At 39.0% G+C, this 137990-nt stretch overlaps 1 protein-coding gene across 2 annotated transcripts; it reads left to right on the top strand.

Annotated features, from left to right (window-relative positions):
- The first annotated feature begins 28971 nt into the window (after nt 1–28971).
- LOC134540243 (CREB-regulated transcription coactivator 1-like) lies at nt 28972–129068 on the top strand. 2 transcript variants are annotated; one of them, XM_063382864.1, is made up of 13 exons: nt 28972–29126; nt 39201–39311; nt 49143–49383; nt 50592–50709; nt 51544–51688; nt 54832–55017; nt 65099–65152; nt 68462–68710; nt 82056–82145; nt 89958–90140; nt 111716–111784; nt 115134–115296; nt 115710–129068. In XM_063382864.1, exons 1-13 carry the CDS (start codon nt 29013–29015, stop codon nt 115934–115936), a joined length of 1950 nt encoding a protein of 649 aa, XP_063238934.1. In that variant the 5' UTR covers nt 28972–29012; the 3' UTR covers nt 115937–129068. The 2 variants fall into 2 exon arrangements, with proteins under 2 accessions (XP_063238934.1, XP_063238935.1); XM_063382865.1 differs by lacking the exon at nt 39201–39311.
- Nucleotides 129069–137990: the final 8922 nt, after the last annotated feature.

Below are 137990 nucleotides of genomic sequence, written 5' to 3'. Positions count from 1 at the left end.
GGCAACCGGGGCGGCGCGCACGCTGACCCAGTCGGCTACGATCACCAGGTCCAGTACGCGGAGCCAACCAGCTGCTGAGCCGCGAACCACGCCGGGATGGAGCGGCCGGAGCTAGGGGTGGCCCCATGTTAGCGGGACCATAAGCGGCGCAAGGTCGGGCTTCACAGGGGGGGGGGGGCGTTTGACGTCGTCTGGCCGACGACCACCCCAGAGCCCGACCTGCACCCGCCAGTATACGCTCCCGCTAACGGAACACACCCCTGGCCATGGCCCACCCGAGTCAGGCGAGCCGAACAGCAATTAAAGGCAAAACCGCGGAAACCTGAGTAGACAAGAGAAGAACCGTACCCATTCCTCCTGAAACATTAAATGAGGATTTTAGCGACAATAAAATCTCTTCCAGACACACCCGTTTGGAGTCTAGCGTAATGAGGTCACGCCTGGCACGAGAGAGGCCGAGCCTCCCTCGGACGCCATGCCAGTTCGGCAGTTCAGCGCAGCTCATGGACCGGGGCGGACCTACGTCCCACGGAGAGGCAACATCCTTTGTCTACATTGAAAGTAACGTCCGGTAAATATAGTCACTAATTAACAAAACCCCCTTTATTACTTAACCTCTCCGTGAGTACCCGGTCCCTTTTTTCGGTCCAGGACCTAATCCGGCCGCATCAACTTAAGGACACCCCGCACCACACTTGGTCAACGGGGCTGCTCTTCAGCATACGGCACGGGCCGTCTCCCGCAACGTACAGAACTTTATTTAAGGTCACGCGCACGGCGCTGACCACAAACCCGCAAGGGGAACTTGGACAAACTTAATTGCGGTGCGTGTTTCACCACAGTGGGCACAACACCCGCGCCGAGACATTTGCATACGGGATTGGCCGTCTCCAATCGCCCGCCCCCTTAATTCAGTGTATTTGTGTATCCCGTATTTTGTACTGCTAACTTACGTTACCCGAGTAACGAGTGCCACGTAACTTGTGCGCGCCCCCTTAATCCAGTGTATTTTTGTATCCCGTGTTTTGTATTGCTAACTTACGTTACCCGAGTAACGAGTGCCACGCAACTTGTGCGCACCCCCTTAATTCAGTGTATTTTTGTATCCCGTATTGTGTATTGCTAACTTACGTTACCCGAGTAACGAGTGCCACGTAACCTGCACGCACCCCTTAATTCAGTGTATTTTGTGACCCGCCTTTGTGTTACGAAATTACGTTACCTGCGTACCCAGTGAGACGTCTGAGACATAACAGCATCCGAGGCCACGTAACGCGGAACACAAACAATACGGCGCCACGGAATAACAAGTAAAACCCCCCCGGGGACCTCTGTAGAGTGTTGTATTGTGTACGACTCGCTCCTCTGAATAAAAGGTACGACACCGCCACCTCAACTCCACGTCTCTTATTTAAAATCATCTCACGCAACACCGCCGCCGGCCCTAGTGGGCCACGCAGGGGCACATACATCCACGACCCCAAATTCACGACTAGAAACGAGCTAGTCTGGCGCCCACCCAAACAACACAGATCAAGAACCGCCTTTTCCCACTAGGAGCCACACCGGGACTCGAGCCCGAGACCCCGGACGACGGCAAAGTGTAGCCTGAGACATGTCACATTTACAGGCAGCCCTTTCGTATATCTGAGTTCAGAAAAACCCCGAAGAAGAATAAATGTAATCAAATAGCTTGATTTTCAAACCAGCCAAGTGATCAGCCATGGTGTGCCGAAACATAGGCCCAGTTTGTTTATATTTACGTTTGCAAACATTTAATTTAATATTGTGAATCATTACAAAACAGTATCGAGTATCAATGTTATTTGATTATAAACAGAAAACATCTATGTGAATGCGCTCTATGACTCTGTGGACCGAGTCGTTTGCAACAATACATTTAAAAACTTATTTTTTTTTTTATTGAAACATTTAATAACAAGTATTTTTCCTTGGTTAAGCTTTATTTTGAAAAACATTTAATATTTCGGTTATTGTTGTAATTGTGTGTAATTGTTTTGGACTTAAAGTTTAAGTCTTACGATTCATACGGGCCAATAGAAATGCGTCATATGGACGTTTTTGGTCGGCCTGGCGCTGGCAACGATCGAAAGAAGGTTCGGGACTTTTTGAAGACCGAAGGTCGCTCGAAGTTAAAGCCAATAAAGTTTGTTAAATAAATATAAAAATTGAAAGTAAATAGGATTGTGTGTTTGTATGACACAAGTAGATGTGCAAAGCTACGTGTGTAGAAAATGTTTTAGGGAAACATGTAAGAAAATTTTTTATTGTGGGCAGAAATTGCGATTATCGCCGATACCGTTAGTCACGCCATTGTAGCACTTGTTAATTTTCCTAATTGTCACCACTACCCCAAACACACATCTGATTTTTATGACCCTATAGACAAATGAACTTTCATTGCCTAACTAACTTAATAGAAATTCGTGACATAATTTTTATAAACATTTATATTTTTTTTAATCTATTACAAACTTCATTATCTCGTCTAACCCCAGGTGTCTTGTTTTTAAAGTTATCTGCTCACCCTGAACTAGCTAGTTGGCGCATTATAAATAGACTAACCAGTTAAAATAAAACTTTCAAGTGGTGAAAATATTTGGTAACATAAAATCTATCAGGACAAACGAACTTTTGGTTTATTTGTGTGCCCTACATACCTCCGGAAAATTACGAATTTAAGGATGATCTATTAAGCTGATCTACCTCTGCCACAGTTTTTTTATTCTGAAACCCAAACTGCCTGATTGTTGTACTAAAGTTGAATTTATTTATGTGGGATATTTGTCTAACAGTGAATGATAAAGTTATTAAAATATTTGCAGTTTTTCCAAACAACACAACTACATAGTGTGTTTTTATTTGTCTACTGCCATTATTGTCCCATGTTTTTATGTGGTTTAAAATTGATTGCCACCAATACCTCATTTGAAAGCAATAATAAAATGATATAGTCCACCACTAACAATAATAGAAAACTATAAAATGGGATGAAAGCGAGGTTTAACATAATTAATAATTACAGTGATTGTCGATTTGTTACAAAACATAATCAACCTTGCCGTCGTCCGGGGTCTCGGGCTCGAGTCCCGGTGTGGCTCCTAGTGGGAAAAGGCGGTTCTTGATCTGTGTTGTCCGGGTGGGCGCCAGACTAGCTCGTTTCTAGTCGTGAATTTGGGGTCGTGGATGTATGTGCCCCTGCGTGGCCCACTAGGGCCGGTGGCGGTGTTGCGTGAGATGATTTTAAATAAGAGACGTGGAGTTGAGGTGGCGGTGTCGTACCTTTTATTCAGAGGAGCGAGTCGTACACAATACAACACTCTACAGAGGTCCCCGGGGGGTTTTACTTGTTATTCCGTGGCGCCGTATTGTTTGTGTTCCGCGTTACGTGGCCTCGGATGCTGTTATGTCTCAGACGTCTCACTGGGTACGCAGGTAACGTAATTTCGTAACACAAAGGCGGGACACAAAATACACTGAATAAAGGGGGCGCGTACAGGTTACGTGGCACTGGTTACTCGGGTAACGTAAGTTAGCAATACAAAGTACGGGATACAAAAATACTCTGAATTAAGGGGGTGCGCACAAGTTACGTGGCACTCGTTACTCGGGTAACGTAAGTTAGCAGTACAAAATACGGGATACAAAAATACACTGAATTAAGGGGCGGGCGATTGGAGACGGCCAATCCCGTATGCAAATGTCTCGGCGCGGGTGTTGTGCCCACTGTGGTGAAACACGCACCGCAATTAAGTTTGTCCAAGTTCCCTTGCGGGTTTGTGGTCAGCGCCGTGCGCGTGACCTTAAACAAAGTTCTGTACATTGCGGGAGACAGCCCGTGCCGTATGCTGAAGAGCAGCCCCGCTGACCAAGTGTGATGCGGGGTGTCCTTAAGTTGATGCGGCCGGATTAGGTCCGGGACCGAAAAAAGGGACCGGGTACTCACGGAGAGGTTAAGTAATAAAAGGGGTTTGGTTAATTAGTGACTATATTTACCGGACGTTACTTTCAATGTAGACAAAGGATGTTGCCTCTCCGTGGGACGTAGGTCCGCCCCGGTCCATGAGCTGCGCTGAACTGCCGAACTGGCATGGCGTCCGAGGGAGGCTCGGCCTCTCTCGCGCCAGGCGTGACCTCATTATGCTAGACTCCAAACGGGTGTGTCTGGAAGAGATTTTATTGTCGCTAAAATCCTCATTTAATGTTTCAGGAGGAATGGGTACGGTTCTTCTCTTGTCTACTCAGGTTTCCGCGGCTTTGTCTTTAATTGCTGTTCGGGTCGCCTGACTCGGGTGGGCCATGGCCAGGGGTGTGTTCCGTTAGCGGGAGCGTATACTGGCGGGTGCAGGTCGGGCTCTGGGGTGGTCGTCGGCCAGACGACGTCAACCTCACTTGCGACTTGCGAAGCTGGCGGTGGCGAATCTGAACGAGCCACTAGCAGGAAGTGTCTGTTAAGGTCTTTTTTCACATCAAACACATATCGAAATGAAGATGTTTCTAGGTCATACTGCGAAAGTGAAATTATGCACCTGGATACATTTTTTGTATTAAATCATAAACATGTCACACATTTGCCGCCGTCCGGGCTCGCGAGTTCGAGACTGGGCGTGTATCCTAGCAGGAAACTGGTTCTTATTAAAATTGTGTTCTGAAAGGGCACCAGGTTAGCTCAGCGTCTAACCAAATTTGGGTTTCGTGGGTGCGTTGCCCCTGCGTGGCCCGCTAGGACCGTCGGTGAAGCTCGTGGTTGGAGGGATCCCTAGCTGGTATCATATCACAGGCCCTGTGCAGCATAATACGCTGGTTCCTAGCTGGGATAGGTAGACTCAATACAATAACAAACACGAACTCGAGATTTATACTGTCGATGATACGTCGCGCACGGAGTGTGTGGAGTGGTCGTTTAATCAGGTTGACAATTACAGTCGCAATTAAACTTACATTACACTTGCACGGTGCACAAGGAATTACCCTACAAAAACACTTAGTTAAAAAATAGTGCTCTGACGCACTGTCCCTAGTTTAAATGCGCAGTTAAATTAGATGAAAAGTTTTTACACGTAGCTGTCGTCGGCGCCTGTGCACTCGACATTGAATAAAAGTTCGTTGGTATGGTAGCGTGAGTCGGCCCGTGCCTTAATTTGAACTACCCCGCGTGATGGCTCGTGCGGGGAGTTTAAAGTTAAGCGGTCTGGTTAGGCCCTGCACCGTAAAAGAACCGGGGATGCACTGGGAGTTTACGTAAAGAGAAATAAAACAGGTTTAGGTCGATGACTATAATTACCAGAAATACTGCTCAGTGGAGAACAAAGGATGATGGCTCCCCGTGGAACACACGTCCACCCTGGTCCGCGAGTCGTTCGGTACGGGCGTCTGGCCTTGGCGCGAGGGAAGGTCTCGGCGTTCTCTCGAGCCAAAGTTGCGAAAGTTCCATTATTCGGAATTTATTTTAATAATAATAAGCTGAAAGCAGCTCTAAAATCATACATTAATTATTCTTAATTAATCTGATTTGCAGATGGTCTTTAATAATTACGGTTAGTTAATTTGTGTAAATTAAGTTTCAATGTTCAGAGTCACACCAGAGACTGTTCGTCGCTTGCTGACCGCTACAGTGGCTAGTTACACATATAAAACAGGGAAATAATATTTACGTTAACACAACACTATAATTAATTAAGGCTGAAGGCAGCAAAGGAGACACTCACAAACTTGTTATGGCAAGTTCACACGTGACTCGGGCACTCCTGCGTCGCAATTTCCCTGGGCTGGGGTTTTAATTAATATTGAAGTTACCCTTAAATTATGTTAGATTGTTAATAAACGGGGGTCGAGGTGTTTAATAAATTAGACACAGCCCTTGGTTCTACCTTGGCATCGAATGCTCGGCTGACTCGGGTGGGCCATGGCTAGGGGTGCGTTCCGTTAGCGGGGTCGGATACTGGCGGGTGCAGGTCGGGGTTTGGGGTGGCCTTCGGCTGGACGATGGTACATGTAAAGACTTAAATAATGTCTAAAAAAATTATGAAAACATTGAAAATACTTGGTCGTCTTATAATGCAGGCGATAGATGATGCTGGAACATAATGGTTTGAGCAAATCGAGGCTGTACCAACGTCTTTCATCAGCCTTTCTCTCTTTACCACATGTAGGTTGCTTTGGGATTGACCTCTCCAAGATGCACAACAATGTTTTACATCTCAGCACAGAATACAGGCAATGCCATTGTGTTCTTAATTTAGGAGAGCTGTTATACAATAAACGAATTTTTCCAGTGTTCCCGACTATTGTTCGTGTTTTATTAGCACCTATGGAGGGGCAGGGAAGCTTACACTCCAATGTCCCTTGTTTGCAATGTCTTCTGCCATACTTGCATTTTGGCGACTTCTAACCCTTGAAACAGCCCGAGTCTCTACACTCCATGAGTTGGAGCATGGGAAAATGTCTATTTCACTCTTAACAGTAACCACCAGAAAATAAGTAGGTGATTATATATATATATATATATATATATATATATATAGTAGTATAGGATAGCCGGTCCGAAAACATGGCGCTGGCGCGTGGATTGTGATTGTCGGTCCGCCATATTGGATTGTGACGTCACGGCGGCCATCTTGGATGGTTGTGACCTTGACCTTTGACCTTGACCTTGACCCCGGCGGCCATTTTGGATCCGCCATCTTGGATCCGCCATTTTGGATGACGTAATTGTTTTCTCGAAAATTCCGCCATTTTGTTTTCCGCCATATTGGATGATGACGTCACCGTTGCAATTTCCGTTACGTCCGCCATCTTTAACTTTTTTATTTATTATCCGATTTTAACGGATTTTTTTTTTAAAAATTATAAAAAAAATTCAATTAACAAAATTTTAATAAAAAATATTTAAAAATTGAACTTTTTAGACACGGAGTTCGGAGTCCTCGGTTCGAACCCGACGAGGTCAAAAAAAAAATTAAAAATGGCGACAGGCTCCTTCCTCAATGGTGGGTGCTGGCAGACTGACCCCCACCACTGGTACCAATGCATATACGAACTTACACCCCCCCCCCCCTCCACCCCCCACCCCTCCCTTCCTAAAAAAATTATTTTTCTCGCACATGACGACCAACCCCTCCCCTTTTTTAATTTATTATTATTTTTTCATCGTAATAGTCACCCTCCTCCACCACTCCCTCCCTCACCCTACCGTCATTCCCACCCCTACCCTCCTCCTCACCCCTATTCTACCTTTTAAAGTATAAATACCGGCCGCAGGACCCGGGAGCCGTCAGTTTTGCAGTCGCTCCCATCCTGAAGGAAAGACGATGTTTGCATGTTGTGCGAGCGGAGCAAAGATCTTGTCGGCCATCTTAGCATATGGTAAAGTGCGCACGCTTGCGGCACTGGATAAGGAGACGGAGTTACCTTACCTACCAAAGGAGTTTCTCCTGGTATACGCCCCGTACGAGATAAGATACGTGTACAAGTTCCTGCCGGTGTACCTGCAGCTAGACCCAGACATCCAAGACTGTCTACCATGCACCGAGTGCGACAGAGGAAGCTCCAGCGTCCCCGACACACCGCACATGAAGTCATGGTGCAAGAAGCGACGAGATGCGTGGCGGCAGCAGCCTAGATCCTGAGCGCCGTGTCACAGTCGGCATCTAGGTACCACCCCAGCATTTCTGCAGAGCCAGCATCTTAGCCACGTCACTCCAGCCTCGTCGTATGCGTAACTGTGAGTAACGACAATATGACACTCTTTCTTGTCAACGTCCAGTGTCTTACGTCCCAAAAGGGCCCCGTAGTGAAGCAACTGTCAGTTATGTCCGTCATTGGCGGTGACGAAGTCAAGACTAGCGAATACATCTTTAAACCGCCGTGTGACTGGACTAAGCTAGACAGATTCTCTCAACGTGAGAACCGACGTCTGACCTATGAAGTGAACGGACTCTCGTGGAATGACGGTGATGTGGACTATGAACAACTTACATCTGTGCTACGTGACCTCGTCGAGCCGGAAGACGACGTTGTTTACGTCCGCGGTAATGAACAGAAACGTATTGTTAGTGATTTGTGCAGTGGCAATGTAATTGACCTACGTAAACAAGGCAACTGTCCTGGCTTCAACAAACTGTTAAAGATGTACGGAAACCAAATTGAAAAGTGTGATAAATTTTATAATGGTTTCCACTGTGCACATTGTAATAGCCAGTTACTGAAACTGTGGCTCTATGAGCATCCTTATTACTACAGTGATGTTTAATTATTCTATTCCTTATTGCAATTGTAAATATTGTTTCCAATGTCATCGACTGATGTGAGGGGTGATGGAATTATGTAAATAAAAAATATATATAAACCAATGTAATTGTCTATTTTCATTTCACCTTTATTTCATTGTATTTTTTTCTGTAAAGTCTAACAATTATACTCTTTCGAAAAAAAAATGAAAATATAATAATCATTTTACATTATTTTTAGCATAAATTATATAAAAAAATTAGCAATTTAAAAAACAAGGGTATTAGTAGTATAGAAATAAAACTCAAAGTTCAAAAATTTTACAGATATATTTTCGTTAACATATACAATTAAATATATATCCATATTTTATTTAACATGTATGCATGTGTGTAGATTCGCAGGTCTTTCTGTCAGCAGCCCACGCTCGTCCCGCCGTCTCTCTCTCCATCTCACCGACTCTCTCTCTCTTCCTCGCGCTGAATCTCTCTCTCTCCATCTCAGCAACTGCTCACCTGCTAAAAACTTAAACAGAATATTAGTAACCAAACAAAAAGCTTGCATCGCAGCTCTCTGCGTTCGGAACGGGCTTGAGACCGACACCGCTAAACAGGCTGGTCGCACACAAGCCCCTTGCCTCCATATATGCAATATACATCACATATGTAGTCAAGTACTTATGAACAACGTCTCTATTTAGCCGTGGCCCATTACAACGATGCAAGCCTACCAGAAAGATCTACCATATTGACACAAAGCACGTGCTTAAATTAACAAATGAACACATAGCAACGCTGAAATTGTCCAGTCACAACGATGTATCAACGCCGAAATCTTGCAAGTCAACGACTGTGGAACCCAGCGGCGTAACAGTCCATCGTTGACACACAACGCCGAAATCTTGCATGCCAACGAATGTGGAACCCAGCGGCGTAACAGTCCAGCGTTGACACCATCGACATGACACCATCGATGTAAGGAGCCCAACGTCATGACCCCATCGATGATAGGAGCCCACCGTAGTGACCCCATAATTAGGACACCATCGATGTTAGGAGCCCATCGTCTTGACACCATCGGCGTAAGGAGCCCATCGATGCATAAAAAAAAACGCATTGGTGTAAAAAAACGCATCAGTGTAAAACGCATTGGTGTAAAAACGCATCAGTGTAAAAAACGCATTGGTGCAAAAAAACGCATCGGTAAAAAAAAATATGTATTGCACCACAAAACAACGAGGGTGCATAAAAACCACCACTGCCATCCCAACCAACCAACCAAGAAAAAAACGTAGCACCACAAAAACATCGTAGGTGCAAAACACCACCACTTCCATCCCAACCAACCAACCAAGAAAATGCTTGCACCACAAAACAACGAGGGTGCATAAAAACCACCACTGCCATCCCAACCAACCAACCAAAAAAAACGTAGCATCGCAAACAACGAGGATGCAAAACACCACCACTGCCATCCCAACCAACCAACCAAAAAAAAAAATGCAATCTTCGTCGCCAACCACAAATGCTATATCGCAGCGAAGCTGACACATTCTAGTGACGTCAGTCGCCTAGTGAGCAGACGAGGATGCAAAACACCACCACTTCCATCCCAACCATCCAACCAAATAAGCACCACGAATATTGTGGGTGCATGAACAAAACAAAACGCACCACGAAACAGCGTGGGTGCAAAAAATTAAGGTAAAAAAGCACCAGAAAACCATAAAAATGTAGGAGCAAAAAAAAATCAATGAAAAAGATAGCACCACGAAACAGTGTGTGTGGGTGCATGAACAAAACAAGGAAAAATAGCACCAGAAAACCAAAAAATCTAGGTGCAAAAAATTTAAAAAAAAAGAGCACCACGAAACAGTGTGGGTGCAACACAATTACAACGAGCGGACTCAGGAAACCAACGAAAAAAAATCCAACGGTGAAGGCTATGTACAACATCATCAACAGGTACATGAGTGGCTAGCAAGTGGCAAACACCGGCTCTGTGCTCGCACATTCCGGTTCAGATTCCCGTCAAGGTCATTTTCTCGGCTACCACAGCAGAAGCCTGGGACCCCGACAGAGAATCCTGTGCGAAACGTACGAACACAGACGCAAGTTTCAACATTTCATGTTATAAGGTTTTTTATGTGGAGAAAAAAAATTCATTAAAAACCATTCAGTCTTTATAGCATTCTCTTTCTTTCGCGTATGTATATAATTATATTCAGGCCATATATCCGTACGGTAATGTATGAATTCCATCGTCGCATATTATGCGTTTGTCGTCGTGCCATGATAGTGCTAATTTATTTGAGCATTCTGTATATAAGACCATATTATGTGAACGTATGGACCGGACGTTTGCGCGCTTCTCCGTGTGCTTCTCCAGGACCTCGAGAAAATCTTCAAACGATATTTTATTTCTCACCACGCACTTCTGTATACCTTTGGCCCTTTTTGTGATATTACTATTGTATTTGTAGGTGTACAGTTTTGCCCTTAGGCCGACGAACTCCTCCATTGCCACTCCACTGCACTCGTCTTTGAACTTGCCTACTACCTTCTTGTTCGTAGGTGAGTAGCAGGGGTGGTCAATGGGATAGCTGCTGGTGTCGAACTCGTCCAGGAGCGCAGCGTCGTCGGCAAGGTCCTGGTAGAAGTCGCGCGTCTTGATCTCGTATATGAAGCTGTCCGTGTCCATATACGCCAGCGTGATGTCATCCTTATATTTTTCTTTCATTGTGTCATAATGGAACCCATACATTAACGTCTTGGACAAGTCCAGGACCGCGAACCCCGCATATATTGGGCGGTCAAGAAAGATGGTTTCTTGCTGTAGTCTCACCAGCGTCAGAGACTCATCAAGGATGGTTCGGTCCTGGAACGCTGGCTTGACAATAACCTTTCGGAGCCTCGCCTCGCTGCATACGAGCTCCATACGCTGCCGCTTGAATTTATTTTCCATGAGCTTGCCAAAGCAGGAGTTATTTGCCAGCTTGAAGAATTCCTTTTCAAAGTCGTTTGTAGCTGCCTGTCGTTTCAACGTATTTTTCGTAATGAATGGCTCCATCCAGGCACGCTGCTTGAATTCGAGGACTCTGTGCACCTTCCTGAGTCTCAGTCCGTGCTGGATGGCCTGTTTCAGGTTTCTAAAATGAATTATATAATTTTCTTTGGATTCCAGTGTTGTGATTAATTTAGTTTGACGCGATCCGGGTGGGCACTGGCTGACGGGCAGGAACGGTAGATCTTTGTGGTCCTCGTGGAGGGCAGACGGATACTCCACATCGACTTCAAGGATGTAGCCCGTCTGCCCCTCGTCAGGTATCGACATCACGTCGATATCAGCGCCCACCCACTTGAAGCCGCTGACTGGAAGAGGCAACGACATGGCCCACCCATACAGATTGTTGGCGTCCAGGTACGCAACATGAGTTGATGGTTGGCTGGGATCGTAGGTTTGGGGCAGGCAGATGTTGTTCGCCTTGCAGTGTCTCTTTATCACTTGCGCGACCCCACCCCTGATCCCAGCTTCGACGAACATGTACATATCGTAATCTATCATCAACTCAAGTCGTACCCCCGTCTGCCTCAACATTGCGTCGAACGCGAACCCTGGTGCGCTGACGTAATGGCTGCAGTCAAGGCCGTACGTCTGCAGGCACAGCCGACGAAAGTTCTCAAACACGTCAGTCAGCAGCAGCACGTCCGTCTTGAGGTAGACGTCGCTGTAGTCGCCCAGGGTCACGCAGCCGAATGTTTCCCACACTGCCTTTGCATGTTCGTAGTCATCATTAGTTATGTTGCTGTCATTTAATATATTATAAAAGTTATCTTGTGGTGGCAGTTGCGGCTCGTCCAGTTTCTCCCAGCTGGAAACATAGTCATACGGGAACACACCCTTCCTCGTGACGAGGGCCATTTCGTCACGAGTATAAAATTTCATGGTGTCCGTGAATTGGTCGGCTGGCAGGTACGAGGCAAGGGACGCCAAACTGTGAGCCATGAACCTGAAACTATCGACAAACTGTACGGAGAATTTGTTGCCCAGACTTTTCGAGAAGGTAATCATTTTTTCCTGCGTGTGGGGGATGATGAATATTTCCTTGTTGTCGAAGCCCAGCTGTTTTATTATGAACTTCTCATCATAGGCCAGATTGTGGAAGTAAACCACGAGTTTCTTGGGCCGCCTGCGCAGAAGATTGCAGCTGTTGCAGGCGGCGCCAAGGTACTTCCCACTGAAGTGGTCGTGGTCTCGCACCTTGTAATTACCCATGGTAAATACCGCATTGCAGTAGCAGCACTGATGGGCTGCGGCGAAGCTGGCATACTCCTGTGCCGTCAGCGTCGTCATGGGCATGCTGGTCTCATAAATGTTCTTTACTTGGTTTCCAATGTCAACAATCGTATCCACGAATTTTGCCTCAGCGTCGGGACCCCTGTACAGAATCGGCTCTTGCGGCAGCGAGGAAGTGAGCGTGGCTGGGATCACGCTATTGTCGACTTTTACATAGATACAATAGCTGTATGCTTCGTGCTTCTGGTACGCATGAGTGCCTGATTTCTGGGGGTCCTGCTGGCATGTCTGTACGGGCACTAGCATGGCCTCAAAATCCGCATAAACAACGATTGGCATCTTGGACATGTGGTGATAGTTTTTAAACTCCAGGACTGGGGGCTGGCCGTTCTTGTCTGGCTTCGGCATCTCGACGCGCACGGGAGCATGGGTTTTGCAGAATTTCTTGTGCGCGTCGAGACACTGCTGCCCTGACAGTCCTGAAACTCAGTGCTGGTCATCATAATAGGTGAAGCACCTCTTACACACATGAATTTTATGATCGTGGGCGGTGATCTGAGGCCGGACGAGTCTTGAGAAATTTTTTATAAAGCAGAAATGAGAGTTGTTTTCGCTCGTCAGCATGAGGAGGTCGAAATGGTGTTGCTTTTCCTCCTTCCCCACACGCACCGGCGCGATCTTGTTGTCCTCGTCAATGCTGTAGACGTTGACGGAAACATCGGGATTGTTCCGTTCGAAGATCTTGATTTGGTGGAGGGGGGTAGGGAACTCAAGACCTGAAAAATTAAATTTTCCCTCCAGGTCGTGGTACCTCTTGTCAACTCGCCGCGGATTCCCCCCCTCCACATATCGCGCCAGTATGGCCCACTTGAAACACATGTTGTCACTGAGGTTCTTGGGGTTTATTATAGCCTCGCGGTTCTTGATGACAGCAGGCAGCTCGATGTAGGAGGAGACTCGAAGAGGGACAAGCTTGTTGAAGCGGAGCTGGATTCGCTTCACAACAGACAAGGTCCACCCGGATCCCTTGCTGACGTAGTCCTCCTCCTCCTTGCATATTTTCAATATACTTTCATCAATTGCTTCCTCGATTTCGCTTACCTCATATATGGGAATATTTTTTGTCTTGAACGCTCTTTTGTCAACACCTTCATCGAAGGGAGCAGGCTTTGCATAGTCGCACTCAAGCCAGATATTGAATTTTACTGGACCATTTTCATTGACTTCATTGGTTATCTGATTTATTAGGTTATTCTTCATTTGAGCCATGTAAGTACAAATGTCTTTTGTCGCACCATTATTTTCTGCGACATACGTTTTCAAGTTGCGGCGGAACGCAGTCTCCGCCTCAACGAACCCGGTACCGCCTGCCTCCAAGTCTACCTGAGCCTGGTCAGGCGCTTGCGCCTCCAAGTCTACTCGAGCCTGGTCGGGCACACTCGCCACGTATTGCGGACGAGTGCTGGGGTCGGGCTGTTGACGGCCAGAGGGCTCGTCCGTGCGCCGTCTCTTGGGAGCCAGGCCCTTGCACGTCTTGATGTGCACAAACAGCGTGTCTTTACGCGTAAATTCACCCTGGCATGTAGTGCATCTAAATGAAATGCGGTCGGGATTGAACTGGCACTGGCTCTTTTCGTGGCGTCTGGCATCACGGGTATATTTGAAATGCTGTCCGCAAAACTGGCATCTCGAGCCTGTGCTGTGCTCGACGGTGCCCTCACATGTTCGCATGTGGCGGGTCAAGCTGTCTTTGCGGCTTATTGTCATGCCGCAAGTATGGCACTGGTTGTTAACAGTGCGGCCAGGATTAGCTGCACACACTTTCTCGTGCCGTCTAGCATTTTGGGTATTGGTAAAACCTTTGCCACAGAAAGCACACCCAAGCCCTGGTGGTGTTGGTGCACATACCTGTGCTGGCCCCGATGTTGAGGGCTGGAGGGCTCCCGAGGTCGAGGGCTGGCCGGCTGCCACGGGAACTCCAGATGCGGTCCTCTTCATGATGAAGTCTGTAACACCAACGGAAACAATATAGTAATACAATAACAACATAATTATCACACATACACACAAACACACACACACAGAAACGTGCATAAAGTCAACCACGAGCGCACGCACACACACACACACAAAATACCCTTGCATAAAGACAGCTACACGCTCGTACAAACACACACACAGAAAAAAATACACTTGCATAAAGACAGTTATACGCGCGCAGAAACAACTACACATGCATGAAAAAAAATTAAATTCAACTCACCAGAAGAACACAGGAACGACTCAGTGTGTACTGCACGCACGCACAACGAGGAGGGCTGGAACGCCGTACAGCACACAGGAACCTGTAACACAGAAAAGAGACCACCTGGCTTAGCACTCAAAATTTTTTTTTTTTCAAGATGGCGCAAAGACACTGACGTCAAAATATTATGTTTTATGTACTGACCGGAATCGAAGAGGAACGGTGCAGGACTCCAGAGGGCAGACAGGCGTTCTCCAAGCGGATCACACTGGGGAGTAGCTCGACGCAAGGAGAAGCACTGAATACCTGCAACACACATACAATATTTTTTTTTTTTTTACGAAATGTACTACAATAGTAATTTACTCGTTTTTTTTTTTTTTGGGTATATTTTTGTATTTAGTTGTGATTAGATATTCTGTATTTTATTAAATATAAAAAAAATTCTATTTTTTTTTATGAAACAAAATATTTTTTTTCTATTTGATTATGATAGCAAGTGCGCATGCATCTGTTATTTTTTTTTTTTTGGGCCAGGCGAGGGGGCAGGCAGGCCGACTTGAGCGCTCCATGCGGCGGTGCGCGGTAACTATCCAGACGTAAGCCGCACGGCACGGTGGAAACATCGCTCCGCGCACCACGGGTGGTGGGGAGAAGCAGGGAGGGGGGAGGGCACGCTCTGCGCGCACTGCCCCCGTCGGTAGGACACGGGTATACACGACATCCATCTTGTCGCAAGCTAAGACGTTCATGCATGAATAATAACTAACATTTCGTGCCCGGGGAAAAAAAATATTATTATTTCAAGATGTAATATACTGCAACTGATGGCTCTAATAATTTCGACTAGACAAAAAAATTGTAATAATCACGACTGTAAAATATTAATACTGAACCTAACGCAGACGTAACATCTAAAACAATTCCACTCGCACACGTAATCTAGGCAGTACCAATCATGGGCGTGAAAAAAGAATAAATACACTCGAAAAATTAAGAGACGGAAATTGTAATAATTTCTGAAACTTATTTTTTGGAAAAACAGACGGTTACTACTCCTCGTGCGTACGTCTTGCTTCTTTATTATTATTATTTCTACTCTCTCTCTGCCGGCCGGCTGGCCGGGGAGCCGGCAGGTGTCGCGTCAGCCGTGCGCGCGCTCGCTCGGGTGTTATCACCACGTCACGTACTAGCTGGCTCAGCAGCGGCCTTCACCCAGTGGCCAGCTGTTAGGCTTGCTGACTGAGTGAAGGACGTAGCGAAGGCGTACACACACGCGAAACCGTAATGTTAAAATAAAATAAAAAATTCAAAGTTGAAAACGTTCGGGAAAATTTCAAAGTTGAAAACGTTCGGAAAAATTTTCAAAGTTGAAAACGTTCGGAAAAATTTTCAAAGTTGAAAACGTTCGGAAAAATTTCAAAGTTGAAAACGTTCGGAAAAATTTTCAAAGTTGAAAACGTTCGGAAAAATTTCAAAGTTAAAATTTACGAAAAAATTTCAAAGTTAAAAACGTACCGAAAAATTTCAAAGTTAAAATTTACGAAAAAATTTCAAAGTTAAAATTTACGTCAAAATTTTTCAAAGTTAAAATTTACGGAGAAGTTGTACTTACCAAGCTGCTGGAGTTGAAGAGGCGGAAGGAGTCGCAACGAAGCTCAAACGGGAACATGCGGCGACGGCGGCAAGACCAAAAGTGAAGCCCCTGACGTCTCACACGCCAATTTATAGGTAAATTCCCCCCTTGGTTACAGGTCCAAGCCAATCAGGTCCTGCGAAATCTGCAGCATGGTCGGGACGATTTTTTGCAATCAGGGGAAGGGATGGGGAAAAGTGGGCGGAGCGAATGTTGCGGGAATCGGGAGGGCGGCTGACAATCCCCGCCTAGGGCCGACGGCATGGTGGGGATATCCACTGGCCAATCAGATTCACTCAGCTCCTGGCAGCTGGAAGATTCACCACGATACTCACTTTGCTCCAAAGGAAAAAAAAAATATTAAGTTATTGAAAATTTATATATTATGAAACTTTATAGATTAGGTTATTTTCATCACTTTCATATTTACATAACTGACTGTAATATATATATATTTAATTTTACGATTACCTTTTCAATCCCACATTATTATTTTTTTAAACGGAAGGATAAATAAATAAGTAAAACACATTACAATAGTTTTACATTATTTTTTATTACTTCAAAACATCTAGCAAGGCAGAGAGTACAGAACACAGGGCGGTACGAATGGTTTTTACAGAATCAAATTCGTAACAGTCCGTAGCATTATCACTGTAGATCTGCGACGTATCGACGCTCAATCCACGTTTCTTGGTGCTGCGGCGCCGAGTTGCCGGTTCGAGTCTGGGAGAGGGCCGACGACGAGTCCTAGTCTTGAGTTCAGGTCTGGACAGGTCGCTGCGCTTCGAAGCGACGAGTTTGGACAGGTCGCTGCGCTTCGTAGCCACGGGTTTGGTCTGCTCACTGCAGCCCGGGGTGCCGGGGTCGATACCGCTACAGTCTTCTGGCGTGCAGTCGGATGCGTGTAGAGTTGTACCGAGAATTTCTTCCTTGGTGCATGGAAGAACGGATGTTGGTCTGAGGTTAAACACGACGCACTTTTCCGCCCCGCAACAGTTTATTTGTTGTTGGGATGGCTCATGACTGCGTGGTGAATGAGCCATTAGGAAATGTAGTACTCCACCGTAACATATTTCCGTATACGTGCGTAGATTTTCTTCTTCGTCCAGGAAACTGTATTCAATACAGCTGTAGTCTGGTTTCGCACTCAGGTACTCGGTTTCCGGGTTAAACGTCGTCATCGTGTCCGAACGTCAACTGATTGATAGAGCACGGTTTTCGAGCTATTTATAGTAAAAAAAAATAAAATTCAGGTGTGCCAATATTTGACAAAAAAAATCGGGTTTGCCAATATTTAAAAAAAAAAAGTTATTCGCACTGCTGCGCGTGCCATTTCTGCATTAGCTGCGAGTTTGAACAGGCACAGACACGTTCAAACTTGTCGTTTGGATGCTTGGCTTCGTACATTGCACAGAGTTTGCGCAGGGAAGGACAGCCGTAGTCGGTCTGTATATCCACATTTTCAGCTGCTCCGACGTCACACAGTTCTCGTAGCCATTTCTTCTGTTCGGGTCCGGCAACGTAGATTATTTCGTTTTGCAGTAGTAAGTCTTGAAGTGTGTTTTTGACTTGGTGGTACGGAATTTTTCCTTCGTCCCACTCTAGTCCGTGATAATATTTACATAGCCATTCGTTCGACCGTTTACTTTTTTCGTCTAGTAGTTTCCACGGATACGGAGGTCGGAAGCTGCGGGTTCGAGTCCGGCCGTCGTGAGTGACGGCAATTTCCTTGAGCACGAACCCATTTTGGCTCTGGAAACCTTGCAGGTTGCAGTACATCCTGAAACCGACTGATGATGGGATGATACATGCAGTTGTATTTATATCTAGTTCAATATTTTCACGAGACCTGAAAACGCGTCGTAATTAATTACTCTGTCGTGTAGGATTAGACAGTACGCCGTTGTGAGTGGCGGTACGTCATCTTTCGTGGAAATTTCCAATCGACAATCAATCATAGAACTGCGAATCGATTCGTCTTGTTTGCTCACGTCAAATACGATTAGCGGAGCTAATGTTTTATAGGTGTCTGGACTCAGAATCGGGTGCGATTCTCGTCCGTGGTACGAAGATTGGAACTGCGTGTACATGTTATACGGCAAGGAAATACCACCATTTTCAAAATCAATGTTCATGTCCACGTACGGGTAACTTTCGCTGTTTAAAAATAATTTTACATTTTCCATAAAACAGTGGTCAAACACCGACCTGTCGGTCTTGAGGTTCATTTGTCTGTCTGTCTGCAAAGCTAATATTATATATCTAGGTTTTTCCGTACTGCTCGACGTCTTGACGACCCAGTGATTGCGTCTATTCTGGGTCAGTAAGGGGCACGTTACGAGATTCCAGCTCCTGAACGCAATTTCGACCGTCTTGTCTTTTTTGACGTAACTTAAAAGTCTGACTCTTTCTTTCGTGCTGACGGTTATGTGCGGAACAAACCACTCGGTGCTCGTGACGGTGACTGCGACCGGCTGGGGGTCGTTTCCGGGTGCTCCCACGACGGCATTCAGGTGCGTTGTCGCTAGAATTAACACGAGTTCTTGGCGGGCTTGAATCAATATTTTCTTGTAATCCTCCGCGAAGCCGAGAAGCATCGAAAGCGGTATGCTGACTTCAAATTTTCCAGATTCGTAGATGGGAATTTTGAAATCGGGTTCCATTCCAAACCCTGCGATTTTGGTCGCGCTCAGGTCGTTCGGTGTCAGAGACAGGTAATTTTTCATCGTGGCGGTAATGCCCAAGTCCCACGATTCATCGATCGCAATATTATTCAATTCGAAAATAACTCGTTCGAATAAATGTAATATTCCGTTTCGACCGAAATATGCAGTTGTGGGATGTGTTCCGTCCGCCTTTGTCAGCGTGCCTCTTATACGAATAAACGATTGGCAGGGTAGAGTATAAACGTCTTGTTTCTGTACCGGGATGCGTATTTCCCTACCGGGCATGTACGGCCCTTGGAGGTAGGGTGCGTAGCAGTGATATTCAAATTTATTTACATCGTCGCTAAACTGAGCTTTTTCTGACACGTTTAAATAATCTTCCATGCTTGTGAACTTTGTAGCCTAAACTGCGGAGATACTTAACGTTAAGAGGTGTTAACGCGCCGCGGCCTCGCAACAGACTGGTCCTGGGTTCGTGTCGCTTATTTGATTTATAGGTCTTGAATATCAGTCCCATCGCTTCAAGTGTAAACGTAGTGTAATTTCTTCGTTTCTAAAATTTACTAGTTTATCGTTTTGATCGACAATGTCCACTACCACTTCGTGTACTGTTTTGGCGAGCACAGGGGCGTAAATGATACTTTGCGGTACTTCGACCAGTTTATATCCGGGCGAAACCGTCGGCGAAAACTCGTGTACCATGTTGTTTAGTTTTCCGTCGAGGTACGTTCCACTTGCCAAATTACAGTTTATGCGTATTACATTTGTCGACATGATATTTACAGGTCGCGTGGAGACGTGCAAGGTCTTGGCTGCGTATATTTTCGGTTCGAATCCGAGCATGGTACCTATGGTGCCAGGTTTCGTAAAGTCGACATTTTCACTGCAGTAAAGTTCGCACTGTAGCGTGTTTGGATTATCTCGCAATTCGAAAATTGTGTTTGGAGACAGGGCTTGCTTGATGTAATTTGTAATATCGCTCAACTCGTATGCGCCGGTAGGTATGACAACTTCCTGAGCTGTTGTTCCATCACTTTTCAAGAAGCACATTTTGCAGTTTTCCTCGTCGATATTAGGTATGGCATTATAAGTTTGAAAATCTACGAGTCCGATACACCATTCCCCGACTAAATCCAGAGGCGGGTAGAATGTGGCTCGTAGCTGCGAGCTACGACCTGTCAATATGAGTGTTACGGACATGACTGATTGTTTTTCGCTACTGTACGTTTATTTTATATAAGAAAAAATATACTTGTTTTTTCATACTTCCTATTTGGCCAGAAATCTCAAGCACAAGTGACCACAGTTTGTTTGATTAGGCCTCTGTTCCGTTTCGTAATTGTAAAACATCGTAGTGGTCCGACCCAGGTACCGCCTAAGTTCGGGCGGAGGGCGTAGATTACCGAAACTGTCGTAGTAAGTTGCTTTTTTTCCCGTCTTTACATAGGCCACCCAGTGCGTGCCGCGACCCGCCGACGTGTCTAAATTAATTATGGCGCACTCACGTGTCTTTGGCTTGCTGGGCAAAGTGTCTCGCATAAACACGCCACGGAAATTTGGTATTTTAAGTTTTCGAGCGTACTTTATTAAATCTACGTTGGTGAGCGGTCGTTTCGGCAGGGAACTTAGGATTTTCTCTTTACACGTTTCTTTTTCATGCCTCGGCCTGCCTTGTGAGGTCGTAGGTACAGTCCTGCGCCGTTTTTTTTTTACCGATGGCAATGGCTTCCATGCTTGAATTATGTCTACGTGCTTCCTCCAACTGCTTTCGCTGGTTCTTGCTAGTGTTGGCCGCTCTAGCGATATTTGCCGCGGCTGCTGCGATCCCGCCTAGTGCACCTATCGCAGGCACCAGCAGCGGTAAAAACCCGCCCTTTTTCTTATTGGATCTTTGTATCTTGCGCTTCTTGGTCTTGCGAGACCTGGTCCGGTGACGAGCACCCATTCCTAATTTCGTCTTTGCCTTCATGATTTTAGATACGCCCCACGCTGCGATTTTCTCTCCTAGTCCCGCGGCAGGCGATTTGCTTATATCTTCGGCTTCCTGTGCCAATATCTGATCTGCTCTGTGCCTAGATTCCAGATCCTTGCTTAATGAATATGCGATATCGTGCTGCTTGCACTTTTCGTCCAGAGAATTAATGCCCACGTCACCGCGAGCTAACCTTTTCGCTAGTTTCGTGCCGGGGCCGCAAAATCTGTAGCCGGGAATGTGTAGCTCGAATGGTAGGTTGTTTATCAGCGAGTTTACGAGTCCCGCGCCAATGTGTTGTTTGTTCCTGCCTCTTCGAGACATTACATGCAACTGACCTAAAATCAATATATACGATTGCTCTTATAGGATTTACGTCAGTACGATGCAGGTCGTCAAGCAAGATGTTTGTTTGCCAGTGTGCATTACGCAAGACGATGAAACTGTCGGTCGTGAATCGCGACATGGTATATTATTACCGTCCACCGTACGTTGCATCATAGCAGGACCGTCAAACTGTGGCAAGACGTGTGTTTTACTGAGTTTACTGGAGGAGCCAAACAGTCTTCGGTTCGAGAACGTTTACTTGTATTCCAAGTCGTTGCAACAGCCAAAGTACCAGCGCTTGGCCACTGTTCTACGCTCGGTGGATGGTCTGGAGTATTTTCCTTTTAGCGATAATACCGATGTGGTGTCTACCGACGAGGCAAAGCCTAATTCCGTGTTTGTGTTCGATGATGTGGCTTGTGAGAAACAAGGCATAATACAAGAGTACTTTTCCATGGGCAGACACGCCAAGGTAGACTGCGTATACCTGTGTCAGACGTACGGTAGAATACCCAAACATTTGCTGCGTGATAATGCGAATGTCATAGTTTTGTTTCGCATGGACGAACTTAATTTACGCCACGCTTACGACGATCACGTAAACACCGACATGTCGTTTCAGGAATTTAAGGACATGTGTTCCTTGTGTTGGAAAGAAGAACACGGATTTCTAGTCATTGTAAAGGACTGGCCTCTATATAAGGGCAGGTACAGACAGGGTTTCGATCAGTTTATCGTCAAACATGAATCATAGCATTTCGAAATTTGGACGTAGCAGTCGAGCTCTGCGTACCGAACTATGCACCGTGAAACACGATGATGAAATACGTAAATACATTTCGCTACTTGGCCAAGAAATAAAACGCGCAAAAGATGAAATAATAGTGTACCTCGTAGCCATAGACCAGCGCGTGGAAGCTTCGGATTCTCGAATTCGCGACATGATCGAAGTTTCGAATGCACAAAGACGCGACGACCTAAAGTCGCTTCTGTCAAAACTTAATTCACGTCTGGTGTCTAAAGGTGCTTCGAGATAAACAGTATGGATGTTAACACCGATTTGGCTAAGCAACTGCACGAAGTCATCGAGGCCATACGAACAAAGTACTTGCTCGCCAAGCAACACAGATTAAGCGACGAGGTTCGAAGAGAGGAAAAATTGAAGCCCTTGAGTGCCCGTCTGGATAGCTTCATAGCCAAGCGAGGGAGCGTCGAAAACGAGAAACCGACTAAAATCGAGGTAAAAGAGGAGCCGTCAACTACGTCCGCGGGCAAACGAAAGCGAAGTCCACAATTAACAGACGATTCCAACGTATCTACTAGCGAAGACGAAGTTCGTGTCGGGCGAACTCTTAGGAAGAAACCGCGAAATAAAAAAGGATTCGAAGTCGGTCCTCTCGCTAGCGAGTACCTGGCCTCCTCTGTGCCTCGAAACAGCGATGCGACGTATGGCGTGCATAAACGAGGTAGTAAATGGGTCCTTGGTTCGAAGGAAGTACATTTCGTGTCCGGCGATAATATTGAATGTGGCAAAGAGGTGATAAAACTTACTCGCGGATTATGCGAACTTTTGTTTCGTAAAAAACCGCGGCGATATTCAGAGGTGGATTTGCGAAAATATAGAAGATTGCTAGATGCTTCCAACGCCGTTTACGCGAAAAATGACCCGAAAACAGGTCGATTCAAAGATTATGAACATGAGAAATATCCTTTGATAGCTAGTCTTTTCTTAGACATCGAAGGGGCCGGAATTTATAAACTCGACACTGGTAGAAAATTGGACTATGTATATTATGACGACCCCAATGAAATAGTTGATCGTCTTAGACTGCTACAGGCATCTCAGAGCGTGGGAAATAATTCGCACAGCAACGAAATCACTTCCATACTTGAAGAATTACGGGAAGCAGGTTATATTGAATAGTGATCATGTCAAAGTTTGCCATTGCGGGCGAGTTGCATAAACCCGCAAGACGTAATTATCCGCGACGAAAAATAAAAATCAAAGGATTAGACGACAATTGGCAGTCTGACCTGATCGAGATGATTGAGTATTCGCGTGTGAACAAGGGCTACAGGTACATTCTCATAGTCATAGACACTTATTCAAAGTTCCTGTGGGCTAGACCCTTAAAACGGAAAACCGCTGTGGAAGTTACGAGTGCCATGGCGGATATTTTGAAACATAAACGAAGACCTTCGTTACTGCAGACTGACGACGGGAAAGAATTCTACAATGCATCATTCAAGGCATTGATGAAAAAGTTTGACATTACGCATTATTCTACGTTTAGCGGTGTCAAAGCGTCAATGGCAGAACGTGTGATTCGTACGATGAAGAATAAACTGTATAGGAATTTTACAGCGAACGGTAATTACAAGTGGCTGAGTTTACTTCCTAAACTCGTGCGAGAATACAATTCTACTGTGCATTCTACAACGAAACTCAAGCCGAAGGACGTAAAGGATAATCGACTGCTTCGAACTGTGTACTCCAAGACGAATATACTTGATTCACGAAAGAAAAAAGCGAATATCGGCGACATTGTGCGGATTTCGAAAAATCGCGGAATTTTTCACAGACCTTACAAGGGGAATTGGACTGGTGAACTATTTCGTGTATGTAGAATAAAAAATACGTATCCGCGTACTTATTTTCTCGAGGATCTGAAAGGAAAACGTATAACAGGGGCGTTTTATGGAGAAGAGATTATGAAAACTAAATTTCCAGATACTTTTCTCGTTGAAAAAGTGTTACGGCGTAAGAAGGGTAAGGCCTTAATACGATGGTTGCATCATGGACCAGAGTTTGACTCGTGGATTGATGAAAAGGATATTTTAAAACAATGAGTTTGTGTAAATACTTGTGTGTGTAAAACATATTTTGTGTGTAAATAAATCTTTGTATGTAATAAATTGTATTTTTTTTTATTTCTGTACGTGTATATATGCGTCATGCGGGGAGCGTGCGAGAAGCGCGGCTGCTCTGTTACGCGGTCGCCGGTGCAGTGAGGCGACTTTTACCCCCTCCACAGCGCCCGCGGCGGTGGTGGGGGCCTAGCGTCCCCTGGCCGCGGCGGTGGAGGCGGGGTGGAGGTGGTGAAGATCTTAGTTTGCAAAAATTTCCCTCCTCTCTCCCCTGGACCATGCTGGTGCATCTTCCCCCTCCATGTGGCTCGCCGGAGCGTGGGACCCGACGCTGGGTGCAGAGACCTAACGTCCTCTTCAAGGACTCGTGTGCTGGTCGCCACGTGCTAACAATGTATTACAAAAATTATTTTATAAAGAATAACTTTTATTATTTATTCCAAGTATAAAGAATTTTATTTTTCTTTTACACGTATAGAGTCATAAAGAATTATTTTTTTTACAAGTATAAAGATGTATAATTTTTTTTTACAAGTATAAATATGTATAATTTTTTTTACAAGTATAAAGATGAATATTTTTTTTTCCAAGTATAAAGCTGAAAAGAATTAATTTTTTTTTCCAAGTATAAATATGTATAATTTTTTTTCAAGTATAAACATGAAGAGATAATTTTTTGTTTTTAAAAACAATGTGTGTATAGTGACTTGGGAGGATTTATTAATACGATAAAACACAAACATTAAAATTTTTTTTTCCATTTTATTTTCTCTGCGTTTCGTACATACATATATATACATCGCTCACACATTAGTTTTTGTCCCAGTTCCCCCTCCCCCCTACCAAGTACCTTCTTCGTGCCGTTTAGACGTAGATTTTTTTTTATATTCATTTGTTTAACAAGTTTTTTTAATACATACTTTAACAACAAAAACATTATAAGAATTTTAATTTAGTTTTGTAGATATACATTTTTAAAAAAATATTTCTTGATTACAAAGTTTTTTTACAAAGGTGCAAAAAAACAAATAATTGTAAGAACATGACAATTTTTTTTTCTTCGTTCACGTTTTGATTAAAAAGATTCACTGCATAAAATATACAACTTCAAAATAATAATATTTATAAAGTATATGACGGTTGAATTTTGCATTGTCTATGAATATGCATTGCCGCGTTAAAGTTAGCGTCACACAATAGTTTTGATCTGGCCACGGGACACAGTTCACGACAGCAAGGTGTCTCAAACTTTGAACAATATCCTAAATCATCGTGGTACATGTACCTACAATGTTTTAGTCCACCGCACTGTTCACTGTATCGATATTTACGATTACCGATTTTCGATGTCTTTAGTTCATCAATCGAACACGGAAAATACGCTTGCGGATGGCATAGTTTGATTACACAATTTGGGTTCGTACAGTCATATGCAATTATAGGTTTCACAGTACCGAAGGGATCCTTGGAATCCCATTTAAGCCTAAAGTGCATGTCGTCGCGACACGATTCAAAGTACGTAATGTTCGTGGCGAACACGTCGGTAGTGGAACCGTAATAAAACACTTGATATTGAACACACTGCTGTCCTGATCGTACGAAAGAATAGTTTTCTTGTCTGCTGTCGAACAAGGCACACTTTTCAGTCTCGTGAGGGCGTGGGTCCGGACAGAGGTCCCAGAACCACGTGGTGACATCTTCGTCATCGTCGTCGTCGTCGTCGTCGACGTGGTCGACGTGGTCGACAAAGTCTGGGTACCTGATAGAAGATGTCCTCTGGGCGAACCACGTTGACGATCTCCGGGGCAGCTGTCGCGTCACGACGGCTGAGACGTCCTCGTTTGGGACGTGCGGCTGCCACGGCCCCTCTGCGAAAGATGTCCAAAACGTGTCGGACGATGGCGACATCGATGGGCTCTGACGATGGCCCTCGACGACGCTGTCACCCGACGTCGACATGTTGTTACGAGGATGCCGCGACGATGGCACCTCACTCTTCGATGCCGGAGTCTTGTGCGTCTTGCTGCTGCTGCTGCTGCTGCTGTAGCTCTATGGCCGCCTCCACCGTACACAGGATGCGGTGGTGTAGGTACAGGATGAATTCCTCGCATCCGGGAAATGCTTCGAGGGTACTTATGATGGTAGCAGTTAGTGACTGTCGAATTTGATCGAACGACATCCCTTCATATCCTGTGATTAGTTCACCGATGAAATCACGCATTTCAGCAAGCGAAACCATGATTATTTTATTACGTGAAAAAAAATTAAACATCAGTCTCCGCGACACGAAGTAAGTACTCGGCGTCGACGGACGTCTCCGCGGAACGAAGTAGGTACTCGGTAGCGGAGGAGGAACTGAGGCAAAAAACTGAAGGCTCCCGGGTCCTGCGGCCGGTATTTATACTTTGAAAGGTAGAATAGGGGTGAGGAGGAGGGTAGGGGTGCGAATGACGGTAAAGTGAGGGAGGGAGTGGTGGAGGAGGGTGGTTATTACGGTGAAAAATAATAATAAATTAAAAAAGGGGAGGGGTTGGTCGTCGTATGTGAAAAAAATAATTTTTTTAGGAAGGGAGGGGTGGGGGGTGGAGGGGGGGGGTGTAAGTTCGTATATGCATTGGTACCAGTGGTGGGGGTCAGTCTGCCAGCACCCACCATTGAGGAAGGAGCCTGTCGCCATTTTTAATTTTTTTTTTGACCTCGTCGGGTTCGAACCGAGGACTCCGAACTCCGTGTCTAAAAAGTTCAATTTTTAAATATTTTTTATTAAAATTTTGTTAATTGAATTTTTTTTATAATTTTTAAAAAAAAATTCCGTTAAAATCGGATAATAAATAAAAAAGTTAAAGATGGCGGACGTAACGGAAATTGCAACGGTGACGTCATCATCCAATATGGCGGAAAACAAAATGGCGGAATTTTCGAGAAAACAATTACGTCATCCAAAATGGCGGATCCAAGATGGCGGATCCAAAATGGCCGCCGGGGTCAAGGTCAAGGTCAAAGGTCAAGGTCACAACCATCCAAGATGGCCGCCGTGACGTCACAATCCAATATGGCGGACCGACAATCACAATCCACGCGCCAGCGCCATGTTTTCGGACCGGCTATCCTATACTACTATATATATATATATATATATATATATATATATATATATATATATATATATATATATATAGAAAAATATTTTTATTTCCGTTGGTGGCCTTCAGCTCGCAGCCCATAGCCATAGTGCAATGATGTCTCTAATCTGTAAGTAGGGAACTATGGAAAAGGGAGATTGCAATGTTCTACATGGTAGAGGCCCATCTACCAAGGACGGGTGAGGCCATGGAGCATGGGAAGTCAGGAAGATGCAGGAGCCAGTCACCTAGGTAAACTACTAAGTAAGTAGGTCAAATCATAATCCCATTGGAGACAAAGAAGTCGGTTATTACATCAAAAATACTCGACGGGGAGTTATAAACCAAGTTGGGATACTGTAAAGGAAACGGTAGGTGGAGATCCTTAAACTTACGATACAACGCATCGCGGCCGCCCAGTCGTGGGCATTCAAGCAAAAGGTGGCGAACATTAGCTATTGTGGCACCACAGATACACTGAGGGGTAGTCCCCATGCCCAAATGAAATAGATGCTCCAGTGTGAGGAGATGTTCGGAGCGTAGGCGGAAGGAGAAGACCTCTTGATGCTGAGTACGGGAAACAGCATGCATTTTGTGAATATTATATTTATTCTGGCATAAAGTAGTATAGATTGTATTGTGAGTATCAGCATAGGTATTCCAATGGAGCATAATCATGTCGTGGAAATGCCGTTTCACCAGCAGCAATAAAATCTGATACGAATTGGGTGGTATAGGGATGCCTTAGGTAATAGCTAAATTGGCTATCTTGTCCACTAATTCATTACCAGCTAATCCAATATGACCAGGGATCCAGATAAAGTGCACCTCACCTACTTGTTGAGCTGTCTGGAAACTTAGCTCTTTAATTTGCAGAATCAGCAACTCCGAAGGTGGGTGTGGAGAACAGAGAGCAGAGAGAACGCTAGCGGAGTCCGAAAGTTTCAGTGGCGTCTGAGTATTATGTGTTATAATATAGACAAATAATGTCCTACTTTGTGTGCAGTATTTTAACATTTCTAAGTAGGTATTTGTAATTAAGAATTGTAGCACATCTAATTTTATACACAATTAGTTTTTATTGTAATATTAAAGGTTGTAAAAGGGTAGTTTGGTACCTACCTACTACTAAATTTCGATATATATTTGGGTGGTTGATCCTTTTTGCGTATGCAGTCGCATTTTAAATTTTTTAAATAAAGAAAGGACTATGATGTGTTTGTGATATAAAGGTGTGCACTGAATCAAACATATTTAATTTAGAAAAAAAATAAGACTTTGAGGTATTTTTTTTAACAAATGTTATGTTTAACATGTCAAACTGAATTTTAATACGAAAATTAAAATAAAGTAATAAGTTGAATGTGTTCGTAATATAAAACTTTATAAATACAAAAAATACGTTTTTTTTGATAATATGCATTTTAAAGCTTCGACGTAAACTCGATACGCGATGTGATTTATTACAATAGTGTAGTTAATTTTGAATAAAAAAGTCCTATGTAAAAAATGTTTACTGTTTGTAAAGTTGTCGGTGAAGGTTGCCCGCACAGCTATGGGTACAGCAGCCTATGCGGAGTTGTATTTGTATTGCCTTGGGTAGTCGAAAACAAGACAAGCAGCCATCATGGCGAATCCACGAAAGTTTAGCGAGAAAATTGCATTACACAATCAAAAACAAGCCGAAGAAACCGCTGCCTTCAACCAGATTATGCGAGAAGTCTCAGATGCAACCAGTAAAGTAAGTGGGAAAATGCACGGTTTTGCTTCGTCGCAAAGCCGTCTGCGTCTCTCTTTTCAAACGTAAACAAGTGTCTGGCGAACGAATGGCACCGAAGATGTTTTGATTACTGCACTCACTGTTTGTTTTTAAAAACCTTTAAGGTTATGCTTGCAAGTCATGCTTATAAAGCTCTGTCTTCATGTAAGCTGAATACATGCACATGTCGCCGAACCATGTTAGTTGATGTGCGCAAGTAGTTTTTATGCATTTTGTCAAATTTATTCTCTTTATAGATTCGGAACTTGTGACGTAAAAAAAATAAACAAAAACCGTGCGTATCTACGTAGCTGCGTATTTTCCTTGAACTAATTTTTAATATTTTCAAAACGTTGTTTAGGACTGGGTTATAAATAATATAATATATCTTTTAAAAATTAGTGTTTAGTGAAATAAAGTTATGTAATTGCTCAGGACTGCATAATATTATTATATATTAGGAGCAAGAGCTGTTCATTTAAAATTCTTTTATTTAAGTATTTAATTATATATATTTTTTTTTGAAAAGTGTTAAGTACTATTTATATATATTTTATATATGTATCTGTATCTGCACCTCAAATGTCAATAATTGTTCAACACTATTCACTTGTTTTGTGTTTGTTAATTCTGTTAATTTTATATTATTCAAATTTTCATTTTTATATATAATGATTATTAACTTTCATTTGACTCCAATTTACACGTAAAAGTCCTTATTTAAATTTGATACTTGTGTCATTAAAATGAACAGATAGGGACCATAGATATTTTGTTACTTATTATGATCATTACCTATGTGTGTGAACTTTTTAAAATTAAAAGCTATGTTTTTATTGTAGTTATTTATTTCACAAACTAAGTTATCAGTCATGTCACACATATTCAACACAAAATAAGATGTAAGAAATAGTTCTACAGATAGGCCTTTTAAGAGCAGAAGGTGTGTTTATTTTTTTTCTTAAGTTTGATTCAACAAATTGTTTCTAGTAGATTTTTTAGGCCCTTGAAAAGTTTCAACCTTTTTTTTTCTTTTTTTTTTCTTTTTCATTTTTTTCCATGATTTAAACATTAATTACATAATTAAAATGCAAAGTTTGTTTGCACTTTCAGCAGTCTAAACTCTCATGTAGTTATGAATTCTTGAGCGATAACATTCTAATAATATTTCCAAAACAATTTAATTCTCACCCAAATCACATAATACATGTCTGTACGATACGGACAGAAACAATAAACTCTGGGTGTATTTAAAATGCAGACAGCACAGTAATTCGACCTGCAGGTCTCACTCAACAGCTGGAATTCACTTGAATAAATCCAAACATGATTGTCTCAATTGGTTCAGGATTACATTTAATGTGCCGACCTATACAAGGCCTTATGAAAGACCTTTCACTGTATTAAAATTTGTGAAGGTTTCCTGCCAAATATTATGCCAACAGCTCTCTTTTACTATGAAACCATTTTTTGGCTAGTTTCCCAAAATCATTATGCTATAGTTGTGATAGATGGAAATATAATACACAATATTATTAGTAGCTACTATTGTATCTTTAGGAACTCTTACGACTTTAATTATGTAAAACATAGGAAGCAAAACTGTGTTGTAGAAAATGACTAGTTTGTTTTTGCTAGTATAAGAAATTATTTACAGTAAACTCCCTATTATCCGCGGGCGGATGATCCGCGGTGTGGATTATCTGCGCATGCTACGAAAAAATACAGCTCATATGTAAACCTGTATTTTATTACAAGTGAGGAAATTTGAACTCTACTGACGAGTGTATTGTGTGCAGTATACAGTAAAATGCAACAGGCCTTCTCGGAACTCACGCAGTAGGCTGGCATGCGTTGCTATTTTTGTCTCTGTCACACTTTGTTTCTAGTCGTATTGTTGAGCACTTTTATGTTTACATTACTGAAATGTATTTTATGTTAATTATTCAGTAAAATATTACAATTTAAGCATCATTTAAAATTTTTTACTGTTAATTGTAACTTTTACTGTCTATAAATGTTTAGATTTTTAATTTGAAATTAATGTTTATTTTTTGTTTCCCATTTTCGGCTCTTTTGTGTATATCAGCGATTTTCACTATCCGCGGTGGCCCTGCCAATTAATTTCGCGGATAATCGGGAGTGTACTGTACTTTTAACCACAGGAAATTGGTGCATTTGGATCTTAGTGGTAATTTCCTAGATTGCTAGCTTTTTAATAGAAAAACTAAATCCTGAAAATGGTATATTTTTAGTATGAGAGATCTTTCTTTATTTTCCCGTAGACGGCAATTTAAAATTGCTAGGTAGGTACCGTATTTTGAGAAACGTGCTAGTGGGCAGCACCATTAAGTTAATGGAAATTGTGTTTTAAAAGCCATTAAAATGAAAAAAAGTATAAAAGTATTGATATGGAAATCATTAAAATTGCTGTAACAAAAATATCATAGCAAAGGTTAATAATTATACATCAGTATTTACTTATTTTCAACTTGTTAAAACAAAACACATAATTTTTCACTTTAAAGTTTTCCACTTTCATGTTTCCTATAGTATAATGCCATCAAGATTAGTTGCTCAAAATTTTTGATTCAGTAAATTAAAACAGCAAGCATCATGTACCACGGGATCATGCAGTTAGGTTGAAATGTTCAGGATCTGTGTATTGCATATAAGAAAACGCCAACAAGTGTCAAACACTCGCCTTTGTCGGAGGTGCAGACATCTTCTTCGCTGAGAGCAGAAAAAGATAAAATTCGCAATCGTCTGGAACCTTCAACAAAATATGAATTCTGCGCGGTACCCAATGTAATGAGGAAATCGCCAACCATTCAAACACTCCCTGATACACCGGCCATGCTTACACCAGAAAATACACTGCTGCTAAACAAACAAAACCTCTAAAAACTACCATAAAATTCTGCCCCCAGATGATTAATGCTTTCACTTAGCCGTCAACAATTCAGATTCTACGTGAACAACAAATTCAGTTTGACAGTTGTTCTTGCCTCCGTCCCAAACAGTTCTGCACTCGCCTGAGGTCAAAATACTTCTTAAAATACAAACATGCAAATCTGCAGGAACACAAAACATTTTGCTGTTTTAAATTAATTTTAACACACAAATTAAACATTTCTTTATAGATGCATTCATGTACACATCTGTGAAACAACGTATAAAAATGTGTCCATAGTATAAAATTACCAACCTTAACACTACTACTACCAAAACAAAAACATAAACAGAGCTAATATGGCGCTAATGTAGTACTTACTTACGTTGTAGTATTTCAGGCTTCTGCCCACCCCAACTTGCAGAGATTCTTGTTATATAATTTTTTTTATTTTAATTTTATAATAATAATAATAATAATAATTATTATTATTATTTAGTTTCAAGATCATGGTGGCCTAGTTTTATATTTGTATTTCATTGACATGAATATTCTGGTAATTAATCATGATTTATATTTATTTTACTTAGAAAAGCCATTTAAGTATGGTTTTACTGGTATTCACATTTTTTGCTAGGGTACCTACTATTTGTTTAAATGTTTTTTCAGCATTTAACCACTTTAAATATTGTTTTTGTGCCTATATTTTACATTTATTTGGAACCTATAGTTATGTTTATAGAACGTTGTGTTGCTACCCCTCCTAGAGAGGCACGGCAAACTCACCCCTAAGCCAGGAGCAATCCAGGTCTCACAAAAACTCATCGCAATGTTTTCTTTCCGGAACTGCTAGCTTCTCTGCTCCCTAGCCGTTGGAGCGAGTTTGTGTTTTGCTTTAACATGTTGACAGATTTTAACCGAAACAAATACAGGAGTGAAGGGATGAAATTTATAAATGGGCTGTGAGAATAAATCTTATTAAAATTATTTCATTAAAAAATCCAAACAAACACAAAATTGCTTCTAACAATGAGCCATTCCTTGCTAAAACAAAATAAGAGTGAACTAACTCATTAGTTATGTAGGTACCATAGAGAACTCACCTGTGACTTTACATCCCTGATATCTTAAAACATTTCACAGTTTCTGGAGATATCACGGGCATGTAGGGCCTACAGTCACTTGAACTATACAGTAAAAAGATACATTTAACCCATCATAAATATACATATATAAATATAAAAGCAGCTGCTTAGTAAATACATACACGTTAAATAATTTACATTATTTGTATTTTTGCCAAATAGAGACAATTAATTTCAAAGTTTCTCTTGATAAAGCCTTGGCAATGCTTTAAATAATATACAAAATATTGTTTGACGAAAGTACTCTTCACAGCGAAATCAAAACTTGCAGACAAAATTGCAAATCAAGTGATTCACTTGCACGGGACTGCATTGAAGAAACCGTACACCCTCTTCAGTGGTGATGCAGATAACGTTGTACACTGCGATAATCGCTGAACGAATTTCTGGAACGGCTTCCCGCATGCAAATGGCGGCTGAGGTGGTGCGACCAGAATAGCAGTCTTATGACAGGTCGCCACTTCGCCGAGCTCTCGTGTTTTCTGACAGTTGGCAGTTATGCAGAACTTGACGGCACCCATCCATGTTTATTTTATTACTGAGGGCCGTCGTTATTTTCGAGGCCTCGCCACCGTTTGTCTTTCACAATGACGTAATATATCACAGTCGAAAACATTCCCAAAATGTATAAACAAATATCTTTGAAAATGTTTATTGCGCTTAATACCTACTATTGCACTCAGTTGCTGCACCGTAGACATAACTCACTAAAATCTGCACAATAATTGTAAGTTGCCAAAGAATTGAAAAATCGAACGTACAACCATTTAACAGCATGACCAAATACAGCAACTGTTTCTGACTTGTTCGTGGGGAAACAAGAAACTAACTTCTTCCATGTGTGACGCTGCAATTCCGCCGCAGTTCAAATCCGTTGCTTTTTCAGTAAACTATGGAAGTCCTGAGCTAAAAACATGTCGAGCATTTTAGTAGATTTATAATTTTACTATTTGTTCATTTTTTTGAGATAATTGTTGATGGTATTATTATAGTTGTATACATTCTGAAGGATAAATTGTGTTAGTTCTAACCAACAGTTATTATTTCAAAGGCGAAACTATTTGCAGCAGACAGTTGTAACCATAAATAACAAGGAATCCAATTAATTATGCCCTATGGTCAATCAGAGCCAAAATTTTAAGTGATTATAAAAAATTGTGAAAAATGTTTTGTAGAAACCAGGATAATTTCTTTTAGCTACATTTCCTTAGAAGTAAGATTTGAATATTATCAGATGATACCCTTAACAAAATACAACAAGAAAATGCATCTCCAAAAGTATCATTCCAAAATTTCCTTTTGAAAATAAAATTTCTTAAGTACACTTAAAATGTTTTTTATTACAATTAAAAGTTTTGTAAATAATATTTTGCTCTTGGTATATATCTGGAAACAGAGCATATGGAAATAAGGACAGTGCTAATAGCACTGCAAATAGAGTAAATGCCTATTTGAAATGCACTCTGCAATCTAATGCAACGAGACATGCTACAGTCGTGATCATCGGCGCCAGACTTGACAAAACCACGGCTAGCATTTTCTCCAATGCTTGACAGCATCTGATGGCAACAGCCGGCTAATGGTTGATTGGCTAAGGCTCGTGAAATTTCTTGCCAGCCTATTGTGAAATCAGCTAAGGAGCATAAAAAAAGTCTCACACAAAGATTAGTCCTTAACTATCCAGACTGAAATAATCTTACGGTGTTGTATAACGAGAAGAAAAGATACACTTCTGTTGCAAGTACATACAAAGGTGTTGTATATATTGCTTATGAAAGTGACAGTCCAGTAATTTTTTATCTTTAGTCTTGGGTAAAGAATAGGCATTCTCTCTGCTCTAATATTGTACTTTTTCTGAAGTCAGTTAAGCTCCAATATCAGTTACGTAACGAGAACTGTTTAAACAGTTTTGAGTGGTCTGTACCACTTTGGAGAACACACAGATGTAAGGAAGCATGTTTGAACACATTTCAGTAAAATAATAGGAATTCACATAGCAGCCCTTAGTTGAGAGTATTTCTAATCTAAATATTTCTGCCACCTCACAGCTAATTTTTTATTTGCTCCAGCCATTGCGTCTAAACTATCAACTTTTCGATAAATTGGTATAGAACAAAGTTCGTTGCGAATTGTACATACAGTCTCATGATTAGTCTACTCTTTAAGCGATAGTTTTTTTGCTTTATTAGGATAGTTCTTCTGCATGTTGTTTGGTTGCAAAGTTTATCAACAGATATTTGAGAGCTGTACTATACTACAAAAGTGAGCACAATTAATTATGAACAGTTACTTGGCTTTTTACCAATGTTAGATAACAGTTAAATATCCGGTGAATAAAAAAATTTAAAACAAAACATAAAATGACAAGACAATAAGTAATGTCAAGAAAATGAAATAACATTGCGAGTAAGGCAGAGCGTTAACTTAAATATTTGACCCTGAACCTGTCAGCTGCCACCACTATTCTCCATCTTCTCCTGGAACTATTTAGCGGACAACTCAAACTGATCGTCTGGTCTGCTTCAGACTGAAAACCAACTTAGAAATCAGCAGCCCGGCTGTCATGGAGTCAACACTGACATCTGCGTGTACCAGCATGTTAGTTCTGGGTATCGTCCCTGTGGCTTCGAGCGACGTGGTTCGTCCTGAGCTCGCTGTGTTGGGCGAGCGTGACAAGTAGAGCTGCTCGCAGTTCATGCTGGTAGTCCCGGCGGTGCTTGTCGCTTGTCTAGCGGGCCCTGCGTCGCGCGTGGAGGCCTCGTGGTCAGACCATGACGGGAAGTGTTCCTGAGCTCATCGAACAATGTGCTGAGCGCATTCCTGTGGTCAGTATTTAACGAGGTTCTGTCGGAGGCCTAGGGCTGGCTCTCGGGAAAATGCTGCTGTTGATGTCGCATCATGCCGTTGTGATGTGGGGCTGGAGCTTCTGAAGGGGCGGAGGACCCTTTAAAAAGGCATTGTGCCACGTAGCTGAATATTGTCTTTTATTTTATTTGAAATGTTAAGTAGTTTGTGATGACCATGGAATTTTTGTCTCTGCGGTCATTTGAGCTTAATCATTTCTGTAAGTTCGTAAGCTAAAGTTTCTGGTAGTAAAGTCTGTTTTCATTATCAAGTTGAAAGTAGCTAAATGAAATGGTTTGTTTTTAATTTTTATTGCCCAATAAATTCATTTAGGTCATTTATCGATGGGTTAGGACAGGTACCATCCTTGTTAGTTATTATTTTATTATTATTATTTTATTATTAGTCTGAAGAAAAATCTAAACTTTTAAAGACTGAAATACTATGTTATATATTTTTTTCATTGAGTTATTTTCTTTAAATTTTACCATTGTGTTAGTTGATCCAAAAGTGTAAGTGAAAGGGGTTTGTTCTGCAAAAAAATACATGCAAATTTGAATTGCGTGCCATTTGTGTCCTTTAATGGTATAAAAATCCTCACATGATCATCTGTCGCGTGTCCTTCCTTTTTCCCATGAACACCGCATTGCCACATCACTGTGTCAGCTCGTGGCAGTTTGAGAATGTGCCGTCAAAGGTACACTTGTCTGATGAAGTAAGAGCCGGTCTGGATGGGTGCCTTGTATGGAAGAATCTCGGTACTGCGAAGGTCTTGATGTTCCAGCACCTCTCGTCGTCAGTGTCCGGGAAGTGCAGACCAGAGGTTCCTCGTTACTGGCAGTTAGTCGCTTCTCGTCGAGTGAACATTCGTCCGGCCTTGCAGCGTAATCTCCAATTCCACAAATAATTAAATGAAAAAACTAGTTCAAAATTTCCTTTTACATAAAATTTTTCAATGTGTCTCATGTACCTGTGGTGCTGCTCAAAAATTTTTCGTTTTGTTGTCTCTTAATTTTACTTTGCCTGAAACAAATAATTTTCATGAATAATTTTTATAAATTTTAATGTTTTCTGTGATGGTGGTTGTAAATACTGAAATGCCTATAAGCATAAGGGCGGGGTAGGAGGCCATAGCATGGCAAGGATTGAGGAAAGGTATTTGTTACACAACAACAGTAGTCACATTAATAACGGATTTTAATCAGGCCAAAAAAATAAACAAATTGATTAATTAATTAACAACAACCAATATGGTCCATTAAAGAGATTATACACACAGCAAAAGTGAACGAGCCATTATCAAGGCCACAAAAAATAGAGAACAGTATAGTTTTACAAGTTACGCCGGCGAAACAGTGCGCAAAACATTGCGCGGTCCCATTACGGGCCATCAAAAGGGGGCATCACAAGGTAGACGCATTGAAAGCAGTAAAATTACAACCATGTCAATATGTAGGGAAAACCTACTACAAAATGCGCGTTACATTGCGTTACAGACGTAAGTTACATTTTTAAAATAGATTAATTAAGTTACGTTTTACGTACGTTGATGCCTCAGGGGAGAACAGTTACCAACAAAGTGAAGTTAAATTAAGATAAGTTAAATTAAATCCAAACGTAATTTTCTAGGTGGCGATCGAAAGGGAATTTAAACAAAATAGACATAAATTTACAAACGCTTACAGTATGGCAACATATATTTTCTTTCCCCCGAGGTGCGCACGTCGGACAATTTTAAGCCTAACTGACTGACTACATGCTGGATTACAAAACTACTCGAGCTCTCGAAAGAGATTAAGACGAGACCAGACAAGCTAGACGAGACAAGACAAACAAGACCAAATAAAGGCTTTACAGCCGTATATAAGGCATAGGTTCGGTGCAGCACGCATGCGCCGACCGGAGGAGGGGAGGCGAGGAGCAAGCAAGCACACACCAGGAGGGGGACGGAGGGAGGGGACGACGTGCCGACGCCCGCGCAGACGCGCGGTTTTCAAATGAAGCGGCGATCCTGACGCTTCAATACCTTCATTATAGACACTTTTTTTAACGAAACATAATGTAGGTATTTAATAATACTCGTATTTTGAGATGTAAAGAGTTTTTTTCAATCACATACTATGTGCAGTGTTCCTGAACTGCCATCAAACAAGGTGATGGTATTAAACATTTTAAAGTACAACTACATAACCATGGTTAACCTAGAATTTATTAGTATTGCACCATGTAAGTAACTCTATAAAAAGCAATTTCTGTTCGACTATTTTGGTTTTTTCGAAGTACTGGTTTTTCCTGAGTGCGTAAAGATTTTCGGTTGGTTGTTCCACAGTTTGTTGCCAGAAGCAATGGCATGTTTTCCATACCCAGCTGTTTAGAACATTGCAAAAATTCTGTATTATCCCGTCTTCTAATTTAAGTTGTATTCTTATCACAGACTTTCGTTCTGAAGTGATTTTATATTCTTATAAACAGCCCTTCACAATAGGAAAAGGAATGAGTTTGTTTTGTTGGTAAAATTTAAATTTTTTGTTGGTGTTATAGCAGATAATATGCTGTTTGTTTGGGCTCGGAAATATTCAGGACCAGTCTAGTTTTTTTTGACTAGATCAATATTTGCATGTGCATTTAGTGTATGGACTTAACCTTTCTTAATTATAGTCGTTGGTGATTTTTGAAAATTTTAAAGATATGTTTAAATATTTTTTATATTTTTGACGTGATAACGTCTTATAAATTTATGAACGCCGGCTGCAAGCACAAAAAATTGTCACGTTCCGCCTGAGCCGTGCGTGCAAGAACCGGCCAACCACCATGCGAGAAAATCTTCTATAACATCAAACAGGTTAAGGCGGGCTTTTTAACTTATTGCTCGTGATTATATCTAAACAAATTATTTAAATTAAATTTGCTGAAACTGTAAATAATGTTTGAAAATATAGTAGTATGCAATTTTTCGTCAATGTTTTCTTATGACGTTATCACGTAAAATTATCGTCCGTAAACCGACTTTACAGACAACCCCCCTTTTTCTGAAGTACGCTCGTACATTTTGAACTTTGACCACTTTCGCTTCGTTCACGTAAGCTCCATTTTGGTATGTGGCTAGTGCGGAGTCACGTCACCACGCCGAGGTCGCAGAAGCGGCTCCCCCCCTCAGTGCTTCTTGTGTTCCAGGTGAACGCCTTGCCCAAGCAGCACCTGCTCATTAACCAGTCGCTCGGTTCGTACCGAGGCGGCTCCTTGCCCAATGTCAACAACATTGGCAGCAGCGCGGTAGATCTGAAGGTAGGGGTTGGGTGGTCGTCCCCACAGCGTCGCTTGCTTGTCCGTTCTTTTAGTTGCTGCCAGTTCCGTTGTTCCGTTGTCTTGTCTTGCATGCTGTTTCTCGTCCGTGCCTTTTGTTTTTTTTGTTTCCTGCTTCCGTGTTTTTTTCACTGTCGTGTGTGTGTGACGAGAGAGGTGTTTGCTCGGTCACAAGACTTGAGTAGGACGAATTTACTATGGAGTGATTTTTCTTGGGTCATTTCTTTCTGTTTTCTAGTTTGTTCAAGACATAAACAAAATCCTACTGTTTCCTATCTACATAGAAACCCTGGTTAACAGAACCTTGGTTAACATGAACCCGGGCTATCCTAAATGCCTCTGAAATTGAAAACACACAAAAAAAAAACATGTGCTTCACTGCATGGGAATAATCATGAAGGCGAGAACGTGGGACATTGCTGCTCGAAAACATTGGGAGGGATCAAGAAACAAACAGAAAAATACTGAATTTTTTGAATGAGTAATTCATACTAATTACATATTCAGGAACTATAATCCTAACAAAAAGTAATTTTATTTTAATTCAGAACACAAGTGTAGCCTGCAAAAATAGTTTTGAATTGGACCAACCATAAAAAAATTTCAGAATGACATACTGATACTGGTAAGATATAAATAGTAATAAATGTTCATGGCTTAATTAAAATAGATATTCATTACTAGCTGCCCCCACCGTCTCCTTTCAGTTTGATTAATTGAAGTAACTGTAATATACTCCAGAATGTGGTGCCATTATCATTGACATACATCAATAACCGTCATTATAATGTTAAATCTGTGATGACCTTGCTCAGTAGATATATTGTATGTATTGTAGGCTAGTTTTCATCCAGTGTACCTAAGCTAGTCATCCACTTGAATGTGGACCAATTTATTTGGCATTTTCCAAGCTGTTAGGTTCTTCGTAAACCTAGTTTAGTTGCCAGAATATATTTATATATATAAAGTAACACATTTGGATGACCAAGCTTTAATCATAACAGTTGATAGAAAAACTTCTATTCATTTCTAAACATTTGTAACCAAAAGCTTAGCTTAGTATGATTTTATTTTTAATTGAATTTTTGAAGTGAAATTTTGACCCCCGAGCATTAGCAATATCTTCTAAATAGTTTAGATCAGTGCCCTTTTTCGGCTTAGGTGTTTTTTGATACTTATAAGTATAAATATCCTTGATATATTTTTTACAATTATGATCCATAATATTTGATACGTAATCTCAAATTACTGTATTCCATAGATGATTGATTTTAGAACAAAATATTTAAATTTCCCACTAAAATATCACACACTACTGAAATGTTTATTTTATTACTTTGTTGACTCCAAAATAAATTTATTTGAGGTCTTTTTTTCGAGATTTCGTAAACTTTTTTTATTTTAGAGAATAACCCTCTCTCCCATTCTTTATTGTTGAGTACTTTTTTTTGGAATTAAAGTGTAGGTTCTGATGAAAAATTTCATACTACATTTATAAATTTGTATATAGCCATGGCCACACAGAAAGCTTTGCTATGTTTGTGATGTTTGCTATGTTCACTGCGCTAGGTAGTTCGCAATGTCTGTAAGACTCGTGCAGTGAGACTTGTGTGATGATTCTGACAATGAAAATATTCTGCTGGCTCTCAAAGTATGTAAAAATTAAAAAGAAATGGGTTCATGAATTTAATATAAAAACAAAAGAATTTGAAGAATTTCATCACTTGATGAAACAATTTCTTGTAGGGACGAAACCAAAAGTATGGATTATTTCAGGATAAATTCAACTCAGTTTGAGAGCATTCCTTTGGAATCAAATCCCAGGCATTTTCCTGCCTATCCTGCCTTCTATATTCTTCCTTCAATTCATTCCATGAACATGGATATTTTTGTTCACTTTTAATTAACTTTTCCGTCAAATTTACAATTTAAAGCACGATACTGATAAAGATTAAACTTCATAAAAAGTAAACGTACAAGAAGTACAGCAGAGTTCCATGTGAAAATAGATTGTTGTGTTTATCTGTACATGGGCAAAGTCAGCGACATTTTAGAGATATCTGAAAACCAAAGACAGTTGGCGACGTCGCCAACATAGTGAACCTGAGTGGTCGAGTTTGGGTAGGGTGTAGGTGTGGAGCGACCGGCCTGGCTCTCATATCTCTGTACCTTACATGTCACATGTGCAGGAGCGCACACAAGCAAAGTGGTAGTTTTTTTCCTTTGGGTTCTTCGAGCGAGGCATGTTCTATTTGATTGTTCCCTGCGAGTATAGTTCAGAGTCTCTAAGCAAAATTGTCATTATTCGATGTTTTGTTTATAGAGTGGCTGCTGTGTTTGTGTATACTAGCACAACTGTTGGGTATATTTGCAAATGTGTTGTGAATACATTGAAATTGAATAATTTTTGTTTGTTGTGTAGTTGTTGCCAAAGCTGTTAGGCATGTCATATGTTTTTTGTGATGTTCTCATGTAATTGGTATAGCTTTGTGACAATTATGTCATACATGGTCACTGTTGTTTTGCTTCTTGTGTTGGTACTCCTAGCATTTTTCAGATGAATTGTGTAGGTGATGTCGGTTATAAATGCAGAAGCTTAATAACTGCCGTTTGTATCGTGTTTTGTTGGCAATACTTATCTTAAGTACCAGCTCATTTTTAATGGCAGTGTCGAGTGTCTGAAATGTCCATGAATATATTGTATTTTTGTTCTGCTTTATCTTTGTTTCTTTCTCTCTTTTTCTCAAGTTCAGATCAGGTACTATCTTGATTACGTTTTCAGAGAGCTGCCATTGGTAATTTTTTGGCATCATTGTTCAGTAAAATGTAATGCAGTGTAACAGCTTTTTACAATTCACTATTTTAAATTAAAATTTATAAATCTTCTGTGCTTGAGCTAGTAGATTGGGCTTGACATGATGATTAGAAGTAATTTTATGGACTAGAGTTCACCAAAGTATTCAAAATACAGAAGATAGTAGTAACCAAAAACGTATTTGTTGTGAGAATGGAGCACACAAAAATATTTAAATATTCAACAGATATTTTGTTGGAATGGATTAGTTCTTTGTATTCTGTCATGAAATAAGTCAATATATTTTAGACTTTTATGTAAAAAAAGTAAAAGGTCTTCAAATACTGGTTAAAATTAATTCTGGTTTTCTGAAAACTTTTTTCCCGAGAGCTAATAGAGATCAGGTATTATGACCTTGACATCTCATTAAATGTTCGTAATTACCGTCTCGCCTCTGTGTAGTTTAGCTTGTTGCCTCCTGGTTTTTTTTTACCATTCAGTGAATTTTCAGACATCAGTTAATATGTGTTCAGTTTGAATATCAGTGTTTATCTCTCCTTCAGCCGACACTACCTCCTTTTACTGTATAGTTTTAGCCCGATTTCTATAACTGCTCTCCACATTATTAATGAGGATTTAGAGTTGCTAATTACCATTATCTTTGTCATTGCTGGGTGGAAGATGCCGTGAGCTTATTTCGTCTTCATTTTCCGTACTGGGCATCCCAAAGATTTCTTACAGTTTGTTGTTAAATATCTGTATTTTCACTATCCATTTTTTTAATGTTGTTTATTTGTTCTTCAGACCGTAAACAGGAATCTTCAATGAGGCAAATTTCTTTTATTGTTTGTGTTAAAATAGTTTTTGTTCTGCATGTGTAGTGCACAAGTTGGTCAAACGCAAGACTGCATGCCTGCAATTAAACTGTCACGTATCAGGAACAAGCTGTCGAGAATAAGGTTTTAAACAATTGGTATGTTGATGTTGAGCATAATGTGTTTCCATAACAACCTTTGAAATACTATGCGAAGTTGTGAACACGATATACCGGCATGATAACATGCTGGTAAAGAAACATTTCCAAGAGTATGAAAGTTGTTTGGTCAGCTCATGTGACAAGCACACTTACCTCCGGCAAAATGTTTTTGTTTCGGGGCTCACAACTTCCTTTTTTGCCTTTTTTTTTTTACATACGACAACCAAGTATGAAGAAAGTAACACACAGTCTGTGCTATACAGCGTCTCATATTTGACAATTCTCAAAAGTACTGTGGGACCCATTTTCCAACTGTCATTTGCAAAGCAGCACGTTTGTTCAAAAATTAGCGTGTTGTGATTGTGGGTGGATTGACCCCTGCCGTAGCACAGCCATAGCAGAGGGTGATCGTCAACCATCTTAAAGCAATGGGAAACAACCACCGCCAGCCATCTGCGATGTCTGCTCTTTCTGCAATACCCAGGTCATAACATGAACTGACAGGGTGTCCACATTATTCAAAATTTTCCCACGTTAGGGAAAGTTAGAAGTTGTTCAGGGAAAGTCAGGGAATTTACTTGAAATCCTGGAAAAGTCATGGAAATTACCCAGTAGTAGTAATTTTAGGGTAAAATGTCATGCTCTAGTCTGCTCTCATTGAGACTGTAAAAGAAATTTTTTTTTCTTTTCAGATTTTGTTTTGTTTCACTGTCATACAAACTATAAAATGACATATGATTTATTCTGTTGAATAAAGAAGCATATAGAGAGAAACATGCTAGCTATGCGAATGGTAGACTGTAGGCTAATTTTTCTTTATTTTGTTCAGAAAATTTGAAAAATGTGTAAATTATTAAAAAAAAAAAAAATAAGGAAATTTGAAAATTTGGTCATGAAAAAGTCGAGGAAATTTTATCAATGTTTTGTGTTGGATACCCTGACCGAACAGGGAGATGTCAGAATGCTAGTTGCACGTACACCAAGGCAATGATACTGTTACGTCAGCAATGCTTGTAATATTGTCCTGGGATGATTTACTTGCTTAGCGTGTTCTCCAAATCTATTTCGTGATAAAAAAAATTCTTCCGTGTTGTTTCTTTCAGCTGAATGTAAAGAAGTTTGGGTGTAGTCTGATTCATTGAAGATGTTTTGAAGTGAAGATGGCCTGTATACAAAACCTTGATAAAAAAAAGTTCCTGGCCCATTGCGGTTTCTTCAAACACGTCACGCCGTCTGCCGCGTCATCCCTTTCCACCCTCCCTCCGTCAACCCTTCAGCTCGCACTTCTGTTGCAAAGACAGTTGCAGAACAATTTGTAGTTCTTCTTCTAGTTTCACATGGCTGATTTAAATGCTTTTCAAACGTGAGAACTAGAGCAGTTGTGATGATGCTGACCAAACTCTAAGCCATCATTTCTGCTACCATCAAATAAGCATTTGGCTTCCTGAAAAATCTCTCATTATGTTCAGACATTGCACAATGTCGTCTTTCTTGTGGGACGTCTTATCAAAGTCTGGTTTTTAGCACCAATTTTTTTCATGTTCGAGGCTAATATTTCACTTAAAAAAGTGTAGCTCATATTATAAATGTTTAGATATTCATGACTCTGTGTATCGTAATAGTTTTTCTGTAGTTATTTTTTTTAAAGTTTAGTATTATGCTAAGCTGGAATTTTTCGCATTAAAGTTTAATTTTTGGGGCATGATTTTGAGATTAACAATTTTATTTTCTTTCCCGAGTGTTTGATTAAATGTTTCTCAGTAGTCCTTATTATTTATGCAGTGAGGCTTTTTATTTTTAGAAAATTTAAGGGTGCATGGACAAGTGTTTTAAGTGGGAGAAACAGTAGTTAACCATTTGATTCATCAGCATATAATTTATTTTTATTTTGTGGTAGTTTGACTAAAGTGGTGTGCCGTCGGTTTCAGATATAGTGTTTGTGACATGCTTGGGCATAGCAGTCCTGCTCCACGGAGCACTGACAGATTGCAAGTCTGCGGAATGTAGAAACTTAAGTTACCCTCAAAAAACACTAGTACTGAATACGTCAGTTGTGTTCCTCACTTGCATTAATTACTTAAGGCGGGGTCTCATGCATCATGTGTATTTATATACACATTTATTATATATCATTTTCTCAACATTGATACTATTTAGGACTATTTCTGTAAATTTAACACTATGTCTGTCTTGCATTTATTGTTCTGTTACAAATATTTTCAGGTATTTACTGTTAATTAATGGGTGTAAAAGATCATGCAAGTGTTAGTAATACATCACACTTAGTAAATACCTGCTGAAAATTTTTGTGTTAGAACAAAAAAATGCAAGTAAGTTATAATGATAAATTTGCGGAAGTAGCCCTTGACTAGTAATGATGATGAAATGGGAATTCTACATGGTGTGTGAGACAGAGTCCTAAAGATCCGAGTGAATTTAACCTGGGCCTCTATGGTGGGAGGGAAGCGCAACTATGTCGTAGGATATTGCAGTCAGGAATGTTAAAACACCATGCCTTTCAAGAGTTGCCACTAGCTATGGGTACTAAATTAGCACATCTCGATTAATTGTGTTTCACAATTATGCATGACTGTGTGGTGCGATGCACTTTATTCTAATAGTCTAGTGCATTTATTTTTTTTGTTTCACAATCGTGAGATGGAGGGTATCTGACTGTGTGCTAGAAGTACTGTGTTACCATCTGTATTCTTGTGGAAAATTCAATCAGCGAGACAAAAATACTACTCTGTACGTCTCTTTGAAATTACTTGGCAACATTTGATTGATTTAGGCTACTATCAGTTTTCCTACAAACTGCAGTTTTTAACTAACATCAATTTTCACACGATGTGTGGTGAGAAATAACAAGCTATTATTCTTCTTGCTATCAGTACAGTGTTTGTGCAGCACTCTTGATGCATGTTGCACGTATTGAAACTGTTATTTCCCGAAGCTCATTGCATAGCATGTCTGTGCCACGCCACGCATGGCTGTGAAACGCATTTCGCGTGGTGAGAGAACATGGGATGGTTTGTCCGCAACCCTGTGACAGACTTACATTTAATGGCCGTTGCGCTGGTTTGGAGCCCGTGGTAGCCTCAGGTGCCTGTGTCTGACTGCGTGTGACCTCCAATGTTAACATGCTCTCTCAGAGCCATCGTTGCTGCGGGGGGCAGCTAACATGACAGATGTCAGTCATGACAATATCATTCATGGTTTCAAGAATGTCAACCTCATCATACGGGCATCGATTCATAATTTTGCCCTCAAAGTGTTGACAAAACTGTCATGGAAATTTCGACATCAATAATTTTTTTATTTAAGATTCATTAACATAAATTTTAATTCTTTTCTTTTAGCAATGCATACCAAGAATGTCTTGAATCCTTAAATCTATGGTTCAGTTAATCCTGCAAATACAGCAACAGTCAAGGTGTGTGTATTTAGTATTCTTTTAGCGGATACCGGCTGTTGACCCTGGCCGCGTTTTTAGTTCGCTCAGAGTTTATCGTTTTACGTTTCCATTTTTTATTTCAGCATGGTGTTTTCTGTTTTTTGGCCCACACATTTCACGGATACGTTCCCAATATGATTTATTGAATTGGATAACGCTCGTCTCCGTATTTTTATGTTTCTATAGAGCAGCTTATAAAAACTCATGTTGAAAACCATTGTACTGTATATTATTTTTTGACGTGATAACGTCTTATAAATCGATGAACGCCGGCTGCGCGCACAAAAAAGTGTCACGTTCCGCCTGAGCCAAGTGTGCAAGAACCGGCCAAAATACAGTGCGAGAAAAATCTTCCATAATATCAAACAGGCTAAGGCGGGTTTTTTAACTAATTGTTTGTGATTATATTCAAACAAAATTATTTAAAATTAAATTTACAAAAAACTGTTATAATGGCAATATTTACACTTTATAGAAAGTAAATATTTAATTTCCTTTAATATTTATTGAGTTTAATTATATTTTATTCCTTATGTTTATTTGTACTCTATGATTAACCCAGACTCTAAATTTATTTCGTTATCGTTTGTCTATGTATTACTCTATGTTATTTTAATTTTAAATATTGTCAAAGTTAGCATAGCAGAATTTTTTTTGAATTAACTATTAATTTAAAGATGAACACATCAGAAATGGTTAGTAATTTTACTATCATTTGTTTTAACAACAAACTAAAGAAAATCGTTTACTACTGATGGAAAAATATTCTTTTAGAATGAATTGATACTTGAGGAAGACAACAGCTGAAACGCAACGATTCTGAAATTGATTTATAATTGAATATTTTATAGAAGATTGGAAATGGTCATTAATCCAAATATTAGCTGAGTTTAGAAGAAAATAATAATTTTAATCTACGAAGATTCTACTCAGACATCAAGATTTTAAATAATTCTTTAAGAAGAGAAGTCGTCATAAATCCGTATTCAAGAGATCGCCAAATGACTTTAATATGCTTTGAAAACTACGAAGATTGAATACCGTTTGTAAATACGAAGAAAGAAGAATCCTGTTGAAAATGAAAAGTCACAGTTCGAGCCCGGGAAAGATGAACGTCTCTCAGCCCATAGTCGGAAGGATGGAGTCGTTTCGGCGTGTATTCCTGCCGCACGCTAGAGGATGGAGGAGCAACCCAACTATCGCAGTCCTTGACGAGTCTAAACAAGGAGTCTCCGAGAACCTACATGTCTCGTGGGTAACCTGCAGCAAGGTTTGGTCCCTTACCCCGTCAACCGAACACGCTGAATATAAATCCCCGAACGAATTACAATTTAAGAAAAACGAACATATGTTCACCGATCTAGACTCTATAATATTATATTGAATATTCCCTGTAAAGAAAACCTATTAACTTGTTCATCTTTAGATGTTAAAATCAAATTCCGGAATCGCGATCCCGATCAAGATAGTATAATTTAGTTTGGATGGAATTTGGTATTGGAGTAACGTATTACTATTTTTGTTGACTAGTACTGCAAGAAACATACCCAGTAGTCAACGCTCTACTGTACTGAAGTTAGTTAGAAATAAATAACTTCCAATAATTAACATTTGATATTTAAATAATTCACTCAAGTGAAAAGAATTGTTAGATGTTTGAAGTTGACAGTCATATCAAATTCCATCTGGAGTTTAGAATAAGTTAGCTTTAAGTTAAATTTTCTATTAATGTATTTTGGTGCATGTCAAAGTGTATTGTCACCGTCGTCACAAGCACTGCACATAAATATAAACAGTACATTTGGATTTGATTACACTTTATTCCAAGGTCTAGTCTCAATATTAGTATTTAACATACTTTTGAAACACCTTACCTTAACTTTCACACACACGCTTCTTAATACAATTCTTAATACTGAGTGAGTTAGGCTAGAGTAGTAGAAATTATTAAATAAATTAAATAATTTCATTTTTGACACTAGCTGACTCCATACTGTAAATAATATTTTAAATAATTAAAAAAGTATGCAATTTTTTCATCAATGTTTTCTTATGACGTTATCACGTAAAATTATCGTCTGTGAACCGACTTTACAGGCAACCTACCTTTTTTTGAAAGTATTTCTATTAAAACTTTATCGATCATCAATAATATGGCAAAATCAATGTTTATTTTAATTTTTATTATATGCATTTAGTGAAGAGTTTAAATGTAATTCAAGACGATGAATAGCAACCACTGTATTTGAGTTGGGCATGGACGTGTTGATGTAGTTGTGGCCCGTGGCAGCGCAGGGCAGTGCAGGGCAGTGCAGGGCAGTGCAGGGGAGTGCAGGGCAGTGCAGGGCAGTGTATGGGAGTGCAGGGGAGTACAGGGGAGTGCAGGGGAGTGCAGGGGAGTGCAGGGGAGTGCAGGGGAGTGCAGGGCAGTGCAGGGCATTGCAGGGGAGTGCAGGGCAGCGTATGGGAGTGCAGGGCAGTGCAGGGGAGCGCAGGGCAGTGCAGGGGAGTACAGGGGAGCGCAGGGGAGTGCAGGGGAGCGCAGGGCAGTGCAGGGTAGTGCAGGGCAGTGTCGCTCACGGCTTGCAGAGCGCCCTGGACCTCCCGGAGGAGGCGAGCTGTGGGCGCCCGGACGCGCCCGCGGGGTACCGGGAGCGGGGCCGCAGCGTGGGCGTGGGCCCGGTGCGGTCGCGGGCCGCAGACAAGCGCGTGGACACCTCCCCCTACAGCAGCGGGGCCTACCTGTCGCCGCCGCCCGACACCAGCTGGCGCCGCACCAACTCCGACTCGGCGCTGCACCAGAGCGCCCTCGACCCGTCGCAGCGCCGCGGTGAGCGCCCGCCTGCCCCGGCTCGGTCGTTTGTGGAACACTAGCCACTTAACGGACTGAGCATTTTTCGGCGTTACAGAGAGTGGTTGTTAAATGGAGAGAAACAAAAGATATCATTTTACTATTCTATAATAAAATGTATTTACTAATATAGTACACATTTTACACTCGAACATTAATATTCATACAAACAACAACACTTTTTGCGCATAGTCTGTTATATTTGACTGATGTTTTTTGCTGCTCCAATATTTTAATTGTATTTTTGTATGTTTCGTCTTATTTAAAATGTATTTTCTTTGTTTTTCTATATTGTAGAAACGGTAGAGCGGCTAAATTCAAAGCCTCTTCTAACATCACTGATCTTTTCTCCCGCCTCTATTGAGCGTATTAATAAAACTTTTTCGTCAATACACAAAGAATTTCGTTTACTCGCCATGTTTACAGTTCAATAGTTTGTAAGCAACTGCGATAATGATAACGTGTAACAACTTGACAAAAGTCTAGTGACCAAGGTAAATATGTGCAAGTTCATCATACAAAAAAAAAAAAAAAAAAAAAAAACTTTTGTCTTTGAATCTCCAGTATGTACGTCAGTCGAAGTAAACACGTGCTAGATAATACAACAACAAAACAGCAAACAAAAGAACGTACACAGCTGCAGTTCTTATCAACTTCTGCAACTTAAAAAGGACTGCTTAATGATTTATAATGTCGTTAAATAGAGTGAGTGTGACGCTATATAGAGTGTATTATTGTATAGAAAACAAGGTACCTACACCAACCAAAGTCAATAAATTTTGATGTTTTAAGGAGTTTTGTCGTTAAATCATGTGACGTTAAAAAGAGTTTACACTATTAATTTAATCAGTTTTAGTGCTAGCCAACAGACACTGCCCATAATAGGCTTACAGTATTTTCACCAAAGTGACAATGGGTAAACGCTACTATAATAAATCATAGTAAGTTTGCCTGACTAATTGTGTCATCGTCACTCACTAGAGGTTATATTTCTGTGATTACACAGCTGCATAACACGTGAAATGGATTTTATTATCTTATTTGAAATTATTTCTCTATAAAAAAAACTATCGGAACAAAAACTTACACGAAAAGTGAAGTCGAGTACTTGGTGGACAGCAGTTGGTGGACCCCTGGGTAGCTGGTCCTCAGGACTCAGCGCGGCTGAGAGCGTGCCTGTGTTGCAGTGACGGACGGACAGCTGCTGGGGATGGCCGCGGAGCCCCCGGACGCCCGCAAGCCCCTGGCGAGCGCCCCCGACGGCCGGCCGCGGTCCTGCTGCGATGCCCGCGTGCCCGGCATCAAGTGAGGCTGCCCGCCTGTGTTTCCCTTAGGCATGGTCTGCTTGGTTGGAACGGGGCTGACACTCGCAGGAGCCGGCTTGTCTACCCGAGGGACAGACCTGTCGTTCTGGCCAGCCTGGAGAGTGTGTGAGGTCAGATGAGATGGGTGTGGTGCAGCGATTGAATGAATTGGTGGGGGCAACGGGAAACCCTGAGAAAACCCACAGGCCACAGCAACGTCTGGAGCGTTGCTCACTTGCGAAAATTTGGGTTTGACTCCACCGGGTGTGAATGTTACAAGCCTGCCTAAAAAAAAAGCGTTTTCAATACATTTTGGTCTAGGGCCTCAGTTACTGGCAGGGAAGTATGCTAGGAGGGGGGGAGGGATTAAATCCTACCAACAACTGGAAATAATTTGAAAGCAAGCAGCAGAGACAAAGTGTGTTCTATCACCCCTGAAATGAAATTCTACGTACGCTTCTGGTTGCAGGGCTCTTTGAACTATTATTCACTTCATTGGAATGTGTTTTAACATGGCAACTGGTTATATTCTAAAATGTCCAAAGGGGGGTTATTTCTCTTTCAAACTTAAAAGGTTTTTATAGTACTTCAGAACGACATATTTTATATGCTTGTGATTGGCTTGGTTTATTGTCTTCAAATTTTAGCTAAAAATATGGCTGAAGTGAGTTGGGTAGCTGCAGAGAAATCAACAGGTAATTTAAATATATTTAATGATTAGTTTTTTGTAAGCAGCCAGTAGCATTGCTGCGGAACACAGCTGAATGACGCGGAAGTGTGCGGCGATGCGCGAGGGGGAGGGACTGACGGCGCGCCGGTGTCGCTCGTGTCGCAGCATCTTCCCGTCGCAGCAGGAGCCGGGCACCGTGCAGATCCCCATCGGCAACAACACGGGCTCGCTGCCCGACCTCACCAGCTTCCAGTTCTCGTCGCCTCTCAACACCCCCCTGGACCAGGACAGCAGCTCGCCCTACAGCTCGGTGAGCCGTCCCCCGCCGTCCCGCTTTTTTCAATGCCGGCTGCACGCATGACTCGTTGTCACGTTCCGCCTGAGCCGAGCGTGCAACAACCGGCCAACCACCGTGCGAGATAATCTTCTATGATATCAAACAGGTTAAGGCGGGCTTTTTTACTAATTGTTTGTGATTATATTTAAACAAATTATTTAAATTAAATTTGCAAAAAACTGTAAATAATATTTGAAAATTAAAAAGTATGCAATTTTTCATCAATGTTTTCTTATGACGTTATCACGTAAAATTATCGTCCGTAAACCGACTTTACGGATGACCAAAATGGTTTTTTTTGTTAACCTCCAAACAGTTCCCATTTGGCTGTTGAACTTTTCATGGTACCGAGATTACATTCACGAGAACCGTGGAACAGAGAACCCGAGACCCATGCATCAGTGCTATAAAATAAAAATTAATTTTTTCTGTTTATTCACTTTTAAATATTTAAACACTGTAAAAACACTCATATACCCGTACATGGCCATACAGGGCCACTGTGGTTGGGTAGTTGGATCGTGCTTATTCCTGGTGGGGTAAGGCATTGTTAAACCTGGCTGTTGGGATAAATGATTTTGCTGGGAGTCATTAGGTTTCCTCCCGTGGATGACGAGCTTCATGTAAGTCCTGGACACCACTATCGCTCTTGAAAAAAATTAAAAATACCGTGTTTTATCGCATAATCGTCACACATTTTATACTAAAATGCAATGTTTATGCAAAAAAAAAAAATTTGTTGGTTAATGTTATTTATAAAACAAAACCCATAAATAGAACGTACGTTTATTTAAAAAGTGAAGTATAAAAGAGCACGCCATACAATTTAAATTAATAAGTCATGCAACAAAAACCTTTCTTCAACTTTGAATAGAAAAACAAAATCAGTAACCAGAATGCAAGCATGAACGAACGCGTAACTATCGTCGTAGTACTCACTTACCACGAAAGAGTGCGGGCCATCAAATGTAGTTAACTCAGCACTCGACAGAGAGTGCGTTTTGCATGCAATCGGTTAGATATCGATATTCGACTACTTGTGCGCGCTCTATCCGGGAAGTAACATAACAAAACATGAATGATGCCAACTAGCACTGGCTACATTTTTATAAGCGGTACACAGTGGCGACGCAGACAAACAGATAAAGGTTATATATAACATTTAAAAACGTCTTTAAAAGAAAATTTACACATCAGACGACTTCGTATTTCCGTTTATTAAATAAGTAAATGGTAATGTCCGAATAAATATTAGATTTATACTTTAAAATACTTTGTTTTATACAGAAAAAGTACCCACACAAAGCGCTGGAAATCTAATAGCGGGACCAAAAACATCTTGTGACGTTCACGCGAGATGTTTTTTATCCAATTTTGACGCCGTAAAATATAGGTGCTACGATTATGCGCGTACAACGATTATGCAATAAATGAGGGTAGGTGTATCTGCCCCCCCTTTTTTAATATCTTAAAATAGTTTGGACATTTAATTTCGTGAAATGAGTGAAAAAAAAGGAAATCTTTCACAATTGAACAGAAATTTGAAATAATTAAGGAAGTTGAAGAAGATAAGGTGCCAAAAGCTGAAATAGCGAGATGTCATAAAACCTTGGCGTCAACTGTCTACAGTCTGTCAGGAGCAGCAAGTACTCGTTCATCGGTGCAGTGCATGTGGAGGGTCGTAATGTAAAGGCAAAAAATGTTCAGGTTTTTCTGATTTGGAAAATGCAGTGTTCAATTGGTTCGTCGAGCACAGAGCGCCAGGTGTACCAGTTAGTGGGCCTGTGATATTACGGAAGGTGACATTTTTGCCTTGAGAATGGGTTTAAACCTCAAGGCCTCCATAGGGTGGCTGGATGGATTCAAGAGTCATCATATCTCCATAGATCCTTCCTGAGGGCTCAGAGGGAAACACTGCACAGCATCCTGACGTGCTACCAACCACAATGTGTTACTTGAAATGGTTTATTTAGGTTTAGCGTGTATGCTTACACTAATATTAGTTTGGTAACTTTTTCAAACTAAAATGTACAGTATGTTTTGATCATGAATGTGTTAGTCACTACAGCACAGTGTTTATCTTATCTATAAACGCCTGTGATCACTTCTGTGAAACAGTATAGACTCGGTACAGTTTGTAGGCCTATAAAAATACTAGCAGTTATCAGTACAAGTATTAACATAACATTTCACACACTATTCACAACTGGAAGAAGTCACTAGTCACGTGATCGTAGGAATAATGGTGTGTGTGAAAGATGAGCACAATTCAACTTAATAGTATTAATAGTTAAAGGTATTTTATTTATTATCACCAAATGTTAATACTAGATATATTTGGTTCAAGAAGTAAAACAATATTTTTCTTCTGAAAAAAAGGGTGGGTGTGGGGTCAAAATGGGCAAACCCTGATATTATGAAGGCAGCGATTTTACGATTGCAATCCATGGAATTGTACGCATACATAAAATCGGGGTTTTAGTGTTTATATAATGATTATATGGTGTAAAACAGTTGCAAGAAATTTTTTTTTTTAAATTTGTCCTGAAATAGTCATAAATTAGTTTATCTAGGTATTTGTAGACTTTCTGATGTGATAATATATTTTACATGTGTAACATCTAAGCTATTGATTGGTATACAACATTTGATAGGAGTAATTTCGTTAATGGTACGGAAGTCTCGTGGAACACCATCAGTGCTGCCATCAGTGGTGGATGGTGCAAACCAAAGTTCTCAAAGCCAAAGGGAACCTCCTTTTAGTGAATTTTATCAACATGGCCAGTATTTCAATAAAATACCTTGTCGAAATTCAGGTCCAAAACAGGGTTTAGTATTTTTTTTTTTTGCTTGCATCATAGTCATTTCATAATAGAGTTTAAAATTTGGGTCCGCTAATCGAATGATTTGATAGTCGTCGTAGCTGCTCCGGTAGCAAATTCTTATGTGATTTGCGTCCAGAAATGTAGTTGAAAACTATTTACACACTGAATTATTTTAAAGAATTCCACGTTAAATTGGATGTCCAGGTGAAGTGTTGTTTGCAGCATGAGGACGCACTGATGTGCTTGTTACCGAGGTGAGGTGTAGAGGGCTCGGGCGGCCGCTGTTCGCAGAGTCCGCAAGGGGCCAGCCCCGCCACGCTGTCCCCCACCAGCCTGTCGTCGCGGCCCCTCGGCAGGTTCTCGTTCAGCAGCTCGTCGCCCCCGCAGGAGGGGGGCCCCTCCCCGGGGCACTCGCCCGGCGCGCGGCGGCGCCACTACGCCCACTGGCACGTGCCGCAGTCCCCCACGCAGCTGCCGGTGAGTCTGTCACCTGCAGTGCTTCGTGAAGACATGAACAATTTTTATATTATTTTTTTTGACATTCTAAACTTGAAGAGTGTTTCGTTAAGCATTCCTAAGCCGAATTTATTTCTTATTTTGTGAACTGCTTCATCTTAATTGCCACCAAACTAGTCAGTGGTCCTGTGTTGTTGGACGCCCTGAGCTGCGCTGCTTGACTCGACGCTGTTTCAGGTAAGGTGTGTGTGCCCGCTAGAGGCTGCAAAGAAACTGGGAATACTGGATTGTCCCCTATGTTTATGCTGAGAAACGCCTATAATGCCTACCTCTCAGTGAATAGATGATTTAATTAATCAAAACATTCAGTGGAATTTTGCTCAAAATTATTTCTGAGAGAAGTTTTTTCTTAAAATGTGAATAACATTAATTTTATTAAAATTATCTTTTTTATATTCAAGAATGTACTGATATTAAAATTTTCCTTGATGTCTGGGTAGGGTTGTACAGTTCATATATACTCACACATGCTCTGGTTAAGCTGTTTTCAACCAAAAAAAAGAAAGTTAAGATAATGCATTAAATATGTCTTGGTAATTTTATTTTTTTGGGAGTAGTATATATCTGGATTCCATAATATTGATGAATTCACCACCTTGGTGGTGCTAATGTCACTGCGGGACAGCTGTAGAAATGTGTGATGAAGTGTGGGGAGCATTTACATACTGTTTTGCACACAATACATTTCTTTATTAAACTAACTTTTGGGCATCTTATTCTATTCTACAGCTTTACCTATTGTAGAACATGGTACCGAAGATATTTTCCACGGTCGTATTGTATACTATAACCCCGCCTGGTTTAGTAATTTTGCGATACCACTTGTCATGATTTAATCATTCATTTTCGAATTGATTTAAACATCCTGTGTATCGTAAAGTATACTATAGCTAGTATATAACACAATTTTGTTAGTGTAATATTCATGGTATATTCTATACTACTGTCCCACCTGGTTTAGTATATTTTGCAATACCACATTTGTATAATTGAAGGGATCCGCCTAGCATATTTTGCAATACCACATTTGTATAATTTAAGGGATCCACCTAGTATATTTTGCAATACCACATTTGTATAATTGAAGGGGCATTTTAACCCTTTTCAGTCCCCTAAAAGCACTGTTTAAAAACAAAATGCTTAAACAGAATTACGTATACGCCCTCAGTGCGTTCTTGAATTCTTTTTCGTAATGGGACACCACTTGGGTATCTTGAGCAGTATTAATATTGCGTGGTTTCTTCGGAAGCTCTGCACTCCGCGTGTGTGCCTGGCTAGGCAGGCCCCTTAATTGTTTGTTACTTTTTACTACAATTTAAACTTCTCAGTTTTCGTAGAGTATACTTCAGCCCTACTTAATCTAGTATAGAATATGTCACTAGGCCTATGCGAATTTTTTTTTTTTTTACTTCGAATCAAATAAGAACATCAAATTATTCTGGAATATGAATATCGAATTCGAATAGCAAGAATTATAATCCCACTAAAAAATTTTTTTTTCACATACAAAATTGAAAGAAAAAGTAAATATGTAGTGGCTTCTGGGAAATTATGTAAATAATACTAAAATGAATGATTGGTTAGGTTAAGTCAGCTACTATTATTTTAGGTACAATTTTGTTGAATTATAAAATTTTGTAAGGAAACCATAAATAATTAGTTTTCATGGTAATCAAAATAAGATTGCAAAAAAAAAAAAGTTAATAAACGGTGTAAAGCGATTATGTAAGGCGATTGCAGGATGTGTAAAGGGTGGGTTTAAAAAAGAGAGTACAGTGAGCAGTTCTAATCTATAGTTAAATATAATGTAGGTATAAAAAAAAATTTTGAACTTTTGTTTGAATTTTTCACTTTGCGAAAATATTTCATTATTTATATTAACATACATTAACATTTATGGATTATATTTTTTGGCTTGTTTTAACAGTGTAGGAACACAGTAGCTGCTTAAAATGTTTCTCTATTTTTCTGTCCAGTTTATGTGTTCTTGGTCAGAGTGGTGAAGTTTCTCCCCTTTTAGTATGACTTTTGACGTGATAACGTCTTATAAATCGAGGAACGCCGGCTGCAGGCATGAAAAATTGTCATGTTCCGCCTGAGCCGAGCGTGCAAGAACCGTCCAACCACCGTGCGAGAAAATCTTCTGTAATATCAAACAGGTTAAGGCGGGCTTTTTAACTGATTGTTCGTGATTATATTTGAACAAATTATTTAAATTCAATTTGCAAAAAGTGTAAATAATATTTGAAAATTAAAAAGTATGCAATTTTCCATCAATGTTTTCTTATGACGTTATCACGTAAAATTATCATCCGTAAACCAACTTTACAGACAATCCCGCCTTTTTTTTTGGTCACAGCGTGACAAGTTAAGTTGCCTGAGCTGTCGCTAAGCTAGGAGTGAGAGTGTGGACCTGTATACGGTCGTCATTCACTGTTTATTATCCACCAGAAAAATGTTGTCGTAGGTTGCTAGGCTTTAGGAGTCTTTGCTGTGAGTATGGGACCAGATGTTTTCCACGAGATCCATACGAGTTTTTTTCTCTTCGCCGCCCTGTTCAGAACGAAACTAATCACAGAGCTGACACGCCGTGTCTCTACCCTCTGATCTGAAAACTGTCAACTGTAACACCCGTCCAGTGTTTTGATTTTTGACACGTGTTTATCCTTATCAGTATACTGTCATTTCTGATCTGTTTTCAGCAACCTGCCAGACTCTGTTCTTCATAAAATATCTTAGCAGATAATGTGGGTTTTAGTAATGGTTCCAAATTACTTTAAATCCAGGGTAACTATATTAGTCATCTCAAAATCTACGTGGTCAGATGTAGAAAATAACTCCGCAAAAATAACCCTATAATATTAAGATTATCCTGTGGAAATTTTGTCCCCTCCCGATGAGAAAATCTTCTGTGATCCCTAGATTTTTCCAGACTTTTGAGATCCGCACAGCCATATTCGTAAATGACTGATATTTGTTTTTTTGAAGTGTTAGTATTTGAAATCAAATTGAATACGAATAATAATCTAGGTATTTGTTTGTATATTCTAAAATTCTAATTTTCACACAGGCCTAACTGTTTCAGCTATATTTGAAGCTCAGCACAAATTGTCAGTGAGACATCTGACACATTCCATTGACTACCTCCGAAATGGTTCAAAACCTGAGGTTATTTTCCACCAAAAAATACCACAGCATCAAATATTTTTTGTAAACATATTAGCTAACTCTTAAGAAAATGTTTGGGTTGATACAATTTTAAAAATGGACATGTAGTTACTTTTTTAGGAGAAGATAATAAGTTAAGGTGTACGTTGATAGCAGGCTGATACCAGAGCAGGTTGTATTATTACATTGGTTTTATGAAAACAGGATTCTGAATATTAGGCCAATATTGAGGTTCTGATAATTGAAACAAAAAATAAAAACGCAGATACAGCAAAACCAGACTATATTGCATACAAAGTCTACATTTAAGTCTGATGCAAAATATGTTTGTTATTAAATAACGTATTTTGGTGCATTATCAAAAGAAAAATTATCTTGTAAGCTTGTCAATTTCTTTGCAACTTTCGAAATGTTGATGCTATAGTGTGTGTAAACGTGGCACAGAACTTTTTTTTCCCTCTAGTATAACTGTTGCATTAATTGTTTTGAATGTTTTTTTGCATGTAGAAGAGTAATTTTTTTCTTTTCTTTCTTATTTATCATTTTGAATTTTTTTAAATGACGTTTTATCTGAGTGTTTCACGTAAAGCAAATTTTCTTGGGAATGTTGTCGTGTGTATAGTGGCTTTTCATAGCGTGAGCTGTACATTTAGCAACGTATGCAACAGATCTGCAGCTTGATGTTGTTTTATCAGAGGTAGTTCTCCAGTTACTGGAGCTGAAACGCTCTGCTTCAAGTGCTACTTCTGCCTCTTCTGCTACTACTGCTGCAGGAGAGGGGCAGGGGGGCAGGAATACCAGGTATCATAATGCTACCTTTTGACATGATGCTTAAAAAACAGGATTCCAAAAAAAAAACCCAACTAAATCACTCTTATAACATATATGTGGAAAAATGTACAACAAACTCAATTAAAGAAAACAAAGCAAAGTGTTGAACATTCAAGGGAATTTTTTGTTTGTATGTATACATAACTTTAAATGAGGATTAAGCTTATTTTATAACCTACAATTTTCAGTTCTCTCATAAAATTAAATGAAAGTTGTAAATTAGTTATTTTACGGATAAAAAAAAAAGAATTCCCTTTGTTAGTCCTTACGTGCTGAATGGTAATGTTTACATCCTTTGTGCTTTTCTGCGCCCACGACTGTCTGTCCTGCACCTAATGCAAATTCGGATGCACACGGTGCGAGAGTACGGTATCTTAGGTGCAAGTTTGTTAAGAAGTCTGAGTGTTCAAGTGACATTTGTCTGCACTTAATGCTATGAGTAAGGATGTCTGTGGGTCATGGAACTTGCCAAAACGTCCTGAAATAAACATACTGTTTTGAAAGACAATTTTTTTTTTGATGCTTCATTTCAGTTTATAGTTGCTCATTAAATATAAATAATCTGAGATTTTTAGCCTGAATAATTTTTAAATTATCTCAGAAAAGGTCTAAGCTTTATTTAAAGTATGTTTCTGCAAATAGTATATTCATTTTATATTGTCTTTGCTCATTTTTAATAGTGCTACTATACACCTAAATAAAAATTCATGTTGTGGTGTAAAAACAGTTGTAAGAAATTTTTTTTTAGGAAATCCTGAAAAAATCCGTGAATGGATGGATTCATTGTGTATTTGTAGACATCCTGGTGAGACTTAAGTCAATGACAAGGTTCATTACGCTCAGTCGGACTCAGCACTGGAAGACGCAGCTTGTAGCGAAGCTGTCATCTGCAGACACTAACCACTCATTTATTGATGCATCAACTGTTAGTTGTTTTCGAGTTGTGCAACTATCTGTCTACGTAAGCTTCAAAATCGTTATTACAATTTTTTGAACATTTGCGTGATGATAGCTCTCTGGGACCTGACATTTGTACTTATTTGGGTGTGAACACAAAAATTGTAGTGTAATACTTATTCTGATACTCAGTTAAATTTTTTCTCATAAGAACAAGCTGTGACTTTCAGGTCTTTCACATTCACAAATACTGCCCTAGAGAATGTCTGATGATTTAGACACAAAGGCCATTCATAACCAAGGGCTAAGATTTTATTTTCTCAGAATGCAAGAGACTGTGCAATGGTTAAAGACCTAAAAATTGGTGGTTAGTTTTCCTTAAAAGGAGTTTTTTTTAATTTTTTTTTTAAAAAATTTGCAACATAAAGCAAGTTAATTTAAACACTGGCTTCTTTCTGGTGTGGTGATATTTAGGAGAGATTTGGTCAGTATGAGCAATTTACACAGCCTCTTAAAACGGAAATGGCAGATACAGAAGAAAAGCCATCGTACATAAGTGGCATAAGTGACGTAGGCTAGAGGCAGAGCATGTAGTTTATCAACTTGTTGCCCCCGAGAGGGGAAACAAGGGATTGAGTTAGAGCGAACACAAAAAACTGTGTTGTGAGAGTCTCCCAATTTATGAACAGCAAATAAATATTCCACGATTTCAAACATGGTAAACTCAAGCACTAGCATGATCTTGTAAACATGGTTCTTCTTCCTTGAAGTATTCAAGCTTGCCTACGGCATGGGGCTGTCAACAAACAAATTTCAAAGCGCAAACAAGGCGATTGAAAAACATTATTTTCTTATGTGAATTAAAAAGGGATAAATAGTTGTTGTAATAATTAGTATCTGCTAATTTCACAATATATAACCATCAACACTGAGCTCGCTTGAACATTAAAAAAAAGAGCAAGGCAGAGTGAGTAATACAATAAGATGCATTTATCGGCGAAAAACAAATAATAATCTAACTTGCTCGTAAACAGATAGTCAAACCAACAAGTTATATACAATATTAAGATTGCTTCAAAATTTTTTTGATTCGGAAAATACGTCTGGAGGGTGAACATGGTTTCAAATGCTAACATCAACACCCAAGCAGTTGCAAATTAGCCGAGGTGCATGGAACATGGTGAGAAGCCGTGCTTGGAGGACAGGCCACCCGCAACACGCAGATGTTGGACGGGAGTAAGACTATCCAGGGGCAAGCAAAGCCCAGTAGCCAACAGTGTGTCAAGTGTTGGAAGGGCTTCTTTCAGGGGAAGAAGTACCAAACAGCCGCACAGCAGGGCGTATGGAGATTTGTTACTCTAATGAAAATGGTTGAGAGATACAAAAAAAAGTTTTTAGAGACCTTTTTTGTTCATAATTAAATTTGCAACACGTTTTGCTCTTAGCGCTTTTTATCTTTTGCTGCACCGTTTCCAAGATGAGAGCTTATTTGTGCAGGAATTTGTGTAAAAATTAAAAAAAAAAAAAAAAAGGAATAATTCAAATTTTTCATTTTAAAACTTTTGTTTGATTATTGTTTAATTTTTCTAATAATTAAAAAAAAAAATTTGGTTTGTTTGTTGTCAGTTGTTTTGTCTTTATAATTAGTTATAGTTTTATAGTTAGTTATAACGTGCCTACCAAGGCCTTAAGCCATAGGTAGGCATGTAACAAAAGTTAAATAAATAAATAAATGAAAAATTGCATTATCATTTGAGTTTATAGCAATCACATTTTTTCCAGGTCTCTAGCCTATAGGAGTTTGATGTTAGTAGGAGCAAGCACGTCTCGAACAGGGATGAAAGTGCTGACTGGTGCACTCGTGTGAGCAATCTTTGTCCGGAGCCTGGCAACCAGATCAGCGGCGGTTTGGCAGTCGGAGGTTGTCTCGGTGTGTCGTGAGGGCGTGCGACTTTACCGAACCCTGCGGAAAGAAATTCTGCGCTGTAATTAATGCCCCTGCCGTCCAAAGGATGTCGTTATATAATTAAATATCTGCGGTTAGTTGCTCTGTGATGTCACTAGACTTGCACGCGTGGACCTCGTTCGGAAGCGCGCGCCTGCTTGATACACTCAGACGTACACGTGTTGGGTATGCATAGGGGCAGGAAATTTTCGCGAAAAAATCTGAACGCCTACTAGACTGCAACAAGGTATACCCACACCAGCGGTTTCTTCCTTGTGATTGGAGGCCGTCTGCAAGAGAAGTCGTTGCCTTGTTTGCACGAGCCACTAAGGACGAGTTTGCTTCCGCACTGACTCACCTTGATTGGTGTTGTAATAATCAACATGTAGCTGAATGAAACTCACCCAATCACGAAATACAGACGATGCTACAGCGTTTTAACTTCCAGCTACTCTCGGGATCTTTTCGCGAAATTTTCATGGCCCTAGGTATGCACCATTTGCTGCTGGCTTTCACACACTATGTTGAATGTTTTTTTTCTTTTTCTCATCATTACTATTTGTTAAAGGTCTAGGAATATCCATAAATTTAACACTAGGCCTATAGTTCTCCTGCATACGTTATTCTGTCGCAAATATTTTCAACTGATGTTTACTAAGTGCCATATGATGTGTGTAAAAATTCATGAAAGTGTTTGCAATTATTGTCACCTTCCTGACGTTTTACACACATTGTATTACACTTGGTAAATATCCTTTGACAATATTTGTGTTAGAAATGCCAATCAGATTTTTCTTATTTGGTTTTGTGTCCTAGCCAACAGTTATTGCATATTATGTTTTGTTTAAATATTTTGTCCATTATTGATTGATATTGTAAGATATGTGTCTTTATTTTGGGCAGTTATAAATAATTAAAGTGATAAGAGAAAGTTACATATTATGATTTAACAATCTGTGACTACCATAAATACAAGAAAGTTATAGTGTTAAATTCACAGAAAAAGCCCTTAACTAAAAGAAAAGAAGAAGAAGAAAAATCAACATGGCATGTTAAAAGACCCAGCCTTTAAACCACATAAGAAAAATTTTTGTATTCCTGACTAAAGAATTTTTAAAAGTTTTGTATTTTCATTTTTATTTGTGAGTGTCTAGTTCAGTTTTTATTTTTGTTTACTAGGCTATCGCTTCCTGTTAAACCATTGCTCTTTTTAAAATGTGAAACTTTGTTCTGAAACATACATTCACATATTTTAAAAGTCCCAAAGTGGCCTATTGTGGTAACATTGCTAGTGTGTTTCCTGCAAGCTGGCTGTTTTTGTGTCAGTAGTTCCACCGTTTGCATGTGTGTTCAATAGCCTCGTTGGTAGGTATTTATTTGTCTGCTGTTGTCAGTAGTGCATACTGCATGTCTTTGTAATGCTGAGATGTGACTAGGAGTTATTGAGAAAGTAGTTCATATTTATACGCAGCAGTTAGATAAGTTGAGGCAAAAAAAAAATTGAAAAATAAGTTCTCTTGTCGTTATCTCTTAAAATGCCTTCTAAGTCTTTATTATGTAGTATTTTCTAGCCAAAACATTTTTTATAGCACTTTTCCTAGCATCTACATTTTGCATGGTTGAATTTTAAATCACAAAATAAAGTGTATTACAATTCAGATCGGCCTCGCTCAAAGATGAACTGACTTGAATATTCACAAAAACACTCTTGAAAAAAATAAATTCTGAATATTTTCACCGAAATATTCGTAGATATTTTGAAATTAAATATTACGTTTGGATTTAGGTAAACTCTCTATTAGTAAAGAAAAAGATCAGTAAAAATTTCAATTTTAGATTTATTTTTAGTTCTCCCAGGAAAACAAAACATTGTTTGCAATGAATGCTCGCAATAGTTCCATTCAGTTTCCATATCAACACCACCAAATGAGTTTTTCTCTGCTCGAAGCAATGTTCACATTAGTTCATTTCGAAGATACCCAAAACGTTCTTAATACTTGCATACAACTTCCATCTCGTAAAGTAGGTCCTGTGAACGCTTCACATGGATGGTGCAGCCAAGGACAGCTGTAATGGCAGCTCAAACAACATTATTAAATCTCCTTCATGGGCATGACTCGTAGTCGCAACATTTCTAGTTTCATTTTCCGAAAAAGTTTACATATTTGGTGTTGCCCGTACCACAGTCATTAAGTTCGTCATTCAATGCATCATTATTTGGCATGAGTCACAGCCGAATGCGACCTTCTTAGGCCACACCGAGCAGAGATCTAACAAGTGACGCAACTATGTCCAACCACGCATCGGGGGTGGTAGCTTCCTGGCTCCGTCAGCCAATCACAACACAGCTTCTGCTCACAAGGACACGATACCATGTAAAATACACGTACTTACATCAATGTATTTTTCTGTATGTGAACAAAAAAAAAACAACATAAAAATCACAAAGTCCTTTCCGATTGGCTGGCCCAATAACGATAAGTTTACAGTCTCCCACAGTCTGTAACACCTGCAGTTTTTCCCCATCGTAAGAAATGTACACAGAAATCGACAGAACCTCTTCGTGACTGATAAACTGTCTGTCTGTCGGCGTCAGAGCCTCGCACATCTGTCCTTACTTTACCAAAACACGACCTAATGTTCTAGAAACATAATGAAAGCCTCTAAATGAACACACAAACATAAAATATAGTCTTAACATTTAAAGTGAATAGAATACTGAAAAAGACATTTACACAAATAATAACCTAGCAAACAATGTAGAAGCCAGTAAAAATGTAGTTGGTTGGCTTTTCTAAATAAAAATCACAGTTTTAAAATGAACTAAAAGAATATTAAGAATGATAAAAAAAATAATTAAAAAATAGGTCACAGTAGGTCACAAGCTGATTCATTTGAATGACTAAAAACAATATTTACTTCTGTTGAAAAATCCTTACTAAAGGCAGGCAGGGCAGGTTCCTGCAATGCTACAGGTGCAATGTTTTATTGAACTTTATCTGCACGTGAAATGATTCTTTTACTAGCAGAAAAAAAAAATTATAGCTGAAATATTGACAATTTCAGCAACTGCTGTGTAGTTGAATAGATTGTTTTATAGCATTTTTATGCTTCTTTTAGCTACATCTCTGCTGCAAGTGTTTTTTTTTGTAGTTGGCTTATTTTATGAAAGCATTTTTGTGTTTCCAACCTGTGTTGCAGAACCACCTGCCAGTGCCATCGCTAATGAACTCTAGGTTCCTTCACACGTGTAAGGTTAGTATGTGTCTGTCTGGCTGCGTTGGGCTGTGTCCTGACGGGTTAGCGATCCCTCAGAGCTGTTACTGTGCACCTTCGTTCTGCAGAATGTTCGGTGCGGCTGTTGCCGAAGTGTGTGAAAGGGAAATGAAAGAGAGATGTTGTAAGAGGAGACATACCAGCCTGTCTCAGGCCTCGTTCCGTTCGTGGGAAGCATTCCTACCGGCCGAAGACACGACGGACGGAACACCCTGTACTTCTTACACTTCCAAGTCACGAACCACGTAGCTTCGAGCACATAGTAGTTGTACCTGCACCTATAACATGTGCCAAGTGTGTTAACAATGGAGTGCAAAACGGTCAGATGTTTTTATTCATTATGTTGTGTAGTTTCTTTCTTTTTTTTGTTTGCTGGTTCTCAGTTCTAGTTTAACCTCCGTACAATTTCCTGTCACACGAAAGATACTGAATGTCCGGATAATTGGTGTGTTTATTCATTAGACTTCTCGTAGCCGTGCCTTACCGTAATCCGACCAGACTTCTCGTAGCCGTGCCTTACCGTAATCCAACCAGACTTCTCGTAGCCGTGCCTTACCATAATCCGACCAGACTTCTCGTAGCCGTGTCTTATCGTAATCCGACCAGACTTCTCGTAGCCGTGCCTTTCCATAATCCGACCAGACTTCTCGTAGCCGTGCCTTACCGTAATCCGACCAGACTTCTCGTAGCCGTGCCTTACCATAATCCGACCAGACTTCTCGTAGCCGTGCCTTTCCATAATCCGACCAGACTTCTCGTAGCCGTGCCTTACCGTAATCCGACCAGACTTCTCGTAGCCGTGCCTTACCATAATCCGACCAGACTTCTCGTAGCCGTGCCTTTCCATAATCCGACCAGACTTCTCGTAGCCGTGCCTTACCATAATCCGACCAGACTTCTCGTAGCCGTGCCTTACCATAATCCGACCAGACTTCTCGTAGCCGTGCCTTACCATAATCCGACCAGACTTCTCATAGCCGTGCTTTACCATAATCCGACCAGACTTCTCGTAGCCGTGCTTTACCATAATCTGACCAGACTTCTCATAGCCGTGCCTTACCATAATCCGACCAGACTTCTCGTATTAAAATATGTTGACTAATATCATTACTCTTAGTATGAAAAATTTAAAAAATATTAAAAGTTATATAAAAATAATAGTTCTTCAAATAACCTAAATCCTTGTTTTTTTTACCCATTATCACAGTTCGTCTTTCAAGGCTCGAGCCAGTATCAGTTAGTTGTAAACTCTATGCTAGGAATGATACAAATCCCAAAGAAGGGGGTTTTGAAAACATGGGAGTTTTCTGCAGTTCATGATTTATAAATTTCATGCCAGTGTTTTTTTCTTACAAATTTTCATGTCGTCGGACGACGTGACGTCACACACTTAGTCAAATAGGGTGGCGAGGCGTGGGCCATAATAGTAAATAGCATAAAGTCTACTGACGCGGTCATTACTTGGTTTGGTATAACTCTTAGAAAATCCCGTAACGTATGCCACACCTGGCATTATGCCGAACCAATAAAATTTACACTCTTGACACACTTGCCAGGTAACAGGCATGCTCTTCCTGGGACACTTGTGTTTCAAAGTGTGCGCTTGAACGCACACCGAGTTGGCATATGCAAATCGTAAACGTAGCTTGTGCAGTCATGATGCACCACTCACCCGTCATTATCCATGTAATTGCAAAAGACGCGAAAATTGCTTGCGGATCAGACCACATTTTATACCCCGCTGCCGGGCGACCTTCACTCTGTCGTCGAAGGACGACTTCCCTTCGCACCAGCTGATTCCGACCCTGCCTGTAGCGGGCGTCAAGTACTATCAGTCGCGCCACAAATAAAGTCTTTAAACTAGTTCCTTTTTTATAATTAAATAGGTAGCCTTAATGCAACTAAAAATATAACTTAATAAAAAATAATTTTAAATCTAAATAAAAATACAAACAGTTTAAAATTAAATATACATAAAAGCTAAATTAAAATTTCTAACCAACTTAAACCAACTAAAATTTCCTGTAAGATAGTTGCAGTACCTGCTACCTATATCTATGCAAATAATGTACTTAAAATAATAAAAAAAAATTGCCACTTAATTTACACAAAAAAAAATACATTAGCGTTCTTAAAAAGGTCTATAAACATTTCAGTTCACAGAAAGCTCGTGGTGCGGACTAAAGAACAACATTATTTTAATCAGTTTACACTTTCTCTGAGTGGCTGATCCAAGCAGGGAGATTGGGTTTTAGGTGTTGATAGTTCCTTTCCTCCCACTTTTCTGATTGCAACTTTCTGTGGATAAAATTACGTTTTCTGGGAGGAACTGGAAGAACATTAGTAATTTTTTAATTGAGCTTCTGGATTTGCTACTCATATTCTGCAATTAGCAATAGATATATTGGTACCGTTAAAAGTGTAAAAGATCTTCACTTTTCCGTTGTTTGTAGTCGTATTTGATCTTAAAACTTAAAGACATTTACATATACTTGAGTATGATACATAAAACTACATATGGTGAGTTGTGTTAAAGTAGCTAGCTTGTTTTGTGTACCATACCACACAGCTCTATTCCTATCAGATCGGCTTACACTAATAGGCTCTACACTCATATTATATAGAGTCGGTCATTTTTTTTTTCTGTTGTACCACGTATTTGAGCACCAAACGAAGATCGTTGCGAACCCGAGAGGTAAACCATTCAAATCATCAACTTGCACCAATGTTATAAGATCAATGTGATTCAAGAAGTCATGTTAAAAAACAGTTAAGACTTTAACATATGAACAGGTTTAAAAATTACTGTATTACGTCACACACGAGTACATGTTTTTAAGTGTTTAAAATTATTTTTTTGACGTGATAACGTCTTATAAATTGATGAACGCCGGCTTCATGCACGAAAAAAGAAAGAGTGACAAGTTCCGCCTGAGCCGAGCGTGCAAGAACCGGCCAACTACCGTGTGAGAAAATCTTCTATAATATCAAACGTGTTAAGGCGGGCTTTTTAACTAATTGTTTGTGATTATATTTAAACAAAATTAGCAAAAAAACTAAATAAAATTTAAAAATTAAAAAGTATGCAATTTTTCATCCATGTTTTCTTATGACATTATCACGTAAACTTATCGTCCGTCAACCGACTCTACAGACAACCTCCCTTTTTTTTAAAAGTTTAATACTCGCTAATATACAGCCAGGAGCTGTATGATACAGTAGAGTTGTAGCGTGAATGTGTAACAACTGCTCCTCCCACAATGCCCCTGTCTCGCCGACTGCCTGCAGGGGATGGCCATGGACAAGACGGGCAGCATTCAGCTGGACAGCGCCCAGCAGAACCACTACCTGTACCAGCCGCCCGACCCCCAGCAGCAGCAGCTCCAGCAGCAGCTGCAGCAGCAGCAGCAGCAGGTGCAGCAGCTGCAGCAGCAGGTGCAGCAGCAGCTGCAGCAGCAGCAGCAGCAGCAGCAGCAGCAGCAGCAGTGCAGCCCCACGCTCATGTCCAGCCCGCAGACCATCCCGGCCGTCAACACGGTGAGTGTCTCTCTCCTCTCTCCTCTCTCCTCTCTCCTCTGTCCTCCAGCTCATCCTGTAGATTACATCTCATGTCTTGGCACACGTTTATGTTTATTCACCAGATGATTAGGTACTTAGTGCCACCCAATAGGTAAAAATAAGTCATACAAGTATTTTTTATTAAATGGTCACTTGCATGACATTTTTCGGCTCGCAAATAAATTTTTAGTAAGTATCAATTGACGAAAAGTACCGTCAAAACAACAAATGCAAAAGAGTGATAAGTGTAGGGGAGTAGCACCGAATCAAAGGATTGTTGTTATGATGGAATAGCCAACAGGGCATGTGAAACCGAGTCTTAAGGTGAACTTGCGTATTTCATTAGTATTACATAGGGTGTACTGCACAGTTACAGAGACAAAACAATTATAATTGCAGAATTCAGCACTATTTTTACATTGATATATTGTGTTTTATCGCTTAATCAAAGCACATTTTTATACTAAATTATATTTGAAAAGTAAGGATGTGATTTTTATGCGAAGAAAAGCTTTATTTGTTAGGTTAACTTATTCATAAAAACAAAACTTATTCGTGGAAAGTACGTTTATTTAAAAAGTAGAGTATTCAAAAGCACGCCAAACAATTTAAATTAATAAGTCATGCAACAAAAAATTTTGTTCCAACTTTAAATAGAAAAATTATAAAAAAATTATTTTATTTTTTTTGTCTAACAGCCAAATAATGCACCACAACTCTGTAAAATTTGGCTGTTGGACAAAAAACTTATATTCCTTTTTTTCTTTTTTAAATTTTTAGTTCATTCAATGATAAAAGCAGGTTTTTTTTTTTTTAGTTTTTTAAAGTATAAGTTTATTTAATTCTTTTAGTTTCGAAATAAAATAAAAATATTAAAAATGAGTAATTGAATCAAATTAAAAGTAATAAATATGAGTGATTAAAGTATTTATTTGTTACAGTGAAGTTAAATTCTACATAAATGTTCACGTAATGTATTAATTTCAGTTAATACATCAACATTACATGGAACTTTTCTTGTTATCTTAGAACAGTTAAGTTGTTCTACTTGGAGACCATCCAGTGACTTCACGCGACTAAGAGCTACATAAGCCTGTCTGGCAGCAAAGAGACGCTATCCCATACAAACAACTGCATCATCTACAGTGCAGCCTTGCATTTAATGCACGATAGATGCCCAACTCAGTATTAATAGCAACATTCGCCTTTCAGCAGTACCATAGCTGTATTTCTCTGGAAAATGAATGGTTTAATTATATGTACACAATCTGTGGCAAAATCAACACGGACTATTATAATGTCCCTATCATACATTTGATCATGCCAGAAGTGGCCAGATAATTTCAGATATAGTACCCATATTGGCTTTAACGAAACCCGGGAACATTTTCCACCATATGGAGACCTCGGAAAATCTCTTAAGTAAAAAAAAATATACTTGTAAAATTTCCAAAATTTAGTGGCATTACGCTGACCTATTGGATCGGAAACGCTCCAAATCGAAAAAGCATCGAGTTCTAAAATTTTTGAACTCTCCTCCCCTAGGGAGGAGATTCCCCATAGATACACAGGAAGCCTGGTTATTACCCATAGCTCGAAATTAGTGGTTTCTCTGAACCTCACTCCACCTTAACACTAAGGTCTTAAGTTATCAAAATATTGTATCGTCAGAGGTTCTTTATATGGATGCAAAATATCAACACATTTGGACTAGTGATGTGCGAGTCTCGGCATCATCGAGAACGAGTCGAGACAGAAAATTTCTCGATCTCGTCTCGAGATAATTTTTTTGGCTCGGCATTTTCGAGAATTTTGTAAACAAGAAATAGGTTAGGTAATATAATATATTGAGGCAGCATTTTGTGTTGCGTGTTGAAATAATTAACATATCTTCAACGTAACGTAGATCGAATAAAATAAAATATACTTGTTACGATAGTATACACGATAAATTATTAAAAAGTTAAAAACGAACAACTTCCGTTCACAAGTCACTACATGAAACGGTAAACGTAAACAATGAATTGTGCTGTGGTTATCACATTAAATTACAGAAGAAAATGATTATTTTCCGTTAATAAAACCAACATTAAAGTTAAAAATAAATCATTTTCGGTATCAATATCAAGAGTATCAACGTAAAACGGTACGGTAAAAAATAAAAATATAAACATGACTGCAGAATTCTTCCGCGATTGCATTTTGTTTTATGGCCTTAGGTTATACACACGGCCAGCAGTATATAACAAGCAACATGATGTTTAAATTGCGGTCCGTATCGATAGTGACATATCGATAGTGGCGAATGTTCAGACTTTCATGATCAAGTACCGTCCATGGCTCAAGAAAACTGTATAGACTATGGAGTCAAAAACGTATGTTTACATACGACAGTAGGCAAATAAACTTGAGTGTAAAGGTAAAGTTGTAATTGCAATTGCAATTGTGGATACTTGATAAAATTAGTGAATAATTATGTATGTTTGTCAGATTATTGAGTTTTACTTTTTTGGATCATATTATCCTGTTAACTAAAGTACAGATTTCTCGATCTCGACTCGATTCTCGAGAATTTTTAAATTGCTTTCTCGATCTCGTCTCGAATTCAAAAAAGTCTTTCTCGCACATGCCTAATTTGGACATCGAAAAGTGGGTAAAAATTAAATGGAAAGATTTTATTACATTGTCCATACATACATACAGGTGAAGCTAATAAAAGCATGGTAAAAATGAAAACTGTGATGCGAACATAAGCCCCAGCTAACACATAACTATCGTAGTGCACACTTACCACGAAAGATTGTGGGCTATCAAATGTAGTTAACTTGGCACCAGACAGAGCGAGCGCTTTGTATGCAATCGGCAGCTATCAGTATCGATATTCAACTACCTGTGTGTGCTCTATGTGGGAATTAACATAACCAAACATGAATGTTGCGAACTATCACAGGGCTGGCTACATTTTTATTAGCGGTACACAGCGGTGACGAAGATAAACAGATAAAGGATACAGGAAAGCTTCACTATAAAGAACATGAAGGGACCAAAAAATGTTGAGTTTGTTATACTGAAGTTCTTTATACTGAAACATAAGCATTGTTATAAATATGTATACGATAAACACATGAAACACTTTAAGTGTACTAAAGTTCAGTATCTCAGTCATTAGTCTATGGCCGCTTGAAGAACCTGTTCACATACTCTCTGCTAATGCTTTGTCTGTGGTCAGGAGACATGTAGGCAGAGCTGCCAACCTCAAATCACACCCATCAGTAATGACAATTATATGAAAAAAGTACACGTGTATCATGCACGATAAATTTTTTTGAGGAATTATGACACACACAAGATAAAACATGGACAAAAAAAATTAAAAATATAGGCCTATGTATATGAATACAATGAAAATTAATGAATCGAAGAAAAAAACTATTTGAACAATACAATCATCTGAATAGGTAAGAAATGTCAATAATTTTACAGGAAATTTTCAACCTTCAATTCAAAGTATTCAAAGTTATACTTTTGAACTGTCTTTTTATTTGCTTCTTTTATCCTGGTTGGATAAGAACTGTCTTATAAACAAACAACAGAAGACAAACAAAAGAACTTGTAAACAATAAAACTGCATTTTTTTTTATATTGTTTTGTTAGTTTATTATGATGTTGTATTTTATTTATAATGTTGCTGACAAAACCTGGACATATGTACTGTCAAATATAGGACGCTAATAAATGAAATGAATTGAAAATGAAGTTACTTTCGTTTCTTAAGATGTTGCGAAAAAAACTACAATATGGATTTATTGCTCGTCATATAAAATGATCCGCATGTTTCTTTGATTCAATATGCCGTCTACAGTCATCCCTTCCACCCTGTGCAATCGAAAAGTCACACGTGCATACATTACAAAACTCGTGGTGTTCCAAAACATTTGAAGACGACAAGCGTGGCCATTTTGAAGAATTGCGTTCTTACACATTTATTCTGTCACACGCTTCATTTCTACAACTGGCACTGAAGAACACAACACTATTGAAAAACGTAAAAATATTTCACGTCTGTAGACACAACAAAAACCCTGTTATTAAAAAAATTACTTTCAAAAAAAAAATTCAAACAATACAGGTTAGCCAAAGTACGGTACAAAAATTATCGTGATGTAAGTAGCCTTCAAACGATAAGTCCGAGAATATGTACTAGTTTTATCGTAATACCATCCCATTATTATTTCAAAACACAAGAATTAATCTATACTTATTTCGACAGTACATGCGCACACATACTAGTTCCGTTATTTGTGCAAACACGTGATATATTCGAACTGCGTTCACGAAACAGCGCAGCAGAAACGGAATTTTTTCCGTTACCGTGCAGCACAAAGCCTCGTTTCCGTAATAAACCAGTGATGTTCCGTAATTCGGTGTTAAATCCGTAATCGTTGGGAGCTCTGTGTAGGTTATGTTTTTGTTTATGTACACGCTGTTACATTTGAATAAGAAACTAATAAATTAAGTACAAGTTTTTGAATTGTAATTTTTTTTTCAAAATTTGCCTCAAGTTTGTACGTTCAAGTGAATATTTTTATTTCAGGAAGAAACAGACCGTCGTAAAATTCGTTAAGATGAAATAAAATTCAAGGTTATTATATACGTTTTTGGCGGGACCAAACAATGAGTTTGGTTAAGTGAAGTGTTCGTTTAACTGAAGTTCGTTGTACTGGTGCTTTCCTGTAAAATGTTTGCAAAGGTCTTTAAAAGAAAATTTACTCATCAGACAACTAAGTATTTCTATTAATTAAATAAGTAAGCGGTAATAACCGAATTAGCTTTCAACTTTAAAATACATGGTTTTTACGGGAAATCTACCTACACATAGCATCTGGAATCTAACAGCGGGACCAAAAACGTAATGTGACGTTTTTGCGATAATTTGTTTCTTAAAATTTGGACGCCCTAAAATAACAGTGCGACCATTATGGAATAAAACATGGCATATAAAATATTTGAATACAGCAGTGGAGTAGTATTTCAAGCAAAGCTAGCAGATGCCAATAACAGTTTCAATATTTACCTGTTGTAATTTCAAGAAATCATGGACGCATACCCAGGCCCTGCGGAAAAAAAAGCACAGTGGCTCTGTGAGTGATGGTGTGGGATCAGCGGCAAGCTTTAGGATTGTTTCGTGCTCCTGATTGGAAAACTAAATCATCTAAAGTAGCTTGGCTTCTGGGTTGTAGCCGTGTCCTTGGTGAATAATTCACCGACGTTTCGGTCGACATTGCAGTCGCCATCATCAGGGAGCAGTTACTTACTGATTACTGAGGTTCTTACCAGTTTTTCTGCCTTTATATACTCTCACCTGAGGGGAAGGTGCTTCCTGATTGGCTGCAGCTGTGGGCCAATCAGAGCCTTCCTTTCTTCTGGTTGGCTGTGGAGCTATGTTGTGGGGATTTCTAAAGAGTGGGTTCCATTATTTGCTTAATTTGTAGCCAATTTGTAAGCCAAATATGGAACCTACTCTTTAGAAATTCTCAAAACATAGCTCCGCATCCAACATTGGACAGATCGCCCCTGATTGGCAAAACAGCCCAGCCAACCAGAAGAAAGGAAGGCTCTGATTGGCCCACAGCAGCAGCCAATCAGGAAGCACCTTCCCCTCAGGCGAGAGTATATAAAGGCAGGACAACTAGTAAGAACCTCAGTAGGTAATTGCTCCCTGATGATGGCGACTGCAATGTCGACCGAAACGTCAGTGAATTATTCGCCAAGGACGCAGCTACAATCCAGAAGCCAAGCTGCTTCAAACAACGGCCGTGAAAACCTGCAAACATTATTAAATCATCTAATAAACAGCTTGGAGCCTTGCGCTGTGCTTGTAAACCGCGTGATGCATGATGGTCACCAGAACAGAAGACTACGTTATTAATTTTTCTGACTTACTTGTTTGGTTTATTTACCCATGTGCGTTGTTAGTTTGGAGCTCTGCCAGTACAGAAATAGAACATGAAAGGACTAATAAATTTCAGTGCATTCTGGAATTGTTGTTTGCGAAATTAGTGTTTACATGAATGGAAAAGTGATAAACGGGAATGGCACTTGTAAATTCAATACGTCTCGTGTAGTGTTCTATGTAGTAGCTTGCCTGTTCGTTTAGAAAATAGCTACCGTATCTTAATGAGGGATTTTTCAAACTGGCGGAGTTAGCTGACGTTCACTCAAGCAAGTTTTATATCACCTATTTTCGAATATTTTCTCCATCGGTTTTCTAACGTAATACATATCGCAAATGGAAAGTGACTAATCACAATGGAGTTTACTGCCTTCATACCAGTTTAAAGTTTTATAGAAGATATTCCAGATAGTTTTTTGATTACAAAGTTTTAAAATGAAGGTGTTAGATAAAATACAAATCTTGTAGTTAAATACCCTCTTTTATCGCATAATTGTTGCACGCGCTTAATCGTCGCACCAATTTTAGGGTGTCAAAAGTTTGATAAAAAAACCTCTCGCGTAATCGTTGCATGATGTTTTTGGTCCCACTATTAGATTCTGAGCGTTTGTGAAGGTAATTTTTTCCGTATAAACAATGTATTTTAAAGTAGAAATCTAATATTAATTCGGACACTACCACTTATTTAATAAATGGAAATACAAAGTTGTCTTATGTGTAAATTTTCTTTTAAAGACATTTTTAAACGTTATAATCTTTATCTGTTCGTTTGCATCGCCGCTGTGTACCGCTTATAAAAATGTAGCCAGTGCTAGTTGGCATCATTCATGTTTGGTTATGTTGCTTCCTATATAGAGCGCGCACACATAGTCGAATGTCGATATCTCGCCAATTGCATGCAACGCGCGCTCTCTGTCGAGTGCTGAGTTAACTACATTTGATGGCCCACACTCTTTTGTGGTAAGTGGGTACTACGACAATAGTTATGCATTCGTTCACGCTTGCATTCTGGTCACTGAATTTTTTTTTCAATTCAAAGTTGAAGAAAAGTTTTTGTTGCATGACTTATTAATTTAAATTGTTTGTCGTGCTCTTGTATACTCCACTATTTAAATAAATGTACTTTCCATAAATGGGTTTTGTTTTTATGAATAACTTAACCTAACAAAATTTTTTTTTGCATAAACGTCGCACCCCTAACTTTTCTAACTTGATTTTAGTATATCATGTGTGACGATTATGCGATAAAACACTTTAATGATTTCTGTAGTCTGTTCCCCGCAGTGATGCTTCCACTGAAAGAATACATTTTTAGCTTTGTTAAAGTAAATTTTTTTTACTGCAGGTGTTTTTAAGTTTATATTTCTGTGCACTTATTAGCCAAAAAGTGATGACTCCATAAATTAAGTTGAAAATACATTTTTACGTAAATATTTTCAGAACACAGTCGCCCGTGAAATAGCTTATTTCTACAAAATATTAAGGTTGGTTCATTATGTTCTATAATATTTCATGTAGTGTCATGTGTATTTAATCATTTTTGTTATGCGTGCATTCTTTGTTAGGATTACTTGATAGCTAGTGCATTGTAATGTTGGCAGCCATGCAACTGTATTTAACTATTTATGTGATATATACTCTTATATTAACAGTGGATTAATAAATGGCATAAATGCATGTGTATGTCTGGTCGTATTTAATGTTTTTAGTAGTGGTGCACCGATGTGGATACCGATGAATCGTAATCGGCGATTATGGGTACTTACCGATTAATCGTAATCGGAGATTATCTTAACGAAAACTTTGCCGATTATTTACGTCCCGGCGTAATTAAGTAGGTTTTTACCGTGTAATATTTTGTTACACATTTTAGGACGAAATACCGTAATATTTGTATATATTACAAAATTCATCTAACTCCGTCATATCATAATTGCAGATATTTCGTTAAGTTTAATAAATCTCATTGCCTCGAACAATAAAAAATACATTTTTCCTGCACGTTTATTTACGTTTCGTCTTTTGTTTGTTTAGTGGCCTTGTTCATTACCTATAGCCAGAGACGTAAAATAGATGGCACGCAATCAAAATACCACAAACAGTTGCAGTGGATTCTATGACAATCGATCTTTTAGAGTCGTAGTAGCGGTTCAAAATCGTGGTCCCGATACCTTCTAGAGTTTATCACTGCATTTTACCAACTCGTTATAGGCGTCTTTGGTAACATTATCCGTTGTTGTGTTATTTGTATGTGACGTGAAAAGTGAAAAAGTATTTATAATTTTATATATTCAGTCAACATAAATAAAATAACATGTGCTAGAATTGGTTTTTATTCATTTTTATATAATTATAGTGAGATGGCGAGTAGGGAGAAAAAAAGTGAAGTGTGGAAACATTTTTCTATAAACTCAAGTGAACAAAATAAAGCAGCATGTTTACATTGTTATACGGTAATTTCTTGATGCAACCTTATGTGATAGTCGATAATAATGCTAGTTTTCCGCAACAAAAATTTACCCATTGTAAATTACAATTATTAGACTGTAGTTCAAGTTGTTTACAATAACAAATATTTAAATAGAAGTTAATTTAATTTACACTTTGCAATGACTTAATAGTGTATTCTATATATTTTTATACTGTTATTATAACTGTATTCTCAATTTTACCTAATCTTGTTATTAAATTCACATGGGAATAAAAATTTTTGTGTGCATTATTACACTTAAAAAAATTTGTTCATTATAATCGGTAACTGAATCGGTATCTGCCGATTATTGCTCTCATAATCGGTAATTGAATCGGTAATCGGTAAAGTCATATCGGTGCACCACTAGTTTTTAGTCTGTTTTTTAATGTTGTTTGTAACTCTAATTTCTTAAATTTTGGGAGAAGGTTCTTTTAATCATGTTTATTTTGTAAAATTTTATTATGATTTTGTTTTTATTTAAAAAAAAAATTCTAGAACATTCACTGTAATAAAAAAAAATTAAGTTATTACTATATTTACACACATAACATGTTAGTAATATGGTTCATTATTTTTGTAATCATATACAGTCAAACCTCTATCTACCGAACTCGCATGTATCGGATGTCCGTGTTTATCGTATACTTTCTACGGTCCCGGCAAAATTGCCATACAACTAAGGTTAAAAAAGTTCGCTTGTACCAATGTTCGAATTATCGTTTTGTCCGCATTGATCGTACAAAATATGTGGTCCCGTCACTAAAAATTATAATAGATGATCGTTTAACCATAAAGATTTTGCAGAAATAACCATTTATTAGAAAGAAATTGTCATAAAAACAGTAACGATAGTATACAGAAGTAGTAAAAATCACCTTAAATCTGCAGCCATTTTATAATAGCAACGAGTGAACTGTCAACAAACAGTAGATGGCTAACATTGGTGCCATATTTCCGTGAAATCGACGCGTCACGAAGCATTGCCACACTATCGACTTGTATTTATGTACGAAACTTTTTCATGTCGGCTAAAATGGTAACGTAAAAAACAAAACATTTTATACCGTACGTATCTAAAATCACTTCAAGAATAAACATGTCCCTTATTATGACTAAGCATTGAGACATCTCATTTATAAGATACAAAGAAACCAATATGGCGTCCACTGTGGCGTTGAAAATTTATTGATTCCTTTGCAGCATCGTGAACACATTTCTATAGGCCGGTATTTCATTGTTCGGGCATGCTTTCCTAATCTCTGATTCTGATCGTTGTTTCCTTTACATGTGCGTGAATGTTGACTTAATAAAAAGTGCAAAAGTGACGTTAACGTTTTAGAGCGATTAAAATGTCTCGGCATAGTAAATAGTTGAGAACACTTGATGAATGGATTAGGATTATTGAAGAAATTGAAATTGAATTGTAGGTCTATTGTGCATAGGCTAAGTTTTTTTAAGTGTAAATTGAACTAAGTAAAAAGCTTCCATTTTTATTTTTTTTTTCAATTGATTAAACTTTAATGACAAGTAACTGATATATTTCTGACACTAATTTTGAGGTTAAAATATTTTTTTCAAAATCTAAGAGTGAAGTTCACATCTATTGAATGACCGCATCTACTGAATTTTTTTGTTGGTCCCCTGAAAAACTCTTAGATAGAGGTTTGACTGTATTACATTCACTGGTTTTAGTGTGAAATTAGTGCGTAAGATTTGCACTAGGCTTCTACAAATACTTTTTTTTCCTTCCAATCATATTTCAAATCAAATATCAAATTATTCACTAATATTGAATAGTTTTCTAATCAATTTAAAATAGAATGAAACTTTCCTTCCACACTTGACAGTAGTCCAAGAAATTTTGATCCACAATAAAGTAAAATGAAAAACGGAAATATATGTATGGAACCACACTAGAGAGATGTAACATGAAAGAAAGAAAAAAAAACAGCAATACATTCGTTAAGTTAAGTAAGGTTAGGATGGCTGCATAATTAAAAAAAAACAGCTATTTCATAATTTAAATATTTAAACATACATTTTCCTTATAATTATATTATCTGACTTAACTTAACCAATCTTACACTTAAATATTATTTTTCTAATTTGCCTAGTGGCATTCTAATTCTCATTCTTACTGTTCAAATTCAATATTCGTATTTGTGAATAATTTAATTTAATATTCATATTCATATTCCATTCAAACTAAAAAAACTGATATTTGCACAGGTCTAATACTTTATGATCATTAGCTGGCACCACAGATAAAGATAAAATAGCAGAACTTGAAAGATAGCTGTATGAAATTCTTTCAAAGTTAAATTTTGCATTTTTTTTGTAATGTTTAGATGTAATCTTTTTATAATTATTTAAATGAAACACGATACCAAATTGTATATGTATCATTTTAATTTATCATGGTAAACAACCCTAGTTTTGTTTGAATTAATATTTTAATGCAAGGAAACTTAGGAAATTTGTAATAATACTTACAGACCTTTTTGCTTATTCTTTGTCATGAAAATAGTAGGTCACTGCATGAAATCCTGTAGTGAAAGCATGCATTTGATGATTATAGCAACAAAATGGCATTTAAACCACTTACTTCTCACTCCTCACTCAATCTCTTTCATTCATTTCAAATTCATTAACCCTGCATGACCACTTGAGCTATTTTTTTAAATTCAATCTCTGCTGCTTACGAAAAATTCAGTTAGTATTGACTTATATATGAATCAGTGAATCTTGCTTTAACAAAAATTGGCAGCCAAAAAATTTCACTGTGGCTAATTATTATTACTTTACATCCCATTGTTCTATTCAACATCTTTTTGCAGTAGTAGTGATTGGATTACCATAGATTATGAAGCCTCTTCTGAGAATTAGTTTTAAAATGCTATTGTTTGAACTGTAATGCCTAAGATATTTAAATGAAAATGATTGCTTTATGTATTTTCTTTCATGATTATTTAAAGATTTGTTGATTACTTATTGAATGACCCTCGTAGATAATGAATATCCTGAATTAACAAATGTTTAAAGGGCTCTTATGGTATGTTCCTACATTCCAAGATGGTTATTTTATATTTATATAATTGCTATTAATTATAGCATTTTATTGCAAAAAAATAATTAAAATTTTTGTACAGATACTTACTATACGTTATTTTTCAGCTGTAAAAGGTCACACAAGAAATCATAAATATCAACATTTGTGACTTTTTACAGTGATTAGAGGTTCAGTTAATATCTTTTGAGATTATGATAAAACATAACATGTAAGGCTATCGTTAATGTATTTAAAGGTAAAACCCTCAAATGGTAGCAATGATGACAATATGAAATAACCTCCTTGCATGTGAACCATTGCCAGGGACCGGAAAGTTACTTTTAAAAAGTAACTCAGTTACAGTTACAAATACTCCATTGGAAATGTAACCCTGTTACAACTACAAGTTACACTACTGAAAATAAACCAGTTACAGTTACAGTTCTGAGAAAAGTAACTTTAAGTTACTTTAACAGTTACTTTGTGAAAAACTAAAAATATGATACGTAATATTGTTATAATTAAAAGCTAATAAAACATATTGTGCTTAGTAAAGATATATGTTTATTTAAACTGAAAATTTTTAAATAGGTCTTAAATTACATTGAGTAATTAGTTCACACTACAAAATTGTTCGCAGAACCGCACAACAAGCACTTCACAATAAGGTTATTTTTATCACTCAACCCAACTTCGAAAAAATTAGAATATGATGGCCACGGCAACGAAAATTCTGGACTGCTTTCTCGGCTTCTCGCTTCATTAGATTCTGTCTTTGCTTTCGCGCATGTGCACAGGTATGTTAATTAATTAAACAGCACAGCAGTAAACCCGCATGTCGTAAATATTAAATAAATGACAATCAAAATACGAGCGCAGGCTAGCCAACAACAGTTTTACAAGTACAAGCAATACCATCGCAAATAATATGCTTGTCGGGATTTTCGTTCTGGGTTTGAAAAAATCAGCAAATCGTTGTTCGTTCAATAAGAAATACATTTTAAAAATGTAACGTAAGAAGTAACGACAATTATCGTTACTTTAAGGCAGATAAATGTAATTCAGTTACAGTTACAGTTACTGAAAACTTAATATATTGCGTTACCACGATCGTTACCATAAAAAGTAACTGTTACAAATAATGTCGTTACTAGTAGCGCGTTACTTCCAGTCCCTGACCATTGCCTTAAAGGTCAGAATACATGTGGAAAACTGCTCTAGTTTGAAGCTTGCATAATTTCATGTTTTTGCTTATTATCTTAAATAAATTTATCATATAACTATTATTAATTGTTTATAATATGTTTTATCTATTTAATAAGTATTTATTTAATGATTTTTGGAAACTGAAAGGCCAATTTTTATGTTAACCCTGGCATGAACTAAGAGTATCATGGAATTGTGTTATATAAAGTTTTAAATTAATTGTTTGTGTACAGCCTTTGACATATATTACTTAATTTTTTTTATCATTTATAAATCAGTATTAAAAAAAAAATATTAGTTTTCTACAATCCTAAAAACCAGAGTTTTTCAGGTTTTTTTTTGGGAAATCCGAATTGTTAATTTTATATATTTATATTTTTCCATTAACCATTAAACACTTAATAATAGTTGAATTATAAATTTTTTAAAAATGAATGGTAAAAACTACAAAATTATGCAAAGTACAATAATGAAGGATAATGCCCCGTAATCCTGGTGGTAAAAACCTGGGGATTCACAATGCAGATGAGGCTCTTGTTACAGCAAGGTTCAGTGTCATGTAGTTAGTGGATAGTGTCTGTGCTGTAGGCGTGTAGGCATGCGTGGCTCGTGTGTGGAGCAGTAGGCTGTGTTGGTGTTTCAGCATCATGTGAACTCCCTGAGCTCGTATCGTAACCCGCACCACCCCATTAGTCGGCCCAGCCCCCAGACGTCTCCCGGCCTCATCGTGCAGGTCAGTACGTCAGTGTTTCCTGTGCCTCAGTCACATTTCCCATTTCTTTTTTTGGAATTTATTCTGTGGTAATTTTCATTCCTGCATTTTATTTATTTGTAATTTGTCACATTTTTATTTGGAATTTGTCACATGCCCACCAACAGTCGTAGACTTTAGTGGTGGGCATTACATGTAATAACAGGAACACAGTTATCACTACCAGTGTATGGACTCCCACTTTCGTCGGTACCGTAGGAGGAAACCATCAACAGATGGCCAGCAAACGAGAGCAAGAGTACCACACACTAGCAGTGATAATAACAAAACAGACAAAACACTAACAAAGGTTAAAGAATCATAACACATAACACATAAAACATATAGGTAAAATTTAGTATGTTACATAGGTACAGTCAAATTCAGTTTGGAAAATCCCACTTACAGGGGATTAGGCGTCGCCATCTTGCAATTTCAAATATTTTGGTACCGCTTGCAATAAAGCTTCCTTGCTAATTTTTTTTTATTTTGATATGGCATACGATTTGGCTTTGGCTCCTGGTTGTAGTCAACACTTGTGAACTGGTAGTTGTAGTCGCCTGCATGGAACAATAAGTTATTTCCTGGCGGCGCTTACAGGTAATATGAGTAAATACAGTAAATATGAGGTTGCAGAAAAGTATAGAAGGTCTGAGAGATATGATCATGCCTTGGCAAACCAAAATTGGAATAATTAATTTAAAATTTGAATGGTAGCAAAATGTTGGAAAAATTAAAAATGGCAGGAGTCTAATCCCCCTTAAGAAAATTTCCTGGCCAGCAGATTTACAAAATTAAACTTTGGAAATACATACAAATATAATAATTGTGCCATTTCAATAAAATTTCCCTCTTTATAAGTCTAAATTTCTAAGTACTTGAGAAACTTCTAAACAGGGATTTCCAGGTAGTTACAATGCTGGTAATTTTTTGTTTTCTTTTCATTATCACAAAATATATCACAGAACGATCTGCTGTTGTGTGCAGAGTGAGCAAACAGATTGAAAGAAAGGTAAGTAGCTGATCATGTAGCGCACGAGTGGCGAGGGACTTCACTCGGATCAGTATGACGGTAGTCCTGAGAGTTGTCACGTGCCTGGACCTCAGTTACCCCTCCGCCATGCCCTACGTGTGCACGGAGACAGACAACCACTTGCTCGGCCCCCGTAGCGCCGACCTCCGCCGCTTCTCTCCCTGCACCCCCTTCTGGCCGGGCCGAGCAGTCGTACAGATACAGTTGAGAGCTAGGGTAGAGCCAGCCAGGGGGCAGGTGTGGTTTATCACATTGCACCTACCTCTTTTCTCTCGTTTGATCTTTAACTGTGTCTCTTGCCAGGGCTTTCGCCCGGAGGGAATTGACATGGAACACGGCAGTGACCTGGGTTTGACCTTTGCACCTTGCCTCGTTCCTCGCTGACACAACTATGGGCTGGAGTACCTTGCGACAGTGGCCCCGTCAGGAAAGCAGCCCACTGGGGATCCGCCGCCCGTAGTTGCAACGACCTGAACGTTTGGTAGGACTGGAAGTACCCTGTGAAATTGGTCCGCCCGGGAAAATGGTCACACCTGAGGATGGGTCGGTCGGCCGGGAATGACCCTCGGTGTACACCGCAACACAAGCCACTATCGTTAACCAACCGGAATCCTACCCCAGAACTGTCACGAGCAGCACCTGCCCTCAGAGACCTAACTGGAGGGGAAGCCACTGGTCTGCATGGGGAACGCCACGACCGGGAAGAGCGACGACCCAACTTCCCGGGCCCTCTCTTCAGGGTCGGCCGTGCTGGAAGCCACCACCCGGCTGGAGACAGAAAACCAAGAACTCCCAGCCGTTCTTGACGCTGCGATCATTGGGAATTTTATGCAGGCCCACCTCCTCGCACCACAGTCCGACTGGCTCTGATGCCAGCCTTGCCTTGCTTGCCATCTTGCTTGGCTAACTCGCACTGCTTGTGACCACCGCAGCAGGGACTGAAGACAACTACATTCCTCGTAGCCCCCGACCTTGGAGACAAGGTAAATTCTAGGACGGCCTCAGCTGGTCAAGAACCAGGGTCTTGTAGAATGTGGCGGCCACCGGCTCTACTGAGGCAGGAAGAAACGAGTTGCCCTGAACTGGGTGGAAGAATCAACCCACCCATGAGAGGTCCAGCCAAGCATCTTGCCAGAGATGGCACATGACGATCGGCCGCCTCCACCACAGCAGCCTGCAGTCCCCACTGCAGTCCCAGCATGAGCCCTGGACATGAGCACTGGACACAGCCCTGCCGCCAGAGCTGGCCTGCTGAGAGGCCCTACCTGCCGGCCTCAGTGGCCACAGACTCCGTGTGTAGCTGTGCCACGGCTTCCACGCGCTGCGAGAGTGTGTGTGTGTCAGTGGGGAGCGAAGTGCGTCAAAGGGGGCCGAGTGCCTCAGATGCAAAACAGAACTTTCGCTTACACAACCCTGTAAATTATCAGTTCTGTGAGCAATCCATTGTAAATAATATATTTTCGTTTAAACAGCCTTCCTTTAGTAGTTGGAACTCTTGTCGTTTAGTTAAGAAATTTTCCTTTCATATCTTTTCCTAGCCCGGGTATCTTGTGAGAGAGCAGACGTGCTGTAGTTTCTAGCTGCATTCAAGTAATTTTGGCATACCTACTCTTTGTCTTAGCATCAACTAATTGGTCATACTGCAAGAGTGGCACAGTTTTTCTTTTATTTCTTTTTGTGTTTAATGTACTCTGAGAATATCATGTCACCCACATATGCAAATACTGCGAGAGAGCAATTGCCAAAACAGACTTTCATTTGCATATGTAGCAAAAGTGCTCCTATCTCATCAGCGATCCAAATACTTTGATAGACAGTAATTCAACAAGCGTACTAAGGTTCCTGATTGCACTTTGTAAATACATAATACCAATGTTGTATTGTTAATGTGCTATCACCAGTGTTGTTTTTATTTTGATAGTGTGTGGTGTGCCTACCACCTTTCGCACCCTGGAGTTAGGCTTTCGAATTATTGCAAACTTGGTAGTTAGGACTGTCCCTACTGCACCTCAATCTCTCGACCACTCTGACCATGCCGACTCAAGCTGAAATCACCTGCATCACCTGCATCACCTGCATCACCTGTAAGTCTTGCCCGGGAGCTTCAAGTCGTGCTTCCTGTAAATGTAGGATGGGGAATTAACGACCATGTCTACGGGGTACATGACTTCTCCGGGCCACGATCAAAGGGTACTGACATCATTTCTCCTACTGCCACACACTACGTGTGCAGGGACCTTGCTCACGTCTGAAGGCCGGCAACCCGCCCAGCAACCACCTGCTTGTCACCTCTCCAGAGACTCGGAAGAAAGTTGTTGCACCAACCTCCGCCAAAGCCCTTCATCTGTCCTGTGCCGCCGCTCGCCGTACACCCCTCTCCTTCCGTAACCAATCAGCCACCAGCGGTGTGCTGCCGAGCTGCTGTGGAGGTATCAAGTACATTTCCCGCTCCTGCTCCGTCTTGCCCAAGCCAATCGAGATATCAACGCCTAACTACAATTTTCAACTGGGCAGAAATTTCAGCTTCGCGAGCCTCTCCAGCCTTGTTCCAAACAGCTGTGACATCTTGAGGACCCTCGGGAGAAGCACGACTCCTTTCAAGAAAAAGACCACCTACGAGTGACTCTTGTTGTCTCTCATGGAAACACCTGTTTCCTGCGCTAAGGTGTCAGGACAGTGGACCAGCACCTGAGCTCCAGCCTGTGCCGGACATTCTTCACGAGCTAAGGATCTTCGTGAGGGATGCCAGCGCAATGCGGAGGCTGATGGGGAATCTACAAGTCTCATCCCCAGCTGTCAGAGTGACTCGGGGACAGTCCGGTACTTCCCCTGGCAACTCTCTGGCCGGCAAAGAGCAAGCAGCAGCCGATACGACATTTGAGCCAGCTGCAGCACCCAGATGGCACCTGCACCAGCACCTGTGGCGACCGCTTTAGCATTTCTACCCAAAGTGCAGTTTTAACTGCCTTCCGCCCCCGCAACCTCGCCGCCGCCTGTGACCTGCACGGCCAAGTAGACGCAGACAGCCCTTAGAAAGAGGACCGAGGCGGTCCTGACTGCACGGGACACGAAGAAACCTGCTGAAGAGACGCAGCCACAGAAGAGGGTGCCGTCCCGGGGCGGCAGAGGGGCGGAGATACCTACCGAAGATGTGGTCGCTGCTCTTCAAGGTGTCGGGCATGCCCCGCTGCAGTGTTGGCGTATCACCAGCTGGGTCTCAGGCCACCCGACCAGACTCGCCTCGCGACGGAAACGTTGCACCCAAGGGAGAAGGCTCCCTGAGCAGCACCGCACGTCGGGCGAGGGAGTACTTCAGTTGGCACCACTGCTCCGCCGGCATAGGTACACGAGCCAACCATGTCCCCTCCACAGACCTGGCCCCCCGCTTCCGATAAACGAAGTGGTTTATGGTTTTAGGAGTCGGAAATACAACACTTAGCAACACTCCGGTGAACAAAATAAATAATAGTTACTAAAATTGTTTTTATAATTTCTTCCATCTTGTAGTAGCAGCTTTCCCAACTGGCCAGGCACATCTTAATCAAATAAAAATATCAGCCATTTTTTATGCTGTCATCATTTGTGGGGGTTTTTCATTTCTATTTTTGTTTTTTGGTTTTTTGGAAAACTATTGTGTTTGTTTCATCTTTTCGTTTTGCTGTGTTTTTTGTCTCGTTTCAACTGTTGTGTTGAATTTTTTGGGTTCGGAATTTTTGTGCTGCCATCATTTGTGGGGGTTTTTTCGTTCTGTTAGTCCATTTTTCTTTGTTTTTTCCTTGTTGTGGAATATTGTGTGGCGTTAAATCCTGACAACAGCAATTTTTGCTTAATTTGTGTTTTTGTCATTTGTGTTTTTTTGTAGTTTTCTTCTGCAGACATACATGTGCTAAGCAATGGCGTATGTCCAAAAGCCTTCATCAAGTCATCACCCATTTAATGCAGACTTATATTACAATTCTTTACAGTTAAACTTGCGAACAAAATTTTTCCGCCTGCAGAAGCACAGTCCGACTCCGCAGTAAATGAGCGAGCCGTGGGTTGGGTAAGTCGTGCCCTTCCTACGGCCTGGCCTTTCTCCCGGTGAAGGTGAAGGTCAGCAGCTCATGGTGTCAGGAGCTCCGAATGTCTCGGACAACCTCGTGGAAACCAAATTAAAATTCAATTGTAAACCAAAATGTTATTCCAGTGTCTCCGGCCACGTGCTGAGTCTCGTGCGGCCCTGCATGTGCCACCCCAGTCTGCTCTGCCCCAGAGGGGAGCTCTGCCCCGGCCCCCGCTGGTGGTCCGGGCCGAGAGGCATGGGGCCCTGTCAGGGCACAGCTCGGGGGCTTGTTAATAAGTGTATTTAAAGGAAACCCCCACAAAATTAAAATAAATATACGCTATAAAAGCCAAACTAAAAACAAACCAATAATATTGACAAGGTCTTCCCTGTCTCCTTCCCTAAAATACCTAGCTGAGATAAACAGTAAATTTTTCACATACTAGTTTATTTAACCTTTCTCAACAGCTTTGCAGGTTGGATAAAACAACAAATTTTCTACGTTGTTAAACAGAACTACTATGTTCCTATAGTTTGCTAGTGTTCTCTGGAGTCTCCCGTGGTGTGTACATTATGAAGGCTCTCGGACTGCTCTAAGGGTTGATAGTTCTGATTATGGAAAGGAGGCTGAAACTGCTTTTTGTGGACTTTGCAGGCACAGTTTGAATACAAACAATAAATTATAGCAGGAGTTCTAGCCCACAGACTAGCATCTGTGGATCAACTAAAATATTTTGTACTGATCCTTGTAATTTTCTGTACACCAACACAATCACACAATAATATGCCTGTGCGAGTGTCTGCCTAATTCACCTGGACGTGCACACATGGGCTAGTTGCCCATGCATGTGTGTAAAGGGTGTAAAAGCTCGCTCAGCTTTACTCCACACGCCTCACCCAAGATTAATCAGGACACGTACAAGCCCCTACTGCTCACCAACACGACGCTACAACACACCAGTTAGCCACTAGCCGGTCTAACTGGTGCAGGAGTATCCTCTCCTCCCCTCGCCAAACACATCGCTCCAGCGAACACACTGGCTCGTGTGCCGAGCTCATACGAACAGGACGTTCACCCCGCCCTTTGATAACAATTATTTGTACAAATGTGTGGGGTGCATCACTAGATAGTATAAAACAAAGTCGCTTCCCGCTGTCTGTCTGTCCCTATGTATGCTTAGATCTTTAAAACTACAACATACATAATATATACTAGTAGAGAAACACTGATAATTTCAGAGGTTTCTAATGTGATGTCGTAAATAAACACATTTTTTTGCGCTTACATTGCAAACGCTGGCTGAACCCTACGAGATAGATCAAAATAATGTACTGCAGTATTGTACACATTCAAAAGGTCTAAAAAAAGTCAGCGATGGTATATGTCTATCTCTTAGGGATAACACACAATAACCATTTTTTATCCTTTACTTTTTACGAGAAATAATGGCTTATTTACGAAGCAATTTTAAGCAATACAGCATTAATCCTTATCCAATTAAGTACCTTCAATACATTGTGCATTTAATATAGATGTATATTTTCGAAGATATGTATTACAGATTTAAAATGCAGGGACATAGCGGTTGCGGCGGTACCGGCCGGGGGCCAGTATATAAAGACATTCTGTAGTATATTTAGTGTCAGCATTGCACCCGTGCGAAGCTAGGGCGGGTCGCTAGTCTGAAATAAAATACACATCGCGAGTTACAGAAACTTTGGTTTCCGGCCTCGCTCACACTAAATGCCCCGGGTGGTAAATGATGGATCGGTGGCCACCAGCAGTTGTCTCAGGTCTGGGAGCCCTACTGAGCCTCCAGTGCTATCGCCGCCCGCGCCCGCTCTGTCAGCAGCCGCCTCCAGACGTCTTGCGTTGCCACCAGTCCAGACGTTGCCTTCAGGCGCCGACGCCACTACGGTCGAGAGCTATTTCTAGAGCCAGCCAGGGTGAAAGTGTGTTTTATCATATTGCATTTAACTCCCGGTCAATAACTTCTCGCGTAGCTTGGTTCACCAGAGAATCTCTATCTCTCTACTGTCGGCTATCTTTCTCCCACCAAGGCCCTTCGCCGGTGCCCCACTGACCCCATGGCTTGGTGATCTGGTTCGACCCTTGCACCTCGGGGTGTTCCTGCCGACAGTGGTCCACCAGGAAGGAAACAGCGCACTGTGGAACTGCTGTCCCTAGTTGCTGGGGTAGGACTGGTCACGCCGGAGGAGGATCGTCGGTCAGCAGCACAGTGTACAGTGTCCCCGCGGGCTGGTCCTTGCTCCTGCCCTGCCCGGCCTGGTGCTCTACCACGGCCGTGAAGCCTGGCTGGCCGAGGAGGGGGACCCTGCCACGTGGCACATCGCCAGCTGCGTCCACGCCAGCCAGCTGTCCTGTGACGGGGAAGCCTCGCTGGCGTTTCCACCCTCGGATGGGAGGAAAAGGAAGGCGACAAAGTGTTAATTTAATTTAGTGCATGAACGCCCTGTCTTTTTGATACGTTAGACTACCTGAGGCTGGCTAGTGTAGGAACGTAAAGTTAATTCACCTTGAACGGAACATTTTTGGAATTTTTGCCTTTGCCACCATGTCCTAGTATTACACCAAAACTTATTGATATGTCTCGAACGTATTTCCGTGGCGTGTTCAGTTGATGAGATGTGAGGTCGTGGACCAGTGTGAGAAGGGACAGGGAGCGCGGAGGTGAGACGTGTGTGGTTGTGCCCGCAGGGAGCGCTGTATCGCAGCGGCAGCCCCGGAGACACGAGCCACAGCGGGCCGCAGTCCCCCGTCTCGCCGGCCAGCTCCCCGGGCATCGGCTCCAACTCCAACCCCTTCGTGGACCACAACAGCTACTTCCTGAACCAGGCGCAGGCCAACATGCTGCAGCAGCACTTCGAGCAGTTCAGCATGGTGGGTACCTCCCCTCCCGCCCCTCTCTCCCTCGCGCCCCGTGTGACTGGTGTCTAACTGCTGTGCCTTGCTCTGTCCTGTGCTGCCTCAGGGCGTGGTGAGTACCGCTCGTCTCCACGCCTGCGCGCTGCTTTGCTCTTTTCATACCACACGTTAGGAGACAGTGGTCACAGCCACTGCTTCTGTATGTCGCCCTGTCTGCGTTTTGTGAAAAACATTTTAAGAGAATTTTGAGCGAGAGTTCATATTGCCACACCAGTAGTTTGTAGAGTGCTTAGTTTTTTTTTTATGTGAGCAGAGTGTTGTTTTTTTTCCCCCCACAAATTATTTTGTTGGCTTCTTATTACAGTATTTTACAACAGGTAATGATGTAATCCTTTGTTGCCTATCCCTTGTAGTGTTGTGTTTCTTGTGTTCTGCTGTCCTGCTTCTGCCGTGTGCGCGGTATGCAGGTGTCTTCACGTTGTGCTGGAAAGGGTTTTGTGCTGCTTCAAGCATGTGCTGGGGCCTTAACGTTTTTTGCAAGCACGCATGTAGTTCTGTGACCAGCTAAATTTTTTTTTTGTTACTACTGACAGGTTTTCAATAAACCACTTTCATTTAAAATATGTGTATGTATGCAAGCATATATATGTGGATTTTGTTCATCCAGCATTATTTTTGAAAATCTTGCAAGAGAAAAATAAAATGGTTTCAACTTCAAAATCACTACAATTTAATTTCCGTTGTGACCAAAGTGCAAAATTTTTGTACAGGAATTTTGCAGAAGTTTATAGGAACGTACGGAAATCATACAGGAATTTCGTTAGCTCAATCTGCTAGACACTCTGTATCTGTTTACAAAGATTTTTACCATTACAAAAGGTTTTCAGATATATTTGGTTTTACAGCAAGTACATAGTGAGTACTGTGTTCCCAGGGGAGTACATCAAAGGGCTGTCCAAAACTTACTTTTTGAAGCGTAGCTGCAGACCGGTTCTTTTTTCAGATGTGCTACCGAGGTAGCATGCTAATGTAGCACGGGCGTGCTCGACCACCAAGCGTACCCAGTATCGCAGGGCGCAAATCCACGCACTCGTAGATATTCACTAGTTGGAACCATTTATCATAGAAATAGTGCCAAAACATGATTTAAACTTACTTTTGCAAGAAGGCTTGCTTGCCATCAAAAAGTAACACTCCCACAACCCGTTTTATCGTATAATCCCGCAGCACTGAACACTCACGTCGGTCTGTGGCTGACTCTCAACTCCGCCTCATTCCGCCGCCTACGCACGGAAGCACAGTGACCAAATCGCCGTCAGAACTCGCTTAAAGAAAATAAATTTTGCACTCTTTTTTATAGCAAATGCCTATAACTAAGGTAGATGTCTAAAATAGATATAGTAAAAATCTCTATATAATGCTTTAAAAATATTTATAGCATACCAAATACATTATAAATTGTGATAAACCAGACCATTCTCATAGCTTCCAGATCATTTGAGGTATTGCCAACTTAACAGTTATGTCATTTAGGCCTTTTTCCAAACAAATTGCCAAATATAAAAAATATACATTATGAACTAAACATACAACGCAAGTTCTAAAAATACTAACGTAACTATAATCAAATATTAAACTTTAAAAGAAAAATGAATCCAGGAGGTTTCAAGAACCATCTAAATGCTTCCAAATTGTTTTCAGGAGAAATACTCTATTATAATTTGATTATAAATGTAAAGTATTGTAATTTATGTATGTGGAAAATTTAATGCACTTAGTTTTTATTAGTTCTGAACCTACACTGAGAAGACTGAGGGAAACCTGGAATTTGTTACTGCCAGGAGAGGCACCATCCAATTTTTAGGCTCAATTTATATAATTTCTGACAAAAAAGATTGACTTAATTTTTTAAATTAATTTTTAATTAAATTTAATTAAATTTTTAAATTGATTTAATTACTGGATGTTTGAAGAAACGTAGTGGATAAATATTTTTATTGATGCAAAAACTAGTGAGTCTGGATTATAAAATTAGAACAAAAATTTTAAATTCAATTTTGTATTAATTTGAAACTTCACGAGTTTTTATTATTTTGACTTCCAGTCTCATCGTTCTTCACCTAGTCCCTTCTCTCGGTAGAAATATTGTTCTTGTTATTTCCATGTTCCCTGTCTTTCTTAGGTGTCCGGGTTTTTACTATTCTCTAATTCAGCGGCTCCCAAAAGGTGTTCCGCAGCAGGGTGCAGGGTTCCGTGAGTCAGGACGAATGTCACACAAAGCAGGCACAATTATTGTCAAATAACTTTCTTTGAAGGAGTTGGGGTTCCGCCAAAAGAGAAGTCAATCGTAGGGTTCCCTGGTCGAAAAAAATTGGGAACTGCTGCTCTGATTAACACCTGTCTTCCTGCTCTGGTTCTAATGTTCCCATTGTTGTGAAGCACCATCGTTAAGGGGGTGCCTCCCATTTCAGGTCATGATTTTATATTTATATTAATCACTAATCAACTTTTCGACTTTTTCAATTGTTTAACTTTCACGAAATGAAAAATATATGCAGCACATACTTTTTTGCATACTTAGCTGCGAAAGTTACATTTTTAACGTTTTTGGGTTGTACAAATAAGGAGAATTTAATTGATTGCAGAATTGAATCTTTTTAGGTTCAACTGCAATGCCACTGGCTACTTCGTGATATGGTTTGCATTTCTATCACAAAAACTCATTTCATGTTTCTTGGCTGTCAAAATCGTAACAAATTTGAGAATTTTGAAATGCCAGGTAGAAATAATTAATATTTTCTGAAAGAAATTCAAACTATATCATGAAGTAGCCAGTGGCATTGCAGTTAAACCTAAAAAGTTTCAGTTCTGCAATCTTTTAAATTCTCCTTATTTGTACAACCCAAAAACATTAAAAATGTAACTTTGGTAGCTAATTATGCAAAAAGTATGTGCTGTATATATTTTTCATTTTGTGAAAGTTAAAAAATGGAAAAAGTCTACAAGTTTATCTGTAATGACTGTAAATATAAAATCTGGACCAGAAATGGAATGCACGCCCTTAAACTTCAGTTCGTTTGGAGTGTTTCTTTTGTATCCAGTTTTAAGTTTTTTTTTATAAAGTTATTATCAGTTATAATTATTGCAATAGAAGTAGTGCATGTTTTTTGTGTTGCTCACATACCTTGCCATGTGAACGTTATAACTGCAGTGTATTTTGTTTTGTGCATGTGTGTGTGTCTGCCTGTAATAGGTTAAAATGTACTATCGCTAGCTAAAACTTGCTTTTTGTTTTTGTAGGGAAATATTTTAATGTATTCATTTTCAGGAAGATAAAAAAGGATTGTCATCATAAACATATTGCTTGAGTTTGATTGGGTGTTGTGCCATTTATAATAGCTTAGTTAGTGGCTCTAGTCTTTAAGACTATAGTATTATTAAGCTAATTTGAAAGAAACAATTACTTTGCATACATATCTTACATGCATTGTTTTCTTTTTGGAGGGAAAAGTGAGACTAGATACCTGTGCTAATATTGCGTGTGAAAACCAATATTTTGTGCTTGCGGGCATAGTTTCAATTATACTTGCTGGAAGTCATTTTGTTTAGGTATATGATATTTATTGACAGATTTTAATTACTTGTTGTGAGGTACGTAGTTAAAATTTGTACAATATACAGTAAAACCACATATTTACAGTTTTTATATTTTTTTGTATTTGGAAATGAATTTCTTTTATAGCAGAATTTATACATATTTAATTTTAACCAATCTTTTTTAATCTTTTACAGAATCAACCTTTTGAAATTAATTTATCGTATATGGTTGTAAAAATACTGCTATTCTTTAAGAAACAATGGTTGGAGAACTTTTGTGAAATTAAAAAAAAAATGAAAATACTTTGCTATGGTTAACCTTTAAATAAAAATTGTTTTCAGCATTGTGTGGAGTCCTTTTTTTCGTATGGAATATGAAATTAAAAATACATAATATAATTTAACTTAAATACAGGATTTTCACTCTTTGGTAATCTAATCAAACATTAGTTGAAAAATCTTTTTAAACCTTTGTGAATTAAGAGAGTAATTTGTAAAAAAATTCCTTCATTCATTTGGTGGTTGATGACAGAAGCTTTTAGTTGCAGAAATGTTATTTTTATTCCGTTGAAAACTACGGCTGTAATTTACTTTTAGACGTAATCACCTTACATGTTGAGACACTTGTAATGAAGTGCAAAGGTGCGGATTGACTCCTAACACAGTGAAATTCTCGCTAGTGAGTAGAAGCGCAAAAGATCAAAAAGAAGGAAAGAAAGTTGGTTTTTGTACTACCATCAAGCTAGAGGTACATATTTATAAATGTTGAAAAGTAATTGGATTAGAGAACACACAAATATTATTCCAAAGAAAACAACAGGGTTTGTATTCAAACATTGCCTATAAAAGTTACAAGACTGCATAGCAGTAAACAACACTTTAAGCAAGCAAAAAAGACGGAAAAATATCTTCAACATTTACGTAACTGAAAATTACAAGGCCAGTGGGACTGATAAATGGCAAGAGTGAGTGAAAAAGCAATCATGATTAGGTAAGTTATCCTTCAAAACCAATAGGCAGAATTTAGAGATTTACAGAAGTGAGATCAAGTATTAACACACGCAAATATTTCAAAATAAAACCTGAATGGGAAACTATTAAAGAAAAATTTAGGGAACAGATAAATGTTGAGCTATAGTTGAAGGATTACAAAGAAGAAAGTTAAAAATGATTACGTATGGCACATAGCGTAATTGTTCCAGACAAAAAACAGTTTAAGGGCCGAGCACTGAAGGTGAAGTGTGCGAGCTCTCTCTGACTTGCAGGCGACAAACTACAAGCTCAACTCCTGGCTTCGAGCATGGCAAAAGTTTATCAGCAATAATATTACACATCTTAAATTTGCCCCACAACTTTAAATTATATCTTCCTCCACAAGCCTGATGTTGAAAACAAAAACCAGTTAAATAACCAAACTGAATATAAACTATCAAGAGGAACTGAGCTACACCAAGAAAAAATTATCTGTTTACTAATGCATGCATTTTGCATAAAAAGATAAATAAGCTAGGCTATGAGCTGAAAATAAGCTCCTCTGTGGCACCTTAGCACTACATGCACCTAAAAGCTGAAACAATGAAAAAGGGTACTAAAATAAATAGCCTTATTACATTCATATTATACATAATAGGGAATAATGAATAATCCAAAAATAAAATCAAATATAAAATTTAAAAAATACATTTCAAGAGGGCATATTAAAATATTTAAAAAAACTGAAGTTCCACTTAAATGTCTTACCTTTGGGATCAAAAATACCTGAGTGCAAAATCTCTTTACAAATCACGCAAAATCAGGGCATGCCCACACGATAAAAATATGCCACATTCTGAAAATGCCTGAAATTTCTTATGGTTTGCTGTGATAAAAAGGTATTATGTTTATTCAAAAAAAATTGATTTTTTAAAATATGTATGCTAATTTTAATTTCCACCATGAACCCACTATAGGCAAGCACTACTTTCTCTGAGTAGTAGCAATGATTCAAATACGTCAGGCAAAGTTCTTTCGTTAGTTACACTTATACAGCATTCACTTTCCTTGGTTATCACAGTTGTAAAGGTAAACAAAATTCAACCTCTTGGCCGGTGGGGCCTGACCAAAGTCAATTGCTTGGAAGTCCCAGAGGTCGACCAATGCAAAGCTGCTCGTGAAACCTCACGCCGTCGGCCGTGCCGAAGTGAGTCGCTCCAAGTCCGATCAAACTGTTCTGCCGCGTCGCGCGCCGAAGCCGACCACAGGTCTCGTTGACGTCACGTGCCACTACGACTTTGTGGCGATGATTCCAAGAAACACATTCCGCACATGCGTCAGTTTTGCACTCACCTGACCACACTTAGCCGCACTCACGTAACTACGTAATATAAAAAAAAAATATTTTACATGTGAGTTAGGCCATGTTATAACTCATCTTAAAGTCATCAAAGTCACTTCGTATCCGTGTGTGACATTAAAAGGTTGTCTTGTAATAGAGTTTCATTTATAACAGAGATCAACCTTTAGTTAAAAGTCACCCTATCTTTTGAATTGTTTAATATTGTAGTAGATCCTCAAAATGTCAAAATCAACACCAGTGTTATGTCGGGGCTGTTTTGTGTTTGCGATCATATTGCGTATATTCTAGCTTGTATTACCTATATGGGATGTTGCCCTACATTTAATTATTTTAAATTTAAGGGCTTCTTGTATTCAAGGTCATCTTGTTCGGCAATGGGTTTGATTGCTAACATTCAAAAACTAAATTGACAGTTTAACTATCCAATTTTAACAGAAAAGTTTTTCATTAAATTGATATATATTTAAAATTTTTTTTTTTACCGAAATCAAAATTGTTTTTTCCAATACTTGTTTTTGAATAGAAAACCTCTTATATATTTTGCTTATTTTCAATCATGAAGGTGACACACTAAAAAATCCTTTTAATATTGAACATGGCTTGCAAAATTTGTAGCTACATTTTTCTAAGTCAGTAAAATCTTGTTATAGAATCTACATCTGCTGTCATGTAGCATGATCTTCTATAGCCGCGTGTAAGTAGCATTCAACCCGAGTGCAACGTATGCACACAGTCCAACACCATCCATGGCAGGTACTGTGAGCCTGAAGCTAACCTAACCAAAGGTCTCCAGCTATAGTTTCATTTTGGTTTTTGACGTGATAACATCTTATAAATAAATCAATGAATGCCGGCTTCATGCACGAAAAAAGCATGACTCATTATCACGTTCCGCCTGAGCCGAGTGTGCAAGAACCGGCCAACCACCGTGTGAGAAAATCTTCTATAATATCAAACAGGTTAAGGCGGGCTTTTTAGAAGCAACAATTTAAATTTTTTTATTTATTTGTCCAATTTCTTCATTTCAAATTAAAAATTTATTGACATTGATTTGATTTCAGTTTATTTCTGTAATTAATTGTTTGTGATTATATTTAAACAAATTATTTAAATTAAATTTGCAAAACCTGTAAATAATATTTGAAAATTAAAAAGTATGCAATTTATTCATCAATGTTATCTTTTGACGTTATCACGTAAAATTATCATCCGTAAACCGACTACAGACAACTCCCCCCCCCCCTTTTTTTTTTTTAAACTAGCTCTGTTTGCAAAACCTTAGTATTTAATGAAGTAGGTACTTGATGGCTTAGAGTGTTACTTGTGTTACTAAGATCAATAAAAATTGTTAATTGTAACTTAGAATTTTTTTTACATATGATATTTTTTTCTGGCCCTGTTTGAAATATGTAATAATATGATTCTATTTTTCGTAATCTATTGTAGTTAAAAGACTATGTACCTTTTTAAAATTGGGAGCACCCAATATTAAAACATCAGACAAACACAGGCATAACGCATAAGCAAGTACACACACATTCCTTTTAAAGTCCATGAAAGCAATATTTTTGTGCTTTCTATAAATACGTCCACTGACCTTGTGATTATGTTGATGAAATTTCTTTTCCCAAAAAATTTTATCCTAATCACAAACTCATTCAAACAGACATCTGATACGTGCTTGCAAGATGTTCTCATGTGCATGTGTGCATTTGTACGAAGGTACAAGCAACTAACCCATGTATGTAAGCACGTGTGGCGTGAATGTGAACAGCAGTCCCAAACACCAGTTTTGGAACTTGAAAATGTACATGAGTAGATTGTGAATCCAGCTTAAGGAATTAGATTTTTTCTGTAGTCATGAAGTTCGGAGGTATCAGAACCTATACGTTATAACAGTTTTTATTTCTTCTAATTACTAATTATTCTTGTGTTTCCTTAAAAAATTGTAACTATTTGGTTTTGCTGTGTGTTAATTGGTTGAATACTTTATTACTATTGTTAGACTATAGTTTGTACTTTTATTTAGAAGCTTGACGAGGTAAATTCATTTCTGAAGAATGGAAATGAGGTTAGACGTTTGTGAAGACAGTGTTGCTGTGTTGAGTGTGTATGTAGAGTGTACTCTGTATGTGGTCTGGGATAGTGTGTCGTGTGGACAGAGCTGCCATGGCTTCATGTGCTGTCATTGGGCAGGTTGTGGCGTGCACACTGTGCGAGGTTACCTTTTGTCGCGTCCCTCGGTTCGCAGCCGCGCTTGGGTCCAGCTCCCCTGTCCCCTGTCGGGTTGCACGTGTCTCGCTTGTTTGAGAGTCTGTAGTGAGACCTGCACCTCCCAGTTGGCTGCCAAGGACATCTGGATCAGGTTCTCTGTGGGGCCGGACCCAGATTTCATGCTAGTGGAAAACAAGTTCGACAAGTAGGTTTGTCTTCTCAAGGTACTCCCATCTGCCTCACCGATGCAGTCTGTCAATGCTCTGTTTTCATCTCGGTATCTACCTAATGAGGTTAAGGTAGAAGTGGCTTGACCTTGTACGGATCATGGTTGCAAGTTGATCGTGCCTAGTCTTGCCCGCACGCCTGACTCGCTCGAGCTCGGTGGACACGAGGTGGTCTCGTCAGTGGCCCCGGTATGGCTAGCTTCAGCACCGCACCCCACACTGCAAAAGAAACAGTACAATAAAATTTTTTGCCATTTTATTCGTGAACAAACAATGTGTACTAAGTTTTTAATTTCTCTAACCATTTTAATTATATCCACATGATGACCTCTGTACCCCTGTTACGCCTGTTATCTTAGCTCGGAACCCCAGACGTTCTGACCCGTCGGAACAGCTTCGTTGAAACTACGTCACTTCCAAGGGCTTATGTGTGAGGTGTGGGAAGGGGGGTTGATTTTAGGATATATCATTCCTACCTAAAAACAGGGAGAATTTGAAAGCAAACAGCGGACAAGGTGGTTCTATTCCCCCTCCCCCGAAATGAAATTTTGCATACGTTTCTAGTCACTTCTGGCAGTTTTTACTGTGGCCAGAACCAGGACGGGCGTGACAGATTAGACACTTGAGATATGGGGCGGGGGGAGGGGAAGTGAGAGAGCTCTAATGGTGGTCCTCGCTGGGTGCTCACCTCTTCGTGGCCGCTAGGCCCTCCTGTTCCTTTATAACTGCGCTCACTGTCTAAGTGACTCATACCGATGAAAGTGTCGTACATGCCGTATAACTGTACTATGATTTATACATTCAAACTGACGGTACATTTCAAAACACTTGTAACTTTGGACATCTCGTAAGGGATCGTCCATTAATCACGTGAGGCTCGAAAAGGGGGGGGGGGAGGGGGGAGGGAAAAATCACGAAATATCACAAGGTGGGGGGGTGTAGAGAGATATCACGTGTATTTATTTTTTCGTGCAATTTCTACTAAACCGAAGAGCGACGCGTGACCTGACTCGCCGTAGCCAGGCAACAATATCCCCGCCCGCCGCAACATCAACCAACCGGCTCGGCTTGCCAGTCGCCAGTAAGACTGTGATTTTGGCGCCGAATACATGCGTAAATCACATATAAGCCTTTCCTTTATTATTTTTATGCCAGTGAGAATAAACCTGCAACCTTAATGTGTGTCTGGACATTTTTATCACTGTGCTTAATTTTCCAGAATTAAATTAGATCATACCTATATTTAAAGATAATATTCTGAAATTTTTAAAAATATTTTGTACCAAAAAAATACACGTGATTTATTGGGGGGGGGGGGGGGGGGGTAGTCTGAAACCTCACCACAAATCACTAGGGGGGAGGGGGGGGTTAAAAATTTGCTAAGAAAACATTACGTGATTAATGGACGACCCCTAATATGCTGTACTCGTATCAGCAAGGTTTCATTGTAGATTGAGCTGTATTCTTGGTAGGATTAGGTAAAAAAAAGGGTAAAAATACAGAATTTTTTAGGAAACTTTGTTTGAACAAATATGAGGAAATAGAAGGTGAACATGCTGAAACTATGAATTTAATTGGATTCAACACGCTGGTTCCCAGGGTAACTGGGACAGTTGTTCCTGGATCCAGGTGGCTGGAGGAGCTTGTGGTGCTGAATTTCAGTGCTAATTAAGGCCTGAGTGCGGTATTATGGACAGATGGGGGCATGACTGGCTTTGTTTGGAGAAATGTGGCTTGAGCGTTTTGGGTTCTTAAGGAAATTGGATTTTTTTTTTTTTATGGCTATCATGGTTAAAACTCTAATTGATTTCTAGGTTTTCAATATTTGATTGTGTGTTAAACTAAGGTGGATCTTGCCGGATACTGATGAAACCGGGGTGGAGTTAGTCGAATCCTGGATGTCTGATGCTTACTGCCGGGAAAACAATATGTCAGTGTGATTATCAAACCTCATATCTTTTTGGGGAAAAAAAAAAAAAAAAACACTTCTTACTGTCAAATATTATTCAATATTTAAGTGAACATTTGACATTAAGTTACTGATGTACTGATGTAATCATCTGTATCATCATGTATCTGTATCAACCAATATTCCCAATATTCTGGATTTCCGATGTAATCGTTTCCAACCAATATTTAAAAAAAATCAATATACAAGAAAAAAGTGCAATTAATTTCATCCATTCAGATGTCACACATATTTTCTATTTTCCTGTTTATAGTTTTGTAGGTATCTTTTACTCTAATTTTTCTGTAATTTAAGGTTGTATCTGGTAGTCAAATGCATTATGTGTATTGTCCTGTGAACAAATTTGATGTGGTAAAACACTTTTTTTTTTGTCATCTACCAAAAATCCATTTACTAAAGGAATTTTATCAAGGCACTGACTTATTACCTAAAAATATTGAATTTCGGGAATCCTGTACTGTGATCGTTTACAAAAGAGTATTGAATCGGTTTTTAGTTGGTGATCGTATCTGTTTTGAGAAATGTGTTGGTAATCGGATTGATACACAAGTTTTTAACTGTACCGCCCGTCATTACATAAAGTATCAAAACTGAAGTACGAAGCAAACGTTTATTGGTTGCAGAGATACAATGTTTGGTAATTCACTGAATAGTGTTACGTAGTCTGTGACGAGGCTGGGAGGGCGAGCACGCGAGTGGTTGCGGGGAAGCAAGGATGAGCGGGCCCAGGCGCGACTGCGAACCAACCACACCTGCCGAGGGGCTGTGCCGAGTGTTCTGACGTGGTTCCTCTTGTCCGTGCAAGGACTGGTGCCAGCTTGTTCATAGCTTAGTGGAGTCCAGCTGCAACTGGAGCGCAGATCTGCAGGTGCTGCCGCATGCGTTCATACCTACACTTCGTTTCGTTTGTCTCCTCCGCTTGCTTTCGTGTCTGTAGCGGCTCTTGTTTGTTTGAATGCTGGCAAGCGTAGCGTTGTGTCTTGTGTTTTTTTACTCTTTTCCATTTTCCTGGTTCGCTAGTGGCGTGGTCATGTGGTCTCTTTTCTGACCTGTCTTTTGACTACTTACTGTCTGTGCTTTTCGTTTTCACTTATTTTGTGTCTTAAAAGCTTGCTGTGACAAAGTTACATTATAGACATGGTTACTGGAAACAAACTGATTTTTGTACTATTTTACAGTATTCCATACATAAATCAACTTTTGGCCAGTATCCAAAATAATTTTCTCTCCTGAATGACATACCATTTGCGTGACTCAGAAAAAATAGCTTCAATCCATTTTCCTTTATATTTAAAGTATGGTAGTATTATTTTTTTTAAAAGATATATAAGAATTAGAAATTTTTGAATATTTAGTGATAATGAGTGAAAAATTGTGCAATACATTTGCACCAGCAGCATTGCCAATCAGGTATAGAAAAATTGGAAAATCTGTTGGGCAGTTTTAAAGTGATCAGGAAAACATGGAAATGTTAGGTGAAATGTTTTAAAGGTGAGGGAATACAATCACGTTAGTTGTAATCTTGTATTTGAATAACAGTGTTGGCTAAATCATTTCCTGTAGAACTACAAAATCCTCTAATCACAATATGTACGTACCGCAGAAATATTCTTAACAAGAACACTAATTCTGCGTGGATGAAGTTGGCGTGAAAGCTAAAAACGCCTAACATGCTCTCAATCGCAAGCTGAAAATTGTTGCAACCATTTTAAATTTAATTTTTGTGCAAAGTCATACTCATTGATTTCCTATGAACCAAAAGAAAAAAATAAATAGTAATCTAATTAAGTTTTATTGGATGATTTAAAATCTTGCATCCAGGAATGAAAAAAATGTTGTGTGGCCATACTTTTTGTAAACCATGATGCCTGTAACAGGGTGTCTACTGGTCACGGAAGTCACAGAAGTCATGGAAAAGTCATGGAATTTGGGGGTAGGGTCACGGAAGTCACCGAAAAGTCACGAAGTTTGGAAAGAGGGCACCGATTTTTTTTTGTGGAGAACATAAATGTGATGTAACTCGCAAAAACCTCTGGAACACCTGTTTACTTGCCCTCCCTTCGATAGAGATAACGGCTGAAATATCCATCTTTCTCGCTATCTATCTCACTGCGCCGTCCGTAGTGTTTTTTCTTTGTCAAGTGCAAGCGAGGAGAAAAGAATACCGATCGATTACATGATGTAACAAACGTACGAGAACTATTGTGTACGTACTAGTACAATGGGACCATATATCTTACCAACAAGAGCAAACCCAAACATTAAGTGTAGGATAATAATCGTGTTTGTACCACGTGCGAGTATCGTGGGACGCCCAGGGCTGACAAGCACACTTCGAAAGCTGTTGCGTTGTTAATTATTTATTTAAGGAACAGATATATTGTTTCCGCCCTTTTTTTTATTCAGTGAGGATGTAAGGTTTTGTATGTAGGAATATGTTTTTTTTTTTAAATAATGACGCTGTAACTGCTAGACTGGTTCTCACTTTCACCTACGCTTCGATCAATGTTGGCAATATGTTATATGCTTTGCTCTCACATGAAACAACTGCGTTTGTTTGGATTATTCGCGGACGGTATTTTTTGGTGTCCTTGCAGTTATAGTTTATTATGTTTCAGCCAAACATAATTTATAATTAATAATATGCCGGCGTACAACAGTTTGGGGAGGTTAAGTTTATTTTTTTTTGATTTCGTGGCCGCTACGTTTTATGACGCATTATTTACAATTAGTAAACGGCCGGCGTTTTTTGTAATGGTATTTCTTTGTGAAAGAAGTAGAAATGGGCCCCATTCTCACTAATTAACAATCGGTAATTTATTTTTTATTAAAATTACAGTGAGTTGGTTAAGTGTGTATATTTTCATGTAGGCCAATCTGTTTTAACCGCCCACAAGGCTCAATAGTTGTAGACTGCCCCACGGTTCACTATGTTGACAGTTTTTTTTAATGAATGAAGTGTTTGTGTAACAGTTTTTTTACAAGATGCCGGGTAAGTGCCACTTCCAAGAGATGTGGTTGGAAGAAGAAGGATGGAGAACTTGGCTGAGAAAAGGCAAAGATAAATTTTTTGGTTTTTGTTCTCTTTGTAAAAAACAAATTGATGTGTCCCACTCTGGTGTGAATGCAATAAAAAGCCACGAGAAAGGCAAGAAGCATAGTGAATTTTCCAGTTGCCTGAAATCTGGAAAACAAAAAACTCTGTCTTCCTTCAGAGCTATACCCATGGATACTGACGGGCCTTCCATGAGTGTTCCTCAGGCTAATACACCCAGTCCATCTTTGCCAGAACCTAAGCCTAGCACGTCTGCTTCTAGCCAAGAACATACTGCTGAACCATCAAGGCTGTCAACTTTCCTAGTTAATGACAGTGTGACAAAAGCAGAGATTGTGTGGGCAACTCACTGTGTTTTCACACATGCTTCATCCCGCTCGGGAGAATTAGCAGTGAAGCTGTTTCCCATTATGTTCCCAGATAGCTCTCTAGCCTCTAAAATGAAAATGCATAAGGATAAAATTGCATACAGCATAACATATGGACTTGGACCCCATTTTGCGAAATGTGTGTCACATAGTGTTCAGAAAAGCCCATTTTATGCTTTGTCAATTGACGAAAGTTTAAACGATGTTTGCCAAAAGGGGCAAATGGACATTGTTGTAAAGTATTGGGATGCAGAAAACAGTTGTGTTTGTACAAAATATCTGACATCTGCTTTCCTGGAGCATTCAAAAGCTGCAGATTTGCTCAATAATCTTATTGTATGCATTGGAGAAGCTGACCTGTCTCTAGGAGGCTTGGTGCAAATTGCAACTGATGGACCCAATGTTAATTTGAAACTGATTTCCGACCTGAAAAGTTACATGAGATGTACTCTTGACAGCGAAAAAGAAATCTTGGACTTAGGCACCTGTTCATTGCACATTGTAAATGGTGCATACAAAACAGCTCATGCAAAAGTTGGTTGGCAACTTAATGAGTTTCTTAGAGCACTTTACAGTCTTTTCAAGAACTACCCATCTCGTCGTGCAGTTTATCAACAGATCACTGGCTCCAGAATGTTCCCGAAAAAGTTCTGTGCCATACGATGGACTGAAAACTCATCTGTGATGAAAAGGTGCTCAGAAATTATTCCACATCTGAAGAAATACGTTACAGACAAAGAGATTGAAAAGAATCCTCCAAACTCCCAGAACTTTCATGTGGTAAAGAAGGCCTTGTTGGAAGACCCAGTACTAGAAGCTAAGCTACATTTCTCTGCCATGATATCTGAAGAGCTGGAAGAATTTTTGACATGTTTTCAGAGAAACGATCCCCTACTGCCTTTTCTTTATCAAGAAGTTTTCCAGTTGATGAAGAACATTGCGAGTAGAGTGTTTACAAAATCTGCAATGGAAAAGGTTGTTAGTGCATCCCAGTTAAAACATTTGAATGTCAAAAATGAGACTGACCTAAGAATGCCAGATTCTATTGAAATTGGTTTTGGAGCAACATTTTGCCTAAAGAAAGTAAAAGAACTACACTCTCTTAGATTTAAAGCAGATTGCAAACAGTTTTTGTTACAGTTGTTTTCCAAGCTTGAAGAGAAAAGCCCTTTAAGGAAGCGAATTGTGCTTGGGTCCACTTGCTTATCTCCTTCAGTGATTCTCAAAGATGTCAGAACCTCGAGGGCCAAGATTGCCATTGAAGAACTTATTTCTCTCAATCACCTGTCACCAGCAGATGGGGATGTTGTGTTAAGAGAATATGCTAAGTTTTGTGCACTTCCTGAAGTTCTGAAAGCAACAAAGTTCTTTAACTGGAAAAAGGATAGCCTAGATAAGTTTTTGTTTCAACTGCTAAGCTCGGCAATGGAGAATGCCCATAACCTGTTTGTTTCTTTCATTCAGCGTTTTTTGATTTGCTTTCATGGTAATGCAGCAGTTGAGAGAAGTTTTTCTTTCAATAAGGAGTTCTTAGTGGAAAATCTTCAAGAGAAATCTTTGGTTGCCCAAAGACTTGTTCATGACCATGTGTCTTCTCTTCCAGGTGGGTTTAAAAAGAAATGCTTTCTGAATGTAAGTTAGACTTAAATATTTCTTTATCAATAATTTTAAATCTCAAATTTTTTATGTTACAGGTGGAATTGAAACTTTTTCTCATACTATATCTAAACAGATGATTTTAAACTTCAGAAATGCTGCATCAAAAAGAAGAGATGACCTGATGAAGAAGAAGATTAAAGAGGATGAATCTGTGAATGCAAGGAAAAGAGCAGCACATGAAATTACGCTCTTAGAATTGAAAAAGAAAAAAGTGCTGGAAGAAAAGAAAGAAGAACTCTTAGAAATAGACAGGGATTTGAAAAAACTTAGGAACAAAATATGTTTATAAATGACAGACTATATTTCAAATACCTGTTAGTTTCGCCTATTTATTTATTTGTAAATTAAGTCATTATCGATTATTTGGATTTATTTTTCATTACCCTCCAAAGCTGCTTAAAGTAAAACTTTTTTAAGGTCAAGTTTAGCATTTTAAACTGCATGTGATCCCATTTATTTAACAATAAGCTTAACCGTTGATAAGTAAACTAGACCTATATTCAATATCCGTTTTAATTTAATACAATTTTTAGTAAAAAAAAGTCACCAAAAATGACAGAAAGTGGGCTCCAAAAGTCACCAAAAGTCACTGATTTTTGGAAAGGAAGACCAGTAGACACCCTGTGTAATCATGAAAGAGAATAAATATCTTTTGAATGCAAAAGGCAGTGAACAACTAAGAATGGATTTATTTTTGGTCAGCTGTAGCTTTTTATTGACAGTTACTAGTTGTTCCCAACTGAATAAGCATAAATACTGCGTGTGATTTGGGCTGGGAAACTAAGTTAATCTGTAAATAAACAAGTATATTCAAATATGTTTATATATTTTTTTAAACGTTTATTTTCAGACGCTTTGCTCAACACTACAACTGCAGAAAGAGCATGGAATACTGTAATCGTTATAATACAACAGTTGTTTCTTAATTTTCAAAATATATTTTTTACTAGTTAGGAAGTACCTACTGAAACCTGGTTTTATGTTTAGAACTTTTTTTTCCTTTTCATTTTCTGTCCCAAAATTTAACTTTGTGGTTACCATTCAGTCTTTTTTTTTCCAACCGGTTCTTGTCCTGTTTGCCGGCCGTCAAGTTCTGTCGTAACCTTCTATTGCAGTCGTAAATGTGTGCTTGGCGCGGCAGTGCGGCAGAAGACGAAGCCAGAAAAGAGGTCTGACATGGACGGGTGCCGTGCCTTTGAGGTTGTGCGCATGAGCGAGTTGTATTTCAGAAAGCACGGCCCTGCCAGAGAAGCTGCAAACGAGTATTTGCAGTGTTTTGTTCCTTCAGACTAGTTTTCAGTTTGATTTTGTACCATTTGATTTCTTTTTCCAGTTTGCATGGTTTGTTTGTCAATACTATTTTTTTGTTTTGCAAAATTTTTATATTGAAACTCTTTATTTTAGTTAGGTATGCATTTTAAATTAACTTGTTTGAATGAATGTGTGGCAGAGTTAAAATTAAACAGTATTTTTTTTATTATGTTGGCATTTGTTTGTATGAAATGTATGATTGTCTAAATTAACAAATGCTATGAGCTTTTATTTGTTCCAACTTGTAGCAATTACACAGATGTTTACTAGCATCCCACTGTTTAGATATTCCACCAAGTTAGGCATCACAATGGTAAAACTTTGGACTGGCATTTATGATGATCTATGTTAAAATCCCTATCCTTACCTTGTGCTATGAGGAATCCTTCTGCAAACCCGAGTTATGTTCGTTGTGTATGTTGGACTCTGGTGACTTTTAGACAAGATGCAAAGCTCAAATAACACTTTAGAAAACTTTTAATCTCCCAGTCTCCCATTTATTTGCACAATCTACACCAAGACAATTAAGTTTCTTAACCTACTCCAAAGATAAATCATTCCAACACTTTGTTTTATATAAATGTTCTGAACATGAATATTATGATAAGACAACTGGTCTCCTCCCTATAATCACCATACATATTCATTCATATTGGTCATCATCCACCATGAGCGACCACTCATTGTACCATCCATCATGTGCATAATTCATAATATGAGGGTGTTTCAAAAAATAAAGATATAAATCAGCATACTCATGTAAAAACAGTTTTATTTATAAAATGCCCATTACAAATTACTTACTTACTTTTGCCTTATTTTTCGACGTAGTTGCTTCCATTATCGAACCCTTTGTTAAATCTGGGTTCAAACTATTGCATCGCAGTCATAGAAGTTTACAGCCTGTTGTCAAAACTACATTTCAACTTGAATTTTGGTATCATTGTCGTCTTAGAAGTTTTCGCTTGGGTGCAAGGTATGGTGTGTTCGCGGATGGTCAAAAACTTCCCAATTGAAAATGTTGAGTATTGTTTTTGTTTGAAGCACTGTGTGATGTGAGGATGAGGGTCATCATGAAGCAAGCAGACTCGACTGACGTTCCAAAAGCCCGCTACGTGCATCCGCATTGATTGTAGTGCCGGGAAGCATGAAGTCAATCAGAAGAAGGCTTTGTCTGTCCCAGAAAATAACCCACAATTTTTTTTTGTGGCTGAAATTGGAAGTTTTGAATTTCGTGGCTTTGGTGGACATAGTGTGACACCACTGCATTGACTGTTGCTTGGAATGTGGTGTGATGACAAATCCCCATGTCGTCACCAGTGGTTACTGGTGTGATCACTTGCTTCTGCGTAGCGTGTGAGGAAGTCGAGTGTGTAGCCTTGTTTTTTTGGGTTCTTCCGTTAACAAGTTCGGAACCCAGCGTCAACGCTATTTACGATACCCTTAATTCAGACACAGCTTCATAACGAGTTGTCATTGACACTTCCGGTATGATTTCATTAAATTATTCCAGTTGGCGTACCTGTTCTGTGTTCTTCATGAACATCTGCCATACTTAAATTTCGTTGCATTTCGTCTATTCATAATGTTATAGTAGACGGAACAATTTTTTTGTGAATATCCACTGGATATTGCATGAAGAAAATGCACCTCACATTTGGCTGGATTATGAATTGGCCAGAAATAACGAATGACCGCAAGGGAAAAGCACAAGAGATTCATGGTTAAAATCCATATTGCCAACACGCTCGCCAAAACTTTAATTTTCCAGCTGTCTGTGGTGTATCTTTACTTTTTGAAACACCCTCGTATTATCCTATCATCAGCCCATGTTCTGTGTCCTGTATTAGGTGAAAAGAAATGTTCTACAGTTGAATGCCACATTCAAACCTAGTTTGAAAAGGGTTTAAGTTGTGGACATATAGGGTGATGGCCTCAGCGTAAATGGGGAAGACCGGGAGAAGTGATTCTGCAATGGGTTGCCTCTGCCTTCCGTTGTATGAAACTCAAGGTTCAATACCCAGTAATTAAACCAGGAAGGTGCTCTGGAAATGAAAAATTGTTTTACACATATGAAAAAATTGTTCTTTTTGCCGATTATAGTATTAAACCTCTAGATGTAATTTTATTTTATATTTCACGCTTTTACAGTTTACCTAATACATCAGCACTCTTAAGATCATTTCACCAATTTAACATACTGACCGAAAACTGTTTTTACAAAAATTAATTAATAATTTTTTTGTTTTCCCATTTTTATCTTGTGCAGACAAATCATATTATTTTCCTCCTCCAATGTCGGCGAAATTCCCCACGTGACAGAATTTCTTCCTTAATTTTTTTCCTAGAGGTATCTAGATTAAAATTTTTTTGTGAAGTGTTATGTTGCCATATTTTGAATTTTTGACTTGTTGGAACAATTTCAGCACATTCATTTTTTATGAAAATTGTAATTAGTTTATAAATATTGCATCAGATGATCTGCCAAGGCCATCAGGGTCACACCCATGTGCGGGACGGACTTGCCACGACCGCTGGTTTCCTCCTGGTGCTCCTGTGTCTCCTGCCCACTCGCGTCTCGCAGCCCTCGCGTCTCCGAGCCTCGAGCGCATTTCTGTCGCCAATTAGTGTGACTTTAACTGCAGATTTGGTGCTTTCCAAACTTCCCAATTTCATGTCATAAATATTTAGTCATTGATATCTTAATGTTAGCTCTTGAAAGTTTAGGTCTTAAAATTAATGTTTTTTTTTTTTTTTTTTTAAATTAATTACATTAATACAGTAGTGTTTAAATTTGGTGAATAAAATGGGTTTCTATTGTACTAACTCAGTAAACATTGAACTTAGGAACTGTAAATAAAGACATAAAGATTTCCCTATAGGTATTTTTTTGTGACATTTGAAGTTGTGAGAATTCAATTTCTCTGAATTTTGCTTGTTGGAGTCCTACCCAGGTGAAAGTATGTCTTTCGAAACACGGCCATGATGTTAGTTTAATTTTCTCAAACCTTTTGGGAATTTATATGAGTGCGAAATATATGAACACTGTTTTAAACTTTAACTCTGCCACAGTTAATATATTAGTATAGTTTACAATTTTGTGTTCATGTTGTAATGTTCCACAATGATTTCATTTGGTTTTCCAATGTACTTCTACCACTAAACAATTTGCTCAGCAATATATTTTTTTAATCTTGTAGATCTTGTAAATTTTTCTTATTAGTGTCTGTGTTTATCTTTAATTGTTGAGTCGAAGTTACTACGTAATATGAAGTTATTTTGTAACTGTGCTTGTTTTTAGGCCTAGTGATATGTTGGAATTGTGCAAGACATTTTAATATGTGGGTAGATTCTAAACAGTATTGTATTGTTGTTATTTGTAATTACTAATTGAAAGTTTCCAACTATGTATTTATTAATATAGTTTTTTATCTTTAATAACTACAATGAATCAGATCTTTCTTAAGTGCTAAGAATGTCAATTTGTTTACTACTTTAATTTATGTACATTTTTGGAAAATGGTTGCTAACAGTAATATAATATATAACAGTAATATACACTTTATTTTGTGATTGATTTTGAATTTTTTTCTGTTCTGCTTTATAGTCATTCAATTGTCCCACCCTCTTCGTTTCTATGATAATTCAGTATTTCTAAAGAATTTATTTATCATTTTTACTTCTTGTAACACCAAAAAGTTAATTTTTCAAATATTTGTTTACTACTATTTTAAATTAGATAATTATTGCTTGCTTAGAGGTATGAAATTGAAAAGGTTTACAAAGAAATCTGGATTACCAATAATTACTTTAAAATTCAGTCACACAAACTGTGTGAACATAAGTTTCCCCTTTTGACTGTGGAACTCTTAGAGACTATACAAGAACAATTGGTACAAAGAAACATTCCAGTGGTAGGGGGAGTAATTTTGTAGTTGTATGGATATTTTGGATTGCTTACAGATCGGATACATCCTTTTATAATATTTTAAGATCATTGTAAACCACAAAATTCACCAGTACTGTTCATAATTATTGTTTTGTTCAGCCTTAAAAATGGTAGGTTCAATATCTTGGTGAACACAGAGCAATGATGGAGTTTATTCGTAAATAGAAATGGTAAGCATTAAGTTGATTTTTTAGTTGACTTATAACAATTTTTTTTATTATGGTATCCTTTGTAATTACTGTGCCTGTAAGAACTATATATATATATATATAGATACCACATTTTTTTTTGCATTATGAACTTTTGGTGTTTTTGCTTGTGTTGACGAAGTATTATTTTATTGCATGTTTACTTAGTGGTACTCTGGAGGTATGATAGTGATATTTAGACACTTGATAGAAAAACTGGTTGTTGCTTAAGCAAAAAAATAGTATTATTATAGTATTTGAATTTTATGTAATATTCTTTGAATTAAATGTATATGATAGAAAGTCAGAAATATGTACTAACTCTGTGTGATTGTTAACAGCAAATTATTGTTATTAACAAAGGAGGGAGAACAGGTGATAATATAAAAACAGTGTGACACACTGGGATGTATGAATGGAAGGATTGACGCTCACTCAAGGACAACTCAGTTTTGCAGTGAAGTCACGTATTTTACTGGCTCAGTTAATATCCTCAGGTGGTAAAACTCAGGGTGCATTGTTAGAGTATACAAGTATTAGCATGTGAGTACTTGTTTCTCTGTGTGCTGTGTGGTTCCAATGTTTCGCTGGTTAAGAAGAGAGGACTCCAGGTAAGTGTCGCGAGTGTGAGATGTGATGTGTCTTGCGTACGTAGTGGTGTGTGGCAGGCTGGTTGTGGCACGTGGTGCTGACTGTGGTTGTGTGTCTGTGTTTGCAGCTGGACCACCCCGTGTCGACCACCATCGACTACATAGACTCTCCCAGCAACACCTCGCACTACTCCCAGGTAGCGTGTGACTGCTGTCGAGTACTTGGGCATTCGAGGGACCTGGTGACTGAGTGGACCCATCACTACAGTCTACACTCCTTTTTCTCCTACCCTCCCGCTGACACACTGTACACTACCCCACTTTCCCTCAATCCCACACTACCACACTCCCACCACCTCACCGTTCTACCCATCCTTTAACACACACTCCCGCCATCCCACCATTCTACCCATCCTTTATCACACACTCCCACCAACATAATGTTCTACCCATCCTTCATCACATGCTCCCAGCACCGCACCATTCTAACCATCCTTTTTTTACACTCTCTTACCTCCCACCCTCCCTCTATCCCACCGTCCCATTGTCCCACCGAGGAGATCAGGGTATTATACCTGTTTTCGCATGTTGAAATATATTTGCAGTCATTGCCATGAGCCAGAGCTGCTCCCTGTTCCCCCACTTCTTCATTCCGACTGCTCCATTCTGATCTCACCGCCCATCGTCTCCAAGGACTTTGATACTGACGAGACGTAAAGCCGTTTCACTTATTCATACATTCAGTCTTCGTTAATTTGCTGTTTCATTCCTTTTGCATAAACCAGTTTGAAGGAAGTTGTTATGGGGGATTGCATGGCATTGCAGATCTTGTCTTATCACATGGCCATGCAGCAACACTGTCATAAGAAACAGTCTCACTCAACTGGCTAAGTGATATAGCTTCTGGCTTGTGGGCCGAGGGTCCCTGTGTGGATTCCTGGCCGGGTCTGTTGTGAACGATCGCCTTCCGGAGTTCTGCGCTTGGTGTTGTGCTACGTATTCTATACAGGAAGTAGTCGTATGTTGGAGGGTGCTTGATCGGCCTTTCAAAGTTCAACCTCTCACGCTATGCCAGATCTTTTATTTTTTTTTATTCCAATGTTTTGTGAAGAAAGTGGGCTATAAAAAGTAAAGTTGTATGCATCAACCATCTTTAAGAGCACAAAAATTACTTTCAATGAGTGACCAATTTCAATTAGAATAATGGTCTAACTTTTTTTAATAGCAAATGACTCATGGCACGTATCTGGGGACAATATTTTCAATAAAACATAAACTGCAGTGCTTGTTTATACTATGTGATAGAGAAACATTTTTGGGATGGCCATAAAACAAAAAATATTCCCTTAAAAATGCAAGAACCCTAAATAGCAGGTAAGGTTCTGTACTTGAATAACCCAAGACAGGGACAACAATTTATGATGGTGAATTGTAATAAAACTGAAATATCACCAAAATTTACGTTAGTACGCCATATTACCTTGAAATATAAGTTAATATACCATTTAACACCAAGATACTAGTCTATTCGACTAATAACACAGAATCTAAAATAAAGTTCACTCATATTACATATAGTGAATTGTTAAAACTAAGCATGTTCCCCAATAAAAGTAAACGTTATTTTTTACCTATTTTTACTTTACAGTTTCTGATATGTACTTAAAACACAATTTTTTTTTAAGTGAAAATTTCTTTAGCCGCGTTGAGCGATTTTTGGTAGGGGCATAACTTATGGGTTCGCGTCACCGACATGCTAGTGACGTGTTGCGCCAGACTGGCGAATCGCAGCGGCCTGTGTAGATGTATACGCATATATACACTAATACCGTATATACCCGAATATAAGACGACCTCGAATATACGACGACCCCCCAACTACAGCCTCATGTTTCTAGGAAAAAAATTTTATTGTATTAAACACATGCCAACAAATTAGATATAAAATTGAAAATATGAATGTTACAAAGGATTTCAACCACCACTTTTGAAATACTGTTAACAGTTTATGTACAAACAGAAATAAATTTATAAATGGCTGCTACTGTAACTGTTGGAAACTGTTATAGAGTATCATTATGCTGATGCATCATCTTCATTGTTGTCATCTTCACTGCTGTCGACTTCAGCTTCAATTGCATCTTCTTCCCAAATAACACTATCTTCACTGCCATCCAATGCATTAGAAATGCAACATTTCTTGAAGCTTTTGATGATCACTTCCGATGAGATTGTGTCCCATGCAGCCTTAATCTACTGACACAAGACTGCTATACTTGGTTTTCTGATTTTGCCTGTTGGTGTTAGAGCATGGTTGCCTGCCAAGAGCCATTCAGAGTACAGCACTTTTAGACGGTCTTTAAATGATTTGTTGACACACACATCTAATACCTGCAGCTTTGAAGTCATGCCTCCAGGAATAATAACAAGGTCGGTGTTCATACCTTTAATACATGATTTCACCTCTGGCGTTAAATGTCCTTTGAATGCATCTAACACTAACATCTTTCTTCTTTAAAAGTGACCCAGGCCTTCTATCCCAAACTGCCTTTAACCAGTCTTACGGTTAAGAATGACAAAAGGGAACAATTTTCTACCATCAGCTAACACTGTAAGCATCACTGTTATCCTCATTTTCTCATTGCCACTTGTCTTCACATTAACTGTTTTAGTTCCAACAGCATCCACTGAATAATTTGAAGGCATATCAAAATATACAGGCGTTTCATCAGCATTTAGAATGTAAATAACATAACTCGCGGAACCGTTCGTCTAACTTAAAAAAATAATCACAGCAAAGAAGTACTGTATAACCTACATGGATGTTTTTGTACAAGAAAATAATCGATAAGATGGACGCCATCTTGTGCTATAGAACATTCCAAAAACATCAGTCGTAACATGTGCAGCCAGTAACTACTGCACAACCTGAAAACATTGACCTAAAAATCAATGTATCTGAATATAAGGCGACCCCTTTGTTTTGAATGATAAATTATGGTAAAAAATGTCGTCTTATATTCGGGTAAATACGGTACATTGTATGTACTCGACTGTATCATGTGCGTGTTGGACTCTTTTTTGAATGGGTAAAATCTTGTGAGTTCACATCACCGACATGCTGTAGTAGTTATTTTGACCACGTGAATACATGACCTAGGTCTGACATCACTGGTAAGTCATAGCTAGGTAATGAATTATTACGTAATTTTGACATACCACTGACATCTGTTGTGACTAAAAAAAATGATATTGTGCTGACATCGTACTGATATAATACCAAACTCATTTTCTTACGTACATTTGACGTACAAACTGTGTGATACTACACATTTAAAAACAAAGTTTTAAGTTTTCACTTCTGTTGATAGTCCCCATGACTGGCTATATATTTTTTAATTTTTGTGTAAATTTTGCTTGATTTCATGATATAACTTGCATTTGGGTTCGATGTAGTGTATTTTGGTGTGTTGACGTGCTGTTCGCAAACAGCAGCTTGGACTTGCTTGTAATGAAGACTTGAGGAAGGCAGTGAGTGCTGTGCAGGCGGTGAGCGGGGGCAGCCCCGAGGAGTGCCTGAAGCAGGAGCTGGGGGCAGACCCCGGCTACTTCAGCCAGCCACCGTCGCAGCTGACGTACGCGCGCCCCAGCTCCACGCAGCCCCAGACGCCCAACACTCCCTCCAGCATTCCGGACATCATCCTCACAGGTACTCCCGCTCTGAACCACGGGCAGTCCTCGTCATTCTCGTCGCGTGCCGAGCGTGCAAGAACCGGCCGACCACCGTGCGAGAAAAACGTCTATAATATCAAACAGGTTAAGGCGGGCTTTTTAAAAGCAGCAAATTTAAAAAATTTGATACGACGCTATCACGTAAAATTATCGTCCGTAAACCGACTTTACAGGCAACCCCCTTTTTGTTTTTTGCTCTGGATTTAGTCCACTTTCCAATGTTCGTAATCTTGAGTTTTTTTATATCTCTGTTCTTAATTCACACTCATTCTTTTTCCCCCATTTCTCATTGGTGTTACCTTAATTAAATTTGTACTCTTGCCTGGGTTTGACGTGCCTGTGTGCTCCTGGTTTCCCTGTTGACGCCGGGACGGACGTGTTCTGTTGCAGACTTCTCGTCCGGCACGGCGGACGAGCTGTCGAGACAGGAGTTCGTGAAGGACCTGAACTCGGCCATGTCGGGCTCCTTCGACTCGGACCTGTTTCCGTCGGACGACACGCTGAGGGAGGGCCTGGACCCCATCGACTTCGACGGCCTGCAGATGCTGACCGACCCCGACATAACCGTGATCACGGACCCCGCGGCGGAGGACAGTTTCCGCCTGGACAGGTTGTAGTGCCTGCGACGCGACATGCGTGCGTGCCATTCTCGACACCTCATGTTCAGCTTAACGTTTTTCAAATCTTAGCTTGGAGTAGTCGTCGAGTTTTCATCCACTTTTTGATATTAACATTCCTCAACCGTTAGCCACCACGTTTCTTCTTTAGCAAGAATTTTGAGACAGCACATCTGTTTGTGTACTTTTAAAGTTTACCTGTCTGTATGCCAAATGTTTCCTCGGGGCAACTGGGTTTTCACGTGTTCTCGCGACGTGGGGTCAAGTGTGCCGTGTGACTCCGGGCGTCTGGTGAGAACGAGTGCAAGTTACATTTCTCAAAGCTGGTTATGTGATTTTTAATGGTATGAATGGTGAGTTTATGGATTTTTCATGGCGGTGTGAAAATGAAGTGAAATCAAAGCAAGTTGCCAAAATGTACCTAAAAGTGCAATGCTGATGTGTTAAGTGTTGTTACAGCCTTAGTTGGTCGGTCATGTGACGAGTGTTGCCTGAAGCTAATTTTATGTTGGAATAGTATTTTGTTACATGTTGAGAATGAAGTACAATTTTTCTTTATTTTTTAAATTTTGTAGCCAATTTTTAAATTTTGTATATTTTTCTACTGAAATGTGTTTTAGAAGTAATTTGATGTGATGTTAGCTAACATATTTTTAGTTCCCAAAATGCTTAGTCAATTACGATAAATAAATAACTTTTTTTTTATTTTTACCTTGCCAATGCCGCTGGTAATGATTTTCTTGATTTCTTGCTGTCTAGTCTTCGCACCCGTCACCAAACCATCTAGTTGCACTCTGCCGTCACCGGGGACCGCGTCAATCACTCTTCTTGACGGTAGTGTAGCTCCGTCTGTTCTGACTGGACTTCATTTTTGAGCCGGGATTCAGATGTTCATTTCAGTTCATTGCTTTCTGTACCGTAGTCCTATGTTTTCATGTGTAAGTTTTTAATTGTCATTGTTTGTATGACATGGAAACTTCTGAGCACATTTAAAATAAAGTTGAAGAATGAACTAATATTATGACACGATGATGGAATCATCTTAAAACCTTGTAAAAAAATAAGAATCGACCAATTACTTATATGCGGGTGTTCAAAGCAGGGTTGCATCTCTTTTTTGCCTCGGCTATCTTTTCAGTTTTCAGCCTTAAAACTTTTTATTTAAATTATAAGAGAACCACATGAACATTTGGACGAGTACCGTATTCACTCGAATAAGCCGCACCCATGATGTGTATTTAGACCATTTCCAAAAATATTTTTTTTTATAATAAGCTTTGCACCAAATTTTTAAAAACAGAACTTGGGTCCTTATTTCAAGTTTCTCAAGTTTCTAGTAAATATTTTTTTCTGGTTTTACTTAATCATACCAAATAATAAGTCTTTTAAGGTTTATTGTAAAAATAATAGCATTCTCGTACCATTTTTGATGTATGCAAGTTACTTTGTTTCAGCACGCTTTATTTGTGCCATAAGAGTCTTGTTAAATATATATTGGTGCAGAGATATCAGGCATTAAATATTTTATTTATGGCGTAACTGTTAAATAACATGTTTGCCCGTAATGCAAGGGAAAAAGTGAAGAATGTAAAATGGCTACTGACTGTAATGATTTAGTTTACTGCAGTAAAGTGCCATTCATATCTTGGCCACAAAGTACCAACTCCAATGCTATGTACAAAGATTATAAACAAAATAAATCGGTAAATTGCTGAATTACATGCAACAAATTCTCACCCTGCAAATAAAATTTTTATTGCAATAACACCATAACAATTTTTTTTTTACTCCAGTGCTTCACGTGGCATGATTTCCATTTCCTCATCATTTTTATCATTTTAGGTTTTTTCAGTAATCGCAGATGATGGCAATCACAAACATTTGGTAATCATTGGAAAGTCATTCACACAAAAATACGCACTTTCAAACCTTGTGCAAGATGTCCATCATTCATTCAGCAACCTTGGAGCTTGAAGGAACTTGTGCTATGCAGTGCTGCCAAGTTTGGAATAAGCTGTCCACCGTGCTTTTTCAACACACATTTTACGAAAAATGGTGTGCGGATTATTCGGGTAAATAAGTTATGTTGTTTGGGGGAGTTTGGTTGTGAAACCGTGGTTTCTTCCTGCCGATGGTGGTTGTCGTCTAGACGGCAAGAGGCAGTCTGGTGAGATCTCAGGACCGGGTGCTGGTTTCAGTGATGCTGTCTGTGTTGCCAACAGTCAAAAGGTGTATTCCGTTTAAGTTCAGTAGGGGCTGGGATAAGTAGTTGCTTCTGGCTTGGTTAGTGTATCATTTTTATAGATGACTTCATTTATTCTGATTTGCAACATAAGTGCATTCAGAAAAATTTACAGTGAAATATTTTTCATTTGTGGTTACTTGCTGGAATGTCTGTGCCAAACCATCGGCAACAATACAATATGTATTCGGTTCTTTAGGCCCGGTTTTGTAAGACATGTTGCTTATTTCAGTTTTATGAAATTCTCTCTACATTTTATGCAAAAATGATAAAACGGCTTACAAGTGTTCATTATAATTAGGAATATTAAAATTTTCTAATATAAATACAAATTTTTTTATTATTTAATTCGTTTTTGAATACTAACACTTCGAAATAATGAATTCTCGTGTGTTTATCATTTATCAATGTTTGCTGTTGAGGTTAAGTCATTTGTGTGATATAAACACCCATTTAAGATGTTTCAACAGGAATTTTTTATCAAAAAAACATTAACAGTAGTTGGTGTTTTAACAGGCAAAAAGTATTCAAAGTTTTTTCATACTAACTAGTAAAACAGCAGTGGAACAAATTGTGTGACAGTTAAAAACATGGACTATTTGGGGTATTTCAAACTTGAAAACAGTTTGTTTTTGTTTCATCACTCGTACTTATAGTGGGGAAAAAATAAATAATAAAAGTCAAAAACCATGGACCACAACACAAAACACTGACACTCCTTTGCAATGGCCATTAAAAAAGAAGTTAATACAATAGTTGCAACGGCGTATAAATTGATAGTCACAATTGATCTACCACCATGCACCACGATGGAAGCTTACTTGCCGTACGTATTTGTGACGAAACAGACGTTGTGGCTCAAATATTAAATAAGCAAAACTAAATAATGTTTCAGAATTTCAAAGAAAATTAGTAGAAAGTTTGTAATATTGCTAAACTAAAATGCAGTTTACTTGGCTACCGTTAACAACAAAGTGAGTAAATAAAATATAAAAATATGAGCTCATTTATGTATTCATTATTTTGCAAATATATTATTAAAAAAAAAAATAATTTTTTTTGTAGAATTGATTGAATTTTGTGGTTCGCAAAATTTTTCTGGATCAGTATTTTGAGTAGTTTTCTGTGGGAATTAAGACAAATAAAAACTGAGGTGAAAGGTCGGTTATGTTAGGTTAGGTGTATAAAAACACATTTTTTTTTCAAAAGTTAAATATTTTAACAAAAATGAAAAATGTTATCTTTAATTTACGTAGCTGACTTAATGGAATAACCTTTCACTAGAGTATTAATTGTCTAATCCCCCAGAAGATATCTTTTTCTTTCTCTACATATGTGTGACATGATGCCAAAATTTTTTTGTGCGATTCCAATTCTCTATATTTTAATTCAATATTTGTATTTGCGAATAATTTTGTATTTGTATTTGATTTGAACTAAGAGAAATATTTGCACAGGCCTAGTTATAATGATCAATAACGTGATATTTTACAGCTCGCAAATGACATTTAGTAGATAACTGGTTTCAAAATTTGGATCAAAACATAACTTGCAAGAGCGCTATCAAAATATATTTACAGGAATATTATTCCTGTAGATAAATATAAATAATAGTTATGACAAGAAAATTGAAATAACCATTATTTTGTGTGAGACGGGGCTTTAAAAATTAGGTTCTCTAATTGGGATTGGTTAATCAGTGTGGTTAATTTCAGCCAGGGGTTTAGTAGTAGATGTTTGGGGATACTAAAAAAAAAAAAAATTGGCAATTTACCGTTCATTTCAATTGTTGATTGTCTGGTTTCTGATTTGTGGGTAAAAACTGAGCTTTAAGTTATGCATTAAGCTTAAAGATCTCTTGACTAGCTTGCTTCTACCTTGGTCAAGCTTTGTTGGTGCTATTTAGCCATTTTAGCAGAGAAAGTTACTTTTATAGTGACCGTGGCAACTGTACATGCACTCAAGAAAACCCCAAAATTTTATTCCAGTACACATCAAGTTAGCCAATTAATATGAGAATTGACATTTTCATAACCTTTGTCCAATACATGTTATTTTCATTGTAAAATTATTTTGTTTGCATCTATAGAGTCAAATGCTGATGGATTGGAACCTGGACATGATATTTTGACGTGATCTAATGTGACTTTTTGCACTTATGTTTGGGTACACAGTTCTGGCAGTCTTAAACTAACTGGCTAGTTGTTCACATGGAGGCATTGAAGTTATTTACATGTATTTATTTATTTCAAGGAAAAAACATATAGAATATTAATATCAAACATTTTTTATTTGATTGAAATATCTAATTTTGCAATAATAGATTACAATTTAAAAAAAAATTACATGTTAAATTTGGGAGAAAGAGATGCTAGTTTGTCCAGCTCCAAACAATAAACACCTCAAAAAATTTATAATTGATAAAAAAAAATCTTTAATATTCCATCATAGTAATTTTTATAATTTTGCTTTGTTTGAAAAAAAAAATAAATTAGATATTTTGATTTTTTTTTTTTAAATTTAAGTTGTGCTGTTGGTCACTTGAGGTTTGGATAGTTGATGTTCTCTGTGGATCTCATTCAACTAGTTTTACGAGTAATCAGATGTTTATAAATGTTGCATATTCGGAATGCTTTAAGGATCCCTTGTCTGTAGTTGTTGGTTCTCGCTGGTTCTCGCTGGTTCTCGCGGGAGGGGAGTGGTCACTCCTAGCAGCACTCGGCAACCGATGCTCGTAGTCAGCGTCACGCAAATAACGCGCACAATCTCCTACGTACGAGTGCTCAGTGACGTGTGCCTGGTTGTGAGCGAGTGAGTTGGTACACCACTGATTTTGTAACTCGAAAGAAGCACACTTTGTTACTTGTTAAGTCTCTGGAAATTTTTTTTTATACTGCAGTATTAGTTGACGAGCGAGAGTTTCATCAGTGTGGACTTTATCAGAGTTTGTAACCCGTAGCTTCCAGGAGGGGTTCAGAGCCAGCGCCTTGTCTCGGTGGAGCTGTGACGAGTGGCCAGAACATGGCGGCGACCGGTGTTCACGGTCGGGTCTCGTGACATCCCCGTTCATGTTCAAAAATCAACGTTGCCTCCTTGCTGACCGAAGGACGGCAGCACTGCTTTGCATAATTTTTTTTTTCCGCAGTCTGTACTTAATATATTTATTTATGGAATACATAGCTGGCCATCCTTCGAGAACGATGTATTCGACTGGAACCGACTGCTTCGCAACGCCCGGTACGAAGCGTGCGGCTGTGTTTTGGCCACTGGTACTTGCGAGATAGTTGGTGTGTGTGTTGAGTGTGCAACAAGAAGTGTGATCTCGCATCACTCTGGTGTTAGCTTCATGTAAATAGTGTAAGTAGACTCGGAGGAATCTATAAATGTTTATCTTGTGTTACACTTTATCTCAAAAAAAAAAAGTTTTTAACTCTGACTGTATTCAAATGAAATGTAGATTGTCTTTTGCATGTATTTTTTAACTTCTGAGAAACCAAAGATTTGTGAACTTAATGTTTTTTTTATTTTTTTTGTACATCAGCACTGCATTTGGTCGTGTGGTGTATTTTTGATAGTAATGTATGCTTATACAACCTCTATAAATGTTTACTTACTTGTTTGTGCAATATTCTAGTGTTTATCATAATGTTACTGGTCTGGTACAGAGTCTAATATTTGCACATAAAAAGTATAACTTGTATGCTTATTCCGTTGTTCCGTTGAAATCAAACTCTCGATAAGCAGTCTTTGCTGTTAACCCCCAAGAGTTTCGGAGGTTGCATTGGTGGGCGGTTTTGTGCCGGTGAAAAGTAAGGAAAAACTTTTTTTAACGAAGGGAGATTTGCCTGTTAACTTCTTGAAGGCTACTTTTTGCCTGGTAGTTCTAATTTTTTTTGTATTCTTATTTATTATTCCACGCATCTTAAAGGCGAGCAGTCTTTGACTAGTGCCATTCTGGACGGTGTATTTTTAACGGTTGTGTGTGTTAGACATGTTAAAATACACACTCCTTGGAAACACGTGAAGTGCAAGTTGCCGGTCGTTGTGCCGTGACACGTTGAAGGTGTTGCATGTTGTTGAGCCTAGGGTCGGTCCAATACTCGCGTACGTACCTGACATGATGGCGTAAGGGCCCCCAATAGTTCCATTGGTTTGCCTCGTTCACTTGTGTGAGTTGCACCAGTGTTTACCTTGTGCATCATACAACACTCATCAAAACAATATCAATGAAATATTAACATGTTCTACAATGAAATTGGTCAAATATAAAATCGTACGATCTTGGTTCTCGTAATTTGATGAAAACAAAAAAGCCACTTTATCTTGTATTTTTTCTTTAGTGGCCATTTTTTACCTCGTTGAGTGTATTCAGTTACCGTTCTCTGCGTTGTTTTTGTGACTGGCGTGATGTTGCCTTGTGGCCAAGTTAAATGTATCCAAAATACTTCAGAAAACAAGTAAAACCCTGTTAATACAATTTATTTGCAATAACTGTATATAAACCTGTAACTTAATGTTTGCTGATGTATTGAACTACCAATTTTAAAAGTAAAAAGACAATTATGAAGACACAAATTATATACTTTTTTTTTAAAATATAAAGCCAGAAGAGTGAGTTTTATTTATAAGTTTTTGTGCACATTAATGTTTAGTTCTCAAACATTTTAATGGTCTTACAACCTTGTTGGTTTCTTAGTTTTGTTGTCCTTGCTATTATTTAAGGGCTTCGCCTGTAAATAAGGTAATTGTTACATATTTGGTATGTTTCGTCTCAAATTTTCTCAGCAGATATTGAATAAATGTAAAAAGTCACGGAAGTGTTCTAATTATGTTTGCCGGCATGACCCCTTACTACAAAAATAAGGTTTAGAAAATATTTGGCAACATTTTAGGGATGAAATGTGTACAAAAAACAAGAGAGCTGTCGTAATAAATTTACAGGACTAGTCTTGGACAGTAATAATGTCAGGGAAATTAAAAACCATCTTGGTATGTGAGGCTAAGCCTTAAAAGTTTTAAATTAGTTGCATGAGAAAAGTTAATCCTGTAATAATAGATGCAAAAATTTTCCGGTCCCTGGTAATAATTTTAAATTTCAAATTGTCGTTCATCACACACGTATTTACAATATAGTGAATACAATATTTTATTTGAATACAACTGTATTATTCTTACTCGAAAATTTCTGGTACCAAAAATTTAAAATCATACATTTTCCAAATTTTTGGGATTTTTTTTTTAAGTCGTGCATTTTGGTGGAGTTCTAGTTTTTTTTTTTAAAAGAAATTTGGGGGAAGTACTGACTAATATTCAGGCAAATACAGCAATGTAAATGTTTATTTTGGATAAAATATCAAACTTATTTTGCACCATCACAAGTTAGTTGATATCAGTTGCTACAGTATTTTATTTTTTACTAGAGCATATGAAGCAATACGTGTATTGGAAGATAACATATTTGTGCACATTCGTGATGTTTCATTACAGTTGGATCTGCTTCTTTGGGAGGATAGACATGACTACATGTGTGTTTGAAATTGTGGGTCATGACTGGCTAACCAAAACTGGAGAACAAAGGGAAATAGAAAACTGTTGCACTCTGAACACCAAAAAAAGAATAGGGAATTGATAACAATAAAACTTTGAATATGCAGAGGTGAATTACAGTGATCGACTCTTCACCAGTGTTTAAGTGTAGATCTGAAAACATAGGAATTAAAAATTTTAAGAAAAAATTTATGTTATTTGTATTTGGAATCATAAGTGTTTTTAACCTGTGAACAAAAAGATATATACTAAATAAAATTAATCATTTCCACTTTTCTTCAAGTGACAGTCTCAGAATTGATTTAATCTTTTTTAATAAAATACCAAACTTTAAATCACTAAAAATTGGCACAACAATCTCTTGCAAGTGAAAGTATCTCTTTTTTTTGGAACTATGAATCATATCATATGCTAGTTGCAATAAACTCGTTTAAACCCTTTAATTCTTTAATTACGATTCCAAATTGCGGGACATGCGTTCTATTTAATGACTAACCAATTTTATTTACTGTGGCATTAAACTGAATGCTTTAAAATAATGTGCATGAATTTTCTCTGGCGTGTTCCAGCTGGATTTGCATTTGGCTCATGGCTCTTTTAGTTTTGTATTTTGAAAGCCTTCAGCTGGAAGGCTTCAACTGTAATTTGTTTTTATATTGCACTGGTCGTCAAAAAGGTATTTTCATCACAAACGTTAAATACAGCGACCTTAAATGCCTAAACTCATTTATAATTTTTTCTAGCCACTTTTATATTAACATAGCCAAAAGTGACCAAAATAATACCAATATCCTTAAATTTATATGATGTAATAGAAAAATTACATGCATTTAACAAATCATTGTTGTACTTTGTTAATGGAATAGCTTTTATAATAATAAATGTTATTTATACTAAGAACTTAATGTGTTTTGCACTCGTAACAGATCATTTTGGTTGTAAATTGTTTTTAGTAATGCGTAAGCTTCGGATTTAACAAAAGGCAAAACAAAAAACAGGACATTACATTACAGATCTTGTTGACAAAATCTGGCCTCGTAATCATTTTGTATAGAAAAAGTGGCAGTCAATTCATGCAAGACCTTCAACTTGTAATCTTGTGTTTCGCTACCCGCGGACCTGAGAACCGAATCACGTCCAGGGTTGCCAAGTGGGCAAGATAGCGCAGTCTGTCGGCAGTTCGCCCGATTCACCCTCGTACAAAGGTTAGGACCAATACGGATGTTTCTTCGTTGGATTGTGTTACGATGCTCTAATGCACAACGTTACGTAGCAGTAATGGAAATCCTGGCTTTTTGCAACTCGTCTGATGTTCTCCACTTGGGTTTTTAAGAACCTGTAACTGTGTGTTCTGGTGCGCCTGTGGCTGAGTGGGAGTGGCTGATGAGATGATGTTGCTCTATAACTGTTGTCCATGATGGTGAAAAGACACACCCCTAATCTTGCTGTAAAGTGTACGTATTATGATTGTAGTGTTACAGTTTTTACAAAATTACAGCATTTTCTCGTGCCCACCTTGTGGCACAATATTAAGTTTGTTAGCGGTATGTTGTTATAATTTCTTTTGTTATTTTCTACATCTGTTTTTATTCCAAATGTAATATTTGTTGCTAGATTAAAAAAAAGGGCTTATGAATTTGAATAAGTGGGTCATTGACTTAGACTTAAATTCAGCTAATGTAGCACAATATTGTCGTGCAATGTTTTTTGTAAATTGTTATTTAAGGTTTTTTATGTTGTGTGTTATTTTACCAGTACAAAGTGATAAAAGTAAGATTTTTTTAAATCTAATGTTAAAAACTAAAATCCTATAAATGTTTTTATTCTTTTGTACCTATTTCATTGGAAGTGTACTTCTGATTACTTGTAATTCATAAATTTTAATTACATGATTATCTTTGTTTGGAATAAAATCTTCCATCTCAGTTCCTGAGTGGAAAAACTGTAACACCATATTGAACCTTCCTTTAGCAAGAAGTTACTCGGTACAAACTACTCAGTATGAAGAGGACGTTCTAGACAAGCCTCTCGCTTGCCTGGAAGCTATTAGTGCTATCCTTCAACCTTTAGTCATTTTTAGTGCTCTCTTTCAGGCAGACAATAGGACCAAAAAAAGGGGGGTTGTCTGTAAAGTTGGTTTACGGACAATAATTTTACTTGGTAACGTAATAAGAAAACATTGATAAAAATTGCATACTTTTTAATTTTCAAACATTATTTACAGATATTGCAAATTTAATTTAAATAATTTGTTTAAATTTAATCATGAACAATTAGCATGTAATATTGACATTCATGACATAGGGCAGTAAGTAATGCACCGTACCATTAGAGTACTTGTTAACGTAAAAAACTATTTTGTTCGAAAAACACAAGTAACGAGGTAAGAGACAAACTCAAATATGTACAAACATTCACATTCCTTTTAATAAGTAAAATTGTCAAATAGCATTGGGATGCATGCTCAGCAAATAATAACAATAAGGGCCGGTTTTATGACCTCCGGCTAAAGTTCCGGCTAAAATTTAACCGCAGGCTAGCTCTTATTTCGGTTTTATGACTCCCTGTTAACGTCTACCTGCCAGTTAAAGTCCCGGCTAACCTAGCGGGTGGATGAACCGGCCGCTAGCTGCTTAACCGGAGGCTAAGTGACAGAAAATAAAATGGCGATGTATCAGGTGAGGTTAGTTGATAGTGATGATGACTATTTGAGGAATTCTATTGAATATTTGCAGGATGCGATGGAATAATTTATTACTAAATATAAAATGCTTCGCCGTATTCGTCAAAGTTTTATTAAAAAGTACATGACATGAAAGTGTAGTCACGCTTTTCTATTCTCGTCGAGTCATATATTATTATTTGACTTTAATTGAACACGAAGTACATAAACGTATGCAATGTATATAAATTTAAATGTTCCTGCTTAAGAATATGTGTAAATAAGTGAATTTTAAAATTGCAAAACGAGGGTTATTATTACCTATAAAATGCGTGTTTTCGTGGAAGTTGTATCTGTGAATTTTTATTCGTAATACAGTGGACATAAGCCGGGAATGAAATGCACTTCATATGACTTCAGACGTGGTTATAATTCAATGAATACAATTGAATGTGAAAATAAATGTTACCCAATTATCCCTTCCCTATCTTACAAACCTTTAGGTACTTATTATCTACCTGCCATCAAGTGCAAAACAAAAACAGCACTGGAATTATTCTGTTTCCCGTATCCAAGTTTATCCCTTGATCCTATCGGCATGACCCTTTATATGTTGGTCTTGTTTTACATTATACTTGCTGTTTTAATTTAGAATGTTGAAAAGTCCTGTACATAACTCAAAATACCTAACATATCACGATAGAAACAAATTATGTCAGGTCTTGTAAAAATGTATTTCTTTCGTATACATTTTACAATCATAATTATTTCCCCAGTGAATATGTCTAGGAACTCTCGACCTACTAAATTAAAACAGCAAGCATCCTATACCACAAACTAATTCCATCAGGATCGGATTAATTTGGATACGTGATACAAAACTATTAGTACAAAAATGAAACCTACACCAGTGAAATGAAAATTGACAAGTATTTTCCCGAAACAGGGTCTATATTATTTGATTATGAAATAAATTTATGAAAGAAATAAGTGTTCTCTAGCAAAAATGTCATCCGTATTTATTTGTTTGTATAGAATTACATCGTTAGTTTTGGCTTAATAATAACCTAACAAAATCATGAGTTTCAATACAAGAGTAAAGTTGAAAACACACGGTTTTGAATCGTAAATTGTAATTTTATGGTTTAATACAAAGCAGGTTTGACGTCGAAGTAGTTTTTGGTAAATTTAATTATATCTGTTGCAAGATAAAGTTCGCGGCATATTTCTGTACTGCAGCTGTAAACATTCCGAATCACTATAGAAACAAACAGGTGACTAACATTCTACCAGAAAAAAAACTGTATTGCAACAAAAGTTACCAAATTCTGGTTTATTTCATTACCAACACACCCATTATTACACCACATGCTTCGTCAGGTTCCGGTTAGCCAACCGCAGGCTAAGTATGGGTCATAATACACCCCTCGTTCGTTAACCGGAGGCTAGCCTAACCAGAGGGCTAGCTAACCTGAAGATTTAGCCGGAGGTCATAATACCGGCCCTAAATAGATAGTTTATCACAAAACCATGATAAATACAATGAAATGTCTTTCATTCGGCTACCGGCTACTGTGTTTCTGCAACTGGGTTTCGGTAGTTTCCGGCCGTGGCCCGTAGTTGCCAAGTTACGTTACTGTGCTGCCGGTGGTTTGAGTTTGAACAGAGTCAGGCTAAATAACTGCATGAATGAAGTGAAATATAAATAAAAGATTGTAGCAAGGTTCAAACCATGCTAACTGCTATTATTTTTGTAGCAGCAAACCACGGTTTGATTACCATCTTTGCCTTGCTGGGTGGATCTTTAGGTTTCACCAGTTTATTAGAAATGAACAAAAACAAGGTGTGATTCCGTGTGAAATATAATTACTCCATACTGAGGAAACTTATAACAGATACAAGAAAATATTTACGTACAATATTAATTACATTCTTAAACAGCTCTCGGGTATATTCAAAAAAAAATTATTGGCCGGCCGTACATGGAATTATCAAAAGTTTCATTTACTAAAAAATACATAAACCAATAAAAAAATACAAATATATTGAAACTATCTCAGTATATATACTTAAAGTCCAGAAATTATGTTTATCTAATTAACTGCATCTGACGACGTAATTTAAAGAAAGTTCAGAAAAATGTCAAAAGATACAGAAGCACCGGAGGTCGGGGCTTCGTTTCCCGGAGATCACGCGGGTACATGATGCCAGGGCGCTTGTGTCCTGTTGTGGAAGGGAGATGAAAATTCCAATTCGGCGTCCGGCTCTCGGACCCTGTCTGGAACAGTCCGAATCAAAACTGATCAGAACTTGAACACAGACAGTATACGGGGCAGAAAATGCCCGGAATAGTTAAGGGGAGGTTGGGGAAAGTCGCGGATCGTCACTCACCAGACAGGGGAGTTGGCTTCTGTTTACAGATGCGTCGCCAGCCAGGAACTGGATCCCGCGAATTCGGGTCTGGGCACGGTCATTTTCATCATTTCAAAAAAAATTAAAAGAAAAATAACTATTACATTTTGTACTACGCAGACGGACTAAACTACTTGAAAAAGATTATAGAGATAGCATCCCTTATTTAGGCGACTACATAGTCGGTTACAGCCAGATGGAAGTCTTGCAGTGTCTCGTCGATTCGCCGATAATCGCGAAATGGTCCGTCTGCAGTCGCGACGCAAAGTGTCTCTCGAAGAACCGCGTCTCGTAATTAAAAGTAAATCTTGAATCAAAAGTGGAGGGGAGGACTAGGAGTCCGGACCGAAAGGTTCCGAAGTTCCCCGAGTGGGCGTCATAAAAAAAACTCTGACTGATGTTTGCTGGGGTTTCTGACCGGTCATTGTCCTTAGACGAATTCTTAGAACTGAAAGAGGGGGGGGGGGGGGGTGGATAAAAGTGCAACGACGCTGACAACGAGCGTCCATGACGTGCTTTTCGAGGAGAGAACCTAATACGTATTCGTGACAGTAAAGGCTGCCAGCAAAGTATTAGATCTGCAAAATATCAGATACGTCTCTGGGAAAGGTGCTTTAGACTACTGGCACAAAGTTTAACTTAGGGGAGTACACCAGACTAACAAAGTGTAAATCGCCCTTTAGTAACCAAATTATAGAGCAAATAAAATTTCCAATAATAATTTAAAATTATAATAAAAATTTAAAACAAATCGCGTCGAAATGCCTAATTTCCGGCACATACTCCCCCACTGAAAGGCGGAGCCAGGGTAAGCAACCAACACTGAGCATAAAATTATTGAAATCTGGCATACTTACCCTGTACCAGAATCGACTTAGATAAACTACTTACAATAAACACAGAATTAATTCCATGGCTGTTGACTGTAATACCTTATAGTTCTAAAACAACTTTTAATATGAAATGGGTCCATTTAAAACTCAGTTTTAATTATTTTAAAATACATCCTTAAAATCATATAATAAATAAAAACAATTTAATTCAAAGCTTAATTTTATTGTACCTGTACGCTTACATCTATTTATGTAATTGCTATATTAATGAAATGAAATTCATCCTGTTGAGCCCTGTATATGAGCGTGATAGCTCTGTAACTTACAAACTAAATGGGAATGAAAACCCCTGTACAATAGTCTTTCCATAAGAAGCCGAAGGCATTGGGACAGCCCTGCACAGTCAGGCGATGGAGAAAACGGTCGAATTTGCTGCTTGCCCGAAGGCGAAACAGAACCTCAGTCCCAGTTACCTACATTTATTAACTCACATAGGCTCCATGCTCAGACTGAAGGTTGATAAGACCAACAGACTGGAGCACAGACACCTAAGAGGGAAATTAACCCCTGAGTTAGTTCGGGTTCGAAACCCGAAAGATCAACGAATTTCGGATGAATGATGGATTATTGTAAAAAAAATATTTGAACTTTAAAGGTTTTCATGTGCACTCAAATTTAATTAATAAAATAAATGTATACAAAACTATAACACCTGATATTATTATAGTCCTAAAAAAATATAACTAAATTATAATTAATTTTAATTTTCGCCATCGGATCTTCCATGGTGGGCATGAAAGTTCACACTGCCTTAAAGGAGGTTTGGACATAGGTCGTCCGAAGGGTGAGTGCTGGGGATCTAACCCAGTGACACTCGGTGGTCATTGGATGTTTCACTTAGAGGACCGGGTCGTGGCTCGTTGGCGCAGAGGGCCCTTACTTTAGCGCTGCTCGGTGGCTAGCTTGACCTTGTTCGACTTTTAGGAAACACACAAAAATAAAACCTTGATGTCACCTTGGAAGTCACAATTGCAAAACAATGCAAAATCATATCATCATATTGATGCAAAATAAACTACTAACTTTGGAGAGAGTGCAATAAAAAAAAATGTTAACTTAAAAAAAATTAGTAAACATAGATTTACGAGCTGCAGTGCTCAGTTTTCTGTACGTAGCTGTTCATCACCTGACAATAAAAAAATACTTAATGTTAAAAAAAATTAGGAAATAAATGGTTTAGAATAAAAATCGTAATTACAAAATTTATAACTCACTTACTTTGATAGTTTAAACTTTATCTCTTAGTTGTTCACCTATACGTCGACGTAAATAAGTAGTACTCTATCTTAACAAAAAAAATCATGATCGAAGTGCTAGCGTAAAAAAAAAAATGTGTGGAGAAAAATCGACCGACACACTGACAAATATAATCTAATAAACCTTTAGTTGGAAGTAGTGACTGCACCTCTCGTTGGGTGATCACGAAAATCATTTAAATAAAAGCTAGACACATGGATGGATATGGTAACACAATGAAATGATATGTCGAAGTATATTCACGTTGCTTGTGAACGATGCAATTGGATTAGAGTAGTTGTGTATATTACTTAAGAGTATATTCTTATTTTATATTACTTAATGAATGGACCCTTTTTTAGATTTATTTTATGCACTATTAAAAAAATTAATCGTTAAGACGCTTAGAAAATGTAATCAATGGCAGTTTCTTAACATTAGCTAAAACAAAAAAATTATATTATTATATTATTTGTATTATTGATATTATTATTAGTTATATAAATATATTATGTTATATTTTAAGTTCCCCTAGATTAAGAAAATACTTCGCTGCTAGATTTAGAGCAGTATAGATTATATATAGTGCCTGTTTTGGTGACATAAAAAATAATATTATTAGGACATACAAAGCATGGGTGGTTTGTTTACAAAATACGTGGAACGTGGGAGGAGTACACAGGAGAGGAGAGGGGAGTTCCGCGCAGTTGGCGGCCCTGTCACGTGGAGAGATAACATGGCGGTGCGCACGTAGGCGCCGAGAGAAAAACAAAAACAAACATGACGACATCCGAAAGGACCTTATAGTAATTTTTTGGGAATTATTAGTAGGCTAAACAAAATACTGGTCGAACACACAACCTGCTCTGTTCATTATTATTACGACTGGCAGACGTATAAGTTGGTACGTCTATCTGTGTCCCGCAGAGGTAAGCGACCTCTGGGACTTGTGTAGGAGGGGAGGAGAGTCCGCACGAGCGCGCAAGCACGTACGCGATAAGATGGCACCGACCGTCGGGCGGGGTGAAAGGGGGCAGGGGGGTGTCTGTAACCTTGTGTGTGTTACGTCTGATAACTGCGCCGCTGTCGGGACAGCTGGGGAACGCTAGGGGACGTCTTGCGTGAAAGTTAGACTAATATTGCTTGTAAGAAATTAAAATTAAAGTTACTTATATTCGCGCTAAAAAATATATAAAGATTCCCGCACAACTATTTATATAAAAAAAATCAAAGATCTGAAAATTTAATTTACTTTATGTTATTTTTACTGGGATTGTTTAGAGACGAAATCACACACTAATAAACTATAGACCCCAGCTCTGCTACCATTTTGTAGCAAGGTTCAAACCATGCTAACTGCTATTATTTTTGTAGCAGCAAACCACGGTCTGATTACCATCTTTGCCTTGCTGGGTGGATCTTTAGGTTTCACCAGTTTATTAGAAATGAACAAAAACAAGGTGTGATTCCGTGTGAAATATAATTACTCCATACTGAGGAAACTTATAACAGATACAAGAAAATATTAACGTACAATATTAATTACATTCTTATACAGCTCTCAGGTATATATAAAAAAAATTATTGGCCGGCCGTACATGGAATTATCAAAAGTTTCATTTACTAAAAAATACATAAACAAAAAAAAAAAATACAAACTGACGACGTAATTTAAAGAAAGTTCAGAAAAATGTCAAAAGATACAGAAGCACCGGAGGTCGGGGCTTCGTTTCCCGGAGATCACGCGGGTACATGATGCCAGGGCGCTTGTGTCCTGTTGTGGAAGGGAGATGAAAATTCCAATTCGGCGTCCGGCTCTCGGACCCTGTCTGGAACAGTCCGAATCAAAACTGATCAGAACTTGAACACAGACAGTATACGGGGCAGAAAATGTCCGGAAAAGTTAAGGGGAGGTTGGGGAAAGTCGCGGATCGTCACTCACCAGACAGGGGAGTTGGCTTCTGTTTACAGATGCGTCGCCAGCCAGGAACTGGATCCCGCGAATTCGGGTCTGGGCACGGTCATTTTCATCATTTCAAAAAAAATTAAAAGAAAAATAACTATTACATTTTGTACTACGCAGACGGACTAAACTACTTGAAAAAGATTATAGGGATAGCATCCCTTATTTAGGCGACTACATAGTCGGTTACGGCCAGATGGAAGTCTTGCAGTGTCTCGTCGATTCGCCGATAATCGCGAAATGGTCCGTCTGCAGTCGCGACGCAAAGTGTCTCTCGAAGAACCACGTCTCGTAATTAAAAGTAAATCTTGAATCAAAAGTGGAGGGGAGGACTAGGAGTCCGGACCGAAAGGTTCCGAAGTTCCCCGAGTGGGCGTCATAGAAAAAACTCTGACTGATGTCTCGAAGTTGGTAGCACTGGCCGACTTTAGCGTTACCTGTTGAGAGGTGTCTGAAATAAAAAAGAATCGAATCGCCCAAGGCGTCTGCTTAAACCAAGGGTTAAAGGGGCAGTCAGGTGCTACACTCTGGCGGCCTACAGGGTAAGTTGGCTGGGCGGTTAGTGAGTTTGCTGCTGGCTATCGTGTGCGGTCCATCTTGGCACACACATTTTTTATGCAAGGTGTCCTTGGAGACGGTCGCTGTCTGCTGGGGTTTCTGACCGGTCATTGTCCTTAGACGAATTCTTAGAACTGAAAGAGGGGGGGGGGGGTGGATAAAAGTGAAACGACGCTGAGAACGAGCGTCCATGACGTGCTTTTCGAGGAGAGAACCTAATACGTATTCGTGACAGTAAAGGCTATGGTCAGCTCGCCTCTGAGAAATGGTAACAGCTCGTCCAGAGCTGCTGTAGGCGGTTTTAGTCATGAATTGAAGTAATGTTACAGGCCTGGGACGTGCCTGTAAGCGAGGGAAATTTCAAACTGGCTGCCAGCAAAGTATTAGATCTGCAAAATATCAGATACGTCTCTGGGAAAGGTGCTTTAGACTACTGGCACAAAGTTTAACTTAGGGGAGTACACCAGACTAACAAAGTGTAAATCGCCCTTTAGTAACCAAATTATAGAGCAAATAAAATTTCCAAAAATAATTTAATATTATAATAAAAATTTAAAACAAATCGTGTCAAAATGCCTAATTTCCGGCACAAGATTAATAAATGAAGTTGTGTTGGAAGAACGTCATGCAGAAGAAGTTCTTAAAGCACTGGTGCAGTAAGAATTACCATCACTGAAGAACTGCTGCTGACCGGAGAGAGAAGGGATTTGTTGTTGAGGTGGTAACAGAACTGGCCCGGAAGGTGGTGCTCCGAGAGAGAAACGGAGGAACAAAAGTGCTTTAAACTAAACTGCAGAAGGCATCCAGGGCTGAGAAGTTGACACACGGGGCAGATGTCGCCCAGACAGGGGCAAGGGGGCGAGAGAGGTCATCAGCCAGTGCTGCCCAGGTTCGCAGAACGGCGGTGGCCACGCGTGCATCGCAGAGCGCACGGCACTGCGACGTGAGCACGAGGGCTGCGTGTGAGCGGAGACTGCTGGCACGGCGTGGGGAAAACAACTTGTGCAGGACAGCATCGGCAACAAATGTCAGTCTATCTTAAAAGTTTTTTTAAATGTGGACCATGAAAAAAGGTATAACTTGGATTTTGCTTAAAATGCCCTAATTAAAAAAAAATTAAAAAATAAATAAATTGTGCCAAAGATCAGCTAATTTGCAGCACATTATTAAGTGATTTCTTACAAAAACAACTACCTATTATACAAATTCACCATCTGAATAAATTCAAAGATTAGAAGGGCATATGTGTCTTAAAATAAAAATTTTAATTTCATTTTTATTTATTTTGTTCAAAATTTATTTCAGCATCATTGTTTTATTTTTAAAAATTAAATTCATTGATAAGAGTATAATACTTTACAAACACAATATTGAAATCCACTTATCCTACAAAAAAAAGTGTATTGTTGAAATAAAAATTTTACAATAAATAATTTGTTTATAAAAATAAAAATAAATGGGCAGTCATTTATATGTTTGTAAATGTACGACCATTAGTCATTAAAAATGGATTCAATTATGAATGCACTATCAAACAAAGTTAATTAAATGTTCCTATTGTACACTTAGGTACAAAATTAATAAAACAATGACAATCATTGAATTTCAAACGTTATAGGATTACATTTTTGTCTTTTGAATTAAGTGTTAATGCTGCTTAGTAATTTTATGATTATGGTGTTATACAGAATGTATCAAAATTCATGTTACAACGCTTGAGAGTAGAAAGCTCTTATTATTTGCAACCATTTTTGCCAGTAAACATGTTGCCGGAAATGCGTAGTTAAGCCCCTGTAGCCCCAGAGTGAGTCAGCGTAGGCAACCCGTTGTAGAGTGTTATGTTGTGGATGTGCGGGCGTTCGAGAAGAGAAATAACCTTTTTAATCGTGACACAGATTTTCATTTCACTCTGAAATCAATCACAGCTTCGGCTTTGTTTCACAACATTGAAATTGTTGCATACGTTTTAACAACGTGACAGCCTAAAGCAACGGCTCAAAAACATGCCTACCTTGAGCGACACAGAGGTGGCAACGGCGAATCATATTTTCACGGATACACTGGAGCATGTGTGGAGTCAACCTTATGATTTCGAACGCTTCAATCTTTCGCTGTGTAAGCTCTTCTACCGTTTCTACTGGCGTAGCGTAGAGAAGCCCTTTTACGTAACCCCACAGAATGAAATCTAACGGGGTTAGGTCCGGTGACCTTGGCGGCCATGCAACAGGGCCTGCTCGTCCAATCCATCGGTTTGGAAATGTTTGGTTTAAATACTCTCGCACTTTCAGGGAAAAATGAGGTGGCGCCCCGTCATGTTGGTACCACATCACACGTGGGACATGCAATGGAACCTCTTCAAGAAGACCTGATAGTTCGTTCTGAAGGAATTGGAGGTATCCGGCGCCGGTAAGTCGTGGCGGAAGAAAAAAAGGCCCGATGAGTACGCCGTCAACAATACCGGCCCACACATTAACTGAAAAACGTCCCTGGCGAGCTGTAACACACGTTGCATGCGGATTGACATCATTCCAAACATGACTGTTGTGCGAATTGAGAATAGTGTCTTGAGTGAACTTGGCTTCATCGCTGAATAAAACCGCTAACTCGGGGTTCCTCAATACTCTTCGAATTTACCAACGAGAAAAGGTCATGCGAAGAGGATAGTCCGCCGGACCCATGTGTTGCACTTTTTTAAGGTGGTACGGGTACAAGAGTTGCTCATGAAGAACTCGCCAAACAGCCATCTTGTCAGCGTCCATATTGGAACATTCTGCCCTTTTGCTTGTATCCGGACTCTCCTAAAATCTCTGAAGTACATCTTCTTCAAAACTGGGAGTACGAACCCTGCGTGGAGCACCAGCATTTGGTCTTGTGACGGCACGTGTACCAGTATCACGCATTCGCTGAGTAAGTCATGCAAACATGGTGTGAGCTGGAATCCTACGACCCGGATATCGTTCTTCGTACAGATGACGGGCAGCTCGTCCATTTTGTCTAGCTTCCCCGTAAACAAGCAGCATGTCCGTGTACTCACTAAACGTGTACTCCATTGAGCTCCACTAAAACGTCACCCTTTTCAGAACCACAGTGAAAGAAATGACACCACGAGTTTGCTTGTACGACAGAACAGTCAACGACAGACCACCAGTGATATCAAAACACACTGCGACACTGCGATGTCACGTTGCGCAGTGCTATGGCACGGCACGAACGGAAGAAAAGAGGTGAGGGCGCCACCAACGGAAGTAAAAAGGGGCGGGGGTCAGCATTCGACATCGTACAGTCCTCTTGAGCGCTGCCCGGCGTCGTAAACACGTAATTCACCACAGCATCGTCTGTGTCGCACAAAGCCCAACAGGTTGCCTACGCTGACTTTCTGGGGCTACAGGGGCTTAACTACGCGTTTCCGGCAACATGTTTATTGGCAAAAATGGTTGCAAATAACAAGAGCTTTCTACCCTCAAGCGTTGTAACATGAATTTTGATACATCCTTTATAGTCTATTATCATGCTTTTGGATGTTATTTTGGTCTTATTGCTATTCACCATATAACCTTATCCTCATACTAAAAAGAGCATAAACACAGAGTTGTTTAAAACTTTTAGCAAGCAGTCTGTGCAAAGTCCATTCTAAGCCTGTTGTGGGAAAAAAAGTGGTTTTAATAATTAAAATCATAATGTATTAAAAAAAAACCTCTACAAAAGGGCATGTGTAAGGTAATGTCATAAGAAACTAATCATAAGCACCTGATGATGATCACGCTTTAGCAAAATGTGTTTCTGAAATATAAATTTATTTAAGAAGGTACATGTCTCCCGAATAAAATGTCATATAAGGGCAAATCAGACCTTTAATTCTGTTTAAAATAAAAGCATAAACAAGGAATAGCACCAAACGTTTAGCAAGCGGTGAGCACAAAATCCATTTCCAGTACCTCAAAGCTAAAAAAAAAATTTCTACCATCAAAACAAAAAATAATTTTGTAGAAGACTTGTCTTCCGGACTAAATTTGCCCAAGTTGGAAATGATTTATATCTCATTGATAAAAAAAACTAAAATTTTTGTGATAAAATTGAAGCATGTTTTGGTGTTACACAAGCAAAATTTTTCTTCTTATAGGCTTCTTTCAGTGAAGTTAAATGTTATTTCATGAAGATCAAAATGTGTTTCAGTAGATAGACGGTATCACCGCTAAAGAGCAGAGACAGACCACCTCAGGTGTAAACAGAGCTGTGCCTGAGTGGCATATAACTGGTGATGTGCCTCGTGCAGTTATCTCCAGCTTGTGGGATTGCAGGGATGAGATTGGCTAGCGAGAGACTGCATGCAGCCAGATGGGGCATTCTGCCGCAATGTCACGCTCGGAGCTGACTTATAGACGTGCGGCGGTACAAATGGTGTGTAACTGGAGTCGTTCTAAAGCTTTGGGAATGCAGTTTTTAATTTATTAATTTTTCAGTTACATTTTTTAGGGTATACTTCTTTAGGCATGTAATGAAAAAATGATGAGTGAAATTTTAAGATGCGCGCGCATCACTGT

Source organism: Bacillus rossius, chromosome 16 (genome assembly GCF_032445375.1).
Source record: "Bacillus rossius redtenbacheri isolate Brsri chromosome 16, Brsri_v3, whole genome shotgun sequence".
Classification (NCBI taxonomy): Eukaryota; Metazoa; Arthropoda; class Insecta; order Phasmatodea; family Bacillidae; genus Bacillus; species Bacillus rossius.
Note: the sequence above shows the minus strand (reverse complement) of the source record. Positions and strands in the feature narration are given on the sequence as shown.

What these genes read in the sequence shown, in the direction of transcription:
- LOC134540243 (XM_063382864.1), top strand. Translation starts at nt 29,013, where the DNA reads ATGGCGAATCCACGAAAGTTTAGCGAGAAAATTGCATTACACAATCAA. An exon ending in GCAGCTCGCCCTACAGCTCG is followed by an intron (nt 51,689 to 54,831) that starts GTGAGCCGTCCC and finishes CGCTGTTCGCAG; the next exon opens with AGTCCGCAAGGGGCCAGCCC. An exon ending in ACACCTCGCACTACTCCCAG is followed by an intron (nt 111,785 to 115,133) that starts GTAGCGTGTGAC and finishes AGTGCTGTGCAG; the next exon opens with GCGGTGAGCGGGGGCAGCCC.